The 124,125-nt window shown below is 42.0% G+C and overlaps 3 protein-coding genes and 1 long non-coding RNA gene across 10 annotated transcripts; 2 read left to right on the top strand and 2 right to left on the bottom strand.

Moving 5' to 3' along the window:
- Positions 1-13,661: 13,661 nt before the first annotated feature.
- LOC116791994 lies at positions 13,662-27,150 on the bottom strand. 5 transcript variants are annotated; one of them, XM_032698551.1, is made up of 9 exons: positions 26,978-27,150; positions 25,928-26,042; positions 24,580-25,318; positions 19,096-19,238; positions 18,528-18,621; positions 17,388-17,506; positions 16,553-16,695; positions 15,744-15,941; positions 13,974-14,327 (listed from the first exon to the last, which is right to left on the bottom strand). In XM_032698551.1, the coding sequence occupies exons 3-9, from the start codon at positions 24,599-24,601 to the stop codon at positions 14,216-14,218; spliced, it is 831 nt and encodes a 276-aa protein (XP_032554442.1). In that variant the 5' UTR covers positions 24,602-25,318; positions 25,928-26,042; positions 26,978-27,150; the 3' UTR covers positions 13,974-14,215. The 5 variants fall into 5 exon arrangements, 4 of the variants coding, with proteins under 4 accessions (XP_032554442.1, XP_032554443.1, XP_032554444.1 ...); XR_004358938.1 differs by lacking the exons at positions 24,580-25,318; positions 25,928-26,042; positions 26,978-27,150 and adding exons at positions 13,662-13,960; positions 24,259-24,345 and having other exon boundaries at positions 14,056-14,327; XM_032698552.1 differs by lacking the exon at positions 25,928-26,042.
- Positions 24,269-35,357, top strand: LOC116791996. Its single transcript, XR_004358939.1, has 2 exons — positions 24,269-24,959; positions 34,586-35,357. It is a non-coding gene; the product is annotated as an uncharacterized LOC116791996 (long non-coding RNA).
- Positions 35,358-38,118: 2,761 nt separating this feature from the next.
- Positions 38,119-84,168, bottom strand: SERPINI1 (serpin family I member 1). Of its 2 annotated transcripts, XM_032698547.1 has the most exons (11): positions 84,000-84,116; positions 79,135-79,286; positions 77,987-78,167; positions 59,006-59,273; positions 57,526-57,756; positions 54,802-54,996; positions 53,781-53,985; positions 46,774-46,871; positions 41,606-41,692; positions 40,222-40,311; positions 38,183-38,886 (listed from the first exon to the last, which is right to left on the bottom strand). In XM_032698547.1, exons 4-11 carry the CDS (start codon positions 59,253-59,255, stop codon positions 38,810-38,812), a joined length of 1,233 nt encoding a protein of 410 aa, XP_032554438.1. In that variant the 5' UTR covers positions 59,256-59,273; positions 77,987-78,167; positions 79,135-79,286; positions 84,000-84,116; the 3' UTR covers positions 38,183-38,809. The 2 variants fall into 2 exon arrangements, with proteins under 2 accessions (XP_032554437.1, XP_032554438.1); XM_032698546.1 differs by lacking the exons at positions 77,987-78,167; positions 79,135-79,286 and having other exon boundaries at positions 38,119-38,886; positions 84,000-84,168.
- On the top strand, positions 84,152-96,691 carry PDCD10 (programmed cell death 10). Of its 2 annotated transcripts, none has more exons than XM_032698554.1 (8): positions 84,152-84,275; positions 90,769-90,983; positions 91,582-91,635; positions 92,959-93,076; positions 93,732-93,858; positions 94,155-94,233; positions 94,550-94,632; positions 96,208-96,691. In XM_032698554.1, the coding sequence occupies exons 2-8, from the start codon at positions 90,888-90,890 to the stop codon at positions 96,287-96,289; spliced, it is 639 nt and encodes a 212-aa protein (XP_032554445.1). In that variant the 5' UTR covers positions 84,152-84,275; positions 90,769-90,887; the 3' UTR covers positions 96,290-96,691. The 2 variants fall into 2 exon arrangements, with proteins under 2 accessions (XP_032554445.1, XP_032554446.1); XM_032698555.1 differs by having other exon boundaries at positions 84,203-84,406.
- The last annotated feature ends 27,434 nt before the right edge of the window (positions 96,692-124,125 follow it).

Raw genomic sequence — 124,125 nt, 5'->3', positions numbered from 1 at the left:
CTGCCTGCTCTGGGCTCCCCCTGGAGTCATTCCGACCCCTGTGTCTGACAAGGGTCACTTAGTGCCAGAGCCACTGGGCCCATCGGGTGCTTGAGCTGGTGGTGAGAAGGGGGACCCACATGTCAGGTCCTCACTGCCCGAGGATCCCTGGAATTCAGGGAATGCCAAATACTTTGCTAAATCAAGAAATTAATGAGCTTATGTGACCTAAAAATAAAGTGGAGATGTCCCACAGCTCCAACCCTGGCACACAGAATGAACAGCAGAGGGAAATGCTCTGTCTCAGTTTTCCAGCTCACAGAGTGTGACTCCCAGCATGACACTGTGGTTTAGGACTAATGAGAGTCACACACCAATGGAGTGAAAGTTGAAATTCAAAGGGAAAAGTTACATCACTCTGGGATTTGGCAGCCCAAGACAGCCACGGGCACACACCAGGGCTGACATCCACTCATCAAAATATTGGAGATAGTTCAGGAAACAGGGTGAGACCAATGGGAAAACTCAGCTTATGGAAAGAAAGTTCATGCTCCAGACAGCTCAGGAAAGACTTGGCTGAGAACTCACAGAAGCAGCCACCCAGTGAGACAGAAGCCCTCAGCCTCCCAGTAAACACAAAACAAAACCCCACAATAAAACTCAGGCCAGAAATACACCATGTTTAGTAATTAAGTTAATTACTCACTGCAGCAATTTATTTAAAGGCTGTGATGAATTTTTGATCACGACACATCTTTGACAAGTCTTTCTAATTAAACCCAGCTGGGGCATCGTGAGAGAGTCCTGCCTATGGTGAATTGAAAGGTCAGTCAAGAGGATGATAAGAGACATAAATACACAACACAATGACATTCAATGAATAAAACCCAGTGGAATTAATTCTGCAGGTCAGGAAATCCTCCAGTGGATCAGATCCAGTGCTGTGACCCCACAGCTCACCTCAGTAAAATGCTGTTCCTTGCTGTGTTATCTTTAACAGCGAGCAGCAAACTGGCTGTGGTTCAGAGCACAGCCCACAGATACACTTGGCACTGAGCACAAATTAGGTCCTGACAAGTTTTATCCACTTTTGCCGCAGGTTTTCCCGGCGAAGGAGCCGCAGGGCACTCCCTGCTCAAAACGACCTTCACTCGGCTGCTCAAGTCTGAGCACGTAAAACATGTTTACAGAGCACAGGGAGCTTCTTCCTCTGCTACAGCCAGAAATAAATGCTTATTGTTATAGCCAGAATATTTGCAGGGCGAGGGGAACGAGAACCCCAAAGATGTGCATCCAGAGCAAGATAAAGAGCTGTCTTCAGTACATCTGACACATCATCAGCCCTCAAACAGGTTTCCCTTCCACAGTTCTTGGTGGTTCAAATGCAGAATTATTCATGATTTTCTCATCATCATCGCATTTAAAGGGAATAAAGAACAAAAGTATTTTGTCATATCTAGTAATAAAGTCTTTTAAAAATGTTTTCTTTGAATTTCAGTGTATTAAAGATATTTATCAGCTCTGTTACAGTCAGGGACTCGGCTGACGAGATTGGCAACAGCTTCACGTTGCTCACATGCTGGAATGCACCAAGGAAAGTTCAAGGTGCATTGACATAAATAACCTCTGATTGCTTGAAACGCAATAATTATCCTGTAATAAACTTTTCATTCTCAAAGCTGCTTCTACCTGCAGATCACGAATCATTTTATGAAAGTGTTTAGACCCTGTCTTAGGGAAAGGCACCAAGGGAAGGCAGCACAGGGGATTTTAAGAAGGTTTTTGAGAGGAAAACTAGGAACAGAGACCAGATTGGGCCTGAGTTTAGCCCCAGAGTCATGCTGAGCCTCCTGATCACAGTCACCAATATAAAACTCTGTCTTCTGCATGTTTTCAACCACACAGCGAATGGTTTCATCAGTTCAAAAAATATTTTGCAGCAGAATTTTGCCCTGGGGCTGATCTCTCACTGTTCTAGTTTCCATCCCTCATGTGTACGAGCTCCTGACCTTCCCTTGCCTCACCTCTGAGGTCACCCAGGGCCTGTGTGTTTCCTCAGCTCCAGATCTACATTTCCACTTCACAAATTAATGCTCTGCCAAAGTTTCAGAAGTGACAAAACTATCAGGATGGTTTTTTTCATCGTAAGTGCTGCATCTGTCAGCCACATACGTGACCACAGGGGCACAAAATGCCTTGGACACACTCCTGGTGCCCTGGAAGCTGCAGTAACAGCCCCTTCAGGGAATGCCCATCACAGAGCTAACAGGCTGGAAAAGCTGTCACAGAGTTGCCTTTAGTGCACTTACGAGCTTAACTATGAATCGAAGCAGATAAAAAAGGTGAGCTTTAATGAAAGGTTAAACCTCACAGGGAATTTTATCCATGACCTTATGTCAAGGGAACGAAAAAAATAAGAAAGAAAGCTCTAGGTGACATTTTGGAAAAGACAGAGTCCTTAATTAACGACCAAATGCTATTGTCAGAAGAAAATAGTCAGAGTTCTGTAAAAATGAGATTATGAAATTAAATCACAGACCTTGTGAATCCCACTGGTGTCAAAGGGAGTGGAAAGAGCTGTGGTTTGTCCCTAACCTGTAGAAAGCTTGATCTTTCCCAGCAGGAGCTGCAAAGTACCTTTGTAAAGTAGTAATTGTAGTGAAAAGCCCAGGTCAGCCCTGTGTAAGATACTCCTGGTTGCAGGACCCTGAGCTGCTTGTGCACAGCAGATGTTCCAATGGAATATCAACAGCCCTCCCATGTTACAGGGATTTACAGGAATTTTCTGGTCATTTGCTGTGATAGGTGAGAAACACAACAGCTCCTGTGCATGAAGCTGAGAGGACTTAACATATATATATATACGTATATATGTATTATAATGGGTACAAATTGAAAAATGGGAAATTTAGGTTAGATATTATGGAAGGAATTCTTCCCTGTGAGGGTGGGGAGACCCTGGCACAGGTTGCCCAGAGAAGCTGTGGATGCCCCATCCCTGGAAGTGTCTAAGGCTGGGTTGGATGGGGTTTGGAGCAACCTGGGCTAGTGGAAGGTGTCCCTGCTCATGGCAGGGGGTGGAATGAAATGAGATTTAAGGTCCCTTCTAACCCTAGGACAAGTAAATTCAGCACCAGCCATCGTGCTGGAAAACCACCAGGAATCAGAGGATGTGGAAGGGAGCAGGGGATGTGAGCAGGAGTGGAAGAAGTGGAGATATAACCACAGTTCCTGTGCAAGAAGAGGAATGAAGGACATGAACCCCAAGACAGCAGATTTCATTGACTCCAGTGTCCATGGAGCATTTTGTTTGGCCTTGAAATGACACAGGTTTTGTCCCTGCCCTTGTTAGGGGGGTGGAATGAGAGAGAGAACTTTCAGGTCTCTTCCCACCCAAACCATCCTAGGATTCTATGGATAGGAATACACAGGTATACAGAAATATAGATTATTACATCAAGAAATAGTTTGTGCAGAATTGTATCTACTGAAGCTTGGGCAAGACTCTCATAGATGAGCTCAATTCTGAGTTTCCACAACCTCCTGCAACCCAGGTTAGTCCTTTAGGAATACCTGCATCCCACTGGGCTCTCCCACCGAGGAGCAGTAACTTCATGTGGCACAGAAGAGCCAACTGCACCCCTTGGGCTTCCACATAAGATGTGGAAATAGTTCCCCTCCTTGTTTTACTGCCATGCCAGATGGTCGTGTCAGTGCATCAATCTGCTTGTAAAATTAGGGGATGTGGTGCAATAATGAAAAGTGTTGAGATGTTTCCCATCTCAAGATCAATATTTTGATGGGGTTTAAAATAAATTTGTTGAAAATGATGCTGTGATTGAAGAAAGTCTTTATGGAAGTGTTATATTTCACAGTGACAAATCTGCAAAGCCGCAAACCACGTTATTCCTGAAAAGACATTGAGATTTATTCTGGAGAAAGCATCTTGGAAATTAGAATACTGGACAAGCTGATACCTGTCCTTCTTCAGTTTCAAAATAAAGAGGCTATTCAGAAAGGAGTTTCTCATTGGTGTTTTTGTACAGAGGTTCAGAACCCCAACCAGGAGACATATCCAAAGCCCAAAAAAATGAAGAGTTCCTGGGGGTTATTTGGGAGTTCTGCTGCAGAGCAAAGGGACCCCGTGCAAGTATGAGGAAAGAATATGCCACAGCTTCCAGCCTGCTTCCATTTCCATATTGATTTGGACTGTACTGTAATTAGCAGCTCACAGGTTATTGTACATGGTGGTTCCACACTGTCAGACATTCCCTCCGGGCTTGTCCTCGCAGTAAACACCATTAAATTTGCAATTTACCTCAGTGCCTGCTGCATTCCCCATCCAAATCTTCCTGTCACATTGCTTCAGCTGCACAGAGTTACCTAAATGCAACACAGAGCACAGTTCTGTCCTTCCTTACCCTGTTTCATTTATTCCATTTAGGTTTCCTGCCTTTAACAGTTGTTCTGGATTTCCACTCCATGTGAATCCTCTCAGATGGCACTGATACCTCAGGTCTTCCCCTTACATGCTAAACTACTTTACTGAGCCTCTTGGATTTAAACCTTTTGCAGAAAATGTCACCATTAAATTAACCTAAACTCCAAACTCGAGCTGCAGGTGTGTAACCCACCTTGTTAGAGCAGCATCTGCATTAGAGGAATTACAATCAGTGTCATGAGGGGCAAAGAGAGGAAGGAAGGGGGCACTTCCATCTTGTTGGATAGCAAGGGTTTCCCATCTCAAACTATCAAATGTAGCAGTGTGGAAAAAGAAGAGGAGATTATTTGACATTCCTCTGTGTCTCAGGAAACTGCTAAAGATTCATGAATATTTCAAAGAGCCCTGGCTTTTCAGAAAGGTGCCTTAAATCTCTTTGGTGTGCAACAGCTGTGCTGTTTTTCATACCAGGTACAGCATCACAGATGCACAGATTAGGCTCTACCATGAATTTACTCTGTTTTAAGTACTGGAGGAAAAAATAAAATAAAAATAACTTTTTTCTTTTTTTTCCCTACGGGACAATCCCGGACCCTGCTCAGTTGGTTCGTGTGAACACAGAGCTATTTTAACACACTGCTAATTCTTTTGGAAATCAACATTTTCTAAGCCAGATGAGGTCACACAGGACTGTTCATCCTGCACTGGCTCTTCCTCTGTTCCCAGGCAGCTGCACTTTCTGTAGTGCCTCCTGTAGAAAGTAACATTCAGCTCAGCTAAAAGTACAGAGACAGCTTCCAGTTTTCACAAGTTTTGTTTCCTTGACTCCATGAAGTGGCATTTTTCCTTCTAAAGGTGCTGCCTTGGGATAATTTTGCCCAGAGCCAAAGCAGCTGCCACCAGGTCACATTCCAGGGAACCCTGCAGAAGTTCCCTGCCTGTTTCTTTGGACACACAAACCCCATCTGGTGGGAGCAGTGGGGTTTGTAACCCACTGCCTCAGAAAGCCCCAGATTTCATCCCAGTGAATGCAGGCAAGGAAAACACAGAGAAACAAGGAAATAAGACTTCAGAACTCCAGGAAGGCCTTGGTTTGTTTGGTTCTTTCTGGATAGGGAGGTAAAGGACGTTCCCATTTGTATCACCAAGCCCATATTCAATAACTCTGCAAGGTAAGACATACATTTAACTCTCAGAGACAGAAAATGGTAAACCTGGAGTGAATTTCCCCCATTCCTCGCAAGATTTGGGCCCATCTGGGTTTCATCTCCTGCAAAGCATCACCACAAATGGATTGCTACATCATCCTTTTTTTATACAAACCATTTACAACGTTCTCCAAAAATGACAGATTGCTCCCTTCCTCGCTCTCACCAACAGGCAGCAAGCACACTGACAGCCAAAGTAATGCAATACCTAATAAGAGGATTAAGTAGAGAGGAATTCTAGTTAATATTGTATTAGCAATGGCTGATACCTTCCCTGCCCATTCTAACTCCCTCACAGGATACAATGTCCACGCTTGTAAGGGAAGCTTATTGACATCTGATCAGTCAATAAATCTGTTCTTGTTTTTTAATGACCCCAAGAGCTGGTTCCACATGCTCACATCATCTTACCAACAATTTACCCTTATAAATTAATAACTGCCTTTAGGGCCTTTTAAACCCTAGAACCTGTTTTAGCTCCTTTGCAGTAATTTTCATCTAATTGCAAGTCAAGTCTTGGGGCAGAGCAGGATTAAACCTCAGCCCCAACAGAGCTTTGTGGAACCAATAACAGAGAGGCAGAGACATGAGGCTCCTCCTGTCCACAACCAATCCAACACCTACAAACAGCAGGAAAAGCCTTCTCAAAGAATCTGGGAGTCAGGACACCAGATTTTTGTCCAAGGTGATTAGACGGATGGAGCACCTCTGCTGTGAGGAAGGACTGGGAAAGTTGGGGTTGCTCAGCCTGGAGAAGCAAAGTCTTGGTGTGACCTACTTGTGTCCTTCCAGTACCTGAAGGAGCTACAGAAAGATGGAGAGAGACTGTTTGCAAGGGCCTGGAGTGACAGGACAAGGGGGAACGGATCCAAACTGAAAAAGGGTAGGGATAGATGGAATATTAGGAAAAATTCTTCTCTGTGAGGGTGGTGAGGAGGCCCTGGCACAGGTTGCCCAGAGAAGCTCTGGCTGCCCCATCCCTGGAAGTGTCCAAGGCCAAGATGGATGGAGCTCTGAGTAACCTGTGAGTGTGAAGGTTGGAAATGGGAAGGTGTCCTTTCCCATGGCAGGGGGGTGGGAATGACATGATCTTTAAGGTCTCTTCCAACCCAGGTCATTCTATGATTTGGAGTAAGTGGGTTTGAGTCCACATGCTAAGTCCTGCATGTGACATTTGCAATTGGTTTCCCTCCTGTGCCTGAGTTTTCTGCCTGTGTAAACAGGGAGGGTGGCACTTTGTTATCATACAAGGACCTGATCAATAGGAATGTATTAAAGATTCATACACTAGTGTATTAAAGCATCCATGCCATGATAATGTTTCCCATTTAAATACTATAAAAAGCTCAGTGGGCTCTTCACTGAGCCATTAAGTGAGTGATAGGCAAATTGGAAATGTCCAAGAGAAAAGGAGCAGAATTACACTCTGCTATGAAACACCAGGCAGCTCCCATAAAAATCAATGGGACTGCACAGCAGTAAATTGCTGGGGAGATGAGCTTTATTTCATGGCTCGTAAGTGAGCATGAATCTCTAACAACCTGTCAGCCCTGACAGCTGTGCCTCTGCAAGGAACTGCCTTCTCCAGGGCGACCTCCATCCCCTGGACCTGCCCCTTTCCTATCACACCCACGGGCTGGGGAATCAGCAGGGGCTGGGATATCCCCACGTGGTGCTTGATATACTGGGAGGTGGCAGGAAGCCTCTCAGGGCTTATCCCACCAAAACCTTCAGAGATGCTGGAGCAACTGACTGAGCTGTGCAAACACCTCCTGAGACCGTGGGCTTTATTTTTGTGTGTTCTGTCCTCTCTGCCTGAGGATCTTCTGCTTCAAGCAGACAAGTTACTCACTAATAATGTTATCACTGCACTTTAAAGGAGGCACTGAGAGAGAAAGCAGCCTGCCTGAAAACTAACAGAGAAATCTCTGACAAGGCTACAAATGGAAACAGGAGCAGGGCTCCCACATGCCTTGAAATTCTGTCTTGATCCAGGGCCTAAGCAGAGCAGGAAGCTGCAGTGTTACTAGCTGGGTTTATGGCAGGAAAATTGGTAACACGAGGCAGTCATCAAATCAGATTGGCAGCAACTGTGGTGCCACAAAATACACGACAAGAGGAGAAGACAGAGATGTCAGACGTGGACTTTGGTGACTGTGCTGCGCTTGCTGAACCGGGAGGGCTGAATTTGGGGGAAATGCAGGTTAATATGCAGGATGTCCTGCAAACAGGAGCAGCTTTGCTACTCCTTTAGCTCCATGGAAGAACCTTTACCTCTCCTTGTATGCGAGAAACACTGCAAGGGCCAATAAATTATCTCTTTTTGAAAAGATTCCCATCCAAATAACTTGTTTTGATGCTGGCTGGTCACTTGGGAGCACAGTGCCAGCTCCAGAGTCAACAAGAGCCAACAAGGGATCTACACAAATCAGCACTTTGTGGCCTTATCTAGAGATAAAGGTCTATGGGAACAACAGATAAAAATCAAATAGATTACATAAATCCCTGAGGTTCTGGAAGAAAAAAAAACAGACCCAGATTTAACCACTGCTCCCTACTTTTTATCTGACAGTGAAAAGCACGAACTCCTAAAACTCTGAGATGACAAACCAGCCTAAAAACAGAATGTATTTTCCCTCAAGCCAAGTTCTTCACCTTATCCTCTCCCCAGACTCTGCACTTGCCTTCAGCTCCCCCTTCAAGCTGCCAAACTCCTCACACAACCCACGCCAGGCAGGCACTTCCAGCTTTCTCTGCCTAATCTTTCAACTATTTTCTTTTTCCATTGTGTTTTTTTTTTTTCCCTTGATGATATCCTATTATCCTCCAAAAGGCTTTTTAATCTGTTTTCCCAACTCATCCAGCACAATACACTAGCAGGAATTAAATTAGCTGTCAAAGGGCTAATAGACTTGTTCCTTCAGGGGCTAAATTAGTAATATCCAACTTTATCTGGAAGGGGGAAGGTTTAAAAATTCTTCCAACAGGTTTTGGTCCTCATTAGATACACTGGAGCCTATTTACAGCAGCCACTCAAGAGAGCATAAGAATCAGCTGCTCAGCACAGATGGCCTTGAACTAAAGGTCAGAGAAAAGAGCATAAAAATGTGGAAATACTTTAAGACTGTTCCTGCAGACAGTGGTTGCTGGCTGGAGTTACCCTTCTGGATATGTTTCACTGCCTTTAAAATGCTTTCTCAGTGTTACTGCAGGCAATTTCATTTTACAAGTGGGTTTTTTTGCTGTTTGGCTTTGCTGTGTGTTTTAAGTGGGATTTCTGGTATCTCTCAAAAAAGGGAAAAAAAATATTTGCTTCGTTGTGAAAGGATTAGGAAGTATGGACAGCTGAATTAGCTGAGATGTTGTGCAATATTAAAGCAGCATATATTCAGTGTTATACAATAAAAACTTAATAACAAAAACTCTCAAAACCAGACTATGAGACTATTTTTCCTTGTATATCCTGATCCCCACTGGCAGGTGAGTGGATGAAAAAGCTACACTGGACACTATTCCACCTAGGAAAAATGCTGGGTAAACACCTGTTGTGTAAAGGCCCTTTCTGTTTATCCACTGATATCTGAGCAAACCCGAGTCTGTAATTACTATGACATTTCTGCCTAAATGCTGCTCTCAAATCCCAGCCTGGTGCTGCACTTTGGGCAGTTATTACCAATATTAATACAGAGGTTATATGAAGACAGATCCCTGGAATAACTGATACTGATCCTCAAACATTTGTGAGACCCATCAGTTTGTGGTGCAATCTGGGCAAAGGAGCCCTTTGGGTGCAGGATCTTACCTGGGCAAGACTGGTCCAGGTGACCTCCAGAAGGGTCTGTTCCAGCCCAAACTATCCCATGAGGTGATGTCCATCAGGATCTCTCTATCCAAGCATCAACACTGAGCTGCCTGTCCTGACCACCACAATGTATTCCAGCAACAAGACACACCTGGGAGGCAGGAGATCAGCCCCAGCTGCCCTTGGCAATGAAAAATGATGCTTCATCACAGCACGAGTGAAAACAGGCAGCAACAGGGGCTCTTTGTTGGCACCCCTCAAACCAAGGAGTGGAAATACTGGTCGGGCTTGATTTGGAGTGGAAATTAGTGGGGTGGAATTTAAATTTCATAACTTTTTAGGAAAAAATGGTTAAACAATGCACAACAGCAACAGTCTGTGACAAACATTTGGGATGCTCTGAGTGTGCTCATCTCTAGTGTTGGTTGGGAGCCAAATCTCTGCACAGAAACAGCATATTGTGAGTCTAAAAGGCACCTTTAAAATGAACACCTAGTTGATTTTAAGAAGCACCATAACAAGGGGATTTTATCCTTTTGGAAATATTACGAAACAGAATTCTTTGAGGCCTCCAGGAAGTGCTGAAGAATAATTTGCACAACCCAAAAAATTAGCACAAAGATGAAAAAAGGCACTTTAAAGCAAGCCCTAAAGCCAGCTCCCTCAGGTGGGCTCTTTCAGGCATGTTGGGTACGACTTACAGAAAAACTCACCAGCCAAGAGACTCACAATGGCTTAAGGAAGAAAGAGCAGCTGATTATTATTGTCAAAAAGTTCAGTGTTTCTCTGTGAAATCTCCGTTTCTTTTGGCTGCAGTTCATTCCACTGAATAAAAACGTTTTCCTTTTTCTAATTCATTTGAACTTTTGGCACTTACACTGCAGTTCATTGGCCAGCTTTTGATGGCTGCACTGCTCTCTGCTGTTCTTATTGTTGGGTAGTTCAGGTCATATTATTTCACACAAGCCAATATTAATGGCTGTGACTGTTCCCAGTGCTCACACAGACATCTATCAAGTAGATAAGCCCCTAATTCTGTGAATATCTCCTCTCCCAATCAATGGGCTTTGTTAAAGCAGGATTATACAGTGAAATGAATAGAAGGAGACTGTATAGTGAGCAGCTAAAATTAGTACTAGGGGAGTTGCAGAGCCCTGTGGGTCAGGAATGAGCCATGGCCCAGCTGGTGACAGCAAACTTGCCCTTCACCTGCCTCTAGGAAAGGACAAGAGCTGAGCATATCTGGGAAACTATTCATCTTCTCTGAAACTTGCACCTTGGCTCTGCTGCAAAGAGCACACCATCATACAGCCCTACAGCAAATTAAAGGATGTGTTTCCAAGTAAATTAGAAAAACAATTTGTTTCCAAGAAAGAGATGAATTACAACTTAATTAAAGCAACATAAGGAGGCTGGAGAAGGAAGGATGAATTCAGATCAGTCCTAAGGGACCTCCACAGTCCTTGCAGCACGTTGAAAGACGACATCCAGGTGTCATACAGCAGCAGCACAAGAATTTCCATCAGTCATTCCCGGGGGGCACAGCTCTCCTCAGGTAGATGGTTTCACAAATATATACCTTTTTACCACAGCATACAGAAATCACTCACTGCAAAGTCAGCTTGTACTTAGAAACAAGAAGGGACAGAGACTGAATGGGAACACAGCAGCAGTCAGGTCCTGGGAGATGGGAAGTGGCAGCAGAGGGAACAGGACGTGCCCCCAGCATGGCATGGAAGGCACCCCCGACCCCCAGCCCAGCAGCCAAGGGGGTGTCTGAGCACACTGTCCCTGCTGGAGGCAGGCAGTGCTCTTGGGAAGTGGATAAAGGCAAGGAGAGTGTTACCCTTCAGCAATGTACAGTCTTTCAAAGAACTTGTTTACCAACTGCTTTTCAATAGCAAAGAACACTCAGTAATTAACAACCCAATTTTATGGCCGACAAAAAAAGAGAGTAACAATCAGCTTTCCTTGTTCTGCGCTTCTCTAGTAGGGAAGGGCTGAGAGAACTGTGTTTGTGGAAAAGAAAAGGCTTTCCTGTGGGGCCTTCCAGTACCGTCAGGAAAGTACTGGAAAGAAGGCTGGAGAGGGACTGTGGACAAAGGCACATAGTGACAGGACAAGGGGGAATGGATTAAAACTAAAAGAGAGTAGGTTTAGTTGGGATATTGGGAAGAAATTCTTCCCTGTGAGGGTGGGGAGGCCCTGACACAGGTTGCCCAGAGATGCCCCATCGCTGTAGGTGTTCAAGGCCAGGTTGGATGGGGCTTGGAGCAACCTGGGCTAGTGGAAGGTGTCCCTGCCCATGGCAGGGAGTGGAACTGGATCACCTTTCAGTTCCCTTTGAACCAAAACCATTCTGTGATTCTGTGATCATCTTTAAATCTCATTGCAGCAAAATGACTCAAACATCACCAGGACATTCTTGCTGCTGGATGCACTTTAAATAAAATCAGAAAGGCTCCCCAGATATTACCTCATATTTCCTTGGGATCCCAAAGCCAGAGCATTAAAATAATGAAATAAAAAAGAGAGCAGAACCAGCTTCCTGATGGGAAAGAATAAATCACTGTCTGTACCTTTCTCTTATGACTGACCCAGGGCTCAGGTCTAAATAGCAAAGCCTCTGAGCGTGTTCCCAGGAGAGACTCAACCAGCTCCTAATTACATGTGCTAGAAGTGGGTGGTAACTTTACTAGGAGCTGGTAACTGAGCTGTCTGCCCACGGGACTGGAGCAATTTCCATCTCAGTCTCACTTTCTAATGCTGGATTCTGGGAAGAGAGCCTAGTCCTCGAGTGCTTTTTGTTGTGATTTCAGCATTGCTGATTTGAATGCTCCCTAGGGTCTGATACTTTGGGAAAAGCCTGTTTTCCCATTTCCAGTCACACAGCCCGACAGCAGCCAGTGTCCAGCTGCTGTTGGGCTTGGACAGGTCAGTAAGGCTGGGTCAGTAAAGGTGCTCCCACAGGCTTTGTTTCCTCTCTGCTTTAGCTCCCTGACTTATTCCCAAGAACATGGTGTTTTCCCACATACCTCCTCAGCTGAGAAGCATATACTGAATCCTTTGTGTTCACCCTTCCACTCCCAAACTCAACAGTGTTTTTTTTAATGTAGATGACTGTGTTATATTATATCCGGAGGTAGAGCATCAGCCCCACTCCTCAGAAAGCTTTCCTGTTTTCTGTTCTCACCCTGCCATTCCTCTGGCCCACTCTGCCGTGCTGTACAGCACAACATGTCCTGCTCTGCCCCTTCCAAAGCTCTGCTTGCCTCTGTGTCTGTGTGAAGCACACAATTCCTCTCTGGATCTGTAAAAGCTCGTTGCTGTGTGTTGCTGAGCTGTCCCTCTCAGTTCTGTGCTATGTTCGGGAAGGGGTTTGTCTCAGTGTTGTCTGTTCCCAGTGCTGGGGTGCATTGCACTGACTGGGTCTAGTTTTCAAACCCTGTGAGCACATAAATACTGCTCTGCTTCCACGAATTTCAAGGATATTTCCTGAGGGTGACCATCCATCCAGCTGATGCCTCTTTGCAGTGCTCCTTTGCCTTTTCCTGTCACAAGCTGTGGAAAATACTCTGAGCCAGACACTGTTACACATTCAAAACCTTGTGATTCAGTTCATGCAATATTTTGATCACCTGTTTTGAGTGCCAGGCTGTGGCAGAGGTAAGGGCAGTCCTAAGGGAGAGCCTGGAAGCTTTCCAGGCTGGTGATTTCTGTTGCCTGGATCCAGTGCAGATGTTGTACAGAGCTGCTGTGACCTTTCTGCTGCTGAGCAGTGGCCCTGCAGAGCCCTCCAGAGCTGAGCAGCCCTTCCTCCCCCTGTGCAGCTGAACCAAACTGCCCCTGCAGCCAAGGCACAGCAGAGAATTTATTGACTGCCTCTGGAATTAGGCAATTCTCTTAATTGTCTTCATTTTCCAGGACTCTGTCATTCTTTCCCTGCACCACTGGTGGCACAGCTATTTCTGTGCCAGCATGAGCTGCTTGGGAAAAAAAAAAAAAAGCTAAAAATTGAGCAGCAAATCAATCCAAGACAAGGACAGATACCTCTGAAACATAATTGCATTCAGATATCCTGGGGAGCCCTTACAAATCCCTTTCCAGCTTCCACAGCTCTTTTTCCTCTTGTGGCTTTGCTCTGAGGAACCTCTATTAAGCAACAAGACATTGCTAAACAGTGCCAGCAGTGAGTAAAAGGATTTCTTTTTTTTCCATGATTTTCCTCCCCAGTGCTCTCCAGCCACACCAAACTCCAAAGCAAGAACTTTTTGCATTATTTTTTTTTTATTTCTAAGGGTCAAAATGATGGGGGTGGCTCTGCTTTTCCCACCTACAAAGCACCTTAAAGAGCACGAGGACATTGGTGGGTTCTTTTATTTAGTTGTGGCGGTTTTTTTCCTTTTCTTTGCAGCATGGATGTTCATCCCTGTGCCATTTCCCACAATGAACTCGGGGTCTGAACTTGGATATGTTTTAAGTAAATGAGGTGGGAGTCAGTAATTGTGAGTTGCTGTCTACACAGAGCTCCTAGACGAGAAAGTCACCCAATAGTTTTAATACATTGAACTCATACACTCAGTGTACACATTATGTGTTATTTACATATCCATATCCATGCTTACTTGAAGCCTGTGGTATCACAAATGCATTCAAAACTGTTATATTTCTGCTTCAATATCTCTTTGGTTAGAAAAAAAATTTAGTAACTTCCATAAGCAGGATTTATTGTCTGTTTTCAGCGAGGTGGTTGTAGCACAGTTGTGATCCCCCAAAAATACAGCACTAGAGTATAGTACACATTTTGTAAAAAAACCTGATGCCTGGGGGTGAACAGTCCTCTGGCAGTTTTGGGATCCCATCCAGCATTTTCAGATTTGGCAAACTGGAGAATACACTTAAAAGAGAGACAAAAGAAAAATGGAAATTGAGATAAATAATCTTGGGAAATGTTGACAACAAAATAAACACTGCTAAAAACCACAGTGGATTCAAACACATCCAAAGTGGATTTGTGTTGTTGGAAATCTTGATTTGTCATTTGTTGCAGAATTTACCTGATAAAAAGCTAATTAGAAATTCTCAGGTTTCACTCTGTTGCACAAGTTTTATATCCTCAGACTGAGTGAAGCACTTCAAGTATCTGTCTTCCAACACTGGGAGTGAAAGTAATACCAGAATAATAACAACACCAGTATTTAATTGCTTTAAAACTGGCAGGAATGGGAGAAGAAACACAATTAGTAATTATTAAAAAGTACTTTTCTGCTTTTGTTCTCCTGGACCTTTTGATATGCAAAAAAAATATGAAATCCATCATTTTAAATTTGCTTTTTGCTGATATCTGCCTTCCTACCTTTAAAAAGCATAAGCATCACCATCCCACTGCCAAGGGAAGACTAAAGGAAAAACAAACTAGAAACCCAGAAAGGTTTTCAACTAAACATTTTCTTTTAAACTTCTCCTGTCTTTTATTCCCCTTCCAGGATGAGGTGGGAAGAGATGTATCCCACCCTAGACATGCTGTAAGGTTTGTCTTTAATATGTCAACAGTGCCTTCTGCAGATGGCTGACGTGACTGTGTGCAGTGAGGAAAAACACTCAACCACACAGATTTCTGGAGAGTGAAGCTTAAAATAAATTATCTTCTCCTAAATTCTTTATCTTTGTATTTAAATTTCCATTGCCAGTGCCTGAGGGAGCTCTGTTAAGTCTACGTTGCAACACGACCTACACTGAGTGGGGTGTTCAAGGCAGAGCATCTTCCCCATCTGCCAGGAACGGGAGAGACTCCAGAAAAAATCAAATGAAGGGAACTCAATTTTCTCTTGCTTTTGCTCCCATCTTTCAAGGCATCCTCCTGATTCCATCTCTGACATGTAATGCAATTTTAGACTCCTTGCAGAACACACGAGGGATGCAGTGAGACTGAAGAGAGTTTGAGTAATAGGTAGTTTCTATTAATAAAAGGAAATCTAATTTGTCTGCCCTCCTCACTGTCTCTAAACTTGATCCATGGACTTAGTTCAGTTCCAGAACTGCCAGTCATGTGATTAGAAAGCCTCCTAGGCAGCTTCTGAATATTTTGGGGCTTTTATCAGATACTGGCTCACCAGGCCATGGTCCTGGAGCAATTTGGATAGCTGAAACTAGAGGAAAATAAAAAAGATTCTTCTAGAATATTTGTGGTATTTGATTCTTCTAGATTATAGATTCTTCTAGAGAGCTTGTGGTATTTGAGATCCTATTCCTTTTAAGCTGTCTCACAGACATTTCTTTGTGTTTATCAACTTTTGTTAGCTGTTAGACTTACAGTTGTCTGTATTTTTCTTGGAACTCACAGGGATTCCTCTTGAGAATGAGGGATTCGAGCGGAGTGTGTCTGAAATCTGATATTCCACTTAGTGTCATAATGTTGTTTTCAGCCAGAGATAAGTGCTGAATCTGAGGGATCTTTGGCAGCTGTTTGAAGGATCTAAAGTGGTTTTTATTGACATTTAATTCTCTGCATCTGTAAAGTATAAATTGTATGCCATCACTATCACATCTGCGACAGAATATACCTGTAAGCCAACACAGGGGGGGATTTTATACACTAGTTTTACATTTGTGCCATTTTTGCCTACCCATGGGCATCAAGATCAGATCCCTACTCTTTTAACTCTCAGCTTGCTTTATATTGCACAGTGGATGCATCACTATTCCAGTTCTCAGTATCACAACTCTCCATACACTCACACACAGAGTAGCAGATGGATTGTAAAATACAGTTGTCATGGTCATGCTTGGCCTCTGCTTGGCTTCTGTTCCACCATCTCTTCATGGAGATTCCTTCAGTGTGCAACAGCTTTCTTTTTTTTGGCACAAATCTCCCTGAACTTCACAAGACTCATTAATTATTCCCCAGGAGTGGTCATCATCTGATCTCCTCACTGAGTATTTTCAGCTTGGGATGAAATGAACTCAGAACTACAATATACTGATAGATTTTCAATACAACACTCCCCCCCAAAAAAGCATATTTGGCAGCTCTCAAGAGTCTGCTCCAGCTGTTACACAAGTAAGTAATAATTTTGGTTTCTATGATATTGCATAAAAATAGAAGTAGGACATTTTGTCTACCTTGGCAACCTTATGGCACTGAGGTCTGTCAAAGAATTGTCCACCAACCAAAGCTTTTCCACCCGAATTAATCTTCGGAGAATCCTCTTGAAGTTTTCCACCTGATAAACATCACCCAGGTCCTGGAATGAAAGGTTCAGCTCCTGGGAAGGGAAAAATAAGATAAATCACTCACTTTTTTTCTTTTTTTTCCCCCTTGTTTTCTAATAACTATTCATTAAATATTTTCAATGCCAGAATTAGTCAAAAGGTTTTATCTATTTTATGATGCTGCTCTTATAACAATTGGTGGTGCCATTTGCCAAATTCACCTCAGAGCTGTAGTGATGGACTCCATAATTCTTTGGAAGTAATGAAAGAAATCATCCTTTAAGCATGAATTTTACTGTCCCACTCTTTGAGTGGGGAGGCCAGAGTGTGTGCACTGGGTGGGGAAAGCAGGACTAAGTGGTTGTGGCTTATTGGTTTGGCTTCTAAACTCATCTGAAACAAAAGTGTTGTCTATCAGCCAGATATTAATGTTAATAGAATCACCATGGAATGGTGTGGGTTGGAAGGGTCATGCAGTTCCAACCCCTGCTGTGGGCAGGGACACCTTCCACTAGATCAGGTTGCTCAAATCAAACCCTCAAATCAAACACAGGATTTTTTATCTTTTGGGTCACAACCTAAATAACATTATATTCCAGTCCTTCTTCCCTTGTAAACCCCTTCTGGTTTACAATGTCAAGGTGCCAACCTGAGCTTTAAACCTGCTCACTGAAGGGAGCAGCCAACACCTTATTATTTGGCTTGTTTACAACCAGAGTACAAAATGTTAATGAGAAAGTTTTACAGCACAGTTTTCCCAGTTCTCTTGCAGCCTCTTCTCCCATTTCTCTGTGTCAGTTACTTGTTTTCTTTTTTTCAAAGTATGTTCTTCTCTTCTGAAAAACAGCTCTTCTTCTGGGGGCCCTGGTCAGAGAAAAAGATTTATAACGGTGGACGTGATATGGAACTGGCACTTAGTTACCTGCTGAGAGATTATATATGTGGCTGGGAAGAGATCTGTAATGAAGAAATATATGTAATATTACAGGTGTGTAGGTTTCCAGGCTTCTAAAATATAAATTAATGTGAAGATATTCCTACCATTTCCTGGCCCATAATTCAACAAGCAATCTGAGGTCCTGCTGATTTGGTACGTGGTTGCTAAATGGCAGTTCTTCTACAGGTCAGAATAAAATAAAGATATTTCTAAACAGATGTTCAAAAGGACCTGAGCTCTAAAATCCTGTTTCTATAAGTTCCTTCACGTGCTCTGAGTTAGCCTTTAATTGTTCTGAGAAAGGAAGGTGTTTGCAACTTCCACTGATGACAATGGGGTCAATGACTGTACCCAAAACCTCATTTGTATTAAGAACGACACACACTGAACACTTAAATTCTTAAGGTTTACTGAAATATCTACAGCTATGGACATCTTCAAACTCCTAACTAAAGCAAGGACAGGGTGGAAATTTTCCACTGTTAAGTCCCAAACATGCAAATACTGGGTTTTGAAATCCATCTTTCATTCTCTATTCTTGAGTGTGTCTGTAGATCGTAATGGAGCCAATTCAGCCTTAAAACACAATAAATGTGCCACTATTTGCAGGACTGGATTTCCCTCTTGGTTTCTTGTTTGGCATATGGCTACTGCATTCTGAGCAACATTTAAATGTTAGTGAACTTTTGAGAGAAGTAATCAACACCATATTAATACTAAATATTTTCAATTTACTGTTCTGGCAGTTGTTTCCCATTTTTTGAAATTACAAAGGATAATTTTTTTAGCGATTAAAAAAAAAGCACATCTGTACAACACGGGATAAAATCCTGCCCCTTTCCAAGAGAATGGCAAACTCCATGATTTCAGGTCATAATATTTTAGGCATGTAGGTTTTTAGCTAATATAGTTAAGGCTTAAATGTGAACGTGTCTTTTTGATCTTCACCTTCTCTCACTCGGGGACAGCGGAGCTGATTTCCTCGAACATCGTGTTCCTCTATGTCATACCAGCCAAGGTACTTGAAGGAGTCAGAAGGAAGCTTAAAAAAAAAAAGCAAAATAAAGACATAAAAGAATCAGTAAAAGTTCTTCAGTTCCTGACACTGTATTTTCTCGTATTTCTGGCCTGATTGCAGTAGAAATCCCTCCAGTTAGAGCCAAGCCCAGAAGCTGGTAAATGCTGTGAGAATTCACAGTTCAGTGTAGTTTGCCACAGATCATTCTGGTTTACTTCTACAAATTGGCTCAAATATTGGAGAAGCCTTTCCAGGGCTTATTATCCCCTTGCCCATCACCTCCAGTGTGGTGCACAGTGCTCAGAGGCCGAGTCAAACCCCTTTCCCCAGCTGACACCACAGCACAGAATCTTATTTATAATCTGCCCCGGCTTTGGAAGATAAGAGGAGGTGACAGGATCAGCCCCAAAGCTGAGGAAGAGATTTCTGCCTTAGCTCTTCTTTGCCATGTCTCTCTTCTATAAACCAGTACTCAGGCTGGTAAAACCAAACACTTACTGGGGAAGGCAGCCCAGAGTCCCAGCTCGGCCTGATGATTCCTCTGCCTTGTGATAAACCCGGTGGGATTGGGTGTGTGTCTCTCAGGATGGGGCAGCAGGATGGATAGGATTTACTGAACTTTTCATTGCTTGTAGTCAGACCTGAGGAACTGAGAGAGATGTTAAACCAGCATTGATTCTGTTTAGAGAAATGCAGATTGTTTTATAATTACAGAGAACACCGAGTAGCACGGGGTAGGACTTGGCACCAGGTAACAGCCACATGGTCCTGAGGTCAAACCATAGACAGTCCCCTCACCTCTCACCTGAGCAGTGTGTACACACATGGAGGATTTCAGAGATGAGTCCAAACGTCAGAATGAGGAATTTGCTGACAGTTTGATGGAAAAATCCAGGAGAAAATGAAGGACTGAACTGGTTCAGCAGCGTGATGTGTCCCCTTCTACCCTGTACAGCCCTACTTAGATGGATCCAGGTTGGATGAAAAGATACTTCAGTTATTTATTTTAATCCCTTGTATATGTATTTTAATTTGTTATTTTACTAATGTCAGACCAGTATATTTATTTTAATCTCTCGAATACGTTTTAGGGGAATCTCAAGGATCCAGAGAAAAGCTGAACTTAGTTCAATAGAGTCTTCTAACCATAGAATCAGTAAGATTGAAAAAACCCTCCAAGATCATCAAGCCCAACCTTCAACTTGAAGTGATGTGTTTTTGTGCTTTGCTACTCCATTGCCTCAGAACATTTCCAAAAGCCCATTTTATGTACCCTAAATGATGCAATTCCTCCAACTGTGCTTCAGAGGCACTGAAGAATTTGCAGACTGGTAGCTTTTACCATGGAATCCTTGAAAAAAAAATGATTTAATTGAGTAAGTGTGTGCACACAGCACTGTAATTTGACTTTCACTGTACAGGCTGGGTGAGCTCTTGCCAGAAAGTATCAGCTGTCAGTGAGTATTGTTAGAACAACTCTAGTCAGGAATGGAGATAAAAATGCAGCTTTGAAATGGTTTGGGGAGCAAGGCAAAGAAAGTTTCCTACTGAGTGTAACAGACAAACTAAATAGAGCATCAGTTAAAAGGTGCAATTACAGGTTATTGAAGAGACATGTGCTGTTGACCTTACTATGATTTTTTTCCCAGTATTCCATCTTTGCTGGCTTTGGCCCAAAAGTGCTCCCAGGCTCTGACACACAGATCTCCTCCTCCCTTCTTGCTTTATGGTGGTTGTTAATGGGATCAAACCAGCCCCAATAAACCATAGGTGACTTCAGGGAAGCTGAGTGAGCTCAGCATTTGGGAAATCAAACAGCTATTTACTGGTTTTCGAAGTCACCTCGAGGCCATTTTCATGTGTGTGTGTCCCAGAGCAGCAGGTGTTCCCATGCACAGCAGCCCTGTGAAAAGGGGATTTACGTTGGGTCAATATAAAAAAAAAAAAACACAACAGGAAATAAAAAAGTGCTGGGAATCCTTGTTTAGCCCTATCTCGGTATTTGCTCTGCTTCTGCTTCCTTGTATGTTAAATGAGGTCACACCGAAGAAATATGGAGAAATTCTTTTATGTTTAAGAAAAAGGTCTGTTATTTTTCTCAGTTTAGAAGCGACTTTTTAGGATGTATTCAAATGACTATTTATAACTGCAAGACTTTTCAAAACCTACCTTCTTCTCAGCCAGATACCTCCTCCTCTGCTGAGACAGGAATATGCATTCCCAGTGCCTCGAAATGTGGGATAAAACATTTTAGCTGAACCATTTCACACAATACCTATTCTGATCTCCTGGCAGAAACCCACTCACAAAATTCTGTATCATGATAGAAAATAAAACCTAAAAGTCCAGAACCAATATGTGATAGATACGACTTCTCCAATCAGGTGGTGAGTGAGATTTCCATGGGAAAGAGTGACAGAAGGAAACATTTTTCATCTCAAAACTCCCTGAGTTTAATAAGCACCAGCTGGACCTCAACATTCTGTCAGAGGAGATTTTTCTGGAGGAGCAAGTGCCACACTGCTTTTCTCTCCCTTGCTTTGTTTTCCTCCCTATTTTGCTGCAAAATTGATGCAAAAGAAATGGCAATGAACGAGGCAGGATGCAATTCCAAGCAATTACAGATCACACAATACATGAAAGGAACGAAATTTCCTGCCTTGATTGTGAGGCCCTTCGGCTGGATATGAATCTCCAATGACACCTCTGGGAGCTGCACACTAGATTATGTCAAGCATTAAGGGAAAAAAAATTAGATTCATGATGTCTGTCCAGGCTGAGTCATTTCCTCTCACTTCGCCTGCAGTGAGAAATTGGTGGTTATCATAAATCATGGACCTAAATTCTTATGAGAGAAGAATTAATTTCACTAATGGAAACCCTCTGTGGCAATAGCATTCCTCCAGTCTCTCTTTTTGGGGTGGGGGAGCTGTATCTATGATGTATTTTAAGTGGAGATACTTGACTATATTTTAAGAATTCTACAAAAGAAGACTTGAAAGGAAACTTAAAATGATAATGGGGTAAAAAAATTCTGTGTGCGACCAACTTCTAATTTCTGAGTGGCTCTCGGTCTAGTTCCTACCACAGCTACCTTTGCCACTGATACCAAATCCAGGTACAAAATTTCAGAGTACGCCAGTCAAAATCAAACACCTAAACCCTCCATCTGGTTCAAGTATGATTTCCCGCACCTAACTGGAGTTGCCAGGCTGAAAATCCAGGCTTAGAAAAATTTTTTGTCTCTCTCTCCAGTCAGTGGAGATGAATGGGAATGTCCAGATATTCACTTACTCAACCCAGCCTCGATGCTTTTTACTTTCAGCTGGAATGACTCACCATCCACAGGATCCCACAGGCTTCCCTGAGAGTAGGCACAACTTCAGGGCATCTAAAGTTTGATGAGGAGGATTCCACCCTAAGTTTTGAAATAGAAGGACTCCTGATCCCTTCGAAAAAGCTCAGGGGAAACTTTCTGTTCCATGTAGCAGCACTGAAATATATAAACCGCCCATTCCATCTAAATAATTAAGCAAACAAGCAAAAATTTGTACTAAACAAGTCTTAAGCACCACCTTGAAGTCTGGAGCTGGCTGGAGGTAAGTGACAGTACTCATGACTAAGCCCATGCATTTTGTGTATTCTGCTCAGTGGAAGTCCCAGTGGGGAATTAAGGAGCTGAAATGTTTTGCAAACTGGCAGGAACGAGGACAGAACAGCTACTGCATTTTTCAAAACACGACTGATGAGATATGAGGCCATATCTTGGCAAATCATGCACTGCCACAGAGCTCCCCGATCAAAGTCCCACTTTATCAAGATGTCAGTGTCAGTTGTGACACCGTGAAATGCTTCTGCTCCCACTGACCACATTTTTACAGACTCCAAAATGCTCTAAGTTTCCTTAATGCAGTGCAAGTCCATTTGAGCCCAGCTGACTTTATGGGTAGAATACATTAAAAGCCCCTGAAATACTTTGAAGAGCTGTAGCTGAGCTACTTCTGAAACTACAGCAGGGAAAGATACTCTGAGGGAAAAACTGAGTGAAAAATCCCTCCTGTGTATATTTTAGACACTCAGCTGCTAAGAAAGGACTGTCAGACAAAAGACTCCTTTCTCCTGATAAAATGACAGCCTCGATAAACAAACATCTGAGGCTCTACAGCACAGGTCCAGCTTTGCCTCACAGAAAATGGAAAGTTCAGTGGAAGAGGAGGAAAGATAAAGAAGGTTATAAGCGAACTCTTGCAGTTGGGATTTGAAAGGCTTTCAGTCCCAGTGTTTTCAGTAGTTTTGGGGTCTGGTCCAGCTTCCCACAGTCTTATTGCCAGCTGCTCTTCATGAATCATCAGCCTCGAGCAGGCTTAGCTTTCACTGAACGATGCCTACTTTCCCCATAGATCTGAAATGTTCTTGATAAAAGATCTGGGAACAAGGAGTAGGGCTATTCAGACTAACTCTTCACATATCCAGAGTCAGAATTCCTATGGAACTCCCTACAGCTTCACATCCCACCAAATCACAGACCATATCTGATGGAAAGGTCCCTGCTCCCATGTGGTTGATCTCAGTGAAGCCTTGTCAGGTTGGTACTTTACAGAAAGGGCTCCAAGTTCTTTCAGCCTTGCTACAATGGAAGTGAAAAACATGGACCATTCTAAAGGAACCGAACCAAACACGTTCTAAGATCATCTTTCAGAAAAAGCAAAATAAAACCAAAACTAAGAAACTAAGAAAAGGGTGATAAATCCTCCCAAAGCAAAGAGTTCTTGGCACCAGGTCAGAGCTGCTGATTTTGCAAAGGCTCCAAGAAGCTGGTTCTGGGTCTGCCCAAACCACTTGCACAAGTAGCTGTTTGCTCACAGGATACAAACACCCCATTATTTATATCGTCCCAGTCAGTGGCACAAGCCAAAGTCCATCCACATAAATGAACTGCAGGGTTAACTTACAAACACAAATCCTGGAGGTATTTAAAAGGCATCAAACTCACAATTTGGGCTGTCCTTAGCTCCAAATGCACCCAATTTACTGCTCAGGAGCAGCTTTGCTTGTATGCAAACATTTATTATGAGAACTCTCTGAATTTACAATAGTCAAGGATGTGGACACAGTGTTTCCATGCTCTATTACCTTTCAATTATTTTTATAGGAGTTTTATGAGACATTATGCAACATTTTGAAGCAGCTCTTTTGAGCATAATTTAGTGACAAACACACCTGTAAGTTATGGCTAGAATGCACCCTTGCTGTTAGCTGTAGCATCAATTATCTTGCTTTATGCATCATAAAATCGCCCCCCACAAGACATAATTAACATAATTAGGTCCTATCACCATAATTATACATACCTAGAATATTAACTGATATTTTCTTGGTGGATACAAATTCCACATCTCAATCCATGTGCCTTTCACACATTTTTTGCAACAAATTAGGCATTTCTGACGGGATAGCTTTTGTCTTTCAGCAAAAGGTGGCACCAAGAAAAAAAAAAAAATCCCCCATTTGAATTCCTGTTTTTGCTGCACAACAACCTCCATTAGCAATACAGGCTGGTACATTCTAAAAAGACACTCAATCCTGTAACACTATCTTTGTTGTCAAAGCATGTCAAGCGGTGCAATGACTACAGGACCGGCTCTCCTTTCACCCTCCTACCTTTCAGACATGTCTCGCTGGTGCACAAAATCCTCACATCTTGCATAAGGCTATTTGTCTACAGCCAAAGCTTATCTTCCCATCTCTGCCCCTGCATAGGGAGGGAGTTCTCCAGCCTCTGGAGAGGGGTAACCTGCAAGGATCCTGGCTGGGGCTGGATGGATTCGCTGTCTCCAAGGAAACGCTGTCACCTCGCAACGCAGTCACGTTAGGAGCTATTGTTACCAATCTCTTAAGTACATCAAACAAATTCCTGGGCTGATGGAGCTGGTATCAATGAACTGTCTTTCCAGAAGGTGCCTAAAGATAGGTTGGTGATACCTGTAGCAAGATACGTGATCATCCGGATGAATCTCTGGTCTGCTCACTCCAGTGGCTTCGCTTTCCTGAATCGTTTTCACAGTTTTGCCCACTTGAAGTTAATATTCTCTTTGCCTAAAAGACTTCCTGCTTCATTAATGGCTTGTTAAATGCCTTATTAATTTATCAAAGAACTCTGGATGAAAAGCAACTACTTAAAGAGCCTCGTGTTTTATGTAACGTTCATGAAAGTTCTTCATGGGCACCTCTTCACTCTGTTGAGGGTTCTTGCCTTGTTTGAACCTGCTCAGCCATTTTAGAAACAACCTTCCAGGCTTCTTTCTTCGAGTTTGCAACTCAGAACGAAAACAAGAGACTCTTCTCTTGGTGGGAACCAACAGGTCAGTTTTGTGTCTGTTTCTATGTTGTATTTTTCTTTAAACATTGAAGCTGTAGGCTCTGAGAGCCAGTCTAGTGAAGCTGTTCCCTTGAAAACGTGTTTGGTGCGATGTTTGTTTGGCTCACCCCGACAAAGTGCAGATGCTGGCAGGGTGCCACTGATGGAACTGCAGCCCAGTGTTGTTCTGGGCACTGGTTAGCTCCTGCTGAAGTTTACAGATGGCTTTTAAACTCCAGCAGCTGTTACGGGAACCAGGTTTCAGTGTAAGGTTATAATGGAGCACTCAATCATGCCCTATTGATCGGCATCTCCCACACCACGGGCACAGCTCCTGCCTCACTTGAGCTCCTGGGCTCAGCACTGAAAGAAGAGGAATAAATAAGTTAAAATCGATGTGGAAAAAAGTCCACAATCCGCTCTACCCGGGGATATTCATCTGGAAATACCATATAGTCAAACCCTCTGTGGTTCTGACTTCCTACTTTTCAATTCCTTCACAAAAGAATTATTCCTTATTCTCCCTTTCCCTCATAATTCCCTTTTCTCTTCTTGGTTGTTACAAAGGCTGATCAATAAAAGATTTTTCTGTGCAGAAAGGTGTGTACTTTCCCCAACAGTGACTGGAGGCTCCAAAACATTCCCTCAGAAATTCTGCTGGCAAACTTTGCCGCGCCAGTAAAGTAGAGGAGAATAATGGTTATTAGAAACTTTCAGCTCCTGTGCAAAGGTATTTTGTGGTTCCAAATGTTGAATTGACAGATGGTTATACGAAATTTAACAAAGTAGTCATTCCACACAGGTTTCATTAAAATTTTATGTGGTAAGAGCTGAGTTTATTACAGGGTGGGCAGAGAATGGAGTATTAGGGATTCATCAGGTCACTTGAATGTATCCTTTTTCTGCCTGCTAAGAATAAAAAAATTAATATCTAAATCAAACAAGACTGTAATTTTGGGCCTTTCTACTTACCATTTTTCCTCTCTGTACAAAATGAAAGGTATTGGTCCCCATCAGGGCTTAATGGGCTTCAGATCTTCTGTGGCAAATGCAATCCTCATAAAGCCCATGAAAAATTATCTCTGTGCTATTTCAGAGAAATGACATATTTTACATGGTGGCGGCCTTTCCATTATAAACACTATTTTTCAGATCTTTACAACCTGCCCATAAAAATGTGCTGCTGACAAGAAATGCAGCAGCATGCCCCAGCTCTGCAAGAAAGAGGTTTTTTTCCCACTTTATCCAATTTTGACCGGTAATTTTGTCTCTGAAATGGCTGAGCAGGCCAAATCCAGGGTGGGCATCAGTCTCAACCACGTGTCTCTCACATCTACATTGGATCAGATGCTTCCCTGGATGTCCTGCAGGTGCATGAAATATGTATGAACTGGCCAGAATAGGGCTCATCCTGAGGTCTGACTAATGACAGGAACAATTCCAATTATTCTGACTGCTGTAGGCCACAAGAGGCCCTGTTGTTCTGGGCACCACAGAAAGCCAGGAAAACAAAGCTTGCTCCAGAGAGTTTGTGCTTTAATTGAACAGAGCAGACAGACAAAGAGTAGGAAGAAAGGAAATAATATTATCCAGCCTCCTTTTATACAGAAATAACTGGAATGCTCAGACCATGAAATCCTGGCACTGTGGCAATAGCCAGCAAAAATGCTGTTCCTGTGACCAGGGTCAGCATTCCCACAGCATTCACAGAGCCTGGCTTGGTTAAGACCAGACTAGATGAATAGTCTGGCTTTAAAGCCTGCATTTAAACAACTGAGTTTCTCTGAGCTGACATTTCGTTAATCATCATTAAAGAACACTTAAAATCACTTCTGGATGATAACATTTTTCTGAATCAGAGATGCAGCAGCTTGTAAAGATTAGTTTGTTGGTGCAATTTCGTGTTCTTTACGTAAAATACTTAATTTACTTAGGTGATATCAAACCATTAAGTAAAATCAGATTTAAAAGCTTAACAACATTTTAGCAGCAGCAGAAAGTGAATTTCTCTGTTGATCTTACCTGGTTTGACCATATCCAGGAATCCGTGGTATTGGAGTTGGATGAATCAGTTAGAGAGAGAATTTCTTTGACTATTTCTTTAGTATGATCTGCATGGACAGTCACAGGAAGCACTGGAAAAGGAACACAATATTAAATGCACAGATGCTCATCTGTGCCTGGGCAAAGCAGGCACAACTTGCACAAACCAACTGGACATTTTGCTGAGTTACCCAGGCAACACATTTCTTTCTGTCCTGCCCGTTCAGGATTCCACTCAACTATTCGACTCCCACTGGCAGGACTGGGAGAGCATTCCCAGGGAAAAGCCAAGTACAACAGGATAAAGCCTTGGAGAGAAGGAGAGCAGAGTTAGTGAAACTTTTCATCAGGGTCACCAGACAAAAAGGAATCAACAACAAGGCGCATAAATTATTGAAGTGAAAACTATATATGTCTGGTTTTGTAAGGTGTTACAAACCCAGGGATTCCAAGAGGGTTGGAGGAGCTGTAACCAAGCAACAAATACTGAAATTTGGTTCTCTCTTTTAGAAAAACACCAGGTTTGCAAGTCATAGTGACAACGTCTGGCACTAAAAACTGAGCCTTTCCTTGATTTTATAGTCTTTGGATCAAGCCATAAGAAGAAATGTTTATGGAAAAGGGAACAGAATTTTTATTTCGTTTAGGAGAGACTTATTTCAGTATCAAATCTGAATTTTCTAATCAAATGTAGGTCAACAATTTCTGGATGAGTTGGACTTTATCTGGCACTACGGAAAGATCACTTATAAGTAATGTTTTAAGATTTTTTTTTTTAAAGTTTCTTTTCAAAAAAATATTGGGCGTAACTTTCCTTTTCTTGCATTTGGCAACTTGAAAGAGAAAACCTAATCATACTCCAAGTGCAGTGGGTGGCAGGCAGCACCCCTGTGGATTGACAAGCAATAATGGTTTCTCCCATTCTATACCTCACTGAGATTTATTTTCCCTTTTACCGTAAAACATGGTTTGTTATATTGAATGAATTTATTGCATCCAAATGCACAGATGCACATGAGGTCATGCTTAACCTTGTACCCTCACAAGTAATGCCACTGAATTCAGCTGGAGCAGAATCCAACCTGTATGTGAATATGGAAAAATCCCAAAAGTACCTGCCAGGTGTCTGCCAGACTTCTCACAAGAGATTGAATTGAGTGTTCCTTCACCCAAGTCATGGTTTAGAGCTCACTGGAAGTGATAGACGAAGTCCCCTCCATTTTAATGAGTTTGCTGTCAGTCTCCACTTGTCCAGGTGCCATTTCTGTCTAACCCTCAAAATTTAAAACACTTCATCCAAAGCTGCCAAAACAAACAAGATCAGGCATTTGATGGAGATCTCTGGTATGAGGTCAGCCTCATTTCCTCCCTCCACATCCTTATTATGAATCTCATGTTTCATCTTTTCACGACTTAATTGTTAGCAATTCCCAATGGAATACAACATTCATTAAGTACTTCCTAATTTATCAAACATAGGTTTCATCAGGTAATTTTAATCATAGGAAAATCATTCTGAATTCATTTTGATGTACAATTTCCTGTTGAAGCCTTGTGAGCCTCCTTTTCCCCTGTGTTGTTGGAAGCAACATCTCTGGTTATTATCCTCTCTGACTTCCATCATTGCAGATGCCACAATATTTCCACAATTTTTTGCATTTATTTATGAAACTGCTGCCAACTGCTGAAGAGTTATGTCTCTTCTTTTTGTGGAGAATTGATGACCTGAATTACATTGGAAAAATTGTTTCACTTCATCCATCAAAACCCTCCCTTCCTGAAACTCAGACCTTGCAAATATGGGAATATTTGGGAGTCACCAGAGCACTTCTTTATTAAAGTGGCTTTACCAAGTTGTCATATGTCAGATATTTGAGAGAAATAAGCATAATCTTTTTAAGTATGGAACAGGAAAACTACTCCATTTCTGGGCCAAGGTGGTAAAAACGACCCAGCTCTAAATAAGCTAAGAAAGGAGGGAAAGAACAGGAAAACATGGAAAAGCAATGCAGTTGAACAATAAACATAATTCAGTTGTTTAAAATTCAGAGATGCCTGTCCCCATTCCAATCAAAGAAGGAACTGAGAGCTCTGAATGTGTATTTACAGGCAGAACTCGTTCCTGACATCTCTGATTTTTTTATCCCTATTCTTTCCCCGGCTCTTATTGCCAAAAAAAATTAGGTTCGAATGAATGCCTTGTTATTCACTGTCTGCAAGGATAATAAAGATGTTCTCTGGCTGAGAGCAGAAAGCAAGGCCTCCTGTGATCATGGGGAAAAGAAGAGAGAAGCATTATGAGGAGAATCAACTGTTTTTATTAAAGGTGTTGTGTTCCTGCAGCTTTTGTCAGGAAATCCGAATAATTTGCTCCCACTTGCTTTCATTTGGAAAAAATGGCAGCCTTGTGTTACATAAAAAAAGGAGAAAGAGCCTTGTTTCTCTCCAGTGCTTCTTTTATAGGAAGGAGACAGACACACTGTGGCTGTCCACAATTGCTGCCTGGAAAGTTAGGAACAGGCACAACCTGCCAAGAGAAATTAAATGTAATGAAAATGTTTCTGCTCAAAGACTGCATTTGCTGTATCACAGCCTGGGTGTTCTGAGGGCTGGAGGATGTTCTCCTTCCAGCAGTACTGGGGGCACTGAGGGATTCTTTGGGCTGATTTCCCATTGCTTTGTCCCTCAGCTGAGGATTTGTACCTGCTGCTCAGCCCCACCACGTGGGGATTTCTGAGCAACAGGCATTTTGCATTCACAAGGCCCAGTGAAATATCTATTTTAAATCAGGTCTCCTGACCTCAGTAGATGAGGGATTCTGGACTCACATATATTCAAAACACAAGAAGACCTCGAAGTATCTTCAAGTGGATGATTTGCCTTCCCCTTACTCTCCACAACACTGTCTTTTCCACCCAAGTTCTGGCACTGCAGAACCCCAAAGGTGCTGGTGGGACTTCCCAGAGCCTGTGTTTGTAATTCCTGGTGTGGGCAGTGCTCCATCCATATGCATTAGTCCTTCCTGCCACGGGATCCCTTTCAATCAGGGCCCACGGAAGGTGACCCACTGGCTGCAAATGGAATCACTTCACATGGTGCCTCTCTCTGCTTTAGCTGTTTTCATCCAAAATCCCCTCTGAGAGACAAAGCTGGATTTCTCAGAGGGTCATTTCCCACCTCACACTTTTACCTTAACAGAGAGGAGGTGACAGAAGCAGCAGCTTTTCTTTCAGGAAAAAAAAAAAAGAGTAAAACCTATACTGTTGAGATCCATCCTGATCTTTGGGCTTCAAAGAGGCTCTAAGTCCAGTGCTGGCCTACAGGGGCTGTAAAGGTGCTGTTAAACTGCTTTATGTCACTGTATTCTCCAGTCACAGACCTGCCAGGCCCCTGAATAAAAATATTAACTATACCATCTTTCAGCTGCTCCCCTTTGCTGCCAGCTCCATGCTGTATTCCAGCAGCTGGGAAATGAGAATTTTCTTTTCTCCTTGCCTTGCACTGGGAGAAGAAGAAAGCCCTGTTTTCAGCAGCAAATGTGCTGATGTTGCTTCTTCAGGCAAACAAAACTTACTGAAAAGCAACAAGGTGTAACTCCCTTGATTGAGGCAGAATATTTCTGCTGATACCTGTTCTTTAACGTCTTCTTTCAAACCTCATATTTTTTGCAGTTGAGTTGTGAGAGATGAGCAGCTGAGCTTCAGTGGTGTTCCTCCTCATTTTGCATGCTGCCTTCGCTGTTTTGGAGAGCTGCTGAATACAAAATGAAGCTGCAAGAGTGTGTTTGCTCTACAGCCAGCAAGGCATGAAGCAGTTCTTTCTCCAGCTGTGGAGTACAGCCAGAATATTGCTCACAGTGTCGCTGGAGATGTGACTCAGTGTGTGACATTTAGTATTCCATTGTGTGACACCAGATGATTAATGCTCACAGCAAAACACGAGCTGGTTTAAATAAACAAAATTAAATGTATTTCTATGATTATAGAAATCATGTGTTATATCTCTGAGGGAACATCAGTTGCTGCTCCCAAATGCTTCAGATCTGTTGGCTTGTTTTTAAATGCTGTGATTGTTTACTGGATTTTCCTACTCCATAAATCCATTGGCACTTGGGCCCAACAAGGCCAGTCAGGGATTTGGCCTGGGGTTTGGGACACAGCAGGTTGCTGCACATCAGCCTCAGTCTTGTTTCATGGTCAGCAATTTACAGCATCCTATTGTTCCAACTCAGCCTTAGAGAGACATCACGAGATATAAAAGGGCAGGAGCTCAGCCCGGTGCCAAAGCAGTGGGATTCTCCCAACCCTGTCACCAGGGCACCAGACCAACTGTCCCTGCTGGTCACTCACCAGGAGGGTTGTCCTTTCCACTCCAGCAGAGCTGTTTTCTGTGCAATGAGTCGCTTGGGATACAGCCCAATGTGTGGAGCAGAGCCCAGTTCTGAGTGTGGTGTGTGTTTTCTGAGACTTAGAACAGGAATAAATACTGATTTTATACTTCTCTACCAACTGTGTTGGGGGAAAACGAGCCTTAACTGCTGTGTCTGAGCAGGTTTAGGTAGTGTTAGAGCAGCTGAAGGCTCCAGCAGCATTATTGCCATGACACACAAAAGCACAACACTGGCACAGAGACCCCTTAGTTTATCAGATTGTCTTCCTTATCAGGTGTGTGTGCTCAGTGTGAACACACCTGCAAAATTAATAATCCCCAAGCTTTATTAAAAAAAAAAAAAAGGCTTTGTACAGAAACTCTCCAAAAAATAAGCAGGGCTTTGGAGCACTGAAGGAGATGGAAATGTAAAACACCCTTCCCACTTGAAACCCTTTCTCTATGGAGTCATCAGGATGCATTTCCTGGGGAAACAGCAGAGACTTCGATCTGCCTTTTTCTTGAATGCTGCTCAGATTATCATGCTTACCATGAAGGGTGCAAAATGGGCTGCCAGCTGGTTAATGGCCCTTCTGAAAAACAGCCTTCTCTGTTGCTTTTTGGGAGTCACTTGTCATGGAACTATCATAACATAATCTCTGTGCTCTTGTCATCCATGGGAGGGAGCATATTTTAAGCAGGTGTTATCAAGGCTAAGAGAGCCTGAATTAAGTTCTCTTGAAGATACTTCTTAGTGCACTGCCAATAAATCTACTGGAGAGTTGTTCTATCTGCAAAATACATGCCAAGTTGATACAGAGGCAGCAGATCAGGAATGAGTTCTGCCAGCTCCTCATGTGGGGGTCGTGGCTCCTCTTCAGGGCCCTCCTGGTGAGCTGCCCCTCGTGTTAAACACTGATATCTTTGATTTCCCTGAGGTTCTCTGCCTTCATCTGTCTCCTTCTATTAACTCTGTGAATCCCTTGTGCAACAGTTGGAGGCAGAGGAATTTGCTGCCATCGGTTCCAAGAGGCTGGAATTCATCATTTAACTCCAAGGACTGAGAGAGAGGAGCTTAGCCAAGCTGGTGACTGAGAAAGGGAGGGGGTAAACAACTTTTTTATTCCCTTGCAGGTATCCTGCACTAAGGAAAAGTCCTGCAGCCTCTAAACCAAGAGGCATAGAGTGGCTTCATTATTTTGTACTGCATTATCTTATGTTTCATGCAGCAATAGGTTAGGTTTTGCTTACTTATAAGACAAAAATAATAAAAGGATTTGTGATTCTTGTAATATATCCACATTTAATGAGTGTATGTGCACACACACCAAATACAACTTTACAAATTCTCCACCTTTTTTTTTTTTTTTTTTTTGTAGAAACACTGGGATTAGAAACCCATTTCATATTTTCAGGTAAGTCGCCTCAAGTAATTTTGGGCAAAAATTGAGTTCTTACTAATCCCACAAAATGACAGGCATGTCAGTTCCCACCCAGTTCTTTGAACTCAGGCTTCAGGGCACAGCCTGAGAGAAACCTCGAGTGGTCCAAAACTGGCTGCAACTAATGGCAATCCTTTTATGATGGGCTGCAAAGGGATTTGGAACAGGCTCCAGGTGACTGACTAAATTTAGCTTCTTCTGGTGATACTCTTTGCTATGGGTGTTTTGGACACTGCATGATTGTTTGCTTGATTTAAACATTTAAGGTTATGGAATTAGACACCCCCTAATTTCTGCTCTGCCTATCTTGATGTATCATCAGTGAAGAGGAAGAGCTGGCAGCATCCTCAGCTTTTTTAAGGGCTTGATCCAAGGCTGTTTTACTCATGATTCCAAGCTCTCTGTCCCACACATTATGATTCAAAAGCTCAGTAATTAAGAGGTCACCTCCTCAGAACACTTTGTTCCATATGTGTATATACACTGAACTTGGAATGACACTGGAAAATACATGAATTAATTTCACTCAAGGTTACCCTGTTCAGCTTGCACCCCAGGAAACTGCAGCAGGAAGACTAGTTCTGAAATATTGGGATGATTCACAAATAACTTCTCATCAAAAAACTGATGTGAACTTATAAACTGGAGAAACTCACATTTACCAAGTCTTCTGACAATGACAAGAGCCTCAAACAAACAGGTTTTTTGTGTCACACTGTTGGTGACCAGTGAGATTTGGCATTGTCCAGACCATGATCCTTACAGGTTTCAGGGCAAGATGGATTTCTTGATGTCTTTTATTTCTTATCATGTTCTGACATATTTTATTCACTCTGCTCAGGCGCTGCTTTCACAGTTACCACCTGCAAGGATTTCAGCTTGGGTTCAAAACACAGCTCTTAACAAATACCTGTAAATAGAGCAAAAATATTAAACTATGACTGGGTCTAAACTCTTTTGGTAGTAGAATACTTGAAAGAATGGCTGAAGCTCATCTTTTTCCAAGGGCAATTCCAATCCCTTAACGAGGACACTAAAGATGTGACTTAGACACAATCCAGATTTCCTCTGTATATTTTTTCTCCATTCCTTAAAAGCACTTCTACACAAACACAGAACTGTTTTTCTGTAGGAATTTTCCACCAGTTTGTCCAAAAGATCACTGTGCCACAGGGAAGATGTGTGTTTATGAGAGGAAAGGTAGTAAACCAACTTGTAATCAGTAGAGTATGGGTCACATCCAAATCATCATCCTGTTGTGAGTCAGTGTGGCTGAAAAGATAAAATGGGTTAAATTCCTGAGCTGCGGGAACAATTTCAATTCTTTCCTCCACCAGGTCCTGGTAGACCTAGAATTTTACAAGCACTATCTGTGTCTTGGATGATACATTTATCTTTCCCATCTTTCTCCATTACCTGCCTGCCAGAGTGAGGGAATAAGCCTGATATTCTTCATTACCTCACAGCCTTGACTATTGCACTGTGCTATTGTCTATAAACTGCAATTTCAACTGCATTTTGAGTGCATTACTTTTGTCTATCTTTTCATTCAGTTTGCCTACTGCCTAGAGCATCTGGTCCATGATGGGTTTCTAACTAGTGCTGTAAAATGAAAAATGATCCTGTGGACATGGTTGTAAGGCAGTGCTTTGTAAAAAGAATGTCATGTGAGAGTCCTGGACGGGGGGGGGGGTGACAGATACATCGTGTTAATGAGTTGCAAAGTACCAACTGTGTGCACTGAGGACGGTTCCTCATGTGTAACTTTGTTTTCCAGCCCTGATCCAGCTGGAAGCCAAAGAACCTGGTGAACAATGAACAGAGATCCCAGTGAGCAGCTGGAGTCTCCCTCCTGTCTGGATCCCTGTGACTGTGGCAGCTTGATCCCAACCCCTTGGAGACCACAGACAGTTTTACAAACTAAATTAATCTACAGCTTTTCATCAGGTGTGCCAGCAGAGGCAGAGCAGCTCACAAGGGAAGTCAAGTCAGTTCTTGCTGGTATTATCTGAGTTACCAAGGTACTGGTTTCCTCCTCCCTGGCACTGGGGTTTGGGGGTAACTCATCCGTCTCTTTCTAATCCATGTATTTCCATTTTCCAACTGCAGGGACAAAAGCAAGGATTGCTCAATTCAAGGGACAGAAACAACTCAAGAACGAGCTTGTAAACACTTTTGGAGAAGGCCTTGTTGCCACTTTAAGAAAACCCTTGTAGGAACATTATTTGCCTCTGGCTCAGGAAGAGGGAACACCTGCCAGGGAATCTGCTCCTGCAGAAATTCCAGTGACACTGTGTGAGGCAGCAAGGGAGGGGAGGGGATTTAAGAGCCACAACAAAAGAGAACAACAGAATAATAGGAGCAGTATATCACTGACTTCAACCCCAGTTTTTTCTCTCTCGTAGAAAAGAAATCTTATGTCCTGTTGCAGCACTGACTCCAAAGTAACCCCAGCATGGCTCTGGGGCTGTTCATGGAGACAGGCTGGAAGAACAACCTATTTCTGTTATCCCCCCACACTCCCAGCACACAATGCATCCTACAGGCCAGCAACTGGATAAGAATTCTCCTCGATGAACTTCATCCAGCAATCCATCATCAAAGATTCAGAGCAAAGTTTGCAACACCAAGTATTGGGGTTTGTTCCCCCCGTCCCCAAATATTAATCCCAGAACCTGGGTCTATCTATGATCCAAACTCATTGACTGTACAACACCTACATCCACCTAAGTCCCACTCAGGCTGTTCAGCTTTCCAGCACTCCCACAGGATTACTGTCAATAGGAAAGTCCTTCTTAGCTCCTTAGGATAGAGTGACATCTTGTGGTTTCTTCTTTTGTCCACCACTGACAAATAAAAATTAGCCAAAAAAGCTTTGCCTAAGTTTGGTGTTGTTTGTTTCTGGGATAACTCCAACATGTTATTTGTTTGAGGAATATCATGTTCTTGATTCTCAGACACTGAAACAGCAGTTTACTTTGCCACCACCAAGGCTTGTGGAAAGAGAGTGAAAATTAGTGCTTGGAACAGCAACAAAAACATTCTAATTCATAAACACAAATTCTTGTTTAAATGTAGAATCTACAAAAGCTGGTGCTCAAAATCATTTACAAGTGGGATCTTTTTAGTTAAATACATTATTAGTTAGATATATTAGTTAAATAAGTCAATCTCCAGCAGTAGCACCACTACTAAAAGGATTCTTAGGGAAAATACTCTTTCCAACTTGCAGCTCTGGAAGGCATTCCCACCTGGACTCCAGGTGTGCAAGGAATTATTCTTCTCATGCTTCAACTGCAGCTGCAGCACAGAAGGATCTCAGTAATCAATGCTACACCACGGGTCACTTACACAGCACAATTAGAAAAGTTACAGTGATTTATTTTCTGATTTAGTCTCCAACACAAAAAACAATTCTTCATCTTTTTTAAGACTACACAGCTGAACTCACACATGAACTACTGCTGACAAATTCCCCTTACCAAAAAGAGATCCAAACAAAAAGACAAAATTATTTTGCTGGTTTTGTACTGAAAAAGCAAAAGTGTCTTTGAAAGGAAGCTTATACAAAATCGAGAGTAAAACCCATAATGGAGGAGTATTCACGTACCTCAATAAATTGGTAGCAATACTTAGGATATTATTCCCACTGAAAAGCAGTATTGTTTGAGAGCTGTTCTCATTGTGGTCTACAACTGACATATTTGCATAAGTTGGAAATAAATCATGTTGTTGAAAACCACATAATTCTCAATTTTGTAGAAACACAAAAGGGCTGTTTTGCATCTGTAAGGACCAGGAGAGCAGCACGTGAAACCACCAGTGTTTGCATTTCTGTTCCTGCTGGTTTTCCTATGTGCCCACTCAGGCAGTTCTCAGAATTAGATCTGGAATGTTTTAATTCCACATCATTCCAGCTGTACCCCTGCTCAACCCAACTGCTGGGGAAGGCTGTGCACTCGCCTGATATCCTCTATGAACACTCCTGCCTGCCAGCTGTCCTTCCAAAATTCCATAGCTTCAGTGCAAATCTCTCTCCAGTCCTTCCCTCCGTAGGAAGCCTCTATTGTTGCCAGGAACTGGTGCAAAGAAAAGGCAAAACTGGTCAGGAAGCACTTCTGAGGGACTCAAAAAAAAAACCATTGGCTTTCTTGTGTGTTTTCCAAATCAGATGAGCACCACAAAAATTAGCCTGAAAAAAAAACGTTATGGCTTAAAAATCAGGCTCCCATGAGATTAAATCCACAAGAGATCCTCAGCACGTGGGTCACTTTTACAGACATGAGGGGATGTTCACAGAACTATTTAAATATGAAGAATGAGCCCTTGTATAACCCCCATCAAAGCTCATTTTACCTGCAGTGACACTAGTTCTGTGTCTTGGTAAATTTAGCCCCTGCTCATGGTGAGCAACACTCCCTTTTTGCCCTCCCAAGCAGAAGATTTTCAGCTATCCAGAACTAAAATTACAATTTTTGTCTAAATTTGCATGTAAAACCTTCCCACCAAGCCTAGACTATAATATATAAGGATAATAAGCAACAGCAACACACTAAGGAGCCCCATTTTTGAAACAATTCAAGAAGGCAGGGCCAGAAATGTGTTCCAGTGCCCCTTCTCCAGGGGAGCACAACCAGCCTCCACAGACAATATCCATCACATCCCAGATCTGCACCAGCAGGAGAAAAGACTGAACAGTGTGTCAGATTTTGGAAGTCCTCCTTGCATGAATAACTTTGTGAGCAGTATCTGTGCTGCTCTGCAGTGAATGAGTGCCAGAGAAGCCCATGACTGAAGTTCAGGCAGTATGCATTTGTTCCCATAGAATTGCAAAGACAAAACTCCTGTTGACTGAGAAGAAGCCCACTTCTTATCCAAAGGTTTGTGCTGATGATGTGTTTCAGAGCAGCTCCTTCCTCCTTTTCCCCTGTTCTCTCTTACCTTTTTAACAACTCCTGTTCTTTTTGTACTTTGCACAACGAGGGAGGAAATAATTACATGGCTCTCTGCTGACAGTGGGTACTTCTCCTCATCTTCCAAATGGAAACACCAACTAACTCTCCTGCTAATATTTACTTGTGCTACGTGTCATTCTCCTCTCTGTCAGTTTATTCTCAAGAAAAAGTTAAGAAATGAAAAGGATTGTATTTTTCCTTTAGACATTTATTCATGAATATTTAGACACTTAAAATTAAGGTGTTTTGTTCTTGTTTTTGAGATAGAACATTCTAGATCCCTGAAGTGAGAGAGTGAAAACCTCAGGTTGAAGTAGAACAACTACTCTGGGGGAGAAAAACATGTGCACACGAATGACTTTACTACTCAAGTATTTTACTTCAGTCACACACAGAGCTGATCTGCACTGACAGGGCTCAAATATTCATGCCATCAACTTTTATTGTCATCAACACTTAGGGAGGGTCAGTGGCAGTCACATGCAGGAGCATCCAGAGAAGCAACATTTGAGAATCACGGGGGAGAGTTCACACAAAGTCGACCACAGTCAGAGAATAAAATCCACTCGGCTTCATTTGTTCCATTCCCCCCCAATCAGCCAGCAGAGCACAGGCTGTTCACTGCTCTGACAGGAACAGGATGGGAGCACATTGTCCACATGGAGCTCTTAGAAATCACCACCAAGGTTTGCCATTTGCATTATTCAGAGCTGCACATTCTGCTCCTGTCTCATTGATCAAGTCAGTCTTTGGACCGTAAAAAAAAAATTACAAATAATGGGTTTGCAGTTTTCTGCTTTACAATCCACTAGAACAAGAAACAGTTGTTGACATGTACACAACTTTATTTTAAGGACACAGCAATCACAACAACAGAAACAGAACCATTACTTTAACACTGTAAGCTTCCCTCTGGGAACTGACTTGCACGCAGTTAGATCCGAAAGCGTTTGAAACAATATCTTGGGGGGGAAACACAGCAAACCTTAAATATATTAACTTCAAACTTTATGTGCTTATCTCCTCTTTTTGGTGGCTGGTGGCAGTTAAAGCTTTTCAAAGTCATGGCCACTTGTGTTCATTGCTTCGGGGTGCATTACCCTTCCCATGAATAGCACGGTACCTGTGGGGAGAGCGGGAAGGGAGGAGGGGATGGAGAGATGTCAGAACCAAGATTAAAGGTGAGGGTATGAGATAATGAACACCAAAAATAAGCTCTAGAGCATGTGGTGCCTGATTTTCAGAGGAAGATACAGCAGAGAACTTGGTGGCCATGAAAGGCAATGGCTCAACAGCCCCTTTGAACACAGTAACCAACCCTGAGCATTTGGGGTTGCCTTGAGAAGAAGGGTCACTATCACAGACCTTTCTTCCAAGAAGTTTTTAACCTTAGATTTCCAGATTAACAACAAGCTTTGAGGCTTTAACTACAGTTGTTGGCCATTCCTCTTTCTACCTGCAACAGCAATGTTAAGAACTGTCCCAAAGCAACCAGGTTCTGCTCTGTTCTGATTTGCAGTTCTCTTTTCAGGGAGATTTTTGGATACTGAGTAGGGAAAAAGGACAGATATCCTCCTCCAGATATATTTTTTGCCTAATGTGTCTACAACACTAAGGATACTCAATTTAGTTTGGTCAAAAAACAACCCTTAAGAGTTGGTATCCTGCCTTGCTGGCCTCGTTTCAGTTGGGATGAAGGTAATTTTCTTCTTAGTATCTGGTCCAGTGCTGTATTTTGAATTTTGTACAAGAGAAAAGTCACACAAGTGACTCTGCCCAGCTGGACTGGAAGCATTACTGCAATCTAAATGAACAAACAAATCTAAATAAACATTGCTACCTGTGGTGGGGATCACAAACACAGACCCACGTGACAGTCTGTGAGTGCACAGGAAGGTTTTACATCCAGTCACAGCCACATCATTAAGACAAATTACAAATACGAAACTGAGGAATTACTTAATCACTGCCCATTTAGTTGGTGAGGGTTGTTCTCATCCCTCACCTGCCACAGAGCACTTGGAGAGCACACCAGAATTATTCATGGCTGTAATATCTGTCCATTATGCAAATCATTTGGTGCTGGGAACGTATTTCACTGGTCTTGCTACAGCCAAGCTCTGAGGGGATGCAGTGATTACTGATGTTCAGGGCAGTAACTCTGTGTTCTCACAACAAAAATGGTGAATTTTTCTTCCCTGGGGTTTTTAATCACATCACTGTGAATGGTTTTTTTTGTCAGATTTCGATGTCTTACTTGGAGAAACGTTCAGGGGGCACAGAAAAGGTGAGTCTTTCAATATTAGGTTTTTAAAAGGAAAATTATTAATTAACGAAATGTCATAATAATTAATGAAAATTCATAACACAAGCCCAGTTCATTGATCAAAACATGCAACTTTCGTTTGAATACTTGATGATGTGCTGTGAAAAATTCAAGAGTCTGCAATATTCTCACCTGTTCTTCTGTTTCTGACCAAAAAGAAAAAGGGATGGTCAACTATAACTTGGGGATACAGCACTGCCATCCTGCTGATGGCAATCATTCCTAGAGGAAAGAGAACACAGGCAACTTGTTAAACAGCACAGCACTTCTGCTCCTCAGGAGAGACACTTCTGCAGCCCAGGGGCTGCCACTGCAGTCCCACGCTCCACACCAGGAAACAGGACAATATTAACTGAAAATGAGAGGGACCTGCAGAGTAATTTTGGCTTTAAGAATGACTAACAATGCAGAGTTGTGCAATTGCCCAGGCTGAGGGAGCAGCTGATAAATTTTAAGATCCAGAGCCTACAGAGGAGTTATAATTCCCCTCACTAGTGGAAGGGGAGTGAGCTGCATTAGCCAGCACTGCTGACTTGTTTTACACAGCTCCAGCCTGAGGTGCACAGTAAAAGGTAACCCTTAATAACTATGGAATGTGCCACAATTAAATGGGCTGATCCTGCAGCTTTTATATTGTGTTGATAAATAATGCAGAGGCTGAAAGTAAAATTAACTGAGAATCAGGCAAAATTTGACTCTGTTATTTTTATTTGGAGTTGCATAGATTTCTCCAGGACATTATTATTAATTCCCAGCGTTTCATTTAGTTTCAGGTTTCCCCTGCACTGTTCACACAGACTCCAGCATTGCCAGTAACCTCTGTCCATATTAATGCCACAATTCAACCCAGCCCAGGGAAGCAATTCTTCCTTTCCTCAAAGACTGGTACAAGCAGAGGCAATTGGAAATCACCTGGTGATCCATATTGGCAACTAATGTGACTTAATTTTAGGAAAACCGTGTGATAATCACATCAACCAACCAACTGCCCCCAGCATTAACAGGGGCCAGCAATGGTTTTGCATTCAGCACTTCCCATCTTGCACCTCAGAGTATTGCTTATTAAAATTGCTTATTAAAATGCAATTGCAACAGCTCCCATCTCCTTCTAACCACTCTGATCAAATGCCACTGACCACCTCAATTAGCAGATAAAAACCACGAAAGCTGAAGTTCCATAAAGAAAATATAAATTGCAGTCTGTCAGTCCGTACTCTCCTGACAATCAGAAGGAAAATATAAATTGCAGTCTGTCAGTCTGTACTCTCCTGACAATCAGAAGGAAAATATGGAAGAGGTTTTTCACAGGATGCTCAAAATCCTTCGTGAAACACAACATGTTGAAAAAAAAAAGTGCCAACGCTTCATTTCCAGAATTCTCCTCTGAAAGCAGTACCTTGCTATGCTGTGTCCCCATCCTATTTAGCTTTCCTGGCTGTACAGCAAGTCAGCTTTAAAAAATTAATTAACACAGAATAACTAGACATTTGATTTAGTTCTGCTTTTCAGTCGGTACCTGAGGCAGCAGCAGCTTCTGATCCTTCCTCATTAACTTCTAGAAATGCCTTGTGAAATGCCTTTGCAAGGTAAAGTTCCTTGTTATCTGGAGAGGAAAAGGAAACACATTTCAAGTGGCTCAACAGTAAGACTGAGGTGTTTAAAAAAACCCTCCAAACACTGCCAAAAACCCCAACACTATTATTCACCTTCTATACCAGGCAGGGAAGGATAAGAGCTTTGTTGCATTAAAATACCTTCTGCCAACACCTTTAATAGCACCATTTACTTCACTTAAATTTGTAATGCTGTCCTACAGCACAGATATTAAAATAGCTCAGGACTGCCTAGAGCACCACTATCCCAGAGAGGGTAAAAAAACAATCCTTGAAAATAAGATTTTAAATACAACTATTGGAAAAAAAGATTATGACATTATATAGCAAATACTCAGACATAAAGAATTTTACTTCTGTGTTAGGTACAATACAGACTTTCTCCAGGAAAATTAGGTCTTTTCTTTCTTCTTCCATTCTATTTTGAAGAAGCTGAACATCAACATTTATTGCCAAACCCACTGTGAAACCTGGTTTTTTTTTTTAGTCTTGTTTATTTTCCATCCTTCTTTGTCAGTATTTTTATTTCAGTCCAAGCCTCCTCCTGCTTAAGTCTGTGAGTGTTTCATTACTTTCCTTCAGTGGCTAAAGGATCAGACCTACTGGAATAATCAGTAGTTCTAACACTAAAGTCAAAGGCACAAGAAGCAGCAGTTTGAAATGTCTCTCCCCAGCAGATCTCACTGCACTGAATTAAACCTCCTGCTTCAGCTGCTTCACTTCAATCCCACCACCAAGAGCCCCAGATCATCCCCTTGGGGACTGTGGGTATAAAACATATACAAGGCTGCTAAAAATTGTACTAGTTCTAGGCTTCAGTTCCAAGCCTTCAGTAAAGCCATCCTGAAAGCTGGGCTCAAGTTTCCAGCCTGTTACTTTAAAAAATGGGACATGTAGCCCCTACCTACCTTGAACATTAGGCAAAAATCTTAAACCCAAATATATTTTTAACGTTTAATAACAAAGAGATTCCTGCTTAGCCTAATCATGCCTTTCAATCCATTTTTTGTTACCATTAAGTGTTACAGCACTTAACCCTGATCCTGTGACCTGTAACAGTCCCAGAAATACTCTGTATTTTCATCCCCAGTGCTTTATCTGGCAGAGTGTGGTGGCACTTCTGGAACTCAAGGTACGTTTCTGGTCAGAGCACTTTGTACCTCAGAAGATTGGCCTCCATCTGATGAGCTCAGAGACCCTAATTCTGACAGCACAAACACTGCTGACGTTTGCCACCAGGTGTAAAAGCAGGTCTACTTCTATTCAGGATCTGAGTATTAAAAAAAGCAACAACATTTAAAGTTGACAGGAACAGAGGTGTCCCTGCAGATGAGACCAATACACCCAGTTAGTCCAGCACACTGCACCAGCTCTGGCATTGTTGTTGCTCCAGAAGATCCAAGTCACCTCACAGATGAAAACTACAGCACAACTTACAAGAGAAAAATATGCCTTATACCCTAAACTAAGTTTCTAATCCCCAGAATACACAGAATGCCTTTATTCAATGTACCATAGACAGCTGTCATTGCTCTGAAGCCATTTTATTTTTTTTAATCCTACCAACCTCATAACCCCAAGGAATGCCCAGCCAAGATAAGCTGGATAAGTTTTCCATGAGAGAAGCACTTTCTATTTGTTTTCAATTTGTTGCCTTTCACTTCATTGGATATCTTTGTCCTTGGATGATGAAAAGAGCAATTCCACATCCCAAATTACTTTCTCTAGGTTATCCTCTTCATAGTGGCACTGCCACATCCCTCTCATTCATCTCTCCCTGAAGTGAATGAATCTATTTTCATATGAAAGCACAATGTTGTCACTGGGAGTTCAGGCAGCTCCTCTTTGATGCAGTTGGTGATTGTCACGTCACTGACTGCACAACTCCAGCATCACATCTCCTCACAGTTATCTATCTTTCCTTATGGCTTCACTGGGGACAAGGTGGGGCTCACCTGAGGATCTGCCATCACATCATTCTTCTCTAGCAGCTTCTTCAAATGTGGACTTTCATAAGAACCAACATGATTTGGTTGTTAATACCTCAGGGAAGTCCCATGGGGATCTGGTGCCAAGGTTTAAGCTTTGTGCAGGACCCAAGCCCAGATCCCCATTAATGAGTGGGAGGGATGTGAAGCCCCCTCCTGATGTCCAGGACTCCACGAGCATCACACTTCATTTGTCATCACACTCCATCTGTCTGCAAACTCCTACTCAGCTGCCAACTGGCTGCTCTGCAAGACTCATTTTAAAGAAATCACAAAGGTTTATTGGCTCTTCCAGCTTAGGTTGTCCCAGAAAAATTATATGTACATCAGTCAAGACTTCAAAGAGCCATTTACTGGACTGATGCTCTTCTAACTACTTTATACTGTGAAAGTAAGTCACTGAGATCACTTCACTGCTCACTGCCACACAGGTCACCTTGCATTAAAGGCAGCTGCCATCTAAGACTCTATAAAACAGTAAGAAATATTATAATCATTTGAAAGAGAAAGGGAATTTCAGTATTGAAATTAGTTCAAGGGTAAATCTTAAGTGGTGTCAAAATACTCAAGCAGTGAGTTTACGTGCTGTGTAAATTCTAAAATGCCAAATATCAGAAGTTGATTCAAGATTCTTTTGGATATCTGATGGAATCAGATATAAGTAAATACTGTCAAGTCTTTTGATGAAAGTGAGAGTCAGAACATATGTGACCTGACAGCCAAGGAGGGATGTCCTCCTACTCACCTGGGATAATTGACAAAGAACTTAATTTCTGTGAGGGAGTAACATTTGAAATGTGCCTCTGGATTAGAACTTCCTCTTGGGTTGCTCAGAATCCAGACATTCCAGAGGGCAAAGCCAACTCCTCCATTTCCATTTTTCAGATTGAGTGCAAAAAAGCACAAAATTCTCAATATTGAAAAATAAGTCTGTAATCCTGCAATTTGCCTTGTATCCACTAAAGCCACATGGAATTTTGCTGAACCCACCAATGTGCCTGGATCTGTTCACAGGATTAGGGCTGTTGCTGAAATTGCAGCGACTTTCCTTGACAGTAAAGCAAAAGCAACAGGAGAGGGGGAGGAAAGTATTTTTAAACACAACAGAATTCCTCAAAAATCTCCTTAGATTTCATTTATGATTCATGTCTTCCTAAATTAAGTGTCCAGACAAAGATTTTGTTCCAATACCTGCATTTAATGTTCCGTGAAGCACCAAATATTCCAGAGGAACTGACCCTGAGATTCACAGAAACTTCCAACTTCCACTTCCCTGCTACCTGATGTACCATTCTGGTGTTTGTAAAAACAAGCTTTGAACAAATTTTCTTCATGATTTTTATTTTCCCTTCCTCCCTCCACATTGCACATTATGAAAATTAGAAATAGGAAACATACTCTGTATTTTCATTATTTAAAACTTCACCTCCACAGCATCAACAGTGGGGTTTTCATTAAAGACATTAATTCAAAACCATTTTTTTTTTATTTCTTAATTTACAAATGACCTTTTTATCCCCTGGTGGTACATCCCCTTTTCAGTGAAAAGCAGGTAAGTTACAGTGAAACTCATGAATTCTCTCTGTACACTGCTCTGTGCTCAACAAACAAGTTAATCTTTAAATGGCAGAGGAGTTAATTTGGTCATGCAGAAGAGGATATTTTGATTTTATACAGTACAGTTGTCAAAAATATAAAACTTGAAACAAATCACTGGTCACATGGATTAAGGCACAAGCACCTGATTCTTTCTGCCAACCTCTCCACTACAGAATTAGCCCCTGATACAGAGATGAATTTTATATGGAATTAAATAAGAGCCAGGAGCTGCCTTTGTGGTTCCATCTCTGTGTATTTTCTGTTCTCCTTAATGCTTTTCCTCAAGTAAATAATTTTATATATATAGACCAGAATTTATTGGAAAGCTGACTGTTCTCTGAGGTTGCAGAGAAATCAAAGGTGTTTTTCTCCAGAAAAAATGTTATTTCTTTGAAGAAGGATTTTTCATTTATTTCAATTCCTTTCATTAGCTAACTCTAGCTTTTCCCACAGCTTCACTGGAAAAGTGAAATAAGCTCCATGATACACTAGAAACAGGATTTCAGACTTAGCAAAAACGGAAGGATGTGAACATCACAAACATTGCTCTGTGCATTTTCAAGGAGGTTTTGACTTATTACCAGCACTATGAATCAGCACCCAGGTGTGACTGTTCCCAGGGACAGACAGTGCAGAACAGGGATTGCCAATCAGCCAAGGATCTACCTGGCTGGTTGGGCAGCAACACATGGAGCAAAACAACCCAAAAAACATAGAGGGAGCAGTGTAGAGGCATAAATTACAAGGACAAGGACAGCAGTCTCATACTGCTTCATTTTGGGTTTCCCAAAATTCAGGTCTAGACAGACTATATTAATAAACTGCTCACCTGGCTCCTCCTGTTATGTAAAGATGAATCAACTTCTCAGGCATTTTTGTGCCACTTCAACAGAGAAGCTGTGCCTGCCCCATCCCTGGAAGTGTCCAAGGCCAGGTTGGACAGGGCTTGGAGCAACCTGGACTAGTGGAAGGTGTCCCTTCCCATGGCAGGGGGGTGGAACTGGATGAGCTTTGAGGTCCTTTCCAACCCAAACCATTCTGTGATTCTATGAACACCTTTTAGGAGGTATTAAAAAGCATAAATATCTCATTCCCACCTGAATTTTTAAACGTATTGGATATTTCAACTTGTGAAAATTAAGTGTTGACAACATATTGCACCAGGCAGGCAGCATCTGTGACTAAATGGCTTTTATCTCAGAACTCTTCTTCCATCCACAGGTATCTGGGGAGATGACTAATTGTACAACAGCTTAATGCTCTTAATGCTGGGAACAAACAGCCTCTAGGGATTCAAGGATGACAATCCCTTGGTGTGGGAATCTCCTCTGCCAGGGAGGCACTGCAGCCATTCACTGCTCTCACAGTATCACACTTTCTCTAATTTCTAGTGAGAGCCAGGTCTGAGATACTCAGAGTGAACATTCCCAGGTAAAAAATGGATTTCCTCATATACCTTGAGAGACAAGACATGAACCTCTTACCAGACATGGCAGTGAGGTCAGCACTGCTGCTGAACAGCTCTGTAATTCCCAGCCCTCTCCAGACTTCTTTGAGATCAATCTCCTGTTCTACTGTGAACCTGCAGAATGGAAGAGAAAATCACAAACAGCCAGATGTGAGCACTGCTTACTGGTATTAGAAGATTCAAATTTCTAGGTAAAAACACCAAGATAAATAATTCAAAGGAGGAGGTTCACTGCTAGCGACACCTTCTAAAAAATGCTTATAAACAAATTAGTTTACTCACAGCTGGATCTTTTTTCTAATACACAAGCAATCAAAAATATGTTAATGGTATGTACAGCCCGTGACCATAAAACCTTAGTGCTAAATTATGCAGCAGTAATGGAAATGATTACTTTTTATACAAGAGGTTTACTACAAAAACTGAATTTAATTGTACAAATACTAGAACAGAATATCAAATGAGGCAAATAACAGCTGATTTTCATAGAGAGTTGTGGGCAAAGAAGGAGTGGAAAGTAAGAAAGATACTCCACTGTCACCGTGATAGTATAAGCAAAGACCAACAGCTATGAATATGAACATAAAGCATTCCTGACTCAGCTTCTAATTAGTCTGGTGGCAAAATTGTAATTGGGTTTTGATTGTGAGTAAACAACAGGGAAAACAAATAGTTGTCAGTGTAAATGCACACGTGAGTACAAGCTGGCAGGATTTCAGGGGGAGCCTGCAAAGCCTCCTTCTAGGGAATGTTACTGTGCTGGAAGGACAAACTGAGACCTGTCCTGAGGGCAAGACCTGGGGCAAAAGCTCCTTCCATTTCTAATCACTGCTTTTCAAACAGCATCAAAGTTATGCCTGGTGTCAGTGAGACAAAAAAAAAGACTCGAGTCCTTTCTGTGTGGCCAGAAACAGACTGGACAGCTGGAGAAACAAAGAAATGTGTCAGAAAAGTAATAATAATGGCAGAAAATACCAGATGTCTACAGACAAATGCAGGGGACTGAGTACAAATGTTTGTTATGGGTGAGTTGAGGGTTCTCTGTGGAATAAGTAAGCAAATTATCAGTGATTTACATTATGATGACAGTGACTGGTTATAACTATGGAATAACAAAATTTTTAGTCTATAAGGTGTTGTCAGAGTTTCTCCAGCCACTGAATCAAAAACAACCCTGCAGTTACCCTGCAGTGATGGCACAAAGAAGTGCCAGAACCAAATAAGTGCTTCTGTGCAATCTCATTTTTCAGGATTAAATTCCCTCAACTCCATGGAAGAACATGTTCTTTTCAGGAGGAAGTGCAGCCCAGAACTCTGGGCAGAGCACAGCTCATGAAAAGCTGAGATGTACAACCCAGCATGTGCAAACTTGGCAGCTTGAAAAAGAGGAATCTGGACATCAAAATAGAACTGGATGAGAGTCAAGTGGATCTTCCTCACTTACACAGAAGGAGAAAAATCCAGCACACAATCTACATTCATAATGAACTTACAAATGCCTCTAGAAGCCAAAAATCTCTGATGGGATGGATATTAGTCATTACCCACGGAAGGATTTTAGGAGCAAAATAAGATCTGCAGATAGTTTAGGATTGATAAATCACTGGTGGCATTGCAAGTGTTCATGTACCTTGTCCAGAACAATTCCAGGACACGCCTGGAATGAAAGTAAAGGAACTGGTTCTTGTGATTTTATTGCTTTGGCAGTTCTCAAAACAGTCAGAAGAGACCAACAAAGATTTAAGTACTGCAGGAAGCTCCTCATGGTGTTCTGGCATGTTCTGCATGTCGAAGCATTTGTTAAAAAAAGAGGATAAAAGGCATTATTTTAATGAATGAGATGTGGGTAGACATGAGATGACCTGAAAATACACAACAGGCTTTTAGGAAATGGAAATGTGTCCTGTGAGCTTTCTTTTCCTCCTGGAAAGCTGTGGACACTTACACTGGTCAAAACCTACCTTACAAACAGAGAAGGCATATGAATGTTAAAATGCAGTTTATAAAAATTTCAGTGCTGTATATTTTCCTTTCTGGCCTTTACTTCACCCCAGTATTAAACCTATTAAGGTTTCAACACAATTTAGGTAGGGACCAGTAATGTCAAACTAGTGAGGAATATCAGGGCAGGAAAGCAGCAAGTCAAGTCTGCATGAAAAGCAGAACTGGAGGTAAAAAATAAGAAAAATAACTGGAAAAAAAGAGCATTTGTTCCAACTGCAGGGTATCAAATGCAAACGAGGTGGGTTTAAGTCTCTGGCTAATTAGACAGGAAACACACATTAACTAAGCCATGGATTGTGACCCAGAAGGGAAGTGTGGCACAGGATGCCTTTGCAGACTGATCAGGGAGGGTTTGGGAGGTGTTTTGGGAAAAAATAAACCTGTAAAGCCTCAGCTGAACATGGATCTGGAAAAAGGGAAAGCAAACAAGTTGATTGGTTCTATTGCTCGAGAATCCCTGTGTGAAGGACAGGAGCAGTCCCTTAAAATAGAGTCTCTGTCCCTGACTGAGACCTCTGGAAAGGTAAATTCCAAACAGGTGCATGAGGGAAGGTCTGTACAATATCTACAGGAGCGAGTTCTTGCTTTATTTGTCATAAAAAGCGGACTAAAAATATCACATAATCATCTGTTTAAATATCAAATGATCCCTTTATGGAAATAAAACTAATTACTTCCCTTCTCCCCTCTTTTAGTTCTGTCTTGTGGTAAATCCCCACTCCAAACCACTGTTCCAAATAGTATTCCCTCTCCGTTCCCTCCTGCTCTGAAAAGCAGGGAGAGTTACAGATAAATTATTAATGAGATTTCCAATATTTTAGCTGACACCAGAACCGGCCTTTTCTGAGAAACAACAGGGCTGCTTTACACTGGGAAATTTAATTCCAGGCTGTGCAATCTCATGTAAACACTCAGGGTGAGTTATCTTCCATCACATTTGGATTTCTGTGCATTCCTCACAGACAGTGATGTCAGTGTTCAAAATCAAAGCTGACAACTCAGAACACAGAGCTGACATTCCATCTAATTTCCCAGGCATCTGCTGCACCTCCAGACTTTGGGAATGCCGAGCTACACATGGTTATTTGCAGTGTTTGTTGCATATAATGAACCAGATGGTCATATTGTTTTGCCCCTACAATCTTTTAGGTGCTCCTGATGCTAAAAATACTATGAAAAAAATAAATTTCAACACTTCAGTATCAGAAATCATGGAATAGCTGCAACTGGTAGCTGTAAAAACCACAAAGGGAAGTCTGAGGAACAAACACTGAAGAGAAGATTAGATTGAGAAACCAGCAAAAAATTCTCTGGAGAGTTCAGCAGGGAACTGGGACATTTTAATGAAATTTAAAACTTGCACAAGTATTAGATTAAAATGATGCATTTATGTCACTGAGAGTCTTCTGAAGTTCTGTATCTGAGCCTTTAGGTTTTGCAGAGAGCATTAATACACCACATCAGGCCATCTTTCTTCTATTTTACAGACATTCAAGACAGGAAAAAAAAAAAAAGATGGCTTCATGTTTTATGATGTTGTGCAAACCTTCCATAATGCTACATTTTTTCTGATTTTTAGATGCTCAGGATTCCCAGAAGGATCAGGGGACACTGTCTTGTCATCCAGTAGAAAAATGACTCATCCCAAAGTGTATCATTTCAAAAATTACTAAGGGTTCTGAACGAGCCAGAGCAAGAAAATTCCAGGTTTTCAGATTGGTTCTAATACATTCAATTCTGCAGAACAAAAGGCTCCATTGCTTGACATCAATATTCTTGCTTGGAGGGCAGGCTCTGAGGATCTGAAGCACTATTTTTACCCCAGCAGCCCCTCCAGTGCCAAGCTGTCAGCTGATATCAATTCCAACATTTCGGCTGGAATTTCAGCTGGGCTGTCCCGAGGTGCCAGAACCAGCCTGAATGATTTAACAGCCTGAAAACAAACAAGCAAGAGAGCAAAAAAACCCCCACTGACTGCAAAACCAACCCCAAAACCCCCACTCATCTGCTCTGGCCAGGTGGAGAAAGGCAGGTTGTGGGTTTTTCTCTGGCAAGATCCTTCTTTCCAGGGCTAAATATGGGCTGAGAATGGATTTCAGTGGGACAGTTTTATGCCTTTTATGTGGTTGTATCTCCAGAACATCCAGCACTGGCCCATTCCATTCTTCATGAAAAGAGGACTTGAGACAGCAGGTTAAAAACCAAAAGATAGAGGATTTTTTTAATTTGGGTTTAGATTTTTGAGCGGTTTTGTTTTGTTTTTTTTTTTTTTTTTTTTTTTGTTTTTTAGAGAAAACAACCTTCAGGTAAAACCACTTATTTCAGCACTGTCTAAAGCATTTTTAAGGTATTTTAAGTGTACAAAAATACAAGGTTATTATAGAGATTTGGAACACTCCTTAAGAGGAGATCTGCAAACTGTAGCACTGCTATTAGGTACCAGTTCCTCCTCTGCTCTTCAAATAATTTATGTTACAGAGACAGCTTTGTAAATTAGATTCATGGTCTGTTTCACTCCTATACAAAAAGTGGATTAAAATGTTGATCATTTTAGTCTGGGTTAAGCTGGAAACAATGATTTGGAAATGAAAATGAGAAAGTATAATTTAACAATTCTGTACAAATCTCTCCTTTGCTATTAAGAGGAATAATACCCAATTTCATTTGCACACAGATAATGCAGACAGAAATTGCAAAGTTGTGATTAATTCTGCTTTGGTTCGTCATTCAGGTCCTATTACAAATGTATAAGTTTAAAAAATGTTCACTTTATAATTGGATAGCATCTTTCAAGATATAAAAATTTAATTTTATTCCACTGCTGCTTTCAATTTCTCAGTGGACAGAGCCTGGAGGCCACATTTCATAACACGCTTTTTCTGAGTCACAGCATCAAATATTTATGAAGTGTTTATTTAGAGCATTGACAAAATCCTGCAGATCACCTCTAAATCCCTAATGGAAATCCAACACCTTGGGAGCAGGCAATTAATCTTTGGAGTTTCTCTAAGGAGACTGCAGTATTACTATATGGAATTTCAAGCTCACAGTAGTTATCTTTTATAATCTGGAAATACTGAAGGTAACTGGCACATGGTTCCACCTGGTTTGCCTCCGTATAACTGTAATTTGCAAGTGTTTATCAAGCTCTTTGAGGTTGTTGGATAAGAGAGACAGCCATTACAAGCAGCCTGAGGGCAGAATAAATAAAGACATTTTATGATGACACAAACCCCAGGGCTCAGATTCACACCTGAGAACCTGGTTACAGAGAATCCTGAACTCTCTGCTCTTACTTAGAAGCAAACAAACCCCCAGACCACCTCTACAAACTTAATTCAAGTCATGAACATAATTAGTATGTTTTCAAGGCCATTGGTGTATTTAGACACCCAAGATTCTCAAATGTGGAAGGTGGTTTTCACAGATTCTCCACTGAATCAATGGAGAGGGACTCCTGTTGTGGATCTCACACTCCAGAAATTCTTTGAGAGAAGATGTCCAACTTCAGCAGCTGATGCACAGGCTGGGAAATGTGCCAGGCATAAAAACAAAGCTTAAGGGATGGAAGAATCCTCGGATTTTGCCTCTAATTAACATCTAGGTCAGGTTTGCCCAGAGTCTGCAGAGAAAGAGCCCGTGAGAAATTCCCCTCCCCTGTGTCTTAGTGGACTTTGTGAAGTCTCTGGGACTTGAAGCTCCAAGAGAAAATAAACCAAAAAAAATCCCGGGAATAGTGTAGAGTAGGTTCAGTTTGTAAAAAACCTGCAATGCAGCTCTTTGCTGCTCTTCTTCTTCTTTAAAGAGCAGTGACTTAAACAAAGAGAGAAACTCTTACTATGGGGCAGCAAAAAAACAGCCCAAAAATGCTGCTGTTCCCTCACCACTCTGCCTTTAAAGCTGGAGAAGTGGAATTCTGTCTCCATTTGGAATCAGGGCACGCTGACAGCACCAGTCCATCTCAACCTAATTTATCCTGGCCAGCCTTGTTTATTGTGCTCAGCTGCAGTTCAGCTTCTGGAAAGTGGTCTTGGCTTTGGAAAGGAAGCTGATGGACTGCAGGGAGCCTTAACACGGCAAATGTGACAAACTCAAATCTCCAAGTCACCCGAAAACAACTATTTTAATGATTAAAAGGATTCACTACAGCTTATTTTTCCTGCTGCTCTGTACCCACTTCACAGTGCCACAAAAACAGAGCAAGGTGAAGTGATTCCATTGAAACTGTGCCCTATTGTTACATAAACACTTCTATGAAATCAGGATGAATCACTTGCAGGACACAGTGATCCAACTGTACATTATTAGTGACATTTAGTAGTAAACAACTCTGCTACTAAATCAGGCACAGAGCATGAAAAATAATTAGAGGTGGATGAAGCAGGATTCCAGAAAAGATCCTAAGTGGTAGATGGGAGCAAATTGCCACTGAGCACCCACAACCTGCAAATGAACTAACAGAAGTTTCATCCCTTCTGCTATAATGTCTTGTTATTCTATTGCTTCTCTCAGGAAAAAGCAAGCAGCATTTATTTCAGCAAAGAAAAAAGCCTCAAATTGACTGGAATTAGTTCTCAACACTCAACCATTTGTATCCACACAGACACACACCACTAGCACTTCTCCAAATAGCAGCACACAGAAACCTAATTAGCACCTAAATGAAACATCTGACAGTTCAGACTTGCAGTATTTCTGGGGCTCCTGTCTAAATGGGACTTATCCATAATGAGTTCTGCAGTACTCTGAGCATCATTCCAAGTGGATATGCTCCTGATGAGGAGGAAACTTTCCTCTCTGGAGTGTTCTATGAAAGGGATATAAATGCAGAGCTCATCTGTTGCTCAACCAACCATCATTCTGCCCTGCACCCCCCAGGCTTTCCTGCCAAAGCAACCTTCCCTTAGGTGCTCCAGAACCACAGGCTTGGGCAAGATGGACAAGTTTTCCCTACTCTGCTCCTCCAACCATTCTGGATGCAGTTTTTCCCCCTCCAGTGCCATGGGAGCACATTCTCACCTTGGTAAATACACTTCCACTTTCTGCTTCTTTACAGAATTGGCCCATTCATTAATCAAGGAGGCTTTGACCAGTGGTTCCAGTGTGACCAGAGGAACCTCCTGCCTGGACAGGACGATCATCATACTGATCTCATCTCCCTCATAGGGGATCTCCAGAACCTGGTAGATGCCACCTGCTTCGTTGGAGCCATCACTGAACTCCCCTATAACAGAAAAACAACAAAAAAACCCATTAGAAGGATTTTCTTTTGTCTTCACTGGAGATAGGGGAAAATAGAACCCTAATAGTAAGTAGTACTTACTAAACATACATAATAATAAACATAAAAATGACTCTACTTACTCTGTATAAAATTTGTATAGGTTTCTACATCATAGGATTTGAGGCTTACATGTGATTTCCTGAAGAACACAAGCTCATGCAATGACACAGTTTGGACATAATTACACTTTTATGACCCAAATTCCACTGGTTAGACAGATGAGGCTAAAATTTAAGGCAGCTAAGACCTTCATGGAAATGGGCAGAGGTTTTGTATTCAGGAGAGAGAATTTTTCAGTGATGAGACTCAGTGAAATGCTGCCAATACCAGACACCACAGAACTCCCTTGGAACTCAAGCTCAAGATAAAAATGATCATTAATTCTGCTGTTCAAGAAACCCCTATTTTACCTTTTCAAGGATATTACAACAGTTCTGAGCAAATATTACTAATTTTAATATTTAGCACAGGACAAGAAAAATATAAGCAGGACTAACTTGAGAATTGTAAATAGGGTAAATACAAGGGATAAACATTCTGAAATTCACCACGTGGCACCAAACAGGTCATTAAAATTGTTACCTAGTTATCACATACACATTAGGGAAAGACACCAAAATCTGAGTCCCTTCATTGGGCAAAGAGCACATCAAAAATTCCAGGTGAAAGAAGAGACAAAAATTCAAATTAACATTACTGCAACAAACTGATTAAGCCAAGACTTACTGGCTTTAAACTGCTAAAGGTCCAACTCACCGTAGTAAAACTCTCCCTGTTGGTACATCATTGGAATTTGCACTTCACTTTCATCATCTTTAGTGAAAGAAAAAGTTCTTGTATTTTCAGGTCTGAACTGTGACTTCCAGTTGCCCTTAAAGTAGATTGCATTGATGAGAGCCAAATGAGTGAGAGCACCAAAATCTCCCGAAGACACAAAATCTTTGATCATACCTAAAAAGAAACCCAACTGTCAGTCTGTGTGTCAAACTGAGCATTAAATCAAAACTTGAGACAGCTTGGAAAATGCAAGAAAATAAAAAGCTGTGCTAACATGTAATTTCCAATTCAGATGTTTCATTAAATCTCAAATTAAACTGCCAGTGTTTTGTAAACCTAAATCACAGTACAGGTGCATAAACCCTTCCATCAAGCACAAGTTAGTCAACTGTTTCTTGATCACTACTAAATATACCCCACAAGGAAACCATGTGGAAAAGGGTCACACATGGAATGTTTACACTGGGGCTATGAAACAGTTCAGCATTTTCATCTTGAGGGCAGAACTTGTGCAAACTTTGGCTCCGATCCCAAGCAGCGCTGAAATGGGTGCTCGGTTTAACGTGCACCCACTGGAACTCCCCCTGGGCCAGTTTTGAAGGAAGCATTCCATTCCAGCACTGCCCTACTGACTCCAAAGCAAGGACTGATCATCAAAACCCCACAGGAATCCACAGCATTTGCTCCACTGACATCAGCTCCTGAACAGTAAAAGGGAACAGCCAGGGAGCATCTGCTCCGTTCAGCTGAGCGGGGCGGCTGCTCTGCTCCCACTCCTCCATCAGCCATTCCCATCACAACACACTCTGCTACCTGCTTTAGCTCATCTTACATGGCTTGATTTCAGCAAAATCATTTCCAGTTTGGCAAATTTGGTGCACTGACCAGCTCTGCCGCTGCTCTTGAAGAATGACAGCTTTCCTTGCTCACTTCTATTTTTAACTAATATTGCAATGCAAGGTGTTAAATAAACACATTCCTCAGTCTGGTTATTACTCCTTAATCCATGGTTTAAAAAACAAATTAATTCTGCTTTCTGGAGCACATGATCCTGACTAACTGGTGTGAAATTTGTGTATCCCAGGACAGGATTTCTTCCAGGTTGCTGTTTGTGCTCCATTTTATCCAGAAGGATAAAGGAATGAGGTGTGACTGATACTGCCACACTCACTAGGAGACTAGGGAAAAAAAAAGGAAACATTAACAAGGAAAACACTTCCAGGTTTCTGTTTCTATTTGGAAAGTCATATTGCCTTATGTTTTTTCAACCACCTCTCGTTAACACACTAATGAAATGTGAGGCATTTTTCTGCCCAGAGAAACCTTTCACAGTTCTGGTTTCTGCTCTGAGCCTCCCGTCAGGCTCATCCTACTGGAACTGGAAACCTGCCTGTCCTGAACCCCTTTCCTAAGGAGAACATAAGCCTCCTCTGTCAGAGCTGGAGGCAGAGGGAATGAGATGGAGTGGCCAGAGAGCAGCTGAGGGACTGTTACATCCCAGCCTGATGCCAAGAGCCCCCCAGTCTTTGTCAGCCCTGGTTCTCCTTTTCCCTCAGACAGACCCCACGTTTCCCTGAAAACACTTGGCAATCTGCTGCATCACTGACATCCATCTCTACCTGGAGACTGAGATAAAGGGTAGAGTTTGTTATGGACACAACAGCTGCCACGTTCCCCTGGAAAAACACCACATCACTGTCAAACTGGAATAAAAGCATTACATGAGGAGTTTTCCTGCTTTGGAGCCACTTCCATAAAGCATTATGGATTCTTAAATGCTCAGACCACGTGGTGATGTGGTGAATTCCTTATGGGGACCCTGATCCCTTCAAATTTCCAATGGTACAACTGGGTTAGAGTCGGACCTGATGAATTCCTTGTAAAATATCAACCTTCAGAGTGGGCCAGATGAACCAGAAGGAGATGATGCTTTGATCCTTACAATGGGAGAAGCAACTGCACTCCCTAACCTGGAGACTCTGCAGGTATCCAGGGAATGTCTCCTCTTTGGGATCTGCCAAGCCAAACCAGCACTGCAGCAAGCAGCTCTCAGTGTGCTTATTTACAGCAGTAATTTTGGGCTTAATCCTCTGCTGCAAATTTGTGTTGTGAAACTGTTGACAGTCTTCCTAAAATCAACTACTCTCTAAACACACTATCAGTCCCTCCCATTGCAAAAAATTTCATTACAGAGCCTGATTTTGTGCTTCAAAATTACCTTTTTATTCCCCAGTAGTCTATTTCTCAGTACCTTGTCACCGTTAGTTCCTCAGAGTAGTGATACTACACACATCCAAAGCACAGACCAATAATTCCTTTGTAGACAAATTTTCTGCCACTGGCAATAACACTTGTCTTTTTTTATATAATTTAATACCAAAATCAGTAATAAAATACTATTAAAATGTCTGCAGTTAAAACACTCTCATTCAATAAATGTTAAAGGTACTTTAAGATGGTAAGACCAGAGGAAAAAAAAAATTCAAATAGATGCTACATGATCAACAGTGACTAATATTACTTGTGACAGATCATTCCCACACAGGAAAAAAATAGAAATACTAGAATTGTTTTTGTGGGAGGAGAAACTTTAGACTCAAACAGAAGAGATAAAAGCCAAGGCAACAATTCAACAACACTGCAGAAGTCTGGAAACAGAAACACTTCCCGCAGGAAGCGTCCAAAAGAATCCCGTGGACTTACTGTTTGTGTGATTCTCCACCCACTTGTTGATTTGGGCAGCAACTGCTGCACTTTGGCTGAAATCCACATTCTCCACTTCAGCTTTAAAGTATTTCTTGACCAACTGCAGGAATTTGTCACTGACATGGAACCCATTCTGCACATACAGGGAGTTGGCGATATCCAGCACGTAATGACTTTCTTCAGTAGTTGCCATGTCAGAAAGGTCCTTCAGGAAGGTAAATTCTTCACCTGAGGGAAGAAAAACAGCTTCAGTGGTTCAGAAAAAAAAGTTAATCCGTGTTTTTTTCTGCTGAAAATTCACTAAGATAAAAAAAAAAAAGTCTTCTTTTTTTAAATAAACTTGTTTCTAAACCTACACACACACACACACACTTTCAGATCTGAAGGAATATTTTACAAGAACATATTACTTGGAGCTTATTTTTTCTACTAGTTATAATTAGTATAATTAATGAGACATTTGAATACCATCAGAGACAAAGGTATCAATGGAAATCCTTTCAGCATCAAAAGAGCAATTAAAGAAATTATTACTGGTCACATTTGTATGTCTTGCCACCACAAATCCTTAACAGAACTTTTGTTCCATCCTAAAAGCCAGTTGTTTAAGGAGAAATGGATTTCAAATTTTGAAACTAAGGACTTCCCACAGAGTTCTCTATGCAAAAAGCAGGTCTAGAATTTCCCAGGATCTTGTGTGGGGCAGGACAGAATCATTTACTTGGGTAATGAGGAATCCTGAGGAGGACTACAGCAGTCTAGGAAGCTTGTACTGCTGCATCATATACCTGAAGCTGAAATTTCCAATTTAAAAAAACCAACAAAACAAACCTTAAAATCTGATTGCAATGATATATTCTAAGCAGAAATTATGGAGATGCTCTCACTGAATACCACTCAGTGAGAAGAGTGAATAGCCCAGCTCAAATCAACTGCATAACTCCTTCAATTAGAGCTGAGGGATAATTGATTAATGTTCTAGAGACAAACCGCAGAATTAAATTCGTGCCTCCACAGAGAGGCATCATCCCTGCAGTGGTTTTGTTAAACACAGCTTGGTCACCGTGTTCAGAAATTCCTCCCCAAGATCCTTTCACTGAAGACTTGAAAGTCCAGCACTTTGTATGAATAAGAAATTTCAGTCAGGTTTCAAACCAGTTCCTTTGATATCGATATAAGCAATTTTGCTGAAACTACTGCTTTCCTTTCAGGTTTCACTATTAATCCCTAAAAAGGATGTTCCTAAAAATCTTCTTATATCCCTGGAGGCAAAGGCAAGCTTATTCTGCAGCAAGCAAAATGAACAGTTGGCTGCAGTAGGTGAAGATTCAGGTGCCCCAGCATGTCCAGACCATCAACAGGACACCAAGAAACCCAGTGATTAATAACCTAAGGACATGACCAGGCCACCTGCAGCCTTGTTCAGGCATTGCCACCTGTTTATTTAAAAAAGTTACACATGATTAAGAGGCCTCACCATTTTTCAAGCTGTCAAACCCCAAGGAATGTCGGATCTCTTTCAAAGTGGTTCCATGGGCTCCCAGCTCCACCATTCCCATGGCCAGTGCAATGCTCAGAGGAGAGAAAAGGATGTTCTCATCTTCTCTGGTGGCTCTCAGCTGGTTGTAAATGTTCACAGAGAGCTCAGCAATGGTTTCATCAGGAAAATTGGTCTTGAAAGCCTCACTTTGCAAAACAAGCAAAGACAACAGTCCAAGGAAATACATGACTTGAGATTTTAAGATCTGCAAGATAAATTTTAGAGAAAATAAATTAACTTTGTTAAAGTAGAATAAGATTCAACTTTAGTCTTAAGTCTGGGGGGAAAAAAAACCTGGGTCAGAGCTCAATGCACAATGCAGTTATTTGGAGGAGAATGTTCAAACTGAGGTAAGGATCTATTTTCAAACAAAAGAAAAATCTGCTTCAGTAGGTAAATGTATGTTTTTGAACTCTTCCAGCCCCAGATTAACAAAACACTCATGGCTACTACAGAAAAAGACCCCAAAGACAGCAACACCTTTCCTACTTCATGTTTGAATTCTGCTCTTGTGGTTGTTCAGCAAGGCTGACCTGGAATCGGTTTGTGCTTCTGCATTTTTTCACCAAGGAGACCCAAAAATCCACTATTTCTTTCATTTGACCTTCCAGTAGGATACAACTTATTCATCTAAGTCACTCTAAGCCCCCAAAAGGGAAAAATATTTCCAGCAGTGTAGGACAGCTCGCTGACACAGTGACAAAGTTACTGTACCGTGAGGTTGCTCCCTTGCAAAACACCTGGCAAGCAGCCAAAACTTCTTTGAAGGAAAAATCAATCATTCCTTGGTTACCAAATGAAACTCCTTTTGTTAGTAAATACTGTGAAAAGTTGGGTAGCTACGCTGGCCAGGAGTCAACACCCCCTCAGAGTGGGTTACTGTACATTCCAGGCAGGAAGATTCTTGTGGAAACAAGAAAGTAAACTAAATAAAAAAAAAAGGTGAGCGCTGATGCTTTTGACTAATCCATCCTTCAAGCTTTGCAAAATGCTTCAGTAAGCAACAGTCCTCACTCTGAATAACCCCAGTTCAGCTCATCACACTGCCAACAGTAGAATTCCAGCTCTGGAGCAGTGTGTGTGTGTATCTCCATCCTTCCATTTTTCCCTTTACACTCCGTGCTCCCTCAGCATCTGACCCACTAATGCTCCGTGTCTTGGGCCAGAAACACGACCAACAGAGCTCACATTTCAGTTCCTTCCCTCTGCCACTCCCGGTGTCTCTAACATACAACAGAGCCAATCCTCCCCAGGCAGGAGGTTGGACAGGATGGGACTAAAAGCTTTATTCCAGCAGTGTTTCCATGTTGTTGTGTCAGTGTGCAGGGCTCCTCAGCCCAGCTCAAATTGTGGGAATGCTGCTGCTCCGCTGAACCCATCTGCATGCAGCCAGCCCAAGTGCCTCTCCTTATGCTTCCCAGCAATCCTGGGCCCCTATTTCCACGGGGTTCTATATCCATGGCACAAAGCAAGCTTTACACAACATTTATATTCTGCATTTCATCTTCAAAGGCCTGTGTAGCAGCATCTAATTCACTCACACAACACAATGATCCATAATTTAAGTGTTATTACTCACATTTTATAGCTGAGAAAATACAGAGGACAACTGGGTACACACACGTGCCTTGGCAGCCACTGGGGCTGGCACTGGTTAAGATTCCTCCTGTCCCCCAGCCTTGGATTTGTTTAGTCCTGAACTGAGAAAATTAAACAGATGAACCAGTGCAGGGATCACACAGAGTTCAGGGAAAAGGAGAGCCTTGACTCTCCCCTGCCCCTCCTCTCATTTCTCATGATTGTTTCCATATTTGTGAGGAATATCCCCCTTTTCTCCATTTCCAGTAAACTCTCCTCTGTGCTGGCATCACTTCATCTCTCTGGGCTACCTGATCAATCTTCCTCTGATCCTTAGCAAAGTATCAAAAGTCTCCACTGAAGGCTCTTTGTTTAAGAACAGCCCAGACAAGCCATCCAAGCCTGAAGCACCAGGTTTAATAGTTGTTGCTGACATGTTTCACTCCCAAAAGTCCCCAGCACTTTGCTGCTGCCCAGTGGTAAACACTGCACTCTGACCACCACTAGTTATTTCACAAAGACTCAGTTTTTTATAACCAAAACCATTAGCCACACACCACAGACTTCCCCAATAACTGCTTTTCTTCATAGCAGTTAACTTTTTTTTTTAAATCTGTCCATTTAGAAAGTATTGACTTAAGGATATTAAGGTTTCTGTTATAGAAAATAACTGGATTTCTCTGTGATCAAGGGTATTCTAGATTTCTTTATTTTAGAAAAACCCAGCTCTCACAATGTTACATAAGACTTCAGTCAGCACATCCCTGGGATAGACTGAGCCCAGGTATTATTCTCTTATCCTAAAAGCTGCACAAGGCAAGAAAGGCTTAATGAACCCACGTCACACAGGTCTAGAGCAGCATCAAAAATGGGGCTCAAAAAACAGATAAGCAGAAGCTCATCTTTCTTTGGTTGAGGATGAACCCAAATCTGGGGACTCTCCCATCCTAATCCATACAAACCAGTTGTGCAGCTCAATGTGGATGCAATTATACAGAGAGCTCAGCTTTCCCCTCCAGGATCAAGAATTGTTTGAGCTCACTTTGAGACCTGACATGGTTAAAACAGATATAAAATAACCTTAAATTTTAAAAAAGTCAAATTCCCCAGCCTTTCAGCTGCAGAGGCAGCTGTTCAGCCCTCTATCACTGATCGTGGTCCTGTGTGCTATTGCCAGACAGGCTTAAATAATTGCAGGGGGGAAGTTTATACATCTTAATTAAGTGCTTAATGTGCAGGTCAGACTGTCTGAATGCTAATAAAATATTTGGTATTAGACAATGCTAAAAACCCCCAAATTATTTACAAATCAAAGGCATGTTTCTTTGTGACCACTCTGGAAAAGCTCCTTATGTGAAATAATTAAGTTACAATACTTTTCATTATTTAGTTGGACAGAAAATGGGGTAAGTGCATAGATGGAGACAAATACAATTTATAGTGAAATGCACTTAACAAGACAAAGTACCAAATGTCTGTTTTTAAATACATGCCAAATCCCACTGATGGCAACACAAGAGGTTGAGTGGTGCAGAATTAAAGCTCCCAGTAAAATGAAATAAAGTCTAACAATCTCTATCTCCCCCCCTGCCCCTTCCACATCACTTCAGTCTAGAGAGGTTTTCCAATAGAATTCACAGGGAAGTTCCCCACCCACATGTCCAGGGAAAAGGAAGACAGCAGGGATGCAGGAATGAGCACTTGGGTGTAGACAGAGGATGTGACCAGCTCTTTGGCTGGCACTGCTCTCTAAAGATATTTGTGAAAACATAAAAACATATAATGAGCACAATGCAAGGGAAGGTGATTTAAAGCAAACTGAAGACGGTCAGCGGGGAAGATGCTGTAAAACACCACAGACATCTGATCCATCCCTGCCAGCCAGGGTGAAAATGGTCTTATCTTATCCATCTATTCAAAGACTTCTGTGGTAAATTCCTCAGTTCAATTCTTCTCTCACTTCTAGTGCATGAGTTCACTGTTCTGACAACGGGGAATCCAGCTCTTAATTGGCATTCCAGTCAGAGTAGTTCCTGCTTCCCTGATCCTGCCTCACTTCAGGCTCTATTACTTTTGGTTTTATGCCTCCTCATGCAGGAGGGTTGGATGCAACCAACAGCTGAGCACTAATTATGTGCAGCAAGTTCTCAGCATCTGTGTCCTGTTAGAGGCAGGGGCACTCTGGTTTGTCACTGCAGCAGCCCTGAGAGCAGCTGTGAATTCACTGTGCCCTCCTCACAAACATGCCTTAAGTGAAGACAGTGAAGCTGAACATTATGTAATGTACATCCAGAAAGTTAAAGAGTTCCTATGAGTATCATCAAACTTTTTACTCAGACTTTTGTCTCCTCCTCAGACATCCCCAGCACAGCCTGTCAGTGCTGATCTGCATCAGTGCAATCCACTTAAATAACACTGCAGCACTGGGAAGGGAGTCAAAGTTCCCACTGAGCAATGTCTAAAAATCAAGAGCCATCAGTTTCAAATGTTTTTCTGTGCACTTTCCATTTCTTGGCTACATGTGGGAACGAAAAAAAGCTGTTAAAAATACCTTCACTCCTCAATCACACAGATGTTAAGACCAACAAAGTGAACTTCTCATTTGAGAGCCAGTCTCAGACAGGGAGTTTTGTTTTATTTTATCTTGATGCATGAATACCTTTCCTTCCAGGCAATCAGCAAATCAGCACAAATATACAAACACTCTCCCTGCAAAACAATTGTGTATCACAATTGCTACAGAGCTTTGTCAGAGTATTAGTTTTGCTCTTGCGTGCAACTGTTCTCAGGGTAAAAAGGCAGCAACAGAACAGCAAACCACAAGATTCCAGATGTCCTTCAGCAGATACTGGCATTGAGGTCACAACTAGTTCAATTCCCAAGGAACCTTTTCATCCAGTATTTCAGAAAACTGCTGCAAAGTTGTCATCAGTCCTGAAAGTCAGCCCAGTACATTTCCACAAGTGGTCACAACCAGCTCAGTGTGAGGGCAGCGTTCCCGTTCTCCTGCCCTTGGCCAGCCCAGATGTGCTCCTGGGCACAGGGAACACCCGTTTTTGTAATGTTTGAAGAAAAACACTCATCTGATAAACACAGAACTGCTGCTTCTCTCCAGCTCCTGCCTTTCCCTGAGCATAAGGCTGGGATGACTAAGAGGAAGCAGAACAACATCGCCCCCTCACTCCCACAAACCCTGAACTATTCGGTTCATCACATGTGCTCTCAGCGAGATGCAGAAGGGGCCGGTGTTCTCTGTAAGACAAGATATTTTGGGAGGTATCATATCAACAAACTCCAACTGAGTTCACAGACACAAAGTACTGTGAAATTTGAAACAGCCAGAACTGGACTCAGCGTAGGAAGGTGCCAAAAATTCAATTAAGGGTTGCATTCTAGTACCTTGTACTTGTCAGACAGGTTGAAAAAATGGGTTATAATTTCCTTGTCTTTAACACCTCTACAGACAGAGGGTTTTATAAAGAAACTCATTTATGGCTTTAAAAGCTTACAAAATAAAGCTGGTATATATATTGCCTTAGACCCTCAGTACACAGAGACTAAACTAAGATTAGTTGCCTTAAAGATCACTCCTGGCTACCTGCAAACTCAACACCAATGGTGTGGGAAGCACAAATGAGAAAAACTGCTGATTCCTCATCAGTGTGTAGAAGAAAAGCTTGGGGAGAAAAGCAGGACTGATTACACTCTCTCCTGTAAAGAGCATCTGCAGTAACAGACAGAAGTCTGGCAGAACAATTTGATAAAGCAAGAGCTGAATGTACTCAGGGAACAAGAGCTAATGGTCAGAGGGAAAAAAACCACTATTTATGGATTCAGGGAGGAGCTGGGTGATTCTCCTTCCCCTCAAACCCAACCAAAACTATCATGTTTGCGACAGATTAATTCTGGAAGAAGTTTGAAATTGGTGAAATTCAGCCACTGCTGCTCTGCCAGTCAGTAAATATCACAATTGCTGCAGGTGCCTTTACTCTGGGTGATTTCTGGTTGGCAATCACATCAACCAACACAGTATCAAACAGGGAGGGATCACCTAACCAGTAGTAACAGTTTAGAAAATGAACACAACTCTCCCTCCACAAGGAGCCCAGAGAGCCCCAGCTGAGCACAGGAGATGCAGGAGCAGTGAGTGAGATCCTCAGCAGCCCCCAGGACCAGCAGTGGTTGTCATGGCTACCCTGAAGGATGTGCAGAGGAGGCTCCCACTGATGACCAGGATTTGCTCCTGGACTAGTTTAGGCTTGGCCTGGGGCTGCCCTGCAACAACAGGGGAATGTGGCTGCTGCCACAGCCCTCAAGGTTCTTACAAAGCCACTTGATCCTCTGCAGAACAACATCAGAATCGCTTTTGCAGTCCTTTCTGCTTTGCTCAGAAATCCAACCTTTCAGATTTTTGTTTGAAGATGGGCAAAAATGCTTCTGCTGGAGCAGAAGTATTCTCACAACTGGAAGGTTGTGGTTTTACCTCCCACAGAAGGATTGCGACACTTCATCAGCTGCTCACTTTGTTCATTGTCCTCTTCCTCCCCATCACTCAGCCCCTCTCTCCCTCCAGCACGAAACAAAGCTCAAACCTGAGCTGACTTCACCTGAGAAATCATTTCTTTTCCATAACCAGTGGCACAGGTGTAGAGGGGACAGCAGAGCAAGGGCTAACTGCTGGAATCAAACATCCTAATGGGAACTCCTGCCCACACAATGCACTGGGGCATCCTTACACGTGCAGCTGATCCAGAGCCTGCCTGGAGGTGATAGCAGGGAAATTAAAGTGCCAATTCTCACAGCAACAGACATGCAATTCATGAGGTGTTACTGCTCAGAGCCAGGAGAATATACCCAAGGAAATGGGAAAATAACTAGATGCCCATAAAATGTTTTAAGCTCCAGCTATCGGGGACAGTGCAAGCAGCACATGAAGGGATCTGCCAAGTCCTTTGGTTATTAGAAGTAGTTTGATTCCTGGAAGTGGTGACAATCCTGGAAAATTATACATTCCTCTCAATAGCAGGCAGGCACATCACTGCTCTGACATGTGTTACATTCAGCCAGCAAGTCAAGTCCTTTATATTAGGGCATGTATTTACATTTTCTGTGCTGCAAAACATGTTTATCCCTAAAAAATGTTTATCCTCAGCTTATGTGAGCATCTGACCTTGTCAAGCAGAGATCCCACAGACACGTGTAGAACCATTAAGCCTGTTGGAATCTGTTTGTTCCGTGCATGTGTCACGACATCCATATTTCAATCTGCACAAACATTAGTGATAAACTTATGGCATTTTATCACCATCTGTCAATTACGGTGTCATTGCCTTCTGGAGCAGGAAACCTTGAGGTTAATTTCATTAGAAGCAGCACAACAACAATGTAGAAAATAGCATTTAAACCTCCAGGATATAGTGATTAAGACCAAGAGGAGTCATTATATAGGAAGTTTTTGGACTACACTAAAACCTTGCTCTCCAAAGCACAGCAAGCCATGCCCCTCATTTTTTAAACGACTCCACAGCACCAGGAGCTTCGTGATAACCTGAAAGGAAAACGGTACCTTGAGAACTTTCATATTGACAATTTTTACCATTAAATCCCAAATGTTTTTAAACTTTCATGGAGCTTGGTACTGAGTCACTAACCTGCTAGGGCAATTATGCAAGCCAAAGTTGTCTTAACTGCGCTTCCTCAAGCGTATTCCCTCAGCTCCAATTAAAAAATAAAAAGAGATGCTGAGAAGCCATGTCCAAAATACTTAAATTTGAATAGCCCGAAGCGAACATCTAAATACATGTCTCGACAATTTAAAAAAGGTGGTCTTAATTCAAAAACTACTACTGTAAGGCCTGCAGTTGGGAGGACTTGTATGCAATTTCTCTATTTGTTTCTTCTGTCTACAAGGAAAAAAAAAATTGGAGTTTGGCAGAGTGCTTTACTTGTGACAGCTCCAGCGTGCCCCACAAAGCAAAAGCTATAAATAAGGAAACACAAAACCCACAAGCTCTGTGAAGGAGAAAATTTGAAGCATTAGGGAATTTGAGGATTCTGGAGGCTGAGAATTGGGGGTGTGCACGTGACCCTTCCAAGAAAGTCAACAAAGCCTGGCTGGGGAGAACTTCTAGGCTGGAGATTGAAATATTATATTGGATCCGCTTTTAACAGATCAAAACTGAGGGTCTACCTGTCAAGTTCCACAGAAGCAGCTTAATCAGGCATAGATTGCTTGGTTTGGTTGCTTTAACATCCACTGCTGTCTCAGTGAGGGCTGGCAGCCCTGTACACCCCCCTGAAGGGGGTCACCCTCATGCACACTGGTCTTGTGGTGAAGGTGTTGACCTGACTCGACCATAGAAGGAGGGACAATACCCAGGCACAGAAGGTGAAGTTGGGTCTCAGAAGCTCTCAAGAATCAATTCTGACAAGTTCTACTTTTGCAATAACGTTTGTTTGGAGTGAGAAGGGCAAGGCAGTGCTCCACTCACAGTGCAACCTCTGGGGATAACGCCCCAAAGGAGACAGCACCATTCTTTTCCCTCCCTTTAGATTCCCTTGGGGCTTTTTGGGAAAGGCAGGGTGTGATCTGATTCTGCAGCAGTCACTTTCTATCAGGAGCAGCAGAAAAGCCACACTGCAATGAGTTCTTTTCCAAACAAGAACAACAACTTGCCTGCTCTTGCACGTACTGCACATTTCCTTACTTACAATAAGCCACATTTCTGCTATTTTACTGTGAAATTCAGTTGATCAGGAAGCTCCTAGTAGCAAGTTCCCACTATAATTTAATTAAAGGGCAGTAGTTAAGTTCCACCATATGCAACTGCCAGATGCAATCAGTGCAGTTTAAGTCTAAAGGCGCCGTTCCTGCGTGTACTGGAGCATAGTTTTATAAGTGATGAAAGCTGTCACTTATGTCACAGATATTGCTCTAATGCAGGATGATATTACAGTTTCAGCAGAACCAAAATATATTAATAATACATTTTGTGAAAGCATTTACAGCGAGTTTGCAGTACAGTGTTTCAAGTGCCACACACTTTCTTGCAACTCCACATTTATGGATAAAGCCACTTGAGATCTGTTACATTAGTCTATATGCTTTGCCTGGCATCCTAACAAGCTCTCACAGCCAATTTTAAACCTTCCCAAGTTGGAGGACTGGAAGACACGACTAATTAGGGAGAAACAAAAACAGAACAGGAACCCTTCACTACCCTGGATCGTAGGAAGAGGGAATACTGCATCAAAAGTACCTTAAAATTGGGTGTCTCTGGAGGACACTTGCTGAATGCCTTTCAAAAGCCTAACAACCAACTCAGGGAAGTTTTCAAATGTCTTTAACAAAACGCAGTGAAGAATGATAATCTTTGAACCATCCCCAAATAACTAAGTAGAAAAATATACATCATGTGTTAAACAGTGTTTCAAAAGATCAAAGCAGAAGTTAATTCTTCAATACTTGGTCCATCTCCCTTCACAAGGACTTCAGAAGCAAAGAGATCAGGCTATGGTACAACTGTGTCAAGATGATGAAGAAAGTTAATTAAAATGTATCAGGATTCCAGAAAAGGAGTCTGTCACTTCATAAACTGAAAGCAAGCCTGACATACAAAACAGCTTGTTTTCCTTCAAAATAACATTGGCTTCAGCCTTGCAATCAACACTGGGCTCCATTTACATTTAGGTAACGTCCCTCTTGCCAGGAGAGTTATTTTTCCCTTCTGTTAACACTACTGAGATCAGAATTACTTTCTCACAGTACAGTAATAAGACACACAGATTGTTTCAGAAAAGCCCAAAAAACAATTAACCCCGGCGCTAAAAGTAGATGTTATACCCTGATTAATTACCAGCAGCAATTCATCACTCCCGGGATTGTATTTACAATGCACAGACACTGCTCCTCCAACGCTTCCCAGCTCCGGAGCCTTTCTCCACGGAAGATGCAGATGAGCTTCCAGCCTCTGGGAAGGCTCTGCACGCCCCAGGCAGAGTGTCCTGACAGCCACAGCTCTGCCAGGCAGCAGCAGCACAGCCCAGGGAGCCCCCGGGGCAGCGCTGGCACTGCCCTGGACCAGCCGGGCTGGCACAGCCGCGCCGTGACTGCCCGCTGATGGAGCTGCCCTGGCACAGGGATGGGGCCAGACAGACCTCCTGAAAGCCTCTGCTTAAAAGCAGCTGAAAGAGCTGTTTTGGCAAGTGAGCTGAGCCCGAGCAGCAGATCCAAAATTCCAAGTGAAAACAGGCTGGAAAGCTGGGCTGCACAGAAACTTCAGGGACAAGAGGGCGAGAAAGAAGAAATGGAGTCAGTAATTTCATCAATATCACTAACGCTGAGAGAAAAATTTAGCTCTGAGCCCCTCCACTTCAAATATTGCTCTAAGATAACAGCATAAATTCTAGTACAAAATACAGACTTTTCTTTTAAAAACTACAGAATAATATTCAGCCAGTAGCAGGATTTTTCACTCTGGGTTTTTACACAGTGGAAAACTCCAAACAAGGCATTCAATAAGAATTTCTTTTTGATGTGAAGGATGCTGATCACTCGTCTTCCCAAAGGAGTGAGAAGCATGGGAAGACCACGTGGAGAAGAAAATTAAACTTCTCTTTGCTCCTGCCCTAAGGCCAATTCCAATTCTTGCCTCTTAGGCTTCAGCATCACTGCTATTTGCTCTGCTGCTAGTTTTCACGTATTTTCAAATATTTCCATTTGCCTCTCTTATCTCCATGATTTCTTCAACTCTTCAACTCCAGTTTTGTTTGGTTTCCACTTGAGAGCAGCTCTGCAAATATCTAAAAGAAGGAAGGAACCAGGATATTTGCCCAATTACAGATGTGACTCCAGACACCAATACAAGCAACCAATCACCCTGTATCTGGACAGGAGTTACAACCAGCCAGTGGGGCACAGTGGATAGAACTGCTATGAAAACCCTCATGCTTGTTTCTCCACATCACCATTCCAGTCCTTCCTCCCTCTTATTTCTTTCAAGCTTCCATGAATTTACCAGCTTAAGAAAAAAAAAAAAAGAACCAAGAACAAATGGAATAGTGGCAGCCTCATAGTGTTCAAACTGGGAAAGCTGGCAGGGCATGGAAATGAGAAGCGAGCTCGGTGCCCTGCATGTCTGTCTGAATTGTTCAGAGAGAATATTTGGAACAGCAGCAGCTTCGAGGGATAAACGGGAAAGTTAGAAACAGAAAGGCAGAGAGGAAAAACCACTCCCTGCTGTGCAGGCATCTTATTCACAACAGAACATATGCAACGGCCAGAGAAATACAGTTTCCTCAGTCAGAGGCAAAAAACAAGACTCGTTTTGGGGGTGGGGAAAAGGGGAGAGAAGATATTCTCATTTTTGTTCTGATAGTTTTGTTTGTCCTGGCCTTGGAGACCTGTAGCTATTGAAACATCACTCTTGGCTCAGCATGGACAAAACAGCTCAGTTCAGAGCCCAGGACTCAAGCTGTGCCTGGAAGGTGGAATCTGGCCTTGGAGCACTTGTGCAGCTCACTGTTCAAGCCTCATTGGTTTGTGTTTATGAGAACTGATGCTGTTCCAAGTACCCACTCGATGATGAGCCATTTAAACACCACATGGAGGGAGCTGAATTTGTCTTAATCTTGCTTATTCTCCCACACAGAGGAGTTCGTATCACGTTAGACCCAATTCTAAATGCTAAAGCAATTCCCATGAACAAGAGCAATCACAGGCCACTTGTGCTGTGCTCTGTTGGCTCCCATCTACACAACCTCCCCAGGGCTCCAGGAACACACTCTAAACCCTTGTTTAGAGGGTTTTTTGGTTGTTGGTTTTGGGTTTTCCATGGGTTTGGGTTTATTTTTATAATTCAAAAACTCCAATAACTTCGAGAAAGTAATCAAGTAATTTCCAACGCCCAGAATGAAAAATGAAGGTTGTAACTTCACTGTCTCTCCCTCCCAAAAATCAAACTACCTGTTTTCCAGCAAGCCCCAGGTCTTTCCATAAGGATTCCCTATGGCAAGTGAATATTAATTCTACCTTTATGTTAGAGAGGCTGTAACACTACTCCCATTTTGGTGTTCCAAGCCATGATTCATGCGCGTCTAATATTTCACATTGGTGGGTAATATCCACGTTCTTGGGAAAAATTAGGTTAATCTTTTTAATTAGCGTGGCTTTGAAAACTAAATAGGCCAACCTGAATTCTTGGGCCTGTATATGAGATCCCGGTTTTCAAGTTTTCCACAGGTTCTGTCTAAAGGAAGCTGCAGAATAGGCAAGGTGGGCAGCTGTACCTCAGGGCAAGGAATCAGGCCCAGCTTGTGCCAAGCAGTTGCATTAACACAGCCACAGCAGAAAAAATGTTTTAATTTTCAGGCAATATGTCTCAGCAGCCAACTCATTGGGCAACAATCAACGAGAACAACTTGCCTCACACAGACCTCCTGGAGCTGGTGCAGCTGCATGGGAAGCATTGCCCAGATCATGCCCATTTTTTAGCCAGTCACCACAGAACAGTTATTGCACTGGAGCCAAATCCACCCTGAGGTGTAAATGGGCAAAAGCTCATCTTTCATCACACAAAGACTCTGCTAATCCTTGAGGCAGCACAAGAGATCAACTGTGCACCTTGTGGGCTGAGCACCTCTGGCTTGTTATCACCAACTTTAGCACTGGGATACATAGGACTTGTAAATTATGGTGGGCCTGCTTCCTAGGGGGAAAAACAGGCATGGCATAGAATTTAATGGGGAAACGCTACTTAGAGCATGAAATTATAAACCTAAAAACAACTTCAAGTGGGTTTCTTCTTTGTTCAAATTCATCCAAGGCAGAATGCACAGAACATACTGCCTTGAAGTGAAGAACAACACTGAGATTTGTTGTTTTAAGCAGTAAACTGCCTACAGGTGAGAGCAGCCCCACTGGATCCAGTGTCCCATCCTGTGTGACATTCAGTGGCATGGATTTCTGCACACTTAAAGCACAAACAGCTGAGGCAGCAGCTTTGTGCTTGTTTTCATAAAAATATGGGGAAGCCAAGAGCAGAAAACATCAAACCTTAACCAGGACACATGTCTATTTTAGCTCCCAAAGCCACAGTAACCAAGGCTACTATAAATGGATTAAAAGTTCATTATTCTTTTTCCTTCCCCCAATGCCACACATTAAAAAGCTTGACTTTAAACAATCCGGTCTTCACTGCATAGAGAATTGTAATATTTTTGTGCTTACTGTGGCTTCTAAATACAATAATAATGATGTCAGACATGGCCATGCACTTGCCCAGGCAAGACTTGAATTTATGTCTCTATACAGCCAGAAATTACCAGCCTAACACTAGTTTTCCCATGATTCACAAGGTTTCAGGAATTGTTACGATGCATCAGGAGGGGCAAGGAAAGGCCTAGGATGGATTAAGGGAACCCTCAGTAGAGCAAGACTTGAAAAACACACTTATCAGAGCTGTAATTACAAGGCTGAACGGCCCCAGCTGATCCCTAACCTCAAACACTCTCACACTCCCCTTCAGCGACTTTGCATCAGGGAAAAAACCTTTACTGTGGCCTTATTAAACAAACATTTCCTTGTTCTCATTTTAAAGGTTCTACTAGTTTAACCTGTCTTATATAGAAAGAGTCAAACCATGACAGTACAAAATTAGAGCAGCGACTCCCTCGAAGTCCTCGGGTTGTTCACATTTCCATGGGTCTGAACTGTTTCAGGGAGGGAACTGCACCACATTTACCTCCTGTTTGCCACTGGCAACTCCCCACTCCCTCCAGGAACTGTGCTGAGATTACTTTATCCAGGAACGCAGACCAGAAATTTTCCTGATCAAACTGTGTGTATTTCTGTGTATTTGGTTTATGATATTGTCAGAGAGGTCGAGGTGGTTACTGAGAAATAAAAGCAGTGCCTTTCAAAAACCAGGAGCGCTCCCTCTGCCTCAGTGACTTTCCTGTGACACAGCTCAGCTACAAATTCTCGAAAATTGGTGTTTATTTTTTAATTGGACTAACAATGATGCCAGTTGAGGTAGCCAAGTATGAAATTAATATGGATTTAAAAGCTTAAACTTTGCCAGTTTGGGGATGTTTTATTTCAGTCTCTAACTTTGATATCAATCACGGAGGGAGAAGAAAAAAGGAATTAAAGTACTATTCTGTGTACACAGAGTGGATGGGTCAAGGAGAGCCTGTAACTGTAGTAAAAAAACATCAAGCTGGACTTTAACAATAGAATTCTGCTGGCAAAGACAAGAAAGCTCTGGAAAAGGTTGCCTGGGGAGGTCTCTACCCACATCCATAAGATCCCTCTAAGCAGAGTTTTTCTTCAAGGATTTTGGAATTCTTTGGCAAAGCTGGCAAGTAAAGTTCCAATCTCTGTTCTGTGTCAGAGATGGAAACACAGAAGTAGTCCCTGTTTTGTGAGATTTATGGCTGCCATACAAACTCCACCAGGAACATAGTTCTGATCACTGTGTAGCTCTGCTTTCATTTAAAAGGCCTGAAAAATCAGAATTATTTCCCCTTGGCTTAAACTAGCATAACAAAAATAATTTGAGCTTCTCAGAAAATTCTGCATGTTTAGCTGCTCAATCTGTAAGTGGAAAAAAGTTAATTACACAACCCATTTAGGCATTTAATAACCCAGGGCCAAGTCACTGAATGTCCAGCAAAGCATTAATAAACATGGTTTATCTACTTCATAAAAGTTGTGATTATCATTTTTCAATAACAGAAGTTATCAGCACTATTTCACCTCTCATATCTTACGAAATTAAACCAAAATGGCAAAGCCTATTTGAATTCAGCTTATTGTGAACATGTTCTCTTTTTGTTCCTATGCACAATGTCAAAATTCAGGGCTGGGTTTCTTCAAGTGCAGCACACCAGGGCTCAGCTGGGAACAAACAGGAGCAGCCAAACAAATAAGCCTCTATTTTGATGTCTAAATGGGAAATAAATATTCAAGTGTAAAAAAAAAAACAACAAAACCACACACAACAAAAGTCTGCTGCCTGTTTTCAGAATCATTACCTCTTAAATTTCTGTGTAGAAATGGTCCACTTTGCTTTTCAGCTCCAGACCACACAATAAGTATTTTAGAAGTTCATTCTAAGGAATAAAACCCATCACAGTCCTATGTACTTACAGTCCAAGGCCCACTAAAGTCAACTGAAAGACTTGAAGTCTATAATATTTTGCATATATGAAATCATTATATATACTCTATATGCTTTAACCCGTATTATATATAATCTATATGCTTTAACACATATTATATATCTTATATATGCTTTAACCCATATATGGGTTATGGTTATTCCACTTTTGAACTGTTCCTGAAATGCCACCAGTGTTGGCTCCCACTCAGTACCAACCAACTGCCTCTTCCTTGTTCTGAGCACAGACAAAATAATTGTAAATTGGTAGGAAACACTAATATTTCAAATAGGAGTGAAAGTACAGAGATTCCTAGAAAGGAAACGAAACTGGCAACTTTTCTTGCTGATGGTTACATATACGGTAACATATGGATGAACTTTATGAATTATGTGCTAAATTAACTTCAAATGTAAGTGTTGCAACAAAATATACATATCATCCACCTTTTATATGCTTAATTAAATAGAAAAACATGCTGGCAACTCATCCTGTAATACAGAGAGGTCTAAATAGCAACTTACACAGCAGGTGTTAATGGTTGCAATCCCTGTTTGCATTACCAGATATAATTATGACAGAATTTTTAAAGGCATTTTTACCACATAAAGGCTCCTGCCCATATCACTATGCCAGGTCCTTCTACTAGAAACTTCCAAAACTTAAACAGGTTCATCCAGTACATGTGCACAAGGTTAAGTCTTACGATTTTAAACCATTTTCAGATTAAAAATATTCTCATTTTTACTCAAACCCAAGAAACAGACCAGATTCCCACAGAAACCATTACCCTTGGGTGAACCCATTGCAGAATCCAAGCTACTCAGGCCTTGAAATATTCCAAAACAAATGAAAAAAAAATAATTGAAGAAGAAATAAGTGATTTCCCTAAGCATTTTCATAGCTTGCATAAAGACATCAATTACCATGGCTTGTCTTCTAAATTAATGATTCCCAGTGATGGATTATTCATGCAAGTCGGGCAGCTGAACATTATACTTTGACTCTGGGGAGAAAGTATAGCATGTCTTAATTAACTAGATTTTGTATAAGGCAGAAGATGCTCAGAAAAACTTTATTTTTCTAGTCACCCAGGTAAAATGTAAGCAAATGGAACAAGTGGTAATCGAAATATGCAAAAATCTTCAGCAGTTTTCCATAATCCATATTTAAAGGGAACCAGCAAGAGCACATTGCCTCAAGTGAGCTTTGTCAAGTCATTCCAAATTGCCACTTTGGTGAATGAACTGACTTCAGATCTGCTCCGTCTAAGCATGAAAAAGATGGAAATTTCATATTAATATGCTGCTTCCTCTCTACGCACAACCTTGCAAGACTCCAGCGATGGCACAATTTCTTGTTTCAAAAGGATATCAAGTATTTTTTTTGACTGAAATTCAACTTAACACTGCAATTTTCCATGAGTGAATGATAGGTTATTATCCCAAATATTTTCCAAATGATTGCTGTGTTCTAACGGCCTCCTTGAACAAACATAACATTTCTGTGTTGTGTAACTATTGATGATGTTTTTTTCTTTGATTGGGATGGTCCAAAATACTCCCTACAATTCAAACAATATCTAGGATTTGCTCTTATTTGCTTTCAAAGTGTTCTTCAATCACTGTATTGAAAGATTTACAAAATAAAATGGGTAGTCTATGATAAATGTTGCAATTTATCCTTAGAGTAAGTAATAGGAACAATCTGCTATCTCTAAAAATCTATACCAAGCTGCTCTAAGACAGATGAATTACATGACCATCTACTTACTTACAGTTTAGATACATTAAGGTTGTTAAAAGTACTAATCACAGTCAAATAGACCTTTACCTTTTAATACCCAGCTGCTTCACAGCCATTAATGGATTTTATTTTATGAGTAGGAAGACTCTGTTTTCATTTTATATTGGAGAAACATAGGTTAAGTATAGATTAAGTGACTTGTCCACTGCCAAAGGATCTAAAAACATGGGAGCTTTTTTCCTTCTTCCTTTAAAACTATCCTATCCACTGGTGTTACCTTCTCTGAGCTCCTGGGATAATCCTGGAGCCTTTGAAAGCAAAAATTTAATTTTGTCCCTGCTCTCTCAGTGCTTCAGCAATATTTCTGGGGATTCTCCTAAAGCCCTACACTTCCTAAGGAATTAAGTAATAACTCCAGTATAGGACAGTTACATAGATAAGGATTAGGGAAGGATGGTGAAAATCAATTCAATTAGTCTCTACCAATCCTGAAATGACAAATAGTGGGAACACATATTATCATTCCTCTGTCTCCACAGGGCTTTCACTACAGGTAAGGATGATCCCACAACAGTCCCAGCTCCTTGTAACAATTCTTATATGCAGATTTGAATTTATGCTGCTTTCCTCTCCTTCCAAACACAAGATGTCCTTGTGCTCTTGTTGGGAAATATGCTTCTATCACTCCAAGAATTTGTTTTCACTGGGGCTGAGTGAAAGCTTGTCCTCCAGCAGCTAAAGGGTATTTGGCTGTCACTTCACATGTGAGGACCTGCCATCCCTTCTGTCAAATCCACAAGTGCGCTGTTTTGATATTTTATGTACATTTTCCTCCCTCACATTTGTATGTCATAAGTTACCAATGGCATTTTTTGCTTCATGTATATCATCCCCTCTAAATAGATCTACTTACAGTCAATTTGATTCTTACTTACTTTCATAGGGATCTTCTCTATGTGTCCTGCTGCTCCATATCCCCTGTAATTACCCGTTTCTCTTTCCCTTTTTTCCCCTGGTATTTGTTTTCCTTGGTATCTCCTCATAGATCTAATATCCTGCTTTCTTTAGAATTTTAACACACGCAGGGCAGGAAGAACAGATGGAAACTGTCAGCTACAGATGATGCCAAGGAGCTTCCGTGCAAGTGGAGATTCCAAAAGCTCCAAAACCCACGTGGGCTTTTGGGCTACCATGACATTTTCTCTAAGATTGTTATCTCCTGCCTTGCTGGATTCCCAGGAGCTATTTAGAGATGGTCTTTACACACCTGACACACCTGAGTTTGCCAGATGAGGGGCAGGGGGAGATGTGGGAAGAAGTTATTCATCAGACATTTTATTCCCTCTGGCTTAAAAGAAACAAACAAAAATATTAAGATGAAACCCCATTGTTGCCAGAACAGAGAGATTTCTCTGAACAATTTTCCCTGCACTCTGTAGGCCTTGTTTGCCATGGAAGTGACAAGCATGTATTGTTTATACTTACAGACTGGGTGAAAATATGTGATGTTTATACTTGTTAGCTGGGTGTCTAATTATAAGGTTTGAGAACACAATATGTTTACAGTAAGAAAACCTTGAGAACCTAGAGATAAAGGTACACCTGCAGATTTCGGAAAGCCCCTAATTAGGAAGGCCTTTAGATGCCAAGGATGATTTCAGATCGTGTGGACAGAACATCAGGTCCAATGAACTGGAGACGTGAGACGCGTGCACAGACTGAGCTCATCTTGTTATGAGCACGTACCCTGAGCAAACTAAACTGTATAAAAGTTAACTGATTTAAATAATAAATTGGACATTGCTTTGATCATATTGATCGTGTTGCTATGTCTCTGAGCCTCCACATCGATACCCCATCACTTCTGGCCAAATTCACATGGGGCTGGGACATTTCAGAGACTACTGCTATTTTCTGTTTGAACTGGCAGTAAACCTACTCCCGCTCACCCTAAAAGAAAGCCACAGCAAGTTCTTCTCACAGCTCTGCTTCCTTGCAGTGGCACTTGCAGGTGACAGAAGTCAGGACCCTTGGAGGTCAAAGGAAGCAAAGATTTGTGAGCCCTTGCTGCAGGAGCACAGAGCACTGTGGGAACAGCAGAGGAAAGTGGAGCATGGAAAGGGAAGTGCTCAGGGGTAAACCTGGGCACTGAGGGAGGAGGATAAACCAGGCCAGCAGATGAAGGGGGAAGGCCCAGTTCTGATGCAGAAGAATGACCTGAGGCAAAGGCAAAATATCCCCTCCAGACTTTCACTACCATCAGTGGGGACAACACATAATCCCTGTCTGTCACACTCAGGGCAACATCACTGCAGGATGAAAAGGAGATCACAGCAACCACAGAGCAGAACAGCAGCGAATTAAAGGGTTCAGCTCTGCATCTCCCAGGGTTACATCACAACCCCTGTATGGCTGTGCTTTTGAAAACCTTGCCTTGCTCCTCTGAAGAGATTCTCAGACACTGCTGTCCTCTTCTTCCCAGCTCCTCAACTCCACACCTCCACCAACAGCTCCTTGGGCTGGAGAGAATTAGGAGAGCAGATGTGCTGATGGATCCTGGGACTGGACTAACCACAGTCACTGGGCACAGCAAAGAGCAGCTGGTCCGTAGCACCTGCAGCCATGAAACAAGACCCTGTTGGTCACACTAGACTATGGAGGTGTAGCAGGCACATTAAGCATTAACCTAAAACTCTTCCGTCATCTTCAACTCAAACATCAGCTTTGTCAAGTGTTATCTGAACCTTTATTTTAGAAGTGTGGAGTCAGCTTTGGTTTTTTATTTTATTTGCTAGATCAAAACCCCACCTGCTGCCTGTACTGTTACTGTGAATAAACAATGTTACTGTATTAAAGAGGTTTTTATTCACCATATGCAATTGCACATGGTCTTAAAGACAAAATAGAATTACTACAGTGTTTTAGAAGTCCATATCCAGTTTAATAAGAGACTAGTTTATTCCTCTTTAGTCCTTGCAAGAATCATTAGACATCTTTCAACTCCCACTAATTACTTTGGTTTTGGCAGACATCGCTGTTTCCTCCTCCTGCTTTTTTTGAATAAATCTGAAATTAACAAGTCAATAAAGTGACATATTTACAGTAAAAATAACTCAGCTCCCCTCTCTTCTTCCTCCCACTTCTCATATCTCTTTGCAGATGAAAAGGTCATCGTTCACCTACAGGCTTTACACACACTCCCAGGGATTTGGGCACCTTCCCTTTGCATCAACCGGATCTCAAGCTGAAGATCTGATATTACAGTGAGCCCTTCCTGCTGTCTCAGGGTTTGATTAATTGCTTTAAATAGTTTAGAAACCAGAGCAAACACTTCTGAAAAAAAGATATCTGAGAAAGAAAACATGAGTTGCTTCAGTGAACTCCAATTGCCATGTGAAGTACACAATCATTAAATGCTCCAGGAGCTGCTTTAATTTAAATGTGGAAGGAAAAGCACTGGAAAGGGGCACTTTTGGTGTACCAATTAAAAAAAGATGTCTTAAATCTTTAAACCCGCTTTCTTCTTAACTCCAACTTACATAACTGAGATGTATGGGGAAAACTAGGGCAGGAAACATCACCTCAGAGAGAAACAGCTCCTAAACTCCAGAGTTTTGCAGTACTGCCAGGGAAGGAGGCATCTCCCGTGGCTGAGTGATCGTGAGGAGCTCCGACAGCCAGTCCTTGGCAAAGTACCCACGCTCTGAACGTTACCTTGACATGCCAAGGTCAGCTAAAAAAAAAATACACATGTAAAAGTAGATGTCCAAGTTCTCCACCTCACTCCAAACTTCTACAGGAGAAGCAAGAGCTGGAATGGCATTGCTACTCAAGAAGTTCCACACGCAAAATGCAACTAGTGAGCAAATGTCTGGGCATATTATCTTATTGCAAAGGCTACGAAAGTACTCACTCTCCTGTGGTATCAGAATTCAGTCAGAACTGCAAAAGCAAAACAAAGCTTTCAGTGTGTTGTTCAAAAAGGTTAAAAAGGAAATGACAGTTCTCCTTTCTCTGATGAGGAAATCCCCCCAAACCTACTGCACATACAGAAACACGGATGACAAAAATAGATGAAAACAGAAGAGCAAAGGAACTGCAGCTCTTCCGAGGTCTGGAGAGACCATTCCCAGCTAACAAGTGCTTGGTTTGTTCATTGCAGAAGTCCCACTGCACATATGGTACAGCTTCAGCTTGCATTCAGACAGAATTGATCGTTCTAGAAGCAGCAGATTGTCCATTAGGCCCATCAAGTCATCATGGGGTTAGAACTGTCAGACATGCATAGCAGAGCAGAAACAGTTCCTGTTATTAAGCATTTATTTATTTAGATGTAATGGTGAAAAACTGCAGGGCTCAAGAACATAAATAAGTGCAAAGACAGCCTAGAAATCAGAAGGCATCTGGTTAAAACTAAATGTAACCACCTTGTTTTAACTTTCTCCTTGTAGAGAGTAAATTACTTGTCATTATGGACAGAATAGTCTCAAGGTCTGCAAAAATATTTCCAAAGAATTATCATAATATTTGAACACTCGACTAAACCAAAAATCCTTTACAACACAGGAGGTCAAACCTTATTAACCCAAAAGCCATACACACATTTAACTCATTAGCTTGTCTGAATAAGAAATTTCCTCTTTTCCCATCTCAGAGCTGCAGCTGCTTTGCAACGACTCCAAAAGCCCAGAAAAAGACGTGGATAACTCACGCAGCTTTTATCACATTAGCCACGGGCTGCACTTCCCATAATCATTAGCTTTGAAGTGTATTAAACAAACCAGAACACGACCTCAGAGCTGACATTTTAATAGCTCCACATAAGGACAATTCTTTATCAGAGATACTTCAGTGAGGCCACCAAACAAGATGCTATGGAGAAGTGCCCAAAACAAGCAGGCAGAGAACTCAGAGAGCCAGGCAGTGACCAACTGCTTTTAGATGCAGAGTCACCACACAGCTCCCAGCACACACCTCTGAGCTTGGCTGAGCTCAGGGACCAAAAAGAAGCAGATGTGTGCAAGTGGATGAGACTAATGCAGAAAAGAAATCAAAGCTTTTAGTTTCAAACTAATGCAATGTAGCATGGCTTTGCTCATTAGCAAAATGCACAGATTATGTTATCCACGTTTATGTTCAGTCCAATATGCCATTACCATGTTAGAAATGGAATCTGGGGAAGGGAAAGTGAAAAGAGATGACACGGTGCCCTTTGAGTGAAGTCAGGAAATTGAAGATATTTCACACAGGAATTCATCTTACTTGAATTCTCACATTACTGTATTGCTAGAGATCTTCTCCAACACAACCTGCACTAAGGTATTTACACTATAAATAAATACACGCTTAATGTGACCAATGCAGTTTTCCCTGCCATTGTACTGCTTTAAATACCAAGAGTAGAGGGAAGATAAATCTAAAACTTTACAGTTATTATTGAGCTGTGGGATTATTCTTTTTGTCTTGAAGTGGCTATGGCTTTGTTATCTCCAGGACTATTTTACAAAGGAGTTTAAAGAAAATGTGTTCTTCTGCCAAGCCAATAATTCAGGATTCAGAAAGCGTTTTCCTTCCTACTGCGGGAAAATGTTATTTCCCCCCCATCCTCAAGTTCTGCAAACCTTTAGTCATCCAATTCACAAGACCACGCTCAAAAGACATGAATTAAACTCAAGAATTTTAAAGGTATTTCCAAATTTAAGTTAACAACTCTGGTCTTTCATACATTTAGAGAAAAATACAAAGTTATCACTAATTACAGACATCTCTCCCTACCATCTGCCCACTATACTGCATCTGAGATATGCAAGTGTACATAAAATAGAGAAAAACAGACATTAAACTTTAAAGCCACGTTTGCACACCAGTTTTTAACGTTAGTTTGAATACACAGCTTAATTAAGATGAGGACAGCCTGCAGACTGAGCATAGGACAGATGTACCCTGTATTAATTCCTACTCAGCCCGTGCTTTACAAAGACAGAATAATGTATTGCCCACACAGAACACGGTTTGTTAGAGATTATTTTAAAAGGTATTCAGGCATGCCAAAAATGTGTCTTCATGGATGATGAGCAGCCCAAAAACAAATCTGAAATTCTGAGAAATGAAAAAGGCCTTTAAAGAGCTAAGAGCGGCCAGATCTTGGTGTGAAGGATCCTACCAGCACTAACCCATCTCCACTGCTACATTTTGCAATACACAAGATTATAAACTGAATTAAGCCACACATAAATACAACATTTACATCTACACAATAAATTTCAAGGGGGTCATTACAACAACGTAGGGTTCCTAGAACTCTGCTAGATTCTGTATGAACATATACACATTCTTCCATCTGACAGGAGGTAAGAAGAAACCCAAACCTTAAAAACAAAGCCCAAACCACCCCGGTGTGCTCCTGCAGGGAGCCAGACACTGAGCAGCTCTGAGCTGCATTTATCCCTGGTTGTTCTTGGAATCAACTTCAGCCAGCAGTGCTGTAGCTAAAGAATTCCAAAGGCCAGCAGACACACAGCATATGAACACGAAAGCAGATGTAGGTGAAAGTATTCATGAAGTTGTCACTCATGTGGACAAATCGCTCGCTTACAATGGTAGGTGGGGAGACAAACTCAAAAGCAAATTTAAAAACTCTTAACTCGATCAGAAGATGTGAGAATACAGGACAGACAGTCTCATGAGGACAAATTTTGGAACTCATGACTACATTTAACAGGAAACTTCACATTGCCACAAGCCTTCACATTGTACCATCACATCTCAGGTTGCCCTGTGTAATTCTGTAGACAACACCAACCTCAAAGAAAAAGCTACCAACCTTTTTCTCCTCCCTCCTTTGCCTGGGCTACTATTCCTCATCACGCTCAACCAAGCTACAGTAATTCTAAAAAATTCAATGGACTTAAGCCATGGCTTAAAAAAACCCCCAAACAACCAAAACCCAACAGAATCTGGAAAAGTATCACAAAATTGATGGAGGGGGATAACAACCTATTTTAAGTTTTAGCAGCTGCAGGACTGCAGCTTCGTAGCTTTATTTAAAATGTACAATTTTCACTGAAAGAATAAAATACCCTTAACAGGTATTTATTTGGCTCAATCTATGCTACGACATTTCAGTAAACACCTCTCACCTATTTGGAATGGCATCGTTTTCCTTTAGATTACACCAAAAATGAGATGAGAATTAAGGAATCAGAGCTCAAAGGTGATTAACAGTACAAAACTCACACACGTTATGCAGGTTTTAAGCAGCCCTTTAATACCAAGACGTGTGGAGTATTTGATACATGAGAGATGATACACAGTCTGATTAAAACAAGCTGCTGCGGGAAGGAGAAAATGCACACGTGTTTTAAAGTGCAACAACCCAGGTGCTTTTTTTCCCCTCTTTCTCCCCCTACGCTGTTCTTGCTGAGGTAAGTGGAGGGCGTGGGGACAGGTAACACACAGGGACACCTGCACATGATCCGTCTGTTCCCACAGACACCAAACTCTTCCCACCTCTCCCATCAGTGCCGCAAGAAGTTGCAGCCAACGCCTGACAAGTTCAACGCTGAAGCTGCTCATCCGCATGTTCACATTGGGGAATTCATGTGCCTTAACGTTAGGTAATACGGACCAGTATTTAAAAAAAAAAAAAAAATTAAAAAAAAAGAGTTTTAACAGTGATGCATCAGAAACGCAAATGCAAACCCAAAACTGAGGTGGTGCCCTACCATTAATTTTTAATATCAATTTTTAATAATCGAGCTCTTTCTGCAATATAACGTAAAACTTTAAAGCTCAAAGCTAATTAGTAAACAGCGTTACCTCGACAAATAACACACAAGTTTGGTTGTTTTAATGGCCAAAATGCAGAACGCTCGGCGCTCACACACGGTCTGCGGCGCGCTGAGCCAGCCGGCAGGATCAGGGGTGCCACAGCCGGGAGCAGCCCCTCACAACCGGGCTCTGGAAGCCCAGCTGCGGGCTGGGAACGGCCGGGAACAGCCCCCCGACCCGCGGGACACCCCGGGCGGGTGTCTGGGCACGACTTTCCCTCAGCACAACTCCAGCTGGAGCGCTCCCGCCGGACCCCGAGGGCGCCTCAGCCCCTCGGGGGCGGGGGAGGGAGCGCGTCCCTGCCCTCGCTGCCCGCAGCAGGTGAGCGAGCACCTGAGGGTCTCTGGGCTTGACTTACGGGGTTCCGGGCTTGATTCCCACTCCTTTTGGGTTATCCCGCGGGGAAGCAGCTCCGATCCCGACCGCCCCTCTCCGCCGCAGCGGAGGGCGCAGCCCGTGCCCGTCCCTCCCTCAGGTGCTGAGGGAGCGCCGGGGACCCCCGCACGGGCAGCGGCTCCTCCGCACCGGCACGGAGCCTCACTGGTTTATAACAAATGAACTAGAGCCGCCCGGTGTGTTCGCACACACAGACCCGCCAAGGGACGAGCGCACTCACCGGCACTGCCGCCGCCCTGCCCGCTGCCCGACGGTGCGCCCGCTGCTCCGCGCTCCGCCGCGGCTCTGCTGGGCTCGGCTCTGCCGGGCTGGGCTGTGCTCAGCTCCGCTCAGCCCCGCTGTGCCCGCTCCGCCCGCCGCCGCCCGGGGTAGTGCCTTCTCCCCGCTCCGCCCCGCGCAGCCCCCGCCCCCGCCCCGCTCGGCATTGTGGGGCTTGTGGTCGCGGAACGCGGACTACGAGCCCCAGGGCCCCGCGCGCGGTTCCGGACAACGCCTGGTGTGTGGTAACACCGCGGGTCTTCCTCCTTCTCCTCCTCCTCCTCCTGCTCCTCGCGGGCGCTTCCGGCGCGGCGGCGGCGGCGGCGGCGAAGCCCCTCGGGAGCGGCGGGGCCCGGCGGGCCGGGGCAGGTGAGGAGCCGAGCCCTGCCCTGCCCGGCGCTCCGCGGGGCGGGCGCGGGGCCCGCCGCGCCCTGCGGGGCTGCGAGAGGGGCTGCGAATTAAACCCTCCCCCGGTACCGCGGCCGCGCTCAGGGAGCGGCCGGGGCGGCCTGGCCGTGCGGGGAAGGTGTGGGGGTGTCCCCTGCCCTCCCGGCCGGGCGGTGACCTCCTTCTACCCCCGGCCCCGGCACGGCTTGTCCTTCCCCCCGCCCTTCCCGCGGCCGCGGGGCTCCGGGGCCCTCCCCGTGCCCGGCCTGGTACCGGTTCCCGGTTCCCTCGGCCCGGGCCCGGCAGGCGCAGGCCCGGATGTGTTTTATTTTTGTGTGTGTATTTATTTTTAGCTCGTCCTTTCGCAGCGGGCGCTGTCAGGTGGCTGCGGCGGGCAGGGAGAAAGGGCACCTCGGCTCCTTCCTGCGCCGGAGGAGGCTCAGGTTGGGCATAAGGAAGAAATTACTCACGTCGAGGGTGATTAGATAGGGGAAGGGGCTGCCCAGGGGGGTGATGGAGTCACCGACCCTGGGGGTGTTTAAGGCAAGGTTGGACGTGTGGCACTCGGTGCTCTGATCAGGGTGACAAGGTGGTGTTGGGTCAGAGGTTGGACTCCATGATCTTGGAGTTCTTTTCCAACCTATTTGACTCTGTGGTTCTCCGATTCCTTCTTAGCAGGGTCCCCCGGGCTGTACCCCCCTTAGGGACTGAGCAGTCAGGGCTTGGGTGTCCCATTAAGGTGCTCACTGAACTGGTGAGTTTGGCTGGTTCCTCTCCTGTGTCTCACACACACTGGATGGCTCAAACCTTGGGCCAGGTTTGTGCTGTTCCTGTTATCAGAGGAACTAATTGTCCCCTGGGATTTGTTTACGTGTTCAGAGCCGTGTCATACCTGGTGGTGTTTGATAAATAGGTTCACTTTCACATTCCCAAGGAGGTGAAAAAGAAAGAGAAACAGGGGTATGTTGTTGTGATTAAATATTCTAACAACCACGGCCTGTTTCAGTTATGCTGTATAACAGTTTTAGTGTTGCTGACTAGTGGAACTGGAGCACAGGCTGTGGGTTCTCACGTTAGACACAAACTGGATGTGTTAGGACAGACTAAATGACTTCCATTTTGAAGTCCAGCAGAGGAATATGAACTAATTGTATGCCTGACTTCAGTTTAGGCTTGGACTTTGTTGACATGGTTCTATAAATAGGCATCTTGGGTTTATCGCAGGTTTGTCTGATTTCTGAATTAGTCATAGAATTGTTCTGACAGTAATAAAACGCAGAAGCAGTTCTACTTTGTCAGTGAGCTCAACTTGCAAGTGGCTGTTACACGTGTGGGGATGTTTGAGAACTGCATCTCTCTGTTCCAGGCACTTTAAAGGCACTTCCAAAAATTCAGTGCTCTTTCCTGGTGACATTCTTCTTCAGTGAAACTGCTGGCTGTGAGAGTTAGTAGAATATGGAATCAGTGCACTAGCCTGCCTTTTTGAAATTTCTTGTTATCTTTGCTGATTTTAAAATACAGAGATTGTTATCTTAAGGTTTGATCTGTATGGTAATCCCAGGGCATTCACCCATACAGTTTTAAAAAGAAGGAAAGTAATTCTGTATCTGAGGCACAAAGCCTTGAAGCTTTGTATAATACAATCAAAGTTATGCAATGGGAAATAATTGAAATTGGGCAGGTAAGGTAACATCTGACAAAAAAAAGAGATGTGAGTTTTTTGGTTTTGTGGTGCTTTTTTGTTTTTTTTTTTTTTTTTAATTTAAGTGACCATTAATAAGAGAAACACAGTTACCAAGCTATGTGTGGGATGTGCATATAGTTAAAAGAGCATATTCTGCAATTTTTTTTCTTGTGTAAACTTTGCAACAGCAAAGTTGACCTAAACCCCCTTCTTCCATCCACATTGCTCTTACATTTTGATTCAAACTCTTTGCCTCTGAATTCAGGATGGAATTTATGCTGTTATTTCCCTTCCCCCACTCTTTCCTCCTGGACTTAGGTTATTTTTTCTGTTAACTCAGGTCAGGTTAAAGGTAAAAACCTCTTGAATCCTCGCCACAGAAAGTGGAGCAGAACTTCTTGGCAATAGGACAATCTTTTCTAACAGGAATAGAGCTGTAGTTTTTGCTAGAAGCCACCTATTGAAATAATAATTCTTGTAAATCACTGCCTCAGGCCTTGTTCCTCTGTGGTACTTTTCTAAAAAAGAATATTAATGTCTAAGCACTTAGGAGATCTGAGGTGGATGGAGCCTGGAGAAGGAAATAGAGACAACTTCAGTGCAGAATTAGATCTGCTGATGACACAACTGAAGATTGAAATCCTGCCAATTGATGCCAAATATTTCTGTTGGTTTAAAACTCTTTAAAAAAGTCGAAATGAGGAGAGTCTACCCTCTTCTCTTTAAACACTGTTTCAGAAATAGTGTTACACAAGCACCTTTCTTTGGTGGACACCTTGCTTGTTTTCACCCTGGCCTATGCACAGGTGTGGATTTTGTGGATTTGTAGTTCCATTGTGATGGTTGTGTTCTTATTAAGTACCTCTGCAGTTCTGCTTGATTTTTAAGGCATGGCTAAAAGTCTGTCAGTAAATGACACCCATTAGAGAAAGCAAATTGTCACCTCAGACACCGATAACGGTGGTTGTACATCCTGGGGAGGGTGGTGGTTTGTACTCTTTACCTTTTTTTGGCTCACAGGAAGTTTATCTTAATGTAGGGTTTTTTTTTTTCCTGCCAAAGTTCAGTTGAATGATTTGAAATGTCATTGGATGGATGTGGGGGAATGGGTCTGTGAAGAATCTTTCCAGATCTGTCCTACATCTCTCAGTGTTTGAATGGGATAATATTTTAGTGCTGAGACTTAAAGGTTAGAATGTCAGATTTGTACTGACAGGGAAAGGATGTGTTCCATGTTAGTACCTCTCTTGGTGTGTGTGGTGATTTAGGATTGAGCAGGCAGGCTTGTATTAACTGGCATCTTAGCACAGTTTGCAAATCTCGATTCTCTGTAAGTTCCCTGTGTCATTCTGTACGTTCTCCCCCATTGCTGCTAATTGCACATACATGGATTTGGATCCGTGGGATCACTGTCACAAGAAAAGCTCAGGCTCACACACAGTGTCATATTTGGCAGGGTCCTGCTGTCTTCTCCTCATCTGTCCTCTCAGACCAATTAACAAGTTTGCCAGCAGAGTAACACCTTTTGTGCATCTTACAGCAATTTCCCAGCATTTTCTGGACTGCACCACTCCATTGTGCTGTTCTAATAAATCACCTTCTCGTGGAATCTTATTCCATATTTTTGAGAATGTAAAAATCCAGTTGACAGATGAAACTGGGGTAAACTCTTCTCAAAGAAAAGGCTCTTTGGAGATAGCAGGGAACTGAAGTTAAGCTGTTAGGAGACAGTGTCATGCAGGCTGGCAGCTGTGCAGAGCTGCTTTTGATCACATCCCAGAAGAAATGCTGGAAGCTCCTCGTGGCTGCCTGATAATGTGCATTAAACTTTGGCTCCAGTCAGGCTGTTTTCAAGGTTGGTGAACTTGCTAATAGTTGATCTAAATAACAGAACAGAAACTTCATGGGAATTTGGTCCCTCACCGGGATTGAGCCCATCCTCAGGGATATTTGTGTGTGGTTTAGTGCAGCTGTGGCAAACTGTCTTTCTGTAGCACAATAAATGTGGAATTTTTTATGAAGATCTTTATTCTTTCTATTTAACACCAGCAAAGCCTGAAGTGCATAAGTTACATCCAAAAGCTGTGAAGAAGCTGATCCCTGACTGCAAAGATAAATAGTGTGGCAGGGTCAGCAGTCAGGTACTTTCCTGACAGTGTGATGCTTCCTAGTGTATCTTCTAGAAAATGGGGAGGTTTCTAGAATAATGAACAACCAGTGTGATATATTGAATATATTTCTTTTCATAGATTGGCAACAAATTTGATGTTCTTATGTATTTCTTGTGTGCATGTGTATATATAAATCCACCTCTGCAGTCACAACACTGGTATCTTTTGTCTTAATATAAATCCAAAGTGGTGTATTTTTTTTTTTTGGTAAGAGTGTCAGTGTCTGGTAAAGAGGTAATAGATAATGTATAATTGTTTTTATATGAGGAGTTTAACTGTACCATGGATTAGTAACAATAGCTTATGGCTCTTCAGGAGAAAATGAGTTCTTCATGGTAGTCCACAGTGTAATAGGTTTTCATCATCATAAAAATCCATCATTTCACTTAGTATTTCCTTTTTTTGTGTGTGTGTGGGTACTGCTAGCCCATAAAAACAAAGTAATTATATCTAATGGCAATTCTGTCCTTTTTTGCCCTTCTTCCTGTGATAAAAATCTTTTGGGTAGAGTAGAACAATGTTCAGTGACCTGATTTAACTCTTTAAAAAACTTACTCTGAGAATACAAGGATAAAACCTTGCAGTGAATTAAACTGTGGGTGCTGCCTTCAGTGGTGCTTGTCAGATTAGTATCTTGCATGAGTTTATGTTTACTGACCTTCCAGAAACATGGAATTAAACAGCAAAACAAAGAGATCTCCAGCCACTCTGCCCCTCACATGCCAGCCTTTGGAGCAGGGAATACTCATGGATAATAAATGGGACAGCTTGTACCTGCAGTAGGGAGTGAAAACTTGCTCAGACAAGTTCCCACCCCCCCATGTGAGCAGACCTTGCATGAATTTATGTAACTCTGAAACAAGTTCTTGAAAAATATTCCACTTTTTGAGGAATGGTGAACATTCACTTGTGTTCTTCCATGTTCCTGACAGCTCTAAAATATCTCTGGGTAGGGGAGAAAAATGTGAGAACCCTGATTTATGCAATTCCATCCATGTGGACAGATCCACACAAATCCCTTTCTAAACTCTTGGGAATCCTGTTCTTGGGCTGTAGGAATTGCTCATGTGTGCTATGTTGAGGGGTTGGAACAGCAAGAGTAATTTTGGAATAGGCAATCCATGTCAGAAGACTGATATAAATTTTTTTACTCTAGTCATGTTTAATTTTTCTCCAATGTTTTAACTGCTGTGTGACCAGTTCTTCACCTCCTTAGAAGTACATTCACAGTGTCTGTTCACAAGCTCAGATGAGACATGTATAATATTTGTAGTCATCCGAGTTCTTCTTTGTGCTGACTGTAATCAATAACAAATTTCACTTGTGTAATTAGGGCTAAACTACTATAAACCTGCCCTGGAAAAAAATATCTGTTCTTTTATTGAAACAGCCTGAAGATTTTTAGCTGCTGCAGAGCATAATGAGGAATATAACTGGAATAAATATCTTGATTTTTTTCACCTGTTCACACTCCCAGTGATATTGATTGCTGGAGTAGCTTCTGCTGTTTCTTATAATTTCACTTCTTTCACTTCTTACTAAAATGTCAATAAATTATGCAGATGTGCAAATGCCTGATGACTGAAGCTTGTTAGGAGGAAAAAACCTCCTTTAGTGCATCAGATATCCCAAGCAAATCTAAGAATTAAACCTGTTAATCTCCTTTTTATTTTTATTTCTAGCTTGGACTTCAGGTCTTTAAACTCAATTATGTCATGTAAAATATTTTTAGAGAATCTGATGAACAGAACATGTAACAGGCTGGAACAAAGATTTCTTGTGAGCTGTAGGGTGATCTTTCTTCTTTTCCACATATTTTCTATGTCTGAGCAGTGATGGCTCCATGTTGGATACGATGAGCTGGACTGGGTGGAGAACTTCCAAAACAGAGGTTCAGTTACTGGAACAATAATTTTCCATTGAGTGAACAGAGCTGGGGACACACCCAGAGTGGAAACATGACTTCAGCTTATATAAACCCAAAGAGGGAATATTAGGAATTCAAAGAGGTGGAAAGTAGGCACAGCTTGGTGCATGTGCAAAAATATGGGGTATTTATAGGTAGTTCTAATGTTAATAGTCATGATGCATCTATATGGGGTTTAGGTTTGCAGCTTTTCAAGCTTTTTCTGTAGGGGAGTTGTCAGGAACCTTATGCTGCTGCTTATGAGTGGTGGCAAGATTATTGTAAATACATATCAAACAAAATCACTGTTTTCAGGAAAATTGATTCCATAAGAACTCGAAGAAAAAAAACCCACTTCTGGTAGCACCCTACTCTTTAAAATATTCACTCAATAGATTTCACTTGGGATTTTGAAGTCACACAAAGTGGTCATTCCATATTTACTTGACTCACATCATAAGGAATTCCTGGTTTCTGGGCAGTAACAAGGTGACGTTGATCTGTGTTTTCATTTTTAGAACCTGCCAGTCAGGAGTGTTTGTAACTGTTGTGTTTGTTTTGTCTTTTCCCCGCACGCCCTAAGGACAATACGTTTTTCAAGCCCTTCAAGTATTCTTGCACGACGAGGAAAAAGAAGAAACATTTCAGTGAATGAGGAGTTTTTTGCTTCTATAGTGTTTTCCTTGAGAAGTGGCTCTTTGAATGAGGATGACAATGGAAGAGATGAAGAATGAAGCAGAGACCACTTCTATGGTTTCCATGCCTCTCTATGCTGTCATGTACCCGGTCTTTAATGAGGTGAGCTGCAGTTTGCTTTGGAATGTGACAATCCCCTTTATTTTGGGAAACATGGGCACAGTAACAGGTTGTTCATTTTGGCTGTGGAAGCTCTGTGTCTGACACCATCTCCTTCCCATGCATTGTTTTACCCTTTTTCCATGAATACTATTTCATGCTCATCAGAGGTTGCTGGGTGTCTCAGCCCTGATCTTTTTTCTTACCCTTTACAGAGGATTTTCACAAAAATGCCAGGTCTGGTAATCTGTGGCAGGAAGTAACATACAAACACATACCTGTGAACATTTTAATTTTACTGCTAATGGTTGTAATTTAAAAGGATATTTGATTTTCTGTGAGTATCAGAGATTGGCAAGATGCTCTCAAAAACTTCTGTCAGACTTCTGCTGTAAAATACATCCAGTGACATATTTGATTTGAGGAGGGGGAAGTCTTTCCTTTGAGATTGAACATTTTAGTATCTCTCAAATGACACGAGTAATTTGAAAGCCTCTGTCAGTTCCCAGTTTCATTATGTGTGTAAGGCAGGGCATGAGTATTTGACTTGTTTTGTTCTAATAACATCAGAATTCCTAACAATTCTAAACTTTCATTGCAGCTAGAAAGAGTAAACCTGTCTGCAGCTCAGACGCTGAGAGCAGCTTTTATTAAGGTGAGAAGTAACTTGTTTTGAAGAATGGTTGTTTAAAAGGTAAACCATATATAGTAAAGGTAAAAAGTCAGCTTTCTTGTGTCCTTGTGTTTGCATCTGAAGACTCCAACCTTGATCCAGCAGTCTAAAAGTGAAGTGGACAATTGCATGGGCTGTAGTTTGGGAGGTCAGATGTTATGAGTAGAACTCTGAATGAAAGACCTTGAGACATTTTAAACAGACTTTCGTCTTGTCCATATAGTACCAAAGTTTAAATGAGGAAGCAGTCAGTGAATAAATAATATACTTAATGTAAAATTGCCAAGATTGTGTGGCAGAGGTGCTCATGAGCAGTAGACACACAGCAGGCTTTGGAAGTGCTTTACAGAGTGAGTGATAATGGGATTTTTTGTGAATGAAGATAAGTTCAGTGCTTGTGTCTGCTTCCAGCAGTAAAAGGAAAAAAGTGTCTTCTAATTTATATTCCTAAAGGGTGAAAATTCCTTTATACTGCTTTATCGAAGTGCTGATCTTTTGAAATACTTAAAAATAATTGCAGGCATGACAAATTTTAACATGTGAGCTGTGCAACTACATTGCAGTTCCCTGTTTATAAGCCTAAATCTAAGTGTACCTTGACAATCTGAAGTCTCAGCTAGAGCTCATGCAAGCTAAATGTTTTTACAACTAATGATAAGGAGCTGAGCTGGGTGCAAATAATGTAAAAACTGAGATATTGGTAGCAAAAAAACCCACCCCACAGTCTCATTCTTATTCCACACAGTGCAGTTTTTTTAGTAGCAGCACAGGTAGTGGGAACACCTCCAGTGTTAGCTGAGCTCTAGCTTAGTTTTACTTACATATATCATCAATCAAAAGCTGGTTTTTTTTACTGAAAAAGCAATTCCCAAATGATGTCTGAGCATATGATGTGATTCGTAAGAGGCACGTTTATAAAACGTCCTGTGGAAGGTGGGGGAGCAGCACCTGGCTTTGGAGTGACTTGAATTCCAGTGGATACAATGTCTTTGTCTCAAAGCTTAGCGTTTATGAAAACATAACAGGATATAGAAATTCATGAAGACCTTTCTCATTCAAATTGAAACGAGTGGAAAAGCTTATTGGAAAAGTTATTTATACCAAATCAGTGATGTAGCCCGAAATAATGAATGCTGTAGTGGGAAAAACGGTTTTCAATGTAATCTACTGGTCTAAAACCATTAGAATTTAAAGTTTCTGGCAAACTCCTGCAGTATCTGAAGCGAGGTACATGAAAATCTACCTTTGGGCTTGCAACATGCAGGCATTGCATATTTCAGAGTAACAATTTGCTTTACTGTACAGGCTGAAAAAGAAAATCCAGGTCTTACACAGGACATCATCATGAAAATCCTGGAGAAAAAAAGTGTGGACGTGAACTTCACGGAGTCTCTGCTGCGTATGGCAGCTGATGATGTAGAAGGTAATAAATCTCGTGTTGAATAACTGGATTTTTAATTACACTGTTAACTAGAAATAGGCATTTCTCTGCCTTTTTTTTCAGAAGAGATTGTTTGTTTCTTAATACAATTCTTTTAGCAGGGTAAAAGAAAATTTGCATTTTTTTGAATATCTCTTTAGGAGAAGTTGAATCTTCCTGAAAACTATACTTGAATAATAAGAGAAAAAAAGAAAATGAATGTTAAGGACTATATTTCTGTTGGTGCATAGTTCACCTTTTGCATTGCTAACAACACAGAAAAAAAGCATGTGGAGTATAACATCCTCTTTTTTTTTTCCCCCGTTTCAAAATAAAAGCAATAGTTACACTGTCAGAGAAGGAGAATATAGGCTTTAAATTATTTTAATACTGAATTTGATTGGTGTAGTGCCTTCAGTGTCTCAAATAAATTAAGATGGGCTCTTTTTCCATCGTGCAGTAATAAAGGTGATTGTTGCACTGTGTTTTGGTTCATACAGAGTGTATTCACTACAGTTTTCTGGTCAGGGCTATTTTTGTGCTGTTCACCTTCAAATATCCCATGGCACTACTGCTGCATTTTTGTGGAGTGTTTTTAGCTGTCACTGGAGACTTGAGGACACACTAATGGTGTTTCTGAATATGTTCTTTTTGGTAGAGTATATGATTGAAAGACCAGAACCTGAATTCCAAGATCTTAATGAAAAAGCACGAGCACTTAAACAGATTCTTAGTAAGATTCCTGATGAGATCAATGACAGAGTGAGGTTTCTTCAGACAATCAAGTAAGTACCATGTGATGGATTTTTCTGCAGATTGAGAGGTCAAACTTTTTATTTAGGCCTGATTCTCACTCAAATGTTTAGGATATTCCTTGACCAAACTTACCTTACTGATTCCCACACTGAATTCCCAGGGCACTGCTCTGGCTCTTTGGGTTTGGTCTTGTGACATTGTGTCTGACACTCACTCTGTAGAGACTGTTTTAAGAAGTATTTGATTCCTAGAAGGGGATTAAATTCCAACATTTAAATGGGATCATTTAAGAATATTACAATTACTTTTTTTTTTTTCCAAATAGGGACATTGCAAGTGCAATAAAGGAACTTCTGGACACAGTAAATAATGTCTTCAAGAAATACCAGTACCAGAACCGGCGGGTATGTGCAGCAACTCTTCACATACAATATTTGAAATAGTCTAAGAGGAGGCATTTCCTTTTGATCAGAGGATGAGTAGGAGACTTTAACTGGTCAATGACATAATGATTTAAGGCCAAAATCGTTGTGTGATAGGTCTGGGCAGTTTTATAGGAAGAGAATGATATCTCTTCATGTCTTCTCAGAAAAATGAGAATCAAAATGCTGTTCCAAACATAATGTCAGCCAGTTTTCTGATCAGTTCAACCTCAAGATTCTCACTGTACCCAACAATACATGAACTAAGACTCTGCTCCTGATGTTTTTGTTTTCTCAGGCACTTGAGCACCAAAAGAAAGAGTTTGTAAAATACTCCAAAAGTTTCAGTGATACTCTGAAAACCTATTTTAAAGATGGAAAGTAAGTATGGTTTTGTACTAATAATTTACACGAGTAAGGCTGTGTCAATCAACAGGGGAAAACGAGACAAGCTGCCTTTTTCAGCACTTGCCTAATTTTCCGTACCTGTGTCCTCGGACTATCATGGCTGCTTTAAATACTATTTCTTTTGTAATGCCTTTGAGGAAAGTGAATTTTTTTAAATGCACCACAATACAACACCCATATGCAGTGTTAGTTTTGAATCTGAATTTGTGAAGTTAAATTTCCTGGCCTTGTGTGGTTTTTCTCAGTGTGCATACAAGGACAAAGAAATTATGAATTCTTTATTGAAAAAGGTAATCTACCTATTTGAAGTATCATTTGCAAACACTAAACATCTGTGCAATGTTCTCTTTGATTTACATTTTTATTGGCCTTTCTTTATAGGCCCTTATAATGCCTTGCAGTGTTTGGAATTACTCAGCTGAGCCTTTTTCTCTTTGAACATTTTAGCCTTCAAACTGAGGCTTTTTCCAGGTCTTCACCTTGGCTTTTGAAGTCCATGTTCCTGTATAATTCACTGTAGTGATTGTTTGGGAAGATGAGTGTATCCCCCTCAGACTTTGACAGTGCCAAAGTGTTCTGTGTGCTGCAGTTCTAAAAATGAGAACTCCCTTTCATGTCAGCTCTTGTTGAGCTTGGCAAAGACTAAGAACACCCAGGAGATGGTGCATTACTAAAGGGCAGGGAAGTCTTAAGACCAACTGGGAATACTATCTTGCTTCAATCAAAGCATTCTGATTTTCTTTTCTTACTGAAATTGGGGCTAAATTTGGTTATGATACCAAAAAGAGAAATTTAGACCCTGCAACTTTATAATTACTGGACAGAAGTGCTGTGTTTTGTAGGCATAAGCTTAAAGTGTGTTAGTTATTTGCAGTATTGTAAGAAATTCCGTAAGGCTTGTATTTCCTATCCTTGTGAAATCAGGAGTAATTTTAATCTGTCTGAACTGCATGTTGAGTGAGACACCTGCTCCCACCAGGAGGTCCCAGCCCCAAAGAGAACAGTCCTGCTCACAGGTGTCATTCCTGAGCTCAAAAACCCAGTGACTCCACACCCTTCTTGACAAAAAGATAACTAAAATAGCAGTTTACTTCCACGTATGTGCATGCTTAGTATTTCTACAGGAAATATTTGCCAGTTCTGGAATTACTGGGGGGTGAAGTGCTCGGCTTTGGAAAGAACACGAGTTCGGCAGTCACAGGGTCAGAGAATGGCTTGGGTTGGGAGGGACCTTGAAGATCATCCAGTTCCAACCCTGAGTCATCTGCTCCACTTCTTTTCTTAGTTAGCTAAACCCCAGAATCGAACAATTGAGATGTCAGTGATGATTGAGAGCCCAATTCTTTAAATTCCTGCCAAATAAACACAGCCTTTCTAGGATTAGCTGTGCAGATGAGGCCGGGTGCCAGCACTGAGCTTCAGGTAGATCAGGACAGGGTAGGACATCAATATACTTCCAATTTTCAAAGCCTGGATGCCAATAATGCTGGATTTATGGAATGCCATGTTTCTAAAAGCATCTGAAGCAGTGTCTTTCTCTTTCCACAGGGCAATAAATGTGTTCATAAGTGCCAACCGACTAATTCATCAAACCAACTTGATACTCCAGACCTTCAAAACTGTGGCCTGAAAACTGTATATGTTGAGAGTTGTACTTTTCAATGGTGGATAGGGTACCTTTATATGTAAATTTTAAAGTTTTGACTGTATAAATTATCAGCCCCTCTCCAGGGGGGCCTAATGCAGGATTTTGAATGGGATTATTGCCATCTTACACCATATTTTTGTAAAACATTGTAGCTTAATCATAATCTCACGAGGAAGATTTTGCATCACTTTTTTGCTATTATCATTCTTTTCAGAATTATAAGCCAAAAGAATTTACGCCTTAATGTGTCATTATGTAACATTCCTTATAAGAATTGTAAATATTTGGTGTTCTGTTTCTGACATTTTAACTTGAAAGCGGAAAACTGCAAGATTATGTATTTAACGATATTGGTGGCAAATATTCAATAAATAGTTTACATCTGTTAGACTGTCTTTTTGTATGTGAACAAGAGTGCAGAGCTCATCTTTCTAGAAGTGCAGAACATTCATTAAATAGAAAAACAATTCAAATTATTTGGGTGCTTAAAGCTACTGGGAGTTCAAATCAGTGTAAAATCAGGGGTTTTCCTTAAAGCTGAGATTTTTTGGCTGTGATCTAGACCAGAATACCAGAATAATTATATTAAAATGTCTCTGACAAAGTAATAAGTAAACTCAGAAGTGAGATGTTCTTTTGTTTTTGATAGAAACTAAGTCTCACTTCTTCCTTAATCTTCTCTTGGTGGTGAGTTAACAGGTTTTTTACTCCTAGACTATTCCAAGGTTTGGAGCAGAGGATTATTTTAAATATATGCAGCTGAGTTTGCAGCAAAGGTTGAATTTTAAAATATTAAGATAACTGGGTTTTCAGTTGGTGCCCTTTGGGAGGGAGGAGGAGAGAAGCTGGAACTCTTCCAGGTAGCACTAGTGATATCTCTACTATGCATGCCACGAGGCAACTTCTATTTTTCAGGGATTGAAATCATGTGAGACCTCCACTGACAAACCTTGGCTGTGTCGATGGTTGAGCTGTTGATGGACAGAATAAATTTATCATTGTGATTTCATGGTGATATTTCACAAGTTTAAGGAATCTCTCACGTGCCCCTTTGAAGTGCACCTTGAGCTTATTTTGAAATAGAAGTTTATTCTCTGAAAGATCTTTAAAATAACTAGTAAGTTTAGAGAAGAATGTGAAGCAGTTTATAAAGCTGCACAGGCTGTTGCAGGAGGATCACTCCAGGCTGAAAGAGCACAATTGCTACAGAAATACTCCTTTTTCAGGTGTAAATGCTGAAGAAAAGGTCCATCCAGACTTTCCTTGCACACTGGCCTGGTGCTGTATTGCTCATTTGGGGCAAGTGCCTTATCCAGAGTCCAACAGCTGGGTCCTTGAATTTGGTTATCTGCTTCAACCATCAGAGAGGGGGGAAGTGCAACCTGCAGCCCTCCCAGATAGCACTGGGTGTTCTGCTGTCTGTCTGGCCATGGAATTGTTTCCTTGATGAGAGCACTGCCTGTAGTGAAATGGAACAATGTAAGGAGAGTATTGTGTGAAAATGACTCCTTGGGAATGTACCTTGTGAAATTTCTGGTTCCACATGAAGCTCTAAATGGGACATGGCCCTTAAAGCTTTGCTGTTCAGCCTGTTTTCTGTTCTGACAGTGGTTGTGTCATTAGCAAATTGAGCTTAGTAACATGACAAAGGGATGCAGATAGAATTTAGAGATAAAACATCCTGTTAATTGTCAAAGCTTGGCCTGCTGAACTGTCATTTCTTGGAAAGTGGTAGAAGAGCAGCAATTTTAGCAGCTACTAAAGAGACAGCCTGACTAAATTAGAGTAATATTTCATTTGCATCTTTGCATTCTGTAAGTAAAAAGGTTGAGTAGTCTTCCTTGTGGATGATGTTCACTTAAGTCATAGCTCCAAAGGGCTTCATGAAGGCTAATTAGTCAGGTTAGAAGGAAGGGAAGGGCACCTGGAGTTTATGATACTTCATTTGTCTTGAAAAGAGTATTTGGTACTAGGGAGGCTGCAGCAGTGGCTGCAAGGAGACAGAGACATGAAAACTTGGGTTATATTTTCCAAATTGGACTTAATTCCCATAAAATTCTGAGATTTCTCTATTTTCTTGAATTGAGAGAGACAGTAGCAGCTGTTGGTAATCATTAGTTGAATGATACCATGTTTATAAGTGTCATAAAAAATATATTAAAAAACCATTTATGACTTGGGTCCCAAACAAGATGCTGTGTTATGTCCTTTTAATTGATTCCTGGTAAAATCAGAGGCTGTTGCATCAAGAAATGAACTGTTCCTGTTCGTCAGTTTTTCTCTAAATCTTTACTGGGTAAAAGGTACCAAATACAGGGCTGAGCTTCAGGTAGTCTGGCCAATGTGTTTTGTTTGATTTATAACCTCATTGTGATTTCTTTATGTTACCTTTAAAATGAATGGAAAATTATTCATTGTAATCAATGTCTGGTAATGGGAAAACTTGAAACCTGGTGTCTTCAGGTCACACTCTTCTGTTGTGTGCAGTGAATCCATATCTAGTGGTCTTATAAACCTCTATTTTCCACTGAATATGAGCTGGGACATATGTCTGTCAAATTTTATTGTGGTTTTTGCACTTTATTATTCAAGTTACCTGAGTAGCTAAAGATAAGTTTCTCTTAAGGATTTCTAATACAGCAGGTAGTGTTGCAAAATGCTCTTAGAAAAATTCTGCTGTGAATGTGGGTTATAACTGCTATGATAATGTTAACATACAGAAAATCAATCTAATAAACAAAATAAAACTTTGTATATTTGTTAATGAAGCAAAGAAATGTCTTAATCACTTGTTTTGATTTTCCTCAGCCTGTAAAAGCAATGAAGACAAGCTCAGGTTGGCTTATTTGTGGTTAGAAGCTTGGTTTAGTCATGATACAAAGGTTTGTGTCCCAGTGGGTGAGATGTGCCTGTGCCAGCTCAGCACAAGGTGTATCTGGATGGTGAGTATGGAATATCACAGTGTTCTGCTGTCACAGCTTCCCTGCACCCAGGCAGTGGGATGAGATAGGATCAGTCTTGATTAAGCATTATCTGTTGACATGATCTTATCTAGATTACCAGTGAAGTTCCTTCTTAATGTTCTCAGCTCCTGCACTGTCTGTCAGGGGGAGAGGAGCCTTGTTCTGCAGGTGTTATCTGATCCTCCTGCAGAGACTCTGCTCCCTCACTTGGGTGGAGAGTGAAAAGAAGGTTGTCGAGACAAACTTGCCACATGTCTGAGCTTTAGATTGTTCCAGTCTGAAGGGGAAATCAAATAAATGCACCAGCATGTGCAATACTAATAACTGGGTTTGGTACAGCACTGATTGTCACCTGCCTTTGGAGGAGGCACTGGCTGTTCTGCCTGAGAATCTGGCTTTGCCAAGCCCAGCCTGGCTCCTCTTCCCAGAGGAGTCTCCAGTGCCTCCTGGGAAGGGAATTGCAGGCAGTTTGTACTGGGAGGTGTGGGAACTCTCTGAGCTTTGCATAATGATTCAGGGCAGTTGTTCCCTGTGCCATTTTTTACTCCACTGTTTTGCTCTTCCTCATACTCACCTGGGCAGATGCTGCTTTTAAAAGAGACCGGTAGGGAATGTGCTTCAGGAGCAGAGGTGCTGCCTGAGAGCAGAATTAGTTCTAAAAAGCAGGACTGAAAAGATGCTCCTGGGTCCTTTGGCTTTTTGTTACAGAAATTAAAAAGTGCTGTATAATGTTGGCCTTAAATCTGTCCAGTTCTATTGTAAAGCCAGGTTCTTTGTCCTCGTTCCTCCCGTTAGATGTCATTTTACAACAGTCTGAGAGAATTAAAAAAAGCCTTCAAATACTAAAGTTTAATATGCTGCATGAATTTAATTTATGATGAAGAATTCACTAACCTTGTCCATGACCAATTGTCCTTTTTCCCCTCTTCTTCACTGAGTCATGGGATGAATTGTATCACCACAGATACACAATCTCAAGGTTTTGGACCTCTAAAAAGAGCAAAGTACTGGGCAATGCTAAAATTGTTCCTTTGAGGCTGAGACAAAACAATTTTTCCTCATGTTTGTAACACAAGCTGGAATTTTGCCAGAGAACTCTTTGGTGCTGGTGTCTGCAAGGTAGGGGAGGAGGGTTTGGCTCATGGGGAGATGTCTGTAGAGGTGATGGGAGATGTCTGTGGGGGTGATGTCCCTTGGCTTCTCTGTCCTTCTCTCCTGCCCACAGATTGCCTATGATGTTTTAGACACAGTCCTTGATGTCTGAGACACTGCAAGATGCTTCTCACTGGTTACAACCTGTAGCAGTTCCTTGCTGGCTGGCATCAGCATTTCCTCCACGACTTGTTTTGCACCTCGTCCTCTCCCCCATCCAGGCACAGCTGCTGTGACAGCTCGGGAGGCAGAGCAGGGGCTGGGGCAGCACGTTGTCACCTCAGGGACTCGTGTAGTGCAGGGCAGAACACCAGGATTGACTCACAGGTGATCACCTGTGATCTCTTCTCCAATTTAACACATATTCCATGTCATCACAACTATTTTTGTGGGATCTGTGCAAGTCCATGGGGGTTTTAATGTTCATTAGAAAGGTCAGGGGAGCAGCTCAGCAACATTTGAGGTGCAAGACTCTGTGCCTGCACTGCACTCCCTAAAGAGCTTGGGCTGTGATGACACCTGGGCACTCTCAGAGTCTGTGATTATATGATAAAGGGTTTAATCTCTTCCCTCATTCTGCCACCTTTCCGTGCTTCTTATCCCTGTGTGAAGATCAGTAAGACTTTATCTGGCAGTAAGAATTTGCAATTTAGGAGTCAACCCTTCCGGAAAACGTGTGTTGTTGGATAAAGATCAGATTGCTCAGACAATTGCAGTTAAAAGTTTGGTTAAACTTTGCTATTGCTATTCCTTTGGAGTTTGTTTCTTGCCATTAAAGATTTATAAATCATAAAGATTCCTTTTTGAGGCAGAAACCAAAGGTGGCCATGTAGGGAGGTTGAGTTGGTTTTGTAAGGACAGTCAGTGACACTTATGAGCACCAAGAGGAAGGGATGTTAAATTCTTCCAAGAAGCAAGAGGAAGGGAGGATAAATCCTTCTCACCCTAGAGACAAAAGTGTTCTACTTACTCAGAGTATTCAAGAAGGAAAAGTGTTTTTAGTGCTGTAATTCCATTATTGGGGACAAGGTAAGCAAAATAGATTTTCAATTGCTGATTTCTCATGCACACTCAGATCTGCTGTATAAACAGTTGTGAATTTGCATTTGGTATCACAGTCAGAGGAGTGATTACACCTGATGGATAGAATAATTTTAGAGAATATTTTGTAGTATTTCACTAAGCTAAAAAGCTGAAAGCCCTATATCTAAATTAGACGTGTCTCTGACATTTTATTATTTCATAATTTTAACTATTAGACTTTTCATAGTAGGTAATTGCTTTTTTCCCCAAAGCTGCCTTGGTCTCCAAGGACAAGTGATGGGTGAAATAGAAGCCTGAGTGCCTGAAGTTTTAAAGTAAAGAGAATAAAGTATGAGCTACAAATATAATTCACTTAGTCTCCCTTCTTGCTGCTGGGTATCTAATCTCTGCTAGAGCCACAGTGAAAGAATTTAAAAGGAGGCTGAGTTACAACCTTTAAGAAAATGCAGGAACTTCCATGGTGAGTGAATTTCCTAATTAAAATGTTAATTGGAAGGATTTTGCCTTGCTTATCGAGGAAAGTGTGGTAACCCTTTTTTCCCTGCTGTTTGTGCAGCCGTGTGATATCAATAATCTTGTGTGGTTTTCTGCATCTGCTTAGCGAGTGACAAAAAGCATTTTCTTAAGTGGTTTGGGAGATCAGGAATTCCTGTTGAGGTTGTAACGCAGTGAGGATAATAAATATTGCCCCTGAAGGTTAAGAAGGAAAACTCACAGAATCCTTTAGGTTGGAAAAACCTCCAAGATCATCCAGTCCAACCTGTGACCAACAAACACCTTTCACCCAGCCCAGAGCAGAGCACTGAGTGCCATGTCCAGTCATTCCCTGGACACCTCCAGGGATGGGAACTTCACTCAATCCTACCTGTAAGTTCCCTTTGGATCCAGACAGTCCTGCCAGTAAAACTCAACTGAGGTCCTTTAGCCCAGCCCCAGGATTTAGGGAGCCACGATCCTGACTGGAGTCTTGACAAACTCCAGTTTGATACAAGTTTCTCTGAAGCCCCACACAGAGCCTTGGTTGCTGCAGGTAATGGGAGAAAAAAAAATTCCACCTATTTCTATTCAATATGAATTGAAAAGTTAAAGGGGCAAAGAAAACATAATTAGAGCTGAGTTTTACCTGCATTTTTTACATGACTTTAAATATAAAACCCAAAGCAAGCATTTAGTTGTAAGGCCGTGTGCAAGTAAATATTTTTATCTGAATGAGAAAGCTGTTTGTTTTTTTTTCAAAAACAAACATTTGCATTACAAGGACATAAAAACTAAGTAAGGTTTTGTTTCCTTCCAGCGTAAGGAGAGACCTTTTTATCATGGAATACCAGCAACACCAACTGCTGACGATGCCAAAGTCAATGAAGTTCAACCTGTTGACCTCTTGCTATCTGGAGCTTTTTCTCATGAACATGCAATAATGCTGCTGTAACTCCCTGTCAGTATAAGGGAGCAACTTGCATGAGGAGAGTAATGAATAAGAAAAATATAGCTGAGGTGCAAAAACACCTGTTGTGACTGTGTCTATTGGACAGAAATTAAACAGCAAGGCTGACACGCAGGAATAATGAGGGATCAAAGCGGCCATTTGGCCAATTCTCATTTCCTGAGGTGTCAGGTGTGATGTGTAACCTTGTCCCAGGGCTCCACCTGCGAGGACATGGAGCCCGGTGGGACGTGCCTGGTGTTCTTGGGCTTCTTTACTGAGGAGGAAACCCAGAGCCCCCAGTCTGGGCTGGGGCTGCTTTGTTTACCCCATTCTTGAGCCCGAGCGAGCAGTTACCACATCGTCTGCACCTCGTGTGGGCTGCAATTATAAACGGGAGGGAAGAATCAGGTGCAAACCTTGCTGACTGTTTGTGTAATGATTTTTGGTACAAAATCATCCTTCATTTCTACAGGCTGCAAATTTGTCCCTTGGCAAAGCTCCGGGGTTTAGAGGCAGCACCTGGCATCGCTGGGCATGGGGTTGAGGGCACTTGGATCCCTGCTCTGCCCACAGCCACTGCTCGGGGGCGTAACTTCCAGCCCAGACTTTTTATTTGTTTCCAAACTCTTCTCCTGTAGCCCTCGAGGCTGCTGGAAATGGATGGAGTTGGTTTGCACGAGGAGCACTCCACACTGCCATTTATTTTCTCAGCAGCCCTCCCTGGGCTGTGTTTGTGTTCAAACTCCAAGCTCCAATTTCAGCTCTTCTCTGAGGTTATTAGTCAGTGTCCTTTGAGCCTAACTTGGGGAACAAGGGGAAAAGTTCATCAACAAAAATGCCTAAAATCCAAAAATGGATTTTACCAGGGGAATGGTTCAGCTGTGAGCTGCTGTTGGTTCTGTTCATCTCTAGATTGGTTGTCTCCCTGAATTGAGGACCTGGAACTACATTTTACCAGTTGGCAGCCCTGGGGGTTTTCTGACATAAAGCTAATTCAAAACCTGTATCTTCTGCTGCTGGTGCAAACCTTGCAGACAAGACTTGTTACTTCTCTATTTCCAAAAACTATTTGGAGGAGACTGGTGTGGTAGAAATGAATAAAAACCATGGACTTTACATTTATTTTCTCGACCTCTGAAAACTGCCTGAAATGGTGAGTGTTAATCTGGTGGGGTTTTTTGGGTGGGGAGCCAGGGGATGATGGTTACAAGTTAGTTATACCTTTAAATAATGTCTAAAGATGTTTCCAGCTGAATTCCTGAATGTGTGGACACTCACCAGTGGAAGCTGGATAAGGTTTTGGTTGGATATATTGTATTCACTTGCTGCTTGTTGGGATGACGTTGCTGCTCTTCCCATTGCAAGGCTGTCACTGCTTTGCTGAAATCCCCCCTTCCCATGGAGCAAAGGAGTTTTTAAAAGCTGTTCCATAATTCAGATTTTTGTAGCTGAATTAGCAGTAGAAATCAGAGGGATAATTTTGTATGAATTTTATCCCTGAGCTATTAGAGTTGGAAAAACCAACACCCCATCTATATCCACAATTCTCTGTCTTTCAGTCTCTGCGATAAAAAGCTGCTTTTCTACTGACAGATCTTGGTGAAATAACATACAATTGGACAAAAGAATTCATGCTGTTGGGAATGGAACTTGAAATCCAGAAAGACAGTGTTTGAAATTCCGTAGTTAAGTGTTAAAATAAGGTTTGAAATTTTCCTTACACCATGTGTGACACTGGAACATTGTTCCTGAAAGCTACCATTTTTGGGATTAAAAGATTTTCAGACGTGGCAGAATTAGAAGCTGTTCCTGTTGGTGTGTGTTGGTGTGTAGGGAAAGCTGCACTGGTTTAATGTGAGTGTAACTTGCTGTTGGTTGTCCACAACAATTCCTTTCTATCCTGTAGCTAATCAAGCTGTATCTTTGTTTTGCTAACACTGCAGAACTGTGTATCCAAACTGCATCAACTTTTTGCCAGTGTTTAGAACATCACTCAGTAGGCAACTCTATGGAAAGTCAAATAATTTATAATTTGCAGTTTCAGAGAGGATTCAGTTTCCTTTTTTCTATTAGAGCTCCCCTGTTGTGAAAAATCCCTCCTCTGTGCTCCAGAATTCAATACCCACCTCAGAATCACCATCAGTGGGGCACTTTAGAAATAAATGTACAATCCCTTTAAATCTTTTAACCACCCACTGGCAGAGGACAAGAGTGTCCTTGTCCCAAACAGGAGTGGTGGTTCCAGCTGTTTTAACCTTTATCTGACCCCCACCAACCTGCTGGATTTCCCTGTGCCTCAGTTCCCTGTTCATTAGTTAAGCACTCCACCCCACAGGGCCCTGAGTTCAGCTACATTACTGTAATAATAATAAAATTTCCCAAGCATAAAGGAAGGATTTGCAGGCAGTGAGTCTGTCACATTTTAGAGTGAGAAACATTTTAATGTGAGCAAAGGCAAACCACTCACAGTGTGGGAACACTCTGAAACTAGATGATGTCCTCTAAATATTTCAGAATTGAGATAGAATAAATAAGTCAGTATCTTTTTAGCTAAAGAGCTCAGATAGTTTTCTGCATGGATTATATTGCCAGAAGAAAATTAGGGAAGCAAGTACTGGATGAGAATAGTCATAATTTGTAGGAAATGGTTGTGTGGAAAGTGAAAATATTTACTATTTCATTGACCTGTCTACTGAATATTTTCTTCCTGCAGCAGAAAAGTGCTCAGGTACCTTAAACTGCTCATTCCTCACTGCAGCACCTGCAGAGGTGCTCTGGTTAAATAAGTTTTATTCATGTCATAGAGAGAGTTTCTGAGCTTCATGGTTTTTTTTTCCTAAAGATCAGGCGTTTGAACAACATTCTTTAGTGTCTTTTTTATTTTAAGGATACAGTAGAATCTGTAATCTTTATGAAGAATTATTCCTGGGTGGTCTCCATTTCAAATTTATCCCAGAAACACCGGATTATTTATTGTAGTGTAATACTGAAAGTTTTCTTTTCAGAGCGGGGTCTTGTTATGTTTTGACATGTACATGCACTTCTGGAGAGGTCCTAATTGTGGTTAAATAGAGAATCCTGAAATGGTTTGGGTTGGAAAGGATCTTAAAACTTGTTTAGTTCCACCCCCTGCCATGGGCAGGGACACCTTCCACTAGCCCAGGTTGCTCCAAGCCCTGTCCAGCCTGGCCTTGGACACTTCCAGGGATGGGGCAGCCACACCTTCTCTGGGCACCCTGTGCCAATATGTACTTACAATATGCCAAGTTTTTTGGTGTTGCCCAAGCAAGGCCTAAATACTGTGTCTATTGAAAATAAAAAAATAAAACTGTGGAACACATCTTGGGAAATCGTTGCCCTGATACTCTCTTAATGTAGTGTGCACATAGGAGTTAACAATTACTATATTTTTCTCTTTACTACAAGCACTTCAAAGCAGCCTGACCATGGTACACCTCAAGATGAGACTTCAGGAGTCCCATGCTGGAAAAGTGGCAGATTTTCTTCCATCTCTCAGTGAATCCAGGCAGTTTGGTTACACACAGAACACCTCAGGGGGGTATTTATAGAAGAATACTTTAATCACCAGTGTGAGAGCCATGAGAAAGCATCCCATGATTATTCTCCTGAAAGAGAACAGATGCAGCATCCCCAACACTTGTAGAGCCAGGGGAGTATTTTATAACTATAATGGACAGTGGTGAGTTGGAAAAGTGTCTGTGTGGTTCTGGCTCCCTCTGTTCAATAGGATTGTCGTGAGTGGGGTCGGAACCGGAGACGTGTGGTTAAGGAGATCAAGGGAATTGATTAATCTTTTTGTGATGAGAGATTAAGGGTTTGGCTTGTTCAGAATCTATTCAGGGTCAGAGGAGAGATTATGAATCTCTACTCAATATTTGGGGTAGATAAGAAGAGAACTGCTTCAGCTCGAAGCTGATACAGTTGTATGATCGAGTTATTATGACTGTAGGATAACCATGGCTGTGTTGGCCACTGACAGGGGGGTTTCCTCCTTCTGGAGGAAGAAGTCGTTCTCCGTACAGAGAAAAAGAACCTAAATGGCCTTCAGGTGGAATTTGAGTCCTGGGGAAACATTGTGTAACGGAGTGGCAGAGTCGGGACAGGAAATGAGATCAAGTCTAAAAATACCTGGGGCTTATCTAGGCCTGAGGGAAGAGCTTTAAAGGCTCCTGAGCACTGGAAACGTTTGCACTGGACCCATCAAATGCCTCTGCTGGTCACTGGTTGGGGCCAGGAATTTGCTTCTTCCCTTACTGTGCTGTAGTGTATTTTTTGTTTATTTTTGGTGTGCATGTTTGGGCTTTTGTCACTTCCCAAGTGACTCATTTGGCTGCAGGAAGCCAGAGATGGGGCCAAGGGTTCTACTGGAGCAAATGCTTCAGCACCTGGATAATATAAATTCATTTTTTATGTGTATGTGGTTAAATAAAGGGGTGTAAACCAGCAGCAATTCCCTTTATCCTTCTATAGACATCCTATAAATTGTGAATTGTTTGGAAGTGGCCTGTGACCTGGGGGTGTGATGACCCATGTTGAATGGATGTACTGAAGCTCCACTCTGGTGTTAAGCCAAGTGAGCTTCTTCAACCCAAAAATGCCACTTTGGACTGATGGAAACTAGCTGTAAAAATGAATCAAATTTTGTACTTAACTAGAAAAACAGAAGTGTGTGTGTATGGGGGGAATATTATAAAAAAACCCCTCAAGATTACTTAGCTCAACATTTGCAAAAGGAAGTTTTACCCTTTTAAAAATGTTACATTTAGAAATTTAATTTTTAGGCATCGGGTTTTATGTCTTTAAGTCTGAGTTAAAACATCTCTGGTAGAAGAAAAGTCATGATTCAGCTTGAAGACTTTTTATACATCACGATGAGAAAATGAATTTCGGCTTGTTTCCTTTTGGTTTCCATTTTCAGCCATCAGGACACAACATGAGTTTTTCTGTCTGTGCTCTCACTGTCCCACTGGTAAAGCATTTGAGATTGTTCATCCCCTTAGAAAATCAGGGTGTATTTACATTCCATAGAGCAGAGATCCTCCTTCTCATGAGTGAAACAAGTTATTCTTCAAATATATCATTTGCAGTCTAGACTATCATGATAATGCAAAAATACAGCCTGGCAGAAACAGCAATAAGAAAATAGAATCAATACAGGAATTAGCTGTGATTTTTCCACACAAGAATTGTGAAGCTGAATTTCACTTTACTTCTCATTTTTATTTAACAGAAAAATGAGGCAGCATTTACCAGGACAGACAGGAAATTGTCAGGAAGAAATGGGATTGTGCTCCTGATGTCATTGCCCACTGCCCTCCCCTTTCTCCCTGCCCAAAATAAGTACATACAGAAGTGGCTGGTAAAGGATAACTGAAGAAATGGAGGTAAAATGTGCTCTATAGGATAATCCTTAGGAGATTCATAACGAGATACAGGAGCTTTCAGCCAATTTCACCAGATCAGGTTGAGCCCAGCAACCAAAAATCACCATCCAACAGCTGTTCAGTAAATCATCTGAAATAAAATGAGTTTATGGGCTCAGGTGTCCAAAGCTCAAAACAAAAAACCCAACCCCTTTCTTTAGAACTGGAGTTCATTTAGACCTTTTTGGGGTTTCAGCAGAGTGACTGTCCCACAGATAGGGCAATAAACATATATATATATATATTTATATATAAATATAAATAAAATAAGTATATTCCCCAGGGAACTGAGAAGTCTTGGGATTACTTTGTTTTGAGCTCAGTAGAAGGCATGAAATTCCCTCTTGTCTTTACAGTTGGAGATTACAGCCCGTAGTGGCATTTATATTTCATCCCTATGATGGAATAAACCCATCCCTGAATGTCAGGGAAGGCTCAGTTCTGTCTAAAGTTCCAAATATATGTGTGCCTCTTACTTTTTTTTTTTCAAGTACTGATCTTATTGCACCATTAATACATGTTGGCACATCACATTCATGGTGAGATCAGGGCTGGTCTTCTGTGTCTGAACACTTTTGTGCCAACTTCAGAGCTCTCTCTATATATTTAAACATGTTTGGCAGTGATTATTATTTTAATGCCTTATATTTTGTGCTGATAATTAAAACCAATAGAAATTACAATTCAAATTAAAACTAATAAAACTGATTTTTTTTTAAAAAGGATAATAATCAAGATAATTTGGGGATCTTTAAGAACTGGTGGCATGGCTACAACTCCCAATAAAGCTGGTTTGGCTGCTTGGTAAATACAATTTTACATTTGTGAGCAGCAGAAGACAAACTGTAGTTGTTTCCTTGCCCTTTTTACTTATTTGGTTTTTTTTTTCTTGTAAATGTAGAGGTTTTTGGTAAGTCTTTCCTAGCTGAGTGAGGTTGTAATGGCATTCATCTATATTTTAGGGTAATGAAGGGTGTGGGGAAAAATGTAGTCAGGTGAAAGTACAGTACTGGCACAATTATATATATAAATATAAATTGGCCTTTAATAATTTAGCTGTGCAGTTCTCATTAGGCAGCTCCTCTTAGTACAGTTCCAGTGGGAACTGTAAGAGGAAAATACCAACTACCAAACAACAAGAAAATATCCAGTTGGCATTTGAGCAAAGTGAGAGATTATTAAATTTTTGGGAAGACTTTATATTCTATTGCTCACAGCATCAGAGGTCTCAACCCCCTGGTTTTGGAGGTTTGTTCTAGTGCTGTACCTGTGCATGACCTGAATGAAATGCAAGGGTAGGAAGGGAATTTATCACTGAATCATAAGCTGATGGAAATTACAGGAGGAAAAGAAACTCTCTCATGTCATTTAGGCCATTCCCTTGGCAGCACAGAACATGAATTCAGTCTCACCGCTCGAGCTTTTTCTAATATCCAGGATAAATTGCCCTCATCCTTGCTGCAGACCATTCCTCACATTTATAATCATCTTACCACACTAAACACGGGTTTTTTTCTATTTATGTTGGCTGCCTTCAGTGACTCCCAGACTTTGTCACCCCCTTGTTTGTCACACACCCAAGCTGTGCACGTTGAGGTCTTTCAGTCCCTCATAACAAACCACTTTCTGTCTCATTAAGGGAACCAGCCACAGCAGTGACATTAAAATATTAAAATGTAAAGACTTGCCAGGTAGGGACTGTTAATAAGATGGGCTCTCCTGCTGCAGCTGGTGCAGCTGCCTTGATAAATGTCCTGATTTGAAATTTCAGGGTTGACAACCTTTTTTTTTTTCACCTCCTCAAGTCAAAAGCAGCGTGAGCAGGAGGGTGAGGGAGAAGATTCTGCCCCTCTGCTCTGCTCAGGTGAGATCCCACCTGCAGTGCTGCTTCCAGCTCTGGATCTCCTGACATCAGAGGGACGTGGAGCTGCTGGAGAATTCCAGAGGAGGCCATGGAGATGCTCCAAGGGCTGGAGCCCCTCTGCTCTGGGGACAGGCTGGGAGAGCTGGGGGGGTTCACCTGGAGAAGAGAAGGCTCCAGGGAGAGCTGAGAGCCCCTTCCAGGGCCTAAAGGGGCTCCAGGAGAGCTGGAGTGGGACTTGGGACAATGGCATGGAATGATAAGACAGAGGGGAACGGCTTCAATCTGAGAGAGGGCAGAGTTAGATGGGATAGTGGGAAGAAATTTTCCCTGTGAGGGTGGTGAGGTCCTGGCACAGGTTGCCCAGAGAAACTGTGGCTGCCCCATCCCTGGAAGTGTCCAAGGCCAGGTTGGACAGGGCTTGGAGCAACCTGAGCTAGTGGAAGGTGTCCCTGCCCATGGCAGGGGGTGGCACTGGCTGAGCTTTAAGGTTCCTCCCAACCCAAACCATTCTGTGATTCCAAGTCAGGTCATTCTGTGTCAGGTACAGGTTTTCTTCACTGCTGAAGTTTCCTTGTTTAAATGATCTGCTGGTTCTCCTTAAGAGGAATGCTGGGAAGGATCAAGTGGTCTCTCCCCTCAGAATATCCCATTATTACTGCAGGGAGCAGTTCTGGTTGCTGGAGTACTTCCTGATTCAACCCTTTCCTTAGGACATGAGATTTGCTTTTCATCTTGCTTATTCTGAGGCAAATTTGGGGGCCAGATCCCTGTGCAGTGAAACTCCCAAACCACGGCAGCTGTGCTGGGCTGTTCCTGCCAGGAGTCTGCTCCTTGGAGGAGGCTTTGCAGAGTATCTGGATGGTTTGAAAAATGATATCAAAGGCTGAAGTCTGTCACTGTCAAACAGCTGAATCAAATGCTGTGCTTGTTTTAAAGCAGCTTTAGCACTGCAGTTTTCTGAGCAGTGTCTGAGTTCTCCCCATTCTGAGCTGTACCATGAAGAAATTTATTCCATCTCAGCTCCTGCTCCTTTCTCCCACTTTTCTCCTCCATGAAGTTTTTAATTTGTTGCATAGTTTGATGTTATGGAAATTACTTTAACATCACCTTTTAGTCAGACGTTCCCTGAGGAGCATGATTTCGAATACAATTTAGTCAGAAATGAGTTTATGTCTTTGTAACAAACTGCAAATTACCAAGCTCATGAAACACCACTTGTCATAAATGCCTCTTACAACCTTGCAGATATGAGTCCTCGAGCAACAGTCAGGCTTCAAACCTTCCTTATTTGTCTTTCTGCACGGACTGCAGAGCAAAAATTACAAATGCACTTGGGTTTTAAGCAGAAAAAATACCCTGGGAATTTCATTTTGATCCTGTCATACTGTAGAGTAACTGTGTATTTGTGGAAGAATAAGAAGCAGTGTGTTGGTAAACATCAATACCAGTCTTGCTTTGCTGAGTGAAGTGTAACTGGTGCAGCAGCATGGACAAAATTGAGGTAATTTATGAGAAATCCCTTCAGAACTGTATTTATAATGAAATGGCAGTGGTTTGAAGGAGTAGTTCACAGACATTCACTCTTTCCCTATGGACTCCACCTAAAGAGCTGTGTTCTATAGCGCAGTGCAGTGTTTCCCCACAGTGGATCCCTTTATGGTCCATTCTGAAGCAGAGGATCTCCCACAGCTTGGAGCCTGTGAGTGTTGATGCCACTGGACACCTCCCAGGATTAAATGTACATTATCCAGTGCATTGTCAGGTTCCTGTCCTTGCTCTCTATGGAGCCATCTAATATATGCAAAACCCTGGCAGGTCTCCAGGAACACTCTTAAGCATGTGAGCAGTCTGGAGTTGAAACACAAGCACTGGGGACCTCGCAGGATCCAGCATTTCCAGGACCAATTCCCACTAAATGCAGTTCATCACAGGGAGCTTCCTTAATGGGTTTGGTATCACCCTGCAGGTGAATTTTAACATCATTTAAAATCATATGCCTGGTTCTGTAAGGATCAATTTGTGGAATTGCTTTATAGCTGCATATAGCTCTTCCTTCAATGCTGTTATTTCAAGTGCAGCCAGTGTTATTTATACACTCCTGCTGGTGTGGAGGGAGGCTTCTTTACAGCTGTGTGTTCCAGAATTGCCCAGGGAGTTTCACAAAATCACAGACTGGTTTGGGTTGGAAAGGACCCAAAGATCATTTCATTTCACCCCTCTGCCATGGGCAGAGACACCTCCACTAGACCAGCTTCGTCAGAGCTCCATCCAACCTGGATTTGAGCTCTTGCTTTCCACTCAAAGCTCATCTTAATTGCTATGCTAAAAGCCTTAAAATTAGTTCTCTCTACTAATTTACCGTGATTTATTATGATGGCCACACTTGGGTATTGTGCCAGTATTTTTTTACCTGTATGTGCATCACCCATCAGAGTGAATTATGGCATCAGTTACATGGTGGCTGTGATTTCAAAAGATAAATCAGCCTGAAAAAAAGAGAAGATGGAGTCTAGAAAATAAGCTTGGTGAAATTACAGGTAATTGAAGGTGGAATTAAAAGAAAAAGCATTATACTTTATTACCACTATAATAAATGGTTACATTTATATAATAGATGATAGATGTCATCCACTCGTTTTCTGAGAAATGGGATATTTTATTAGCTAAAACCTCTGCCTCTCCTGGATGGCCCCCTGCAGAGGGTGATGCAGGGAAAGTGCACAGCAAACCCTGTTTGATTTCTTTGATTCCAGGTCGATTCCTTGCCTGCATTCAGCTATTGATCCCCAGCAGCTCCGTGTTTCAGGAATGCTGCAGGGAACCGGCCCCAATGGGCCATTTCCTCTGATCCGTGGCAGTTCCTGCCATCGGCTTATTGAGGGCTCTTTGCAACACACCAAATAAATATTGGCTTAGGAACTGCCTGTTCACTTACGTGCACAACAGACCATGATATTCCCATCTAAGCCTCCTGCACCAGCCTCTGGATGATTCCACAGGAGACTTTGACCGGATTGCTTCCCAGCTGGCCTGACTGCAGAGCTCACCTCTGATATTCCCAAGCCTTTGGAGACCCCTGCAAAATGTAGGTCTGCCAATGCTGATGTTTCAGCTTCTCTCTGATAATTCTATTTTCTTTCTGTAATTCTAATTTCTTTCTGTAATTCTAATTTCTCTCTGTCTACGAGCAAGAGACTTCGGACACAACGGCTTCGCTTCCTCTCGTTCACCTGATTATAAACCAAATACATTTCAGCACTGTGTCAAATGAGAAAGGCACAAACTGGGGAGGAAAATGAGTGTGATTGATGAGCTGGGATACACACCCACGTGTACTGCAAGCCACAAACCTCTCTGCAGCTCCCTCCTTTTGTGAAGGAATGTGAAAGCCACAGAATGTAAGGTGCAGGAGTAGGAGCAGGAGATCACTGGAATAAACGTGTGTTCATGCCATGAATAATAGTACAGCAGGGCCCTGGCTATTGACACAAACCAAATAATAATGGGAAATGGTGGTTGACAAGTCTTTATAAAGCCAAGCAAAACGTGTTTAGTGGCAAATGAGGAAAATAATAAGCAAGACAGACCTTCTGCAGCGAAAGCTATTTGTTCCTGAATCCCTTTCTGAGGCAAAAACTGGAGATAATTGGTGATTTCTCTATTATGTTCACAGGTGTTGAGGATCAGGGGCATTCAGCATCAGCTGTGCATCCAGAAGATTGCTGGCTTGTTCCCAGAGATCTGAAATCCCATTCTTCTCTTTATCCTAATGAAGTGCAGAGATGCCCCTTTATCTCTTCTAATAATGAACTGATGTCACTGAAAATGGAGCAGGAAACTCGAAGGATCAGAGGCAGCAGGAAAGCTGTGGCTGGATCCTGGGCAATTCAGTCTTGAAGCAGGCAAGGGAAAAAGGCAAACTCACCTTTCTGAATTTCCATGAAAAAAAAGGTTGAAAGTGTGTCCCCGGAAGAGATTTTGGAAAGGCCAGAGGGATGGAAAGAAACAAGCCCTTATTTTAATGGGAAATTATCTCACATTCATAGAATCACAGGCTGGTTTGGTTTGGAATGGACCTTAAAGACCATCCAGTCCCACCCCCTGCCATGAGCAGGGACACCTTCCACTATCCCAGGTTGCTCCAAGCCCTCTCCAACCTGGCCTTGGACACTTTAAGGGCTGGGGCAGCCACAGCTTCCCTGTAGCCTAATTGTGATGTTTTGTGGCACTCCCTGGAGAGAAATGTGGCTACTCTGCTTCTCCTCAGTTCCAGTGGAATTGGCACACCAGCTGGAGTCCTCCAGCCTTTCCCACCTGAAAGGGGTTTAGTTTTGGGAAAAGGTCAGTGTTTCAAAGGAATACAAAATCATCATGAGTCCTGTGCTTCAGCAAAACAGCCATAATAGAAACAAAGAAAGAAATGCCCTGATCTGACATGTTGTAGGGTTGTCTCTGAGGAAAGCCCGTGTTTAGTGGCTGCCAGTCACAAATGGACTTGGTTACAAAACTCCCCTTTATTGTCACCTTCCCTGTCCCTGAGGATGCCCCGGATCCTGCAATATGCATGAGCTGTAATTAGTGCAGATCCCTCTCTGCCAGCACGTTTTCCACGAGTGGCTCTCGCAGTGGCAGCCCTGGGTGTTCTCAGGCTGAAGTGACTCAGTTAAACGTGGTCCCACTTGGTATTCAGAGGGAGTGTTGTTTGTCTTCCCAGCGCTGGAACGACGCTGCAGCCCGTGGTCCCACAGCACCCCGTGCATCCCAATGAGGAGCCAGGGCTGCTGCTCGGGGAACACACTCCTCTGATCACTGCCCAGCCCCAGCACCACCTCTTATCCACTCCTTGGGATGCAAACATTGTGTTCTGAGTGGGGGAAGCATGGATTTTTTTCATCCCTTTGGTGAAAATGAACGTTTGTAGCACGGCAGCAGTGCCACAGTCTGATTAAAAAGGAAAAAAAGCAGAAGCCAGTGATGTAATTTGCTGTCAAAGCATCTGTGCCCACCTGTCTGAAAGCACAGTTTGGCATCTGCTCCCTCTGGACAGAGTGTTTTCAGGTTGAAGAATCAGAAGTTGCCTAAATATGTGCTTTAAGAGAATTTTAGATTACTTTAAGCTCCGTTTATGAGGAGTTACTTTGCTGTTTCATTAATGGGGTCACAGGGCTGCTGCCCCTCTGCTCTGGAGCCAGGCTGGGAGAGCTGGGGGTGTTCCCCTGGAGAAGAGAAGGATCCAGGGTGACCTGAGAGCCCCTTGCAGTGCCTAAAGGGGTTCCAGGAGAGCTGGAGAGGGACGTTTTATCAGGGAACAGGACAAGGGGGGAATGGCTTCCCACTGCCAGAGACAGGGTTAGATTGGATATTGGGAAGAAATTCTTCCCTGGGAGGGTGGTGAGGCCCTGGCACAGGTTGCCCAGAGAAGCTGTGGATACCCCATCCCTGGAAGTGTCCAAGGCCAGGTTGGAGGGGGCTTGGAGCAACCTGGGCTAGTGAAAGGTGTCCCTGCCCATGGCAGGGGGGTGGAATTGGCTGAGCTTTAAGGTCTCTTCCAACCCAAACCATCCTATGCTTGTATAATACAATCTCCTCCCAGGAGCCTCTATGGTTACCAATTATCGCTTTAATCAGCCATCACTGAGTGCTAAAACAGCTTTTAGACTCATTGGAGCTTGTGCTGGTACATTATAGGCTGAATTATCTTTCCCAAATAGCTTTTGGTGCACTTGAAATGTCTCATGTTCAAATGCAGCTTCTCTTTGGATGGGGCTCCAAAGGTGAGATCAGTGTTTGAGAGTTTTTTCCTGGCTCAGGAAATGGAAATGCCTCCTGCCAGCATGGAAGCAGAACATTGTTTGTCCCCAGCTCAGTACAGATCCATCTCAGCTCAACAGAGAAGCTGGTGCAGGCTGAGACCAGGAGAGGTGACAGAGGCTCCTGTGGGACCCTGCAGGAACATGTCAGTGTTTGAGCAGAGGAGGAGGTACAGGAATTGGGCTTGGTGTCGGGATAAATGAATTCCTAAAGGGAATGACTGGGTTGGAGCCAGGTGATCTTTAAGATCACTTCCAACCTAGGCATTCCATGATTTTCAGCTCTGGTGGGTAATCCCAACTCCATGCAATGGCTGAGGAAGTTACTGGGAAGGCTGAGTCTTTAGCACTGCTCTCCCACCTGCTGTGAACTGGGACTGGTGTATTTTACCAGTGCAAGTCCTCCTGTATTTATAGCTGTCTAAGAGTTCTTCCTTCACTACCCCAATGCTATAAAACACCCATATGAATTTATCGTGACATTAGCCATGACAATGTATGAATTTATTCATGGGCAATGGACCAATTCCTGTATGTTTTCCATGTAAGGCTTCAATATTAAGTACCAAATTAATTTTGTTATTAATAAAGTGTTACTTAGCAAGAGAAACACTGTTTTCAGTGTTTATCTGTTTTCAGTTTAGCTGGTGAAATTGAATCTCTGTGAGCCACAAGACTGGAATCAAAAGGAGAGGGTGACTAATTCCCTTCAGACAGAAGCATCACTGGACGCTTTTATTTTGGGGAGAAAAACATCTGTAAGGATTTTTTGGTAGAGATATTCCGAAGTTAAATGTATGCCTGAACTTGGATATCAATTTGCTCTGATGTTAACACTGAAAAATTAAACACCCCAAGCACAAAGGTTTCCCAGAGAAGCTGTGGCTGCCCAATCCCTGGAAGTGTCCCAGGCCAGGTTGAACAGGGCTTGGAGCAACCTGGGCTAGTGGAAGGTGTCCCTGCCCATGGCAGGGGGTGGAATGAGGTGATCTTTAAGGTCCCTTCCAACCCAAACAATTCCATGATTCCCAGACAGAAACCACTGGAGAGGCTCAGAGGAACAAGTTGCTGCTTGGTGATTTGGGAACAGATCCTAAATACCACAGCTAATCCTGGCTCCAGTGAACATCAGGGGTTTGACATGAAACGTTGTCCTTTTAGTTCATCTTTCTGAAACACTGCTTCAATAAAGCTTGGAGTAAAATAATACCCATGTGAAGAAGAACAGAATCATCTCAGAAGAGCTGAAAATACAAGTCTGGTAGTTTATTTAGATGAATCAGCTTCTTCCATAGAGCAAATCTGTCTCACATCTATAAATGGATGTGATCTAGATTACAGTTTTATTTCCCTCAGATATTTAGAGCTCTCAGTGCCTAGATTTAAACCTATTTTCTTGCCCTGTGGCCTGTGCTTTTTACTGCTAAAGCTATTTTTGCTTTTTAGTATCTGGAACCATGGCTGTGAAGATGATAAATACAACTAGGGCAGGTACCTGTGAAACTCGTGTTTTCTGGGCTGTAAATGTACATTTTCACTTACAATGGTGTGTAAGTCTGTGATATCCCCTGCCCTGTGTTTTATTTTCCCCTCTTCCATTCATTCAGTTTTAGATGCTGATTTTCTTGAACTGAGCAGTGTCTGTCTTCCAGTACATCCATCTTTTGAGTTTGGCATGTTCAATACCAATAGATATGGAATTATATTATATCATAATATATAAATTACACAGAATTAATAATATAAATTATATTTATTATTAATAAAATTAATTATCACATTATTATATAATTATACTATTAATAGCATTCATATAATATTTATTATTAAATTATATATAATTTATAATGTAATTAATTTCTGCCCACACTGGAGCACTGCCAGCACGTGCAGAGGGTCAGCCAAAGCTGGGTGATGTGCTCTGTTTCCATAGGCAGGTCCTGCAAAATCTGAGTTATTCATTCAGTTGGGATGCTCCTTGCCTGGTTTAAAAGGCAAAATTTAACTGTGCAGCTGTACACTGAAAATTGGTTACAATTACCAGTGAACATGTTAATAAAAACACCTATTTAAATGGCTCAAAAGGGAGGGAAAAGCCCTCTTATAACCTCTCATCCAGAAAACTGATGCTTTCCCAAGCTGGGAAGCAAGGCATGGAGATTAATCCTAAATTCAATGCCACCTTCCCCATCCGGAGTGATCAGACCCTGAACTGCTCCCACACTGTGCACAGGTGGGCTTGGACAGCAAAGCCTTCACAGAAGCAACCACCTTGTTAACTTTGCTGTGAAATGCTTGTTAGGGCAAGTAAATCTTGAATTTTACTGCTTTGCTAATCAGATCTTGAAAGAGCAATAATGAAAACTCATTTTCTAGAAGTCCTCTGGAGCTGTGACCATAACTATCCAGTCCTAAATAATTTTCCTCACCTTTCTCACTTTTATATGGGGGTAAAATCACATTTTCTAGCTCTGTTGTGCCTTTAACCTGCCAATCATTGCAGAGTCAGCAACAAATCTTACACTTCTCAATGTCAGTTCTTATAATTTGTCTTTTTTTTTAATTATTTTTCTCCATTTCTTTATTGCTAGATATTAACTTCCCTCTCACACTCCTTGTTTAAATTACCTTGGATGAGTTGATCATAAGCCCCATCCTGCTGGTTGCTGGCCACAGAGGAGAAGGAGGCTCTCAGGAGGCAGCCCTGGGCCATTAAAACTTGTTCTAACATATTAAAAACTTCTGGTAATGGAGTCTTCATTAATTCCTCAAATAATTTCTTCCAGCCTTATGTTCTGAAAAAGAAAGAAAAAAAAAGGCTTTTAAATAGCTTTTTCTTGTGCCTGATTAGATTTTCCTCCCTGCAGTTTGAGGTCCCCAAAGCTTCCCTGTCCTTCCGTGGTCATGGACAATGGACAAGTTCCCTTCTTGCAGTGCAACAGCCTCAGGGAACTGGGGGTGGTTGTCACAGCTTTCCCCAGTTCCCTCCATGCTAAAATAACCACATACCTATGCCTTGTTGTCTCCTTGATCCATAGATTTCCTGGACCTCTCTCCAGCACTGTAATATATATATGTATTATAAGTGTGTGTGTATGTATTCATATATATTTATACATGTAAATATATCCTTAACTTTTGGGGTTTTTTTCTGAAAGAATAGCATCTAAAATTATCCCAATTTTATCTAATTATCAAAATTATCTCATTTTACCTCCACTGGCAGGTAGTGCCCTCCAAAATCCACGTCACCAGGTCCTTTCCATCACGGAGGTGGTACCCGAGGGCACGGAGGGGCCCTGCCCACCCCCTGCCAGGCTGAGCTCACCCTCCCACCTGGGCAGGAAATCACAGCTGTCCACACCTCTGCTCCTCTCCTGACAGGCTTTAATCTCCACAACTAATTAGGAGAACGTCTGTCCAACCCCAAGATGTATTAAATCACCTGCATCTTTCCCTGTGAAAGGAGCTGGGATGTGCTTTGTTCTTGCTCAGGGTGTTGTGGCCACTGCTCACCTCTCGTCCTCCTTTGCTGGCAGACCACAAAGATCCTTTTATTATTCCTGATTAATTTTGTTTTTTTTTCCTCTGGATGGAAATAACTCTGTCATGGTTTTCTATTCCCCCTTTGCTGGCAGCCAGGGAGAACAATTGCCTTTTTCAATTTCCTGCTGCTGTGCTGTTTTCCTCAGGACTCCTCAGTGCTCGGAGTTTGAGGTTCAGTGCTCAGACTTTGAAAACATCCATCTCCTCCCGTTATGATCCGACCCCCTTCAGAGACAGCTCTTACCCTCCTGTCCTTGCTGTTAACTACCTGCTTGACATCTTTAATAAGACTAATTAAATAATGTATTGAACATTCTGGCCTTCTTGGCATTGCTGAAATCTTTCTCTAAAGAACCAATATTTCCCCCCTGATTTTCCTCTTGTCTTTCACTCCAGCAAGTTGCTTCTTGCTATAGTACACCTAGGAATATATTTTTGTTCTATTTTTTAATTTTTAAAAGATTTTTGTCCTTTCATATTTGTCTGATTGTACTGTTTGGTGCTCTTGATTCTGCTAATCACTCATCAAAATTATATATATTTATAAATATATGCAATGTATGTATAAAACCTTCTGAAATTAGTGATATGTCATGACAGCTCCCATGATCTGTTTTTCTCTTTAACTTTTCCAGCATATTTTTGAGAAAGGGTATGATTTCTTAATATATCAAATAATATCTTTCTTTTTTTCCTCTTCCTTTCCTTTCTGAGTATTCTGCATGCTCCCAGTATCCCTCAATAATCAGCAGTGAGCTTAGAATGCAGAAGAAAATACCAATATTCATGCAAAAGGGAAATTTAATTCTAATCAGAGCTTAGGTTTTGCTCTGCTTGAGATTGTTTTTAAGGGCAGAGCAGTCTTTGTAATTGGGTAAGTATGAAGTGTGTTGCTTCTCAAATGAGTTTCTGTAATTAAACAAGAATTTCTAAAGGGCAGCATCATGCTGCCTCACTTCAAGGAGTTTTTTTTTTACAAAGTAGACAAGAAAATATATCTGATAGTTCTGATCAGTTGTTGCTTGAATAGATCAGTATTGTATTTATGGCTTTAAATGATAAGAGCAAATGTTAGTTTGTGCTATAAGGTTTGTGCAGTTTCTGCTGTAAAAATTTTGTAGGTTTGACTTGCACTATGAAGAAATACATCTTTGAAATTTGTCTTTTAAAGTTCAAAGAAACAGAGAGAAGCTTTGTTGACAAGAATTTGGAAGGTAATGGTAGAATCAGAGAATGGTTTGAGTTGGAAGGGACCTTAAAGCTCATCCAGCCCCAACCCCCCGCCACGGGCAGGGACACCTTCCACTAGCCCAGGTTAGTCCAAGCCCTGTCCAACCCGGCCTTGGACACCTCCAGGGATGCTCTTAAGTATCAAGTGCCTGACAGTTTTAATTGATGAATTGTAACTGGGATAGTACAATTAGAAATGATCTGTTCTGATGGTGATGGCTTGACTTTGGATTGAGCTGAGGCCATCAGACTTGGCTCTCTGATGCAGCAAACAGCAGGAGTTTTTTGTCCTTGAGTTCAGTCCATGGACAAAAATACAGGAAAGAAACAATGGTTTTAAATGAAATTTCTCCTAACTTGTATCTTTGATCTTACTGATGAATTCCCAAGTAAGCTGCTGTCTCCTCAGCCTCCTGAAATTCCCCTTTCCAGGGGCTCTATCTGTGGTTCTGCCCTGCCTCTCCCCTGCTGATGCTCCAAGGGAGTGACCCAGGTGTCCTCTTGGGATCTCTGAGGCTGGGATCAGAAATCTTTTTAGTGAATTGAAAAGATGGGGAAAAAATACAAACCAATGACAAGTGCCCTGTGATTTGCATTTCAGATTTCAGTGTTTAGAGCACATATGGCTGAGATTATTTTAATGAAGATGTACATGGCAAGACTTTCTCTTTCAGCCGTTTCTGCTTTCCCCAGGTAATTAGCTCAAACACAGGACCTGCTGTTATCTTTGCTGACTGACAGTGGGCAGGAAATCCAGCCCTCAGCTGGTTGTCATGGGGATGCTGAGGTTCAGCACCTGAATGCCAGCCAGAACAGGCTCTTCTCCAGGAGCACCAGGGGAGCTGCAAAGGTGTAGGAAAGCCTGTCCTTCTCCTTTAGCCTTTCAAGCTACTGGCTTCTCTCAGAGTTTTAGTCAGTCTGAGAAATGGCAAAGCAACAGGGTGTTGTTTTCCACTGCCTTGCTAAGGAAAACGGTGAAGCCACAATGCTGTTGGGAAAACAGTGTCTGAGTTCATCACTCGCCTAAAACCTGAGATTTACAAACAAACCATGACCTGCAATCCTTGCTGCAAGGACCAGGCAACATGTGGTAGAAATCCTGCTGGTTTTACTCAGTTATTTCCAGCTAAATGAGAGAGGCTGTGTCAGAACCTTACAAGGCTCTGACCTCCATGGGTTTGCTGCCCTTTAAGGCAGCTTTTGGGCAGTCCCTGCAAAGTGTCACGCCCTGTGTGGTACCAGGCTCTTGGAACCCCCAGCAGGACATTTAGTTGGAACATTCCACAGTTAGAGAGGAGTCATCAGCTGGTTCATACCTTTGTCCCTGCAAGAGGAAGGTTTTGAAATGGGAGCTGTGCTGGTGCAGATCAGAACCTGCTGGTTCCTCCACTGGCTGTGTTCTGTCAGATGTGTTAAAAGGTAATAACAATTAAACAGGTTTTTAAGGTGTTTCTGGCCTCTGATGGTGCCTCACAGGCAGAAACTTCTCTCTGTAATGGAAACTCTTTGCAATGTTACGTTCTTGTTGCTTTGACATCAGCCTTGTACAAAGATCAAGCTCACGCCCTCATGCCTTGCCCCATTATCCAGAATGCTGGGGCTGAGATTAATGTGCATTAAGCTCTTGGCTTTGTCTAATCAAAAGTGCTCTCAGAGGAAGGTTATTTCAGAGAAGTCCTAATAAATAGTAATAATAATATGCATTTCCTGGAAAACAGACTTCTCCTAATGCTCCATTAGGACTTGTCTAAATATAAAATTCTGCCTTAGAACATTAGGTCTATCAGGTCTCCTGTGTATTGTGCCTATTTTCCATTTCCACTTTTAAAAAGCAGCATTACAAAGCCATAGTTCTGTTTTAAATAATAATAAAAAAAGCATGTGTAATGGTGGTGCTCTTAAAGAATAAACTAGAAGCCCAAATTTGAAGAACAGTCAGAGTTTTACATTTGTGTCCTAACGCTGAGGTCAAGTGAGTCCAGCTGGGATGACCCAGCAAGGGAATTCCTTATCTCAGATTTTCTGTCTTGTAAATAAAACTGGAAGATGAAGCCTCCCTGAATCTCATACATAAAACAAATACATGCACCACCTTTGAAATAGTTCCCTGCCAGGAATTAGGGCGTAGTTGTAATTCCAGCAGGTGAAATGCATTCCAGCTTTAATGGCAAATACATCTTATCTCAAAGTACTGTCAATATAAATTATCACTGCATTAATTATAGTGCATTTAAATGAGATGTACTACCAATATTTCCCCAAACTGCATCTTTTGAAAACCTGTTTTAATCCATAGAAAACAGACAGCAAATTAATGAAAAACAGCCTAGGAAAAGCATATATTGGTGCATGGCAACGTAAAGACTTAATTTTATTGGGTTTTAGCATCATGTTAGATTAATGCAGGGAAAACTCAGTTTTTCATGGAAAAAAATCCATGATGAGAGGTATGTGATGTAGCCACAGTCACTAATTGTGTCACTTGTTTTTTTCTTTGCTTTTATCAATTTTTTTTTGGTGATTTGTTTTTTCATTGCTTTATTGGCTCTGAAATTAATAGAGCATTTTTTCTGCTCTGCCTATACTCATTTCTTATTTTTTGCTTCTTAATTAGAAGTTTGATTTCCCTGTCACCATAAACTTAGTGCTGGAAAGGACTGATCCACTGACATCTCCCAGATCCTGGCACTGAAGATGAGAACTGTTACATGCTGGGACAGGTACCATATATGTTATAAGAAAAAACAGGCAAAGATATATTGTTGAAATGTATTGTTTGCTTCATTTTTTTTAAGATATAAAAATCTATGAGGGTCAAATTTTCCCTAAGCTCAGTAACTCACTGGCAACTCAGTGCAGGGAGAACATTCAGGTCTGGCTGCACATCACTGAATGTTGCTTTAGAAGCTGCAGCACACTGAAGAAATGCCTCTCACAAATTAAGGCTCCAGTTCTGCACAACAAATCCTGTTTCAAGCCATTTGTCTGTCCATATTCTGGTGGTTACAGCACAGGATTGCCCCACCATCGACTTCCTAAGGCTTTGTTCTCTCTGCTTTGTAGTAGAGAAGAAAGGGTACTTTAAAATTGTTCGGGATCATCAAAGGACTGAAATTATAAAAAGCACCTCTCTGCTGGGTTTTTACACCAGCATTATGAAAAATATCGAGGCATAGTTTGCAAACATTTCCTTTGTAGACTTATAATTTCAAAAAAATACAGATGTTGCTCCAGCTGAGGAGACGACTTGTGCTGCGGTTGTTCACTGTGAGGTGAGGAATAAAAAGGAATTAATTGCTTCTGTGTCTTTGTCTCTTTTCAAACTTTTAAAATAAATAT

The sequence above is a fragment of the Chiroxiphia lanceolata genome, chromosome 10 (assembly GCF_009829145.1).
Source record: "Chiroxiphia lanceolata isolate bChiLan1 chromosome 10, bChiLan1.pri, whole genome shotgun sequence".
NCBI classification, from domain to species: Eukaryota; Metazoa; Chordata; class Aves; order Passeriformes; family Pipridae; genus Chiroxiphia; species Chiroxiphia lanceolata.
The sequence above is the reverse complement of the archived record's forward strand: the minus strand, read 5'-3'. Positions and strand labels throughout refer to the sequence as shown.

Bases quoted from the DNA above. Each gene is read 5' to 3' on its own strand.
- LOC116791994 (XM_032698550.1), bottom strand. From the start codon at position 24,304: ATGCAAGATGTGAGGATTTTGTGCACCAGCGAGACATGTCTGAAAG. The intron at 16,696-17,387 runs GTAAAACTTTCT...TTCCCTTCCCAG, and splicing joins AGAACTGGGAAAACTGTGCT to GAGCTGAACCTTTCATTCCA. The intron at 14,328-15,743 runs GTAAGTCTAACA...CTCTCTTTTAAG, and splicing joins CAAGAAAAATACAGACAACT to TGTATTCTCCAGTTTGCCAA.
- SERPINI1 (XM_032698546.1), bottom strand. From the start codon at position 59,255: ATGTATTTCCTTGGACTGTTGTCTTTGCTTGTTTTGCAAAGTGAGGCT. The intron at 54,997-57,525 runs GTAAGTCCACGG...GTTTCTTTTTAG, and splicing joins GGTGGAGAATCACACAAACA to GTATGATCAAAGATTTTGTG. The intron at 46,872-53,780 runs GTGAGAATGTGC...TCCATTCTGCAG, and splicing joins GTGGAAGTGTATTTACCAAG to GTTCACAGTAGAACAGGAGA.
- PDCD10 (XM_032698554.1), top strand. From the start codon at position 90,888: ATGAGGATGACAATGGAAGAGATGAAGAATGAAGCAGAGACCACTTCT. The intron at 93,859-94,154 runs GTAAGTACCATG...TTTTCCAAATAG, and splicing joins AGGTTTCTTCAGACAATCAA to GGACATTGCAAGTGCAATAA. The intron at 94,633-96,207 runs GTAAGTATGGTT...CTCTTTCCACAG, and splicing joins ACCTATTTTAAAGATGGAAA to GGCAATAAATGTGTTCATAA.